At 38.6% G+C, this 120,081-nt stretch overlaps 8 protein-coding genes across 9 annotated transcripts; 5 read left to right on the top strand and 3 right to left on the bottom strand.

Moving 5' to 3' along the window:
• The first annotated feature begins 14,423 nt into the window (after positions 1 to 14,423).
• On the top strand, positions 14,424 to 23,262 carry LOC134749560 (ionotropic receptor 75a-like). The gene is made up of 12 exons (XM_063684550.1): positions 14,424 to 14,623; positions 15,316 to 15,464; positions 15,871 to 16,024; positions 16,515 to 16,773; positions 17,131 to 17,303; positions 18,504 to 18,730; positions 19,126 to 19,225; positions 19,721 to 19,899; positions 20,423 to 20,530; positions 21,423 to 21,589; positions 22,118 to 22,315; positions 23,166 to 23,262. Exons 1-12 carry the CDS (start codon positions 14,476 to 14,478, stop codon positions 23,218 to 23,220), a joined length of 1,917 nt encoding a protein of 638 aa, XP_063540620.1. The 5' UTR covers positions 14,424 to 14,475; the 3' UTR covers positions 23,221 to 23,262.
• Positions 23,263 to 27,245: 3,983 nt separating this feature from the next.
• Positions 27,246 to 34,940, bottom strand: LOC134749678 (glutamate receptor ionotropic, kainate 2-like). The gene is made up of 11 exons (XM_063684697.1): positions 34,790 to 34,940; positions 33,840 to 33,985; positions 32,483 to 32,636; positions 31,889 to 32,081; positions 31,225 to 31,394; positions 30,657 to 30,968; positions 29,865 to 30,043; positions 29,384 to 29,488; positions 28,507 to 28,673; positions 28,059 to 28,134; positions 27,246 to 27,371 (listed from the first exon to the last, which is right to left on the bottom strand). The coding sequence occupies exons 1-11, from the start codon at positions 34,938 to 34,940 to the stop codon at positions 27,246 to 27,248; spliced, it is 1,779 nt and encodes a 592-aa protein (XP_063540767.1).
• A 3,186-nt stretch (positions 34,941 to 38,126) lies between these two features.
• On the top strand, positions 38,127 to 56,217 carry LOC134749580 (threonine--tRNA ligase 1, cytoplasmic). Its single transcript, XM_063684579.1, has 15 exons — positions 38,127 to 38,236; positions 40,428 to 40,672; positions 43,194 to 43,365; positions 43,713 to 43,790; positions 44,474 to 44,623; positions 45,317 to 45,424; positions 46,119 to 46,265; positions 47,290 to 47,399; positions 47,740 to 47,895; positions 49,090 to 49,267; positions 50,015 to 50,137; positions 51,119 to 51,297; positions 52,588 to 52,762; positions 53,499 to 53,613; positions 55,738 to 56,217. The coding sequence occupies exons 1-15, from the start codon at positions 38,186 to 38,188 to the stop codon at positions 55,890 to 55,892; spliced, it is 2,142 nt and encodes a 713-aa protein (XP_063540649.1). The 5' UTR covers positions 38,127 to 38,185; the 3' UTR covers positions 55,893 to 56,217.
• A 1,050-nt stretch (positions 56,218 to 57,267) lies between these two features.
• On the bottom strand, positions 57,268 to 67,219 carry LOC134749271 (phospholipid phosphatase 3-like). The gene is made up of 6 exons (XM_063684165.1): positions 66,815 to 67,219; positions 65,996 to 66,150; positions 64,934 to 65,136; positions 63,910 to 64,024; positions 62,868 to 63,035; positions 57,268 to 62,377 (listed from the first exon to the last, which is right to left on the bottom strand). The coding sequence occupies exons 1-6, from the start codon at positions 66,864 to 66,866 to the stop codon at positions 62,204 to 62,206; spliced, it is 867 nt and encodes a 288-aa protein (XP_063540235.1). The 5' UTR covers positions 66,867 to 67,219; the 3' UTR covers positions 57,268 to 62,203.
• A 198-nt stretch (positions 67,220 to 67,417) lies between these two features.
• Positions 67,418 to 68,797, top strand: LOC134749270 (uncharacterized). 2 transcript variants are annotated; one of them, XM_063684164.1, is made up of 2 exons: positions 67,418 to 67,435; positions 67,894 to 68,797. In XM_063684164.1, the coding sequence occupies exon 2, from the start codon at positions 67,940 to 67,942 to the stop codon at positions 68,747 to 68,749; it is 810 nt and encodes a 269-aa protein (XP_063540234.1). In that variant the 5' UTR covers positions 67,418 to 67,435; positions 67,894 to 67,939; the 3' UTR covers positions 68,750 to 68,797. The 2 variants fall into 2 exon arrangements, with proteins under 2 accessions (XP_063540234.1, XP_063540233.1); XM_063684163.1 differs by lacking the exon at positions 67,418 to 67,435 and adding an exon at positions 67,477 to 67,739.
• An 11,447-nt stretch (positions 68,798 to 80,244) lies between these two features.
• On the top strand, positions 80,245 to 85,274 carry LOC134749574 (cuticle protein 3-like). Its single transcript, XM_063684571.1, has 4 exons — positions 80,245 to 80,325; positions 81,646 to 81,850; positions 83,488 to 83,715; positions 85,144 to 85,274. The coding sequence occupies exons 1-4, from the start codon at positions 80,317 to 80,319 to the stop codon at positions 85,236 to 85,238; spliced, it is 537 nt and encodes a 178-aa protein (XP_063540641.1). The 5' UTR covers positions 80,245 to 80,316; the 3' UTR covers positions 85,239 to 85,274.
• A 5,244-nt stretch (positions 85,275 to 90,518) lies between these two features.
• Positions 90,519 to 91,321, bottom strand: LOC134749679 (uncharacterized). The gene is made up of 2 exons (XM_063684698.1): positions 90,629 to 91,321; positions 90,519 to 90,569 (listed from the first exon to the last, which is right to left on the bottom strand). The coding sequence occupies exons 1-2, from the start codon at positions 91,319 to 91,321 to the stop codon at positions 90,519 to 90,521; spliced, it is 744 nt and encodes a 247-aa protein (XP_063540768.1).
• An 11,675-nt stretch (positions 91,322 to 102,996) lies between these two features.
• On the top strand, positions 102,997 to 108,450 carry LOC134749680 (putative mediator of RNA polymerase II transcription subunit 26). Its single transcript, XM_063684699.1, has 4 exons — positions 102,997 to 103,005; positions 106,998 to 107,379; positions 107,614 to 107,850; positions 108,107 to 108,450. Exons 1-4 carry the CDS (start codon positions 102,997 to 102,999, stop codon positions 108,448 to 108,450), a joined length of 972 nt encoding a protein of 323 aa, XP_063540769.1.
• Positions 108,451 to 120,081: the final 11,631 nt, after the last annotated feature.

Here is a 120,081-nt window from a genome sequence, read left to right on the forward strand (position 1 = left end):
AAATCGACACGAGTTGGGAATTACCTATTCGCATCGTGCAACGTTTTACTGTTTTAATGTTTTTTTAAGTGTTATATAATTCCAAGACAATTCCAATAGTTTACCTATTTTCCTTTTCATAATTTACCTCATCACAAACCGTCGAATCTGAGGTCGTCACCTCATTATCAACATAGTTCATTGACCTTGACCTATTACACATGAATTCGGATAATTATAATGGATATACTTATAACAACATTGTGTTATTTTATTACGCGGTTTCTTTACTTCCTAGTAGTCAGTTCAATTTATTCTCATGAAGAGATAGAGATGAATTAATGCTTACATGAGGTCTCCGTTGTTCAAAAATTTGACCCAGTGTGTGCCTTTTTTAGGGTTCCGTACCTCAAAAGGAAAAAACGGAACCCTTATAGGATCACTCGTGCGTCTGTCTGTCTGTTTGTCCATCTGTCACAGCCTATTTTCCCCGAAACTACTGGACCAATTAAGTTGAAATTTGGTACACATATGTAAGTGTGACCCAAAGATGGACATGTAACGTAAACAAATTAATTTTACCCACGGGGGCCACTTTTGGGGGGTAAATGAGAAAATTAAAAAATAAAGTTTATCAAACTATATCGTATTACATATCAAATGAAAGAGCTCATTGTAAGAATCTCAAATATATATATTTTTTAATTTTAAGATAAATAGTTTAGAAGTTATTCAAGAAAATAGGCAAAAAATTACCATTCCCCTCCCCTCTCTTTATCGCCGAAACTACTGGGTCAAAATTTTTGAAAAAAATACACAAAATAGATCTTCACCGGAAAACCTATTAGAAATGTGCAGTCAAGCGTGAGTCGGACTTAATTACTTAGTTTTTGATCCTACCATTCCTACCCCTACGGGTTTTTTAAAGACATTTCACATAAAAAATACATTGTTTAAATTGTGTAATGTACGGAACCCTTGGAACGCGAGCGTCCGACTCGCACTTGACCGGTTTTTTTTTTGTTTTCGGAGTGGGAAATGCATTTAGCCACCGTCCCCCCGGCCGCGGGAAGGCCATTGATGGGGGGTTGTGTGGGACTCGCCGCTCCTGTCCCCTCTCAGCTGGCGAAAGGAGAGGGAGAACTTGGCCCTACCCACTAAACCCACTCCGGCGTTTCACCCTCTTTGCCGTTTGCGAGAGCGCCATGGGATCGAGTACCCAGTGTGCCTGAGATAAATTTGGCCACTTCGATCGTTATTTGATTTAATTGATTGATTTTGTCGTCGTTTGATTTAATTGACTATACCTTTTTACTTCTACAGCCTAGCAACGCTTAAATATCAGCTAGATGTTGATTGTTTTTATTTTAGACCGGACAAAATTAATGTGCAGTTGCTAAAAACACGTTATTGGTCCATAAATTGAGACTTGGCACGAAATCAATTTTAGATGCGCGATCCACTGCCGTGCTATGCCAAGTAGCCCGATAGTACAGTCGAGTTCATAAATATGTATACATTTTTTCACCTTATTGCATTGAATTAAGGTGATGATATGTATACATATTTATGAACTCGACTGTACGGCCGGTGTTGTACAGTTGCCATCCGATATATCGGAGCGGCCGAGGTTTTTAAAAATATCTGTACGCGCACTTAACGCCTTGACAATAGAGGCGTGTTCAGATATTTGTGAGCACCTTGATTGCTCCGATATATCTGATGGCGACTGTACCGAAGAGCGGTTAGCTCAAAAATTCGATCACAACATTCACAACACATATACAACTACTGCTAATGACCCGAGCTACAGGGGGCCTAGCCAAAATGACAATTGTTTGCAGAAATGGAAATGGAAATTTCGGCTCGTATTGTGGCTAGGCTCCCTAAATTAGGTAATTGTGGCTTTTTCCTGTTTTTACCTAGTTACAACTATTAGTGTTCTTTTTCTGAACCCCTAGCACAGAATAAGTAATAGTATTATCATACAGAACGGCCACGCACCGCCCCGCCCGCGCCCCGACTCGCATTACCTCGCCCCGCGACGGCAGATTGACGGCCGTTTGCCGAGCGCTCAGTACTATTTTTAAGCAACTTACACTATGTACGCGTGTACAGACATGCCGTTCGCACATAGAAACGCAAGTGATTTTTGACAAAGATAGATATAACTCCGTAATAGATGGATACAGTCTAAGGAAAAAACGTGCCTCGAAAATCAAGAAAATTTGATTCTCGTTCAGAGGGCGCTACTAGTTTTGGCTTACTGTCGTATAGATGGCGTTGACGGTTTCGTTTGTTATTTAACAATTTTAACGCATATCAGTGAAAGAACATGGGTCAAAATCATAAAAATAAAAAATCATTTATCTATATTTAAATACATTTTATCGTATATTTACAAATCTTCATTTTTAGTTTTAAAGTGTGTCGACAGATGGCAGTGAATTTACTGGGGTTACAAAATTTACTATGACAGTACCGCTCTAGTATTAGTTACTCTATGTTTTTGATGTATAGCGTGTCCGCCCTGCCCCTAGTGTAAATTTCATTCGATATCGTGACGTGACGTGACATACGCATCTGCGTTTAGTCTCATTTTGTATGGGATTTTGATCAGCGCGGCAAGCGGAACGTTTCGGAAACTCGAAATCCCATACAAAATGAGACAACACAATTACTTCATGTCACGATATCGAATGAAAACACTAGGGGTACTTTATTCTCTTTTTATAACGTGGATGTGTGTATATTAATAGCTTCGCATACACTGGATTCAAGCATTAGACATTTGTGCTATAATTAATATTTTATTACCTGTCTGTTTTCACATGAGCCGGTTTTATAGTATCAAAACATGACAAAAATACTTTGTCATTTTAGTATATAGGTAAGTATATATAATTACAATATGCTTATACATTATATCTGACACAACAGAAGTACCTATAGGTACCTAAGGTACCTAACCCTAAAAAATATATATCTAAAATAAAGGGCTTTTTCTTTAGCTAAACTTATTACTTAATAGTACTTCAAGAAAAAAATACTTAATATATAATTGGCAACTAAATAATAAATTGGCATCTATTATTGTAAAGCGTATGATTTTTAATATTTGTTCTCATATTAGTTGTTTACACCTAAGTAATCATAGTTGCCAAACTATCATTTCAAGATCCCAATTATTACTTTTGTGGCTTGAATTTGATGCCAGTTTTTTTAATAATATGATGCTTATAATAAATAAGGAGCTAATAAATTATTGGCCTTTAAAATATTAATGCACGGCCAAATTATATTATTATATATTATGCCCAATGAAAGGTCCTGTTTAATATTTTAGTTGCCCAGTGAATAATAAGCCTTAAATAAATACATACTTGTCATGAATCCAACAAAATGTTTTAATCGCAATCCGTCCCTGTCCCTTACCTGGTTCGTACATAATTTTAAATGGCACCTGAGCGCAGGCTAGTCCAACGCTAAAAAAACCAGTGTAAGTGCGCCTCCGATAACGCGCCTTTGTTACGCATATCGATGACACATTGTAGACTGTTTCTGTAGCGTTCGACTTGCCGGCACTCAGTAACCGCAAAGACCACACAGCTATGGAATATGTTTTCCCATTAGTTCATTTTAAACCTTATTGCAATCTTCATAGAGTGGTAATTCAATAACCGGTTAAAACGGCACTACCATTTTTTTATGCTAGTAAGTAGCACGTGCGGTTTCATTTAACAATAGACAAAGGATAAGCCGAAAGGGGACTGTTTGAAATCTAAACACTATACCTTCTTAATAGAACTACAATCATTATTCATTATTCGAGATTAATGATGAAATTATGATTAATGTTCTGAAGTTGTGATGACGACTGATGTGACGATTTTCCCGATACGTAGGTATTTCTTTCCGTAAATCATTCTAGTATTTTATTTAAATATTTCCTATACATATGTAAGTTTGTGACCCAAAGATGGACATGTAACGTAAACAAATTAATTTTACGTTAAAAATATTTATCAGTACGGTTTTTACTCACTATAATTTTTAGTCGCTTTTGGCGACATGTTTCGGAGTAAAAACCGTACTGATAAATATTTTGAAATATGTCTCACGATAGTTTGTGCGATTAATTTTACGTTATTTTTTATTTTCATATACCTACCTACTTTGGTCATTATGCCACGCATAGATACGAGTTAGGTATATGTATATATACCATATACTGATTGAACAGAATAAACCAACTTATTTCGTCTGAAATGTTTTTAATAAAAATAAAAACAACGTGTTTAAAGGCGGTTAAAAGAAGCCTATTTAAATTTATATTTAAAAATATATAGCGCCATAAAAACGAATCGATTGGCATTCGCCAAATTCTGAGTAGTTTTAACGTTACGGTAGCACAAACATTTTCACATGTCGCCATCAGATATATCGGAGCGGTCGAGGTGCTCAAAAATATCTGAACACGCACTTAACGCCTTGACAATAGGGGTTCAGATATTTGTTCGTTCTTTCTTCTTTCTTTCTTATGTGGAATGAGGTCCCTGCCGAGGTTTTGTCGAGGACCTACAGTAGACTAAGATCTTCTAAAAATATATGCATGTTTGCCACCGGCGTGGTAAAAAAAGTCGGGTTAAAACTTACCCGTAAATAAATCCCTATGGGTCGAAGTGTATCTGCAAGGGCCCCCGAAACTATAAGATAAAATAAGATAAGATACCCGTAAATAAAATAACAAACAAAGTAACAAACGTATAGATTTCTTATAATTTGAGTTTGATTAGGGACGCTATTACTAAGACTCCGCTGTCCGTCTGTCTGTCACCAGGCTGTATCTCATGAACCGTGATAGGTAGACAGTTGAAATTTTCACAGATGATGTAATTCTGTTGCCGCTACAACAACAAATACTAAAAAGTACGGAACCCTCGGTGGGCGAGTCCGACTCGCACTTGTCCGGTTTTTATTTAATTTAATATCATCTATAAGTTATATGATTGGCATCCGATGATGATGACTTTACGCTTAAGAAATCGGCCAAGGGCACTCCAAATTGGATATGTCGGAATGATGACGAATCGTTAAACCAGCAATACGGGTCCGAGAACTGTGTATACAAATACAAAATGCCTTATCCTTCATGTAGGTATACTGTATGTAGTTAAAATTATACTATGTATATGTGACGTTCCACGGGAAAAGGTACCTTATGGCGGTTGGAGCTTATGACGCACAACAGCTTATTCGTATTGGAGCGTCGTGTCGTGAGTATAACTCGTGTCGATTTAGTTTAGCACTCCCTTCGGTCGTGTTTTAATTTATCGCCGCTCGTTGCGAATTTCCTACTTTTCGCACTTGTATCGTAATGTACTATTCTATACGGGGTCCCTTTGTTTGAAGTTTGAGTAAGATGGGCCAGTGGTGTCGGATGGCTTATGGCGCGGCGAGATGGCGATGGGATGGCTACGGTGTCGGTTTTTCGTCCGCATATCAAAAGGCGATGGATGGCAGCACGCATCTACACGTGACCCGGATTCCAGAACTATATCAAGTAGTTGCGTTTCAACCATCACGCTGGGCCAGGGGTCCCTTTGCTTGACATAATTATTGAAAGTCATAATGTAATGACTGTCATATTATCATTAGTCATAATTCTGAAACCGTTAACTTTTCAGGATTTTCCTCGGGTTATCCTATAGATAGGTTAGGTTAGGTTTGTTTTATGGCAATCCTGAAAAATTACGCGTTTCTGAGAAAAACCAAATTATGACTAACGAAAATGTGTACAAACAATACATTATGACAAAACTATATGGGAAACAATAGAGACCCATTCTATACATATCGCTCCATTCACACCTATTCGAGTACGCGTCAGTTTCAAACTGGTAATGCCGTAATAATATATTTGACTCCTTTAAATGAATTAAATAGATGACATATATTTAAATAGCGATCCGAATAGCTGTCAACGTAAGCGTTAATCGGTCTGTTTATTGCCAATTCGTAACGTATTTACATACAGTTATGTCGCGATGTCCGTCGTTAAAAAACTGGTATCTGAGCGTTTGTACTCAGCGAGTATTCTCAGTTTGATCACTCGTTTTGAGGCTTACTAATGTTTCGGTAATACCCCATACCTAAGTACATTTCATTTAATTTTGGGCAAATCATCCAATCGCAAATGTTTTGAATGAATGAATGAATATTTATTTGTATCAAACAAGCGTTTATATACAGGTGTTTTATTTTTGCTTATGGGTCATACACTATTTATAGTCCTACTCTAAATAACCCACAAATATTACGATCAAATTTTACAAAGTTACATGACATTATAATAAAATTATGTCGTAGTCTTTAGCCAATCAAAAAAAAATCAAAAATCAAAATATTTTTATTCGGTAGCTTAAAAAACACAAATTACAATATTTGCGCTGGTGAGAAAACACTTGTGCTAAGAGAGCACCGCTCTTCCACGCGGTTAGTTAACCAGTTATCTTAGAAGTATATAAAGTATATTTAACTACAATTTTTTTTTAACACTAACAAAACAACTAACTAACAACAATACACATCGCTTCAAACCCTCAAAGCCCTCGAGTTATTTGATCTCATAGTATTGGGATGACTAAGTGACTATGTAAGATGACAGCAACTCGCGGATGTCACGGAGTGTTGCGCGTACGCAAGTAATGACTAACCATAAGATTCTATGTACACGTGTGTGTGTTTGCCAAGTTTGGGAGGAAAAATGCGATGAGTCGAGGAAAAAATATGAGTGTCTATTATTCCTTTGCTTTTATGGTTATTCCATATTCTTGTAACTTGCTATCCAGGATATATGTAGGCTAATATATCTATGGTAGGCTAGGTAACTCACCTCTTGTACTAGGTACGTAAATATTTTAGAAATAAATGGTCTTTGAAACAGTATGGCAATGTATTATCTCTTAATGTTGTAAAATGGACTGTTACACCACTTTATCCCCGTAGTGTTGCCTCTTCATATTTCTTAGTTGTTGAAGTTTGAAAATTTACGAAAATAATATTAAGGTACCTATATTATTATACCTATAGCTGCCATGTCATTTTAATTATAGGCTGGAATAATTATTTAATTTGAAAGAACACGTTTTAAACCGTGTATTTTCACTGATTTTTTAAAATTTTAATAAATATTCCATATATTATACAACTACCAAAAAAATCTGAAATTATACCACGCATATATAAAGTTTTTTTGGTGAGTACACGTATTAGGTATAAACATCCACTTTCTGTTTTTATATGGCAAACCCTTTAATCCGTTCATCGAAAACATTCAAATTAAAAGCGAATTCTAACTTGGCCCTTTTCGCATCTATTGTTTTCCTGGGGTTAAATATTTACATATGATTATAAACTTGCTTATTAACATCATAAAGGAACTATGTTATGTGGGAGATGCATGCTCCTGATTGTAGGCGGGAGTTCGAAGTGCATTCATTTAATATGCAGATATATTACATGAAACAAACTCGAATGTTTATTATTGCGCTCATATTATATATTAATATAACTAAAACTCATTATTTACATACAAGATATATACAGTGGTACTACGTAAACGAAATTAATAACTAGCTTAAATCTAAAATAGGCCCTTGAGGCGTACCAAGGATGCTGACAGCATTTCCTCGCTGTATCGCAATGCTAAATGTCTTGAGCCTTGAGCTATAGAGGACACTATAATTATGAGAATGAATTAAAATAGTCATTTTAACTTATGACCTAGTAAATCCGTACTGGGAATAAACTGGGTACTGGGACTACACTTCTTTAAAGTAAATGTTTTTGTAAACAAAAACACTTACCTAAAAGAAGTGTAGTCTTGAGCTATAGACTATAGAGGGCATTATTACTATGATTATTATGAATTACAATAGTCATTTTAACTTATGACCTAGTAACCCCGTACTGGGAATAAAAGCTACGTCAAAAACTCATTCAGCTTCTCAGAACTGCCATTCTTCAGTCTACAGCCCATTCATTGTACAAGACTTACAGTACAATAAAGACCTTATTTACATAAGCATGAGGTTGAAACTTGAAGCTTAATCCACGCAAAGCTTATGTATGACTTTTTCCCTTTGAAAAGTATGTCAAGAACTGCAGGATACATTAGGCATTTCACTGTAAAATGCACCTTTCTTATTATGTAATAAGACTTAAAATTACTTGTGCTTGGCAGATAACTATAGCTGTTAGGAATAATCGCTAATAAGTCATTTCACTGTATCTGTATGATTACAGGGTTTCATACAGTTCTTAGAAATTATGGATAAATGCAAGATAAACTTAAGTGCAGTTGGCTTTTAGCAATCCGTTTGAATTTGGTTTCTATTCGTCTAGTCTTAAGAGTGGCGTTATCGTTTGTTATATAAATTTGTAATTTCGTTTCTTCCCGAATATGTTCAACTTTAACAACTTCATAGGGTTAGAATAAATTTAAAAGTGGAAAAATTACTGCCTTGGGTGAGACTTGAACTCACGGCCTCTGGTAATTTTTTGTCAGATATGCTATCTGTGGACATATACTCTTTGACAGCTAAGTCATGGTGGCTAAGCTTGGACTTAATTATATCTTTAATAATTAATACAAACGTGTTTACTATCAAGAACTGTTTTATTTATTATATAAAATATATGACATGGCGCTGCGGATATAACGGTATGTCAAATAAAAAACTTCAGGGACAAATAAAGAAAACTTGTATGGGACGCCATTTTCTATCAAAAACTAAAAATGGACATGTTGAGGCCGCCGGCGCCCCTGAGTCTTACAGGGAACAATATTAAACAGACTTTCCAGGATTGGAAGCAAAAGTTCCAACTCTATTTTGAGGCGAGTGGTGCGTCGGAAAGATTGTCGGAAAAACAGCAGTGTGCACTCCTGCTACACAGCGTGGGTGATGAGGGCCTCGTGGTATACAACACAATCGAAAATAAAGAGAAACTGACATATCAAGAAATACTGAAAAAATTGGAAGAACACTGTAGTCCACCGAGTAACGAAACATACAATAGACACATATTTTTCAACAGGAAGCAAAAAACAGGTGAAAACATAGAAGATTTCGTGACTGCACTCAAAAAACTTAGCTTAGACTGCAATTTCGAAAAACTCAAAGATGGACTAATTAGGGATCAGATTATAATAGGATTAATTGACAACGAACTGAAGGAAGACTTACTCAGTGTAACAGATTTGACTTTGGAAAGATGTATCAATATGAGCAGAGCGGCTGAAACTACAAAAGCTCAAATGGACAACATTAAGAACAAAAATGAAGTAGCAAGAATAGAAGTGGGAGCGGGACAAAGAAGAACCATGAACCAGGGACCATTCGTATGGTAGACAGCAGGGTCAAGCGAACACCAGACGACCTTGTGGCAAGTGTGGCAGACAACACGGATATGCAAAGTGCCCAGCATTCAACAAGAAGTGTGTGAAGTGCGGCAAATACAACCATTTTGCGGCTATGTGCCTAAACAAAAACTGTGGCTCTGTAAGTAAAAAAGACTGGTATATGAAATTAAAACTAAACAATGTAGAAACTATTTTTAAAATTGATACAGGTTCACAAGTTGATATAATAAATTCTGATATTGCTCGTAGATTGAATTTGACAGTGTGTCGACCTGATGAGGGACTGACTAATTTTGATGGTTCAGCAATAGAAATAGAAGGAACATGTAAAGGCACAATAAAATATAAGGATAAGGAATGTTTCACAACCTTGTATGTTACAAATTGTTGTAGAACAGGTGTCTTAAGCTATTACAGTGGAGTGAGACTAGGAATTGTAATACCTGTAGAGATAGTTAATGAAAATGTAAACAGTATAGTGCAAAAATATAACAATTTGTTTTCAGGTCTAGGTGAACTTCCATATGAATACAAAATAAAATTACAAGACAATAATATACCAATTGCTGAGCGACCCCGGAAAATACCATTTCAATTAGAAGGAAAAGTTAAAACTGAGCTGGACAAACTGGAGCAGGCAGGTGTTATAAGAAAAGTTAGTGAGCCAACGGAATGGGTAAATTCAATGGTAGTTACAAAGAAACCATGTGGTAATATAAGAATTTGCTTAGATCCTCAAAATTTAAATAAATACATAATTAGAGAACGGTATAAAATGAGCACTTTTGAGGAATTAGTAGCCAAAATGCCTTCTGCTAAATACTTTAGTGTCTTAGATGCATCAAAGGGATTTTACATGATTAAATTAAGTGAGGACAGTCAGTTATATACAACATTTAATGCTGGTAACTTTGGTAGATATTGTTACAAACGCTTACCCTTCGGTTTGAATTCAGCTCCGGAAGTATTCAGTAAATATTTTGCAGAAATTTTCAAAGACATTACAGGAGTAGAACAGTATGTTGATGAGCTTATAGTATGGGGGGAAACACTCGAACAACATAATGAAAGATTAAAGATGGTATTAGAAACAGCAGAGAAAATGGGTGTTAAATTTAATAAAGATAAATGTCAGTTTGGGGTAACAGAAGTGAAATATGTAGGACATATTTTGAGTGGTGACGGTATTAGACCTGATCCAGAGAAAGTTAGAGCTATTGTGAGTATGGAGGAACCCAAGAGTAAAAAACAATTGCAAACAATATTAGGAATTGTAACATATGTAGCAAAGTTTGTACCTAATTTGTCAGATGTAACTTATTCATTGAGGGAACTACTTAAAAAAGATTCTGAATTTGTATGGGGTGATAAACAGAAAAATGATTTTGAAAAGCTTAAACAAGTGTTAACTTCGCAACCAGTTTTAAAATACTTTGATATTACCACTCCGATAACTCTATCTGTCGACAGCAGTAGCACAGGGCTAGGTGCTGTCCTACTTCAGAATAATGCTCCTATAGCATATGCATCTAAAGCTTTAACAGAAACTCAAAGATCGTGGGCTCAAATCGAAAAGGAACTTTTAGCTGTAGTATATGGATGCCATAAATTCCACCAATATATTTATGGTAGACATGTACATGTAGAGTCAGACCATAAACCGTTAGAACATATTTTTAAAAAACCAATGAATGAGACTCCATTAAGATTACAAAGGCTAAGACTTCAATTACAAGGATATGACATAGAAATTAAATATAAACCTGGCAAAGAACTATTAGTAGCGGATGCTTTATCTAGAGCTTATGTAAATGACACCGTATGTAATAAAGAACTTGATGAAAAAGTAGAAATGCATGTATGTTTAGTGAAACAAGGCATAAATTTAAGTAAAGAAACATGGGATAAATTAAAAATAGAAATTCAAAAAGATCAGGATTTGTGTTTGCTAATAAAATACATTCAAAGTTCATGGCCAACATCTAAGGAAATTCCTTTACAATTAAAATACTATCATTCCATAAAAGATGATCTTTATATTTCAGACGGATTAATTTTCAAAAATACTGCGGTTGTTGTACCTAAGTTATTAAGAAAGGAAATGCTTAGAAAGATTCATTACAGTCACTTAGGTATTGAGAAATGTAAAAGTAGAATCAGAGGTTTGCTATTTTGGCCATTTATGATCAAAGAATTAGAGGATTTAATTCAAAATTGTGATTTATGTTTAAAATATCAAAGAAATCACTCCCATGAACCACTAATGTTAAGAGAATTGAGTAATAAACCTTGGGACATAGTAGGAGCTGATATGTTTTTTATGAACAATAAAACTTACATGTTAATTGCAGATTATTTAACAAAATATGTTGAGCTTGTTGAATTGAAGGATCAATGCTCAGAGTGTCATATAAGGGCATTAAAGAGTGTATTTGCACGTTGGGGCATACCCAAAATATTGTATACTGATGATGGCTCTCAATATAGAAGTTGGCAATTTAAAGAATTTTGTAGAGAATGGGAATTTAAACATATAGCTTCCTCTCCCTATTATGCTAGATCTAATGGATTTATTGAAAGACAAATACAATCGATAAAAAAGATGTTTAAAAAATGTATAGAGGAAAAGAAAGATATTTACTTGGCCTTACTAGAATACAGAAATACACCTATTGATCAGGAGTTAGATTCTGCCAATGAGTTGCTTATTGGAAGACAAGTAACATCTTTCTTACCTACCAAAGACAAATATAAAAAAGTTAATTATAATGATGTTAAACAAAAAGTTGAGAAAAAGAGAGAAATGTATAAATATTATCATGACAGGAAAAATAGAGGCAACATTAATAATTTTAGTAGAGGACAGAATGTGTATTTTCATGATAAAAATGATAATAAAAAACTTAAGGGAAGGATAGTTTCAGATGAAGATAATTATAGAAATTATTTGATAGACTCAGGAGGCTCTATAATTAAAAGAAATAGGTATCATGTGTACAGAGGGTCACCTGGTGAAAATTATAGTTTAGCTAGGAAACATGTAACTTTTAAAACAGAGGAGAATGAGAATGTGTTGAACAAAGTAAATGATAATAATGAAAATGAACCTGTAATGATTAATGAGAATATAGGTGATGCTGATGTGCCTAATGAAAATAATTATAATAATGATGTAAGGTCACGGTCAGGAAGAGCTATTAAGAAACCTGGATACCTGAGTGATTATGTACCTTAATAACTCTACCTGATTTAATTTTAGAATACTTTTAGATAAGGTAAAGAAGGGGGATGTCAGATATGCTATCTGTGGACATATACTCTTTGACAGCTAAGTCATGGTGGCTAAGCTTGGACTTAATTATATCTTTAATAATTAATACAAACGTGTTTACTATCAAGAACTGTTTTATTTATTATATAAAATATATGACATTTTTCCACTATTTTTAAGCTTAAACGCATCGTTCACAGACGTTTCTGCTTGTTAAGGGGCCCATGACTATCAGTCCGCCGGACGATATCGGCCTGTCAACTGTTCGGAACTGTCAAAATTTTCTCTGTCTGGCCGATATCGTCCGGCGGACTGATAGTCAGTGGGACCCTTTAAAAAATAACTTCATAGGGACATTGTTTCTATTATCAAGACATTAAAGGGCATGTTTAGATATTTGTGAGCACTTTGGCCGCTCCGATATATTTGATGGCGACTGCTAATGTTTTCTTTAATCTAACTATCTTGCTACATTAACTCAACTTGACATAAAAACGTAATCCGAATGACATAAAATACTGTAAACGATTTCAAATGTAAATAAATAAACACTCCAGTATAGAGTATAAGCAGTATATTGACTTCACTTATTAAGCTCAACGTGGTTTCGACGGAATGTATTGGCCGGATGTTTATATTTAAACAAAGAAGTACCAAATTAACGTACTAGTGGAAAATATTGTAAACTAATTTTGTACCAAGCAGATTCTACGAGTGATATTACAATGTTTTAAGTTAAAGAAAGAAAGCCTGAAGCGGTGAAAGGTTTCAATCAAAAATGTAGCCGAAATATACCGTAAAGATACTTCCTGACATAATTTAAAGTGGAACCTTTTGGAAGTGTGTGGTGATCAAAAACCGTGGGTTCATATTCATACCTCGGTTGTGTCGTATCGAGAAGAAAGAATCATTCTCGAGAAAAATAAATTGCACGTCAGGATCCTTATTCCTTATCCTACAAAGACGTCAGGCTAATCCTCAGTCGTGTTACAAGTTATTACACTGCGTCTGTAGATACTGTTACTGGTACATTATGATGTCATTAAATAAATAAACCAGTAAAGTGGCGTTTGTCATGCGTTCTCATTAAAATTCGAAGCATTAGGTAGCTAATGATATGCTGACTGTCCGTATATGGGTTAAAGAGAATATTTACTAACATACAGTACTGCCGTGAACATTTTTGGGATTTATTTAAATAATTTAAATTAAATTAAATTAAATAATCATTTATTTCGGAATATAAATTTCCATAATGTATTAGTAGCTTATTACTAAAATGTTTAACCTATGTTAGTGATACTGTTAACTATGTTATATGACTTATTCTATCACACGCATGTATATTACAAGCTAGGCACAGAAGGTACAGAAGATTCACTGCCTAACAAAACGCGGCCACTACGCGCAAGGCGGCGCGGGCGCAAGCGCGTGCAGGCGTCCGTTCCATAGCGGTGTGCGACGAAGTCGCGGAGTGAGACACGCCTGGGCTAGGTTAGAAATTTTGTTTTCCAGGGGGTTCCCCCCATGATACCTAAAACCTACCATATGTACTAAAACTTTCTAACATAATAGTACCTATCCACTTAAACCAAAAGAAAGCATCAGTAATAGGTAATGCTCATTAAAATTTCATAGTTCCTCCAAAGGAACAACTCTTTGTGTGTTCATTCAAAACTATATTTGTAAGAACAGTGGCGTTGCATGTACTATAATGAACTTATACGAATTTTTGAATTATCTCACAAACTTATAAAATATAACAAACTTATATTGTTGAGTGGATTAGTCATTTATAAAGATGAAGATATTGTTTTTGTTTGTGATTGTTTTATTTTTGAGTTTAGGAAAGGCTTTTGATGATAATGACACTAATATGATAGTGTCTTTCGTAAAGCTTGATCAAAGACCTACAGCTGTATTGACTCCTTATGTATGTTGGAGTGCATGTAAGTTTCACTAAATATGTGTAAAAATACTCGAAGAGCCTATGCTCAGCAGTGGGCGATACGAGGCTGATATAATGATGTGTAAAAATATGGTGACAGAAAATTTTCGGCAAAACAAATTACGTACGCCAATCATCATAGAGTCCATCTAGGCTAACTCTGCACTTTTCACCGACTTCGACGCGACAACGTGTGAAAGTGACATTATTTAACATCGAGGGCTATCATTGTTACAAATTTCGATTATTCTCTTAAATTTCAATAAATATACTCATGGACAAATTTTAAGGAACGCAAAAAAAGGTTTTATTAGTTTAATTACTGAATCTGTCTTCTTTCTCGCGTTATCCCGGCATTTTGCCACGGCTCATGGGAGCCTGGGGTCCGCTTGACAACTAATCCCAAGAATTGACGTAGGCACTAGTTTTTACGAAAGCGACTGTCTCTGACCTTCCAACCCAGAGGAGAAACTAGGCCTTATTGGGACTAGTCCAGTTTCTTTACGATGTTTTCCTTCACCGAAAATTAAGTGGTACATATCAAATGATATTTCGTACATAAGTTCCGAAAAACTTATTGGTACGACCCGGGGTTTTAACCCGCGACCTTCGTCGCACGCTCTTACCGCTAGGCCACCAGCGCTTTTTAATAACTACATTTTTTTTTGCATTCCTCTCCTATGCTTTGTTCAGATGAACTGACATCTCTAGCGAAGAGTCTTCACGATACTGGAATCAGCATGGCGGCCTCACTGCAGCCGAATAGACCAGAGTTGTTTCTACAGAACCTCGTTATAGTGTCCGACTTGAGGTGCAGAGGAACTGATGATTTCTTGATCAAGGTATACCTATTATAATAGTAACTCTTTATTCAGAGGCCGGAGTACCCAAACGCAATCTAAAAGGCCGACTGGAGGGCCGCATAAGTAGAGACAGGCCTAAGCTCAGATGGACAGCTTCGAACAGAGCACCATTGCAGGACCTTAGGGGTGACAGTTTAGAGAAGCCACGTATAGATCGGACTGGGGAAATTTGCTTGACGAGGCTAAGGCTCACCCTCGGCTGATGGTTCATCATCTGAGGCTAATGCTACCCTTCCTTCAGTTGAACTGACATCTCTAGCGAAGAGTCATCACTGGACGATACTGTCCTCCTCTAGAGAATAAAATGTGTAACTAAATGTATGCCCTCCCCCCTCTGTGGATATAATCCATATCAACTAAAAAAATAAAGGTAATTATTCTTCAGGCCAGTGACGAAGGTTTCTTCAAGTCTCCATACCGCTGGCTGTTAATAAGCCAAGACCAAACTGAGCTGAATGTCTTGGATCATTTGGCTATGCTGGTAGATAGTGATGTCAGTATAGCGCAACGGAGAGGAGAGGATTACCAATACGTCGAAGGTAAGATAAAGAGGTCGAAGGATTAAGGATGACTCACGTTAGACCGGGCCGTGACCGGGCCGGAGCTGCCGGCGCTTACTTTTCTATGACATGACAGGTGATCACGTGATGCTTTCCATAGAAAACGAAGCGCCGGAAGCTCCGGCCCGGTCACGGCCCGGTCTAACGTGAGTCATCCTTAAGACAGATATTTGTTTAGTAGCTATCAAAAGTACAAATAAACAAACCTATTATTTTCTAGGAAGTAAAATCATATTACTGCTCTGTAGCATCCGGCAAATAGCACTTTTTACAGTAAATATGGTGCAATAGTGCGATAATTAATACATTAGTCCTATTATTTAAAAAAAATACTTTGGAGACATTTGCATATACTTACATAGCTCCTGATGTAGTCTTAGATACCTCAGATAATATCAAAATGTTAAATATTTTATCACTGTCAGCTCACCCTTAAATTTATCTAGATAATTGCTATTCTTTGTTACAGTTTACAAAATAAAAGAGAACACTGAACTAATCTACAGCACCAGAGCTCTATGGCGACCCGTAGACAAGAAAAGCAACAACACTACAATAATAACTTACTATAACAAATCAAAAGCAGCTAACATATATGGAATAGTAGAAGACTATAGAAAGAACAAGATCCTGTCTACTAGAAGAATGGATATAAGGAAGCATACGTTGACGATGGTCAATGTTATAACGGACAGCAATGATACTAGAAAACATATGGATGACAGATTGTAAGTATTTATACAGGTGGCTAAAAAATAAGTGCATCCCCGTTGCCAGGGAGGTTTTAGGATTATACTGAGCAAATTTTACTATGGGACCAACCCCTGTGTTATTTATACGTGATATGTAGTTTCATAGAAGTTTGATGTTTAAAATATTACTTGCACAGTCTGGGCTATCAAAATCGCTGCAGACTTATCTTGGTCTAATTCTAACACTTCTAGTATACCTACACTTTTTCACGATTAAGGAATAAGTGGGGAGAAAAATCCAAAAACTGTGTAACTTATGGCTCAATATTCTGAATTTTGTAAACCTGGGTACTTCTTTCAAGAGTGTACTCGAGTCCCTTTATTTTTCTCCAGAAACTTACACCAAGATTCCATAACAAAGATGTCATACATGGTGGTGAAGATCTGCTTCGAGATGATGAACGTTACGGAGAAGCTGTTGTTCAGCAACACCTGGGGCTACGTGGACAGAAACGGGTCCTGGAATGGTATTATAGAGCGGCTCATCAAGAAAGAAGGGGATATTGGTGAGACCTTATAAATACAATACAATACAAATACTCTTTTCACCTCAGCAGCTCGAACAAGCCTACTTTCTTCACTCCAGGAAGTGACGAAAGTGCGACTTTCCTCACTCCAGGGAGTGAAACAAAGTAGCTTTTTAATTTAGTGAAGGCCATGAACTGCCACTTCATACTTCGGGGTCTATTACAAATTCGAAATACATTTTAACCTTTAATATGTTCTCACTACTGAGGTGAAAAATTATATGTGCAACACGAGAGCAAAGTTATTTTACATCTCGTGTTTTGAGCCCCTCGCTATTAAGATTCTAACTTAGAATCTTTCGCTTTCTCGGCACTCAAAATCAACACTCGCCAGAAAAACCAACTTTCCTCTCTTGTTGCACAAATAACGTTATTGCACATCATCACTTCACACCTCACTGGCTCAGTAAAAAAGGCAAGTGGCCTCTGACACAAGAGAACGCCACTGTTCTATTTTGTGCCACTTCACGCCGGAATCTCACACTCGGTTTTCATTTATTTCTGAAATTTCTGCAGATTCTCTTAAATGTAGCTCAACAGTGGGTTCCTCTGCTGCAGTAATATGTAGACATCAATAATTTCAACTTTACTTTCTCAATCAATGAGATTACTTTGACAGGGCATCCAGTTAATAAACGAATGAAAACATTGTAAACCACCGAATCAGGACCTAATTTTTATTAAAAGCTTTTTATATATGTATAATATGTATGTATGTAAGGGTCAAATCTTGCAAGGTAAATTTGACGCACTCCCCGACTTCCAATGAAGCTGAAAATTCGCATACATTATGTAAGTCGGGTGACAATGCAATATTAGTACCATCGAGCTGATCTGATGATGGAGACAGGAGATGGCCATAGGAACTCTGCGAAAAAAACAACGAAACCTAATTGTGTTTGGGGTTTTTAGAATTGTCTCGATGAGTATTAGTTACCTGTGGAAAGAAAAGTACAGTCAATAAAAACTTGTACCAAAAATGAAATTTTTGTCAAAAACTTATTTCCCTCTGAATTAGACGACCAGATGGATTTGGATTCAAAAATAAGTAGCTATATAGTACCCACGTAATCACATACTTATTTACCTAGTAACCGAACGGACGTCAGATTCCGCAAACGGGCAAAAATGCTGAAACAGTGCAAAGCTCTAGAAAGATGATCAACCACCTTGTTTCAGGAACCTTAACAATCTTCACCCAAGAACGCATGAGAGTCATCGACTATATCGCAATGGTGGGCACCACAGCAGTCCGCTTCGTGTTCCGCGAGCCTCCTCTAGCTTACGTCTCTAACATCTTTGCTCTGCCATTTACTGGTGCGGTGTGGCTGGCAGTATTCGTGTGCGTGCTGGCTTGTGCTTTGTTCCTGTATATCACTTCTAAGTGGGAAGCTACTATGGGCATGGTAAGTTAGAGGCAGTCTTTTTGAACAATTCCAACAGTATTGTCCAATCTTTCCAAATGATTTTTACGCCTAAGACCCTAATCTGTTAAGTAAAAGCCATTGTTTCTTTTATGCGAGCACGTGGCCATTGTGTCTGAGCGCGTGCCACGCACTGAAACACAATGGCCACGCGCTCAGACACAATAGGCGATCGCTCACACAAAAGAAACAATGGCTTTTGTTTGACCCTAGTCTTAGGCGTTAGAATGATTTGAGAAGATTTAGGTATTCTGTGTTGTCTTTTCTCGTATGTGAAAGATGTTTTTGGACAGTAACGGGGGTGCAAAGTATTGCGATACGCTTACGCATCTCTTACGTTACGACGCCGTGTGCTGAGGGCCTTAATGTTTTTGCAGCATCCAATGCAGCTTGACGGATCGTGGGCGGATGTGTTGATTTTGATTATTGGTGCTGTGCTTCAGCAAGGCTGTACTCTGGAACCTAGGCGGGCAGCAGGTGCTTATCTTTAAACAACCTCTCAACTGTATAAATCCTATGTTTTTGCTTATTGGACTTCCGGCACTAATTTGTGATTTTATTTTAATTAGTTTAATAAACTTTAATTATCTAGCTTGCCTATTTAAATGTCACATTGTCTACTCCACTTAGGGTTGCCATATGGAAGAATTAAATGTCCTGATATTTCTTGTAACAGAGATTTGGCTTAGCTTGAAAGACGCCCCGGCGGCGCGCTGCGCTCTCTGCGGTGGGTTATTCCTAAAAATTCTGACACTTGCCAAGTCCGGCCGCAATCCGGACCTTTGGTCAAAAATCCTGGTATGTCCGGACAAATCTTGACGTATGGCAATCTTATCTCCACTCGACCCTGTTGTTTAGATTTTTTTACTCTACAACTATATTACTTTATATTTTAGCGTCTATAGCTTTTTTTCATAACCCTAATGATACAGTTTTCACTAAACTTTTCGCTCTCGCATCATTTACTTCTAGGGAGGATAGTGACTCTGTTACTCTTCGTCGCATTAACAATATTATATGCCGCATACTCTGCCAACATCGTCGTGCTGCTGCGAGCCCCAAGCTCCTCTGTCAGGAGCCTTCAAGACATATTGAACTCCCCTATTAATCTGGGCGCCAGTGATTTCGCCTACAATAGGTATTTTTTCAAGGTAAAGTTTTCTTTTTCTTTTCAATAGACCAAGGCAGTCGGGAGATTCTGAAAATATTTAAAACTACAGAGGGACTCACGCGAACCACGTTCGTCTCTTAATCTCAGGGTCGTGGGTTCGGGCCCCACGTTGGGCGCCATTTGTTATGTGTTGTCGAGGGAGTTAAAATAATGATAATTATAAATTACTGACTAAATGTTTATTAACTAATTAAACCTAGACTTAAAACTAAGAGGGCGCCAGGAGAGATTTTGTCTGGTGTTCGACAGGGTTTCTCTGCCTACCCGCTGCCTTTCTGACTAGCTCTGTGCTCTGCGCACACCGTTGTACACCGTGGCACACTTACGTACCAATCCTCTGAGGCCAACTCAATTGGTATAGAAACGGACTGGTATCCAGAGGCATCCATCTCCATTTTTAGGAATTTCTTAATATCTGCTTAGTAGAAAATAAAATTACCTTATGGCGATTTCGTCAAGAGTCTAGAATGTAGCAAAGAATAAATAATTCTAATATGTTTCAGAAATTGAATGACCCTCTTCGCAAAGAAATCTACAACAAGAAAATTGCGCCAAAAGGAAAGAAACCCAACTTTTACACAATGAAAGAAGGAGTTGAAAAGATTAGAAAGGTTTAACAATTCTATTCCTTTTTATTTAAATTAAGAAATGCATGTGACTAATATGAATTATTTTTTTAAGCGTTGATTGTGGCAAGCGACTGTCAATCCGGATATCGCGAGCTCGAAACTCAGCCACCAATGGAGTTCTAGTTTTTTGAAACTTATGTACGAAATTTTCTTCGATATTGACCAGCCACTTTTCGGTGTAGGAAAACACAGTGAAGAAACCGAATCTTATCCCAAACAAAGCATGAGTTAGAAGCCAAATGATAGTTCCATGTTCCATTCGTAAAATGGGTTATTCCCACCAAAGATAGATATGACTCCGTAATAGATGGATAAAGTCTAAGGAAAAAACGTGCCTCGAAAATCAAGAAAATTTGATTCTTGATCAGATGGCGCCACTACCTTTGCCTACTCTCGAATTGGCGTTGACGGTTTCGTTTGTTATTTAACAATTTCAACGCATATCAGTGAAAAAACATGGGTCAAAATCATATAAAAATAATTAATGCAAATAAAAAAAAACATTTAACCATATATAAATACGATTTTTGATATTTTTATTTTTAGTTTTAATCGCAGCTAGATGGCAGTGAATTTACTGTAGCTACAAAATTTACTATGACAGTACCGCTCTATGCTATTAGTATATCCCTTTTTGTTCCCACTAATTACCACCAAGTTGTTACCAGTGGTAACTGGGGTATTCGGTATTCTGTTTATGAACATCTACAGGGTCTAACAAAACTTCCGTGAGACACAGACATATTAAACATATTAATAGCGGGTCACTCACGTATTTTAAGTCGAAAAACGCTCGACATATTTCACTCCGTACCGAGGGGCGTCATCAGGATACGTGAGTGACCCGTTATTAATTTGTTTAATATATCTACAGGGTCTGTTTGCTTTCCACATGGAACTGAACCCTGGCTACCGTCTCATCCAAGAGACCTACCAGGAGGACGAGAAGTGTGATCTTGTAGAAATAGACTACATTAATGAGATAGACCCTTGGGTACCTAGCCAGAAGCGATCGCCGTACAAAAACCTGTTTAAAATCAAGTAAGTAGACTATTCATTCACTACACTGCACTGCACTTCCTACCTTTTGTAATGAAACACACTTGAATACACTTGACAATAAGATTATTAGAATCGGCCGGACAGAACGCAGCCCTCTCTCACCCTAGAAACTCATTTATTCCAAAACCAAATTTACTATATAAAGGATGACTCACGTTAGGCCGGGCCGTGTCCGGGCCGGAGCTTCCGGCGCTTCGTTTTCTATGGAAAGCATCACGTGATCACCTGTCATGTCATAGAAAAGTAAGCGCCGGAAGCTCCGGCCCGGACACGGCCCGGCCTAACGTGAGTCATCCTTAAGGGGCTGTATAGAACAGCGTCAACAGCGACATATGTTCCTATTTTACCATCTTGACAATTTTATTGTTCTCAGGCAATAACAAATTCGCTGTAGCTGTAGGTACCTAGCTAGCTGCAGAGATAAATGACTCTCCCTGCGTAGAGTTTGTTTGTATATACGAGTATGCTTCATTTAAAACTATTCCTAACTATTATTAACTATTTCAGTTTCATAAAAATCCGCGAATCCGGCATCCAACACTGCATCCACCAGCGCCTCCACGTGGGCAAGCCGAAGTGCCTCGGCGCCGTCAACACCTTCAGCAGCGTTGGCATCACGGACATGTTCTCCGCCATGTTGGCGACGCTGTACGGCATGTTTATGGCACCAGCGGTACTGCTGCTGGAGATTGCTTATAAGCGCCTGTAAGTTTTACTGTCAGTTGTTGTAAAAATCCAGTCATAAAGTAAGAGGTTGACAGGACAGTTTCTACTCCAGTACTCCACCAAGTAGTAGCCAAAGTCCTCAGTCTCTGGTTGAGGCCTTGCGCCAGAAACAGCGACACAATCTCCCAGCTATCGCTGAGAACTGAGAAAAATTAATCTCAGCAGTTATTTACCACCTAAATGAATCCTGAAGAAAGGCCAGTTCAAGAGCACCCTAAACCGGCGAGCGTGTATGACGAATGTTATGAAAGAAAAGGAAGCGAAAGAGGTATGTCAGGATCGTAGCAAGTGGAAATCCGTGGTCTCTGCCTACCCCTCCGGGCCCTCCGGGAAAGAGGCGTGATTATGTGTAAGTATGTATGTATGTAGGTAAATGAATAAGTGATAGCTATTGGGATTTTTTTGCTGTGCTGTTGTTACTGGAGATTGCTTACGCAGCGTTCTACGTAGGCGAACAACACGCGAACGCGAAGCGAAGCGATGCGGCGCGGGGTGAGTCAATCCTTTGATACCTATAGAAGTGTCCTACGTGGGCGATCTCGTTGCGAACGCGAACGCCGTGGGCCCGCCGCGCCGCGCCGCTTCGTTTCGCGTTCGCGAGTTGTTCGCTTACGTAAGACGCAGCGTTATAAGTGTACATCGGCTGTCCAATTCCAAGCAAGATCTCTTCTTAAAAATTACATCTTTACTGCAATAAGTAATAACGGTAATTAAGTTTAGTTTATTTATCTCTCAATGATACAACTTGAAATATCTTTATTACAAATTATCATTACTAAAAATTTAGGAATACCTAAAGTGTATTTAACCGGTATTGTTTTGTTCACAGGATAGTGGCTCGAGAAAAAAGAATGCAGCAAAATAATGCACACTTAGTCTACTAATACTGTGTAAAATAAACAACTAAAAGCACTAAAATCCTTGTATAACGTCTGTAAATAAATTAAAAGGCACTTGCAGTCGTGTATCATTTGAGAATCGGAATTCACAACGGATAATTAATTTGTGAACCAAACCTGTAATTATCCATGCTTTTCTTGGTTCTGATGTTTTGTAGTCACGATTAAAATGTTGTGAAGGCAATAAATATTGATAAAAACGTTAATTGAAAACTAGGCGTATATTCTTCTCTATGATATCATGTAATTAACTACGTAAACAATGTTTTAAGTAAGTATTACGCCTTTATTAGAATTATGAATGTATGAATCGATCGGTGTAACGATAAGCAATCTCAGAATGATTTCTTAGATTTAATTAATTGTATTGTTTATACTATTAAGTGATATATCATCATAATACATATATCACTGCCTATATTTATGTCGTGGCCTACCATTTAATACACAAGATAATTGCCACAAGCAAAATCGTTAATGAGAAAATATTATTCACATGGCAAACAAATAAAATGGCAGGCTTCTTTATTCATTTTTAATCTATGTACCACTTGATAGGAGGCGTTTCTAAAATCGATAAAATTTAAACTATTATACGGTAGGTACAGTCAAGGGCATAAATATATATACATTCCCAAAGTTTCAAAAATATGTGTACGCTCTTACACCTTAGACAATAGTCGTTTACATATTTTTCAGCCATTTGTCAGAATCGATATTTTTGCGTTCGGCTGTAAATATGTACCTACAGGTATTATACGTACGTTATCTTAAGTAGGTAACATAAAACATCTTCCACCAATTTACATTCTTCTAGCTAATCGTTCAGCCCGTCGCTGTTGGCGAAGACGATAGCGGTTCCTGAAATATAGAAAAAAACACTATTATTAAAACGGTAGTACACGGGACGAAGATAACTCGAAATATAAAATTAAAGAAATTTGAACTTAAAATAGAATTACATAAGGTTCAAAATTACTTCAATTTTGTGTCTCAAGTTGTCAACTTCTTCCCGCCGTGTTACTTCTTTTAAACTTCAGGGCAGTGGTTCTTAACCGTTGGTCTCTGTAAGCACCTAAGGGTTTACCGCGAACCACGTTCGACGTGTTGCCTACCTGTCACACTTACGTACGAATTTACAAGTGCGACAGAGAGGCGTGGTTCGTGGCAGGCCCTATGAAGTGGTCCACAAATTAACAAAAGAACATCACCTTTCGTTAACTATTCGTCGTAGATTCTTGGCAAAAAAAACTTGAGTGGTACAGTCAATCGGGGTGAAAAGAGATGGGCCGTGCACACGCAGAATAACCGATCGAAACGTAAACAAACGAAATTGTATGGGCAATCTACCGTTCAACAAACAATTGGTCCTTGGTCGGTTTATAATCTTACAACTCAACTGTACCTACTTTGAAAGCGGAATTATTATAAAAAGGTATTTGCATTATTGTTTTTATTATTTTAAACGATTACATATAGATATACATTTATTTACATACAAGATATATACAGTGGTACTACGTAAACGAAATTAATAACTAGCTTAAATCTAAAATAGATATATTTTTTTAGATATGATAAGTGTAACAAAAAACAAAATATTTACGAAGAAATAATATCTATGTACCTACCTATAGGTAGTTTAATGTGAGCTAACATTTGTAAGTTCAACGAACAGGTTGTTGAAATCGGTAGGTAGGTACCTATCTAAATATTATCACACCTTCTACACTTTGTTATATTGACGTAAATTTGGGTTTTCGACAAATTGTAGTTTAAATGAATGTGATTGTAGAAAACGCGTTATTTGATGTTTTATCAGTATTATATATATACATGTTAGGTACACTACACGTAGGTATAAGTAATATTAAGTACATATAAAAAGTCTTTATTTCTCCAATTTGATAGGCACCCATACAATACATCGTACAATACATCGGCATTTTGAACGTTCCGTCATCGCGTGACCGCGTCGCTAACCAAACTGAGCGGCCGGCGAAAAGCCAGCAATCTGGTGTCGCGGGGCGAGGTAATTCGACTCGGGGCGGGGCGGTGCGTGGCCGTTCTGCTGGCGTCGGTCTCGGCATTGTTGTATATCCAGTATCCAAAATAAATCCTTTACTCAAGACCTACTGCGTTTTACTGTCATTAATACTTAGCATAGAAATATCCCTAACAATGGTATATATAATATTGCCATTTCATGAGTAGCGCCGGAGCAGCTAACAGCTTTCGGATCGGCTCTCGTATTTCTGGCAATGTGAAGAGTAGGTACCACAAGACGTACCTATTTAGAGTCTTTATCCAGGTATAGGTATCAACCTCTTAAAACTTATGCCGGTTATAAACGGTACCTGCGCTATTAAATCCCGTGGGTATTAGGAACATGTCAATAATATTCTGAAATTAAATATATTTTATCAAACTAATAATAAATACAAGTATAAACTATGACTGACCCTACGACTTTAAAAAACACAATAACCGGGCAAGCGCGAGTCCGACTCGGGCTTCGAGGGTTCCGTGCGTATTGAATCTATCTCTTATCAAAATGTTCTAATTAATCTAATTTTGTGCTCCGTTGTAGGCCTACGAGTATTTCGATTATTTAGAAGTGGCCGATTAGGCAGAGTCGCACCATAAAGGGGCCTACTGACTATCAGTCCGTCGGACGATATCGGCCTGTCAGTTGTTCGGAACTGTAATTTTTTTGTTCTGACAGGCCGATATCGTCCGGTGGACTGATAGCCATCAGTGGGCCCCTTTAGGTTAAAAGGCGAGGGATCTCTATAGTGTATCTACTAATAAATGGCGTATGACTCTGGAGGTTACATTCATCATTTGAACCGAGTTAAGGGCCGATGTCGATTTTAGTCGCAAAAATGTAAAATTGATAGATTTAGTCGGTGAAATTGTACACCTTTTGTTTCCTAATTGAAATAACAAGTACTGGTTTCTATTAGCGCATCTTCTTATCTTACCTTTTATCAGATCAATTTGTTGAAAACAGACTCACTAAATTAGTAATGTTTGCTTTTCTGATGGACGTTTAGGTAAACGCGCGTAAAGCACTGATTTTGTCGCTCTGATTTGTAAATTTCGTAAAGTTTGGACTGCTAAACATGGTAATTTTGTATTACACATATCCTGTACTTGACGTTTATCAGACTACATTTTTATTATTATGACTTTGAAGTAGTGTAAATGAAAGTTAGACGAAATCAATTTTCTCCAGAAATTACTTCAAAACAAGTGACAATTTCTCTCAAAATCGACTTAATTTCAACGTAATTTTGATACTTAAACAATCTACAACATTTGTTGAAACTATTCTTATACATCAATTTGTATAATATACCACCATAAATTTTTGATGAATTTTTAAAAACTGTCCCTTCTTTTCATATATTACCGGTGACGCACGCTTGCGACCTCATTATTAAAAGGCAAGATGAGAAGACGTGCTAATAGAAACCAATACTTGTTATTTAGATATTACGTAACAAAACGTGTATAATTTCAACGACTAAATCTATCAATTTAAAAATTTTGCTCCAAAATCGACTACGGCCTCTTAAGGTCAATTTGGCGAAGACCGTCTATAACGGGAAGACCGACAAGTCGATAAGTTTAACTCTTGCGTTTGTTTGTATACACTCCATCACTTACAGAAGGTGGGTAGAGCATAAGAAGTGAAGCTATTCTTTTCTGTGTCTGAGCGACCATGGCGGGGTGAATAGGGATAACAGAGCTTTGGAGAGGCATGAAGTTTAGAAATGATTTGTCTTTGAAGTGAACTATGCATGGAATTGGATTCTTACGCATATAAACGGGTTCTTAGGCTGGAAACAGTGCTCGACCGACAGTCAGCGCTGACCGTCGGTCGGCGTAGCTATATCTATGCAAGTATGAACGCGCACAGCTACGCTGACGGTACGCGCGTGATTTGGTATTGGATTTGGTCAGCGCTGACCGTCGGTCGAGCACTATTTCCAGCCTTAGTGTTCTTACGCATGGAACACGAGCAGCTCTGCCGCGGCGACGGCTACGCTCAGCGCTACGCCGTACGCCATGAATATCAACACGGGACGCATCTCCGTTATGCCCACGCTGCTAAACATGGCGACTGATTCCTAAAAAAAAAATATTAGTGTTACCAGGTAGAATTCTCGGGCTAAGTCACTCGTGAAGAATAACTATTACCGGCCAAGTGCGAGTCGGACTCGCGCACGAAGGCTTCCGTTCTCGCAAAAAACGGCAAATAAATCACGTTTGTTGTATGGGAGCCCCACTTAAATATTGATTTTATCCAGTGTTTAGCATTTGTTGTTATAGCGGCAACAGAAATACATCATCTGTGAAAATTTCAACTGTCTAGCTAACACGGTTCATGAGATACAGCCTATAGGTTCAGCCTGGTGACAGACGGACAGACAGACAGACAGACAGACAGACGGACGGACGGCGGAGTCTTAGTAGGTAATAGGGTCCCGTTTTACCCTTTAAGTTCGGAGCCCTAAAAATTTATATACCCGCTATATGCCAACAACGTACATAATGGCAAAATTGCTTTACATCATTTTGGAAAAAAGCTGATAGGTACTTCTTTCAACGGCTGGATCGATTTCTAAGAAACATATAGCTAAGAACCATAGCCAGAAAACTCGCTTTTACGTAGAAGATACCGCATCGAATTCGGCCCATCCGTTTGAGCTAATACGATGCCACAGACAGACAGACATTCACGTCAAACATATATAACACCATTAACACCTCTCTTTTTGCGTCAAAGGTTACCTATAAACTGATGAGTTCAATACCTTGCATGATGGCATGCGTGCTCCATAGCGGAAATTTACTGCGGATTTTATGCCCACCTCTCGAAATCGTTTGAAGCTGTCAAAATAAGAGTTAGTTATTATAAGAGCGTCCACACCGACTGAGCAGCCTCGAGCAGCAAGCAAAACAAGCGAGGCCGCGGCCATGCAAAGCAGCAAACATAATTTGTCAGTAGAAAAAAGAACACAACCGAATTGAGAGCCTTCTCCTTTTGAAATCTTGAAGGCGGTTAAAAAGGGCAAAATTCAAAGTGACGACCCTAACAAATTTGGTTTTCCAGACTGAACTGTTTTAATATTAAAGCGCAAAATTGCAAATAAGTTGAGTAACAAATACTTATGAACTATTTGCAAAAGATAATTTTGGGTTGTTGTTATGTCCGCGTCCGCTACTATTGCCATTGTACATTCTATCACACTAAACACCAACATGACTCTCAGCAGCTCTAGATACGGTGATTTCTTGCTGCCAGGCACGTGGAAAGCAGTGTATCCTAAGTAGTCAAGTTCCATCAAGTCGCATTTCTCCCTCTCTTGAAACGTCTTGTCGATCTGACGGTACACCGGCTCTACCACACTGTGGAAGGCGAATAGACCCTGCAACGTCACAAATCAACAGTAGGTACAACAGTGTAACGAATTCCACAATTTAACAAGACGACTCATGGGCATCCAGTCTTCCATGTCACATTTTGACAAGGCGACTCATGGGCGACCGGTCGTCCATGTCACATTTTGACAAGGCGATTCATGGGCGTCTAGTCGTCCATATCACATTTTATAGACAGTCGCGATAAAGCAGACATACGTATGTACGTAAATGTAAGTAGTTACTCTATTTTATTTGCGATTGCAATTATATATGTAATGGTCACTATTACGACTGTCCTGATTGGGGTGGTGTACCGACTCTCCTGAACGCCTGGCTCTTGAAGCCGTGCCAGACCGTGACCACAGCACAGACTAGTTAGTTTTTAAAGATTCAAGGTTAACCTGACCTTTGTCGCTGGTCTACACGATTGGAAACCAGCAAGTTCACCTTGGAAGGAAACTTTGTTGGCAACGGCCTGGCCACCCAAAGCGGTGTCAAGATGGTGAGACATTTTTCCAAAGAGTAGGTAGTAAATAGATCAGATTCGAGGTCCGTATTACTCGTATCATAATTTTTTAAATTTGGCGTATTTTGTTCATCAAAGTTCATCCTTACGTCTTTATTTCACTCGTACCTACGCTTAAGCTACAGCGGTTTAGTATATGGAGAATAGTAGTAAGTAGACGTATTTATATTTTATTTTCACTTTACCCACCTTTCGAATTTTTTCGACGCCTTCAGTCAATCCGTAGAATGGTTTGGGTCCTTTATCTGAGTTTACTTTCTTTGCTATTTCGTTGCGTATTGGGTCCGAAGAACCCTGTTAAAAAAACAATGCCGAGCTAGAAGCTTATAATTATAAACAGACTGAAAATTAAGAGCAGATTTTTGACCCATGCTGACCTGAAGCACAGCCTGAAGTCCTGACATCTAACTGGAGGGTGATTTTAATTAGTCACTAAGCAGTGGTTCCTAATCACCTATCCTCGCTCAGCGCAGCTCTAGTGGAAAATTTCCATTGGTTCTTAAAAAGTAAACATATATCCTCACACATTTCTAGTGTAAACACAGCACACAGCCTAAGATTCTTGATGCCGATCTAACTTGTGATTAGTATGTGTTAATATTCTGTTGATAAGCAGCTTGTGTGTCCACTACAGTTACCTTAGAATTCTCATGATATGTAAATACAGAACTTGAAAAATGAAGTGGTTGTAGTTGACGTCGGCAGCGCCCAGCGCCAGCTTAGACTTGGCGAGGGTCGCGAGGCTGTTGACGGAGGTGGAGGGCGCCCGCAGCAGCACCACGATGTTGGCGCTGTATGCCGCGAACAGTGCCATCATTGATGTGAAGACTACCCACAGGACGATGCGAGCTGGTAGACAAAATAGTTACTCGGACTGCGAAGTAGCTGATCGTATTTATTTAACTAGAATCATTGACTTCACCTTGGTAACCTGAGCTACCATGCCAAACGTTTTCGGGCTAGAAAAGATTGTACCAAACAGCTAATATAGTCATAAACAGTATTCTAATTCATATCATTAGTCGCCTTACTCCTCTAGAATAAGGAATTATTTACTTAGGAATCAGATGTCAGCTTCAGCTATTTGGTAAGGTTCCCTGTCTTTTTAGCCCAACAATGTTAGGCATGGTAGCCGCTTTATCAAACTAAGAATTTAGACAATGGTTAGCATGACAAGTATAGTTTTTGAAGTGAAAACTTCTTTAGGAGCGTTGGGCATTTTTTTAAGATGGGAAAAAACTGCAAACGGGCTGCAATCTATATAAAATACATTCATAGTCTACCAGGCAGTCCAGGCACCAGGCGCCAGAAAAAAAGGCAAATGTAAGGCCTTTTGTCTCATTGACAGAATGATACGGAATATACGGAACAGATGTATGCAGGCCGCAAAGCTGGAAATGGTGCCTGGCAGACTACGAGTGTACAATGATTAAAATGCGTAAGGTACACTTCCCAAACTTACCTGACACATGTCTCGGCTGAACTTCACACCCCTGCTGACTGAGCGCACTCATAGTAAGTAGATACGCATCTCTCACCGTTCCCCGCTCGGCTCTCGTCTTGATTAGCCTCGTGCTCAAATAGTACGCCACACCAGCGACGAATGAAGATATACCAGTAGCCATCCACACGCCAGGGGAGAAAGGGAGAGAGAAAATGTTAGCGGTCAGAGAGAGGGAGGGCTGGCGGAAGATGAAACGGGCTCGGCTGTTGTCAAGAGGATCGAGGTACATCACATGTTTGAGACGAGATTGACTCATTCCGACATTTGTCCCTGAAAGATATTGAGCACACTTTATCATTTCTAGCAGACGACTTAGGTGTAACATGAAGGGTTAATCTCAAAACCATGTTCAGAGGTCTTTCCTGTGGATATACCCAAAAGTTAAGGGTATAACCCTTATCCACATGAAACTTATTTTATTTGGATAAGTATGATAAAAGCATTACCTAGCCAAGCTGTTAACTATTGGACACAGAAGAGAAAACTTGTGTGTTCATCCGAACTGTAAAGAAGATAAAAAATTCACCAATGTCAGCGTTATATTCCAACAACTCTCTTATTATCCCGGTCCACTGGCCGTTCTGCAAGTAGCCGAAGCTGTCAGTGAACGTAGCCACGGGGGTCGCGTTCAGCGTCAGGAAAGCCACTTTGGCGAGGGTATAAGAATTCTTGCTCATGAGATCATGTTCTAGTTCCCTAAAAGTAAAAGTGTAGTTTATGTTAACGCCTATCATGGAAGGTTAATCTCAAAAATGGCGATTAGCGGTCGGAGTGAACGGAATACGTATTAAGCGAACGGTGTATCTCGCTTGCACCAATGTCAGTACGAGTGCATTGTGAGTTAGTTTACACAGTACCTAGCTAGCGAATAATTCAGTGTCAAACTCGTGGTTCGTGGTAAGGATACTGTTACGTACTGTCAATTTCTTTAAAGGTTAAATACCTATTAAGGATGACTCACGTTAGACCGGGCCGTGTCCGGGCCGGAGCTTCCGGCGCTTACTTTTCTATGACATGACAGGTGATCACGTGATGCTTTCCATAGAAAACGAAGCGCCGGAAGCTCCGGCCCGGACACGGCCCGGTCTAACGTGAGTCATCCTTTAGTCTCATCTCAAAACTGAGACTGGCCTGACTAGGATTGCAAATTGTATTAAAAATATAATACCAAATCAATAAAACTTGCTTACAGCGAGTCTTCTTGCAGTAAATGATATTTCGATGAGTTGCTGTCCTGAATAGTATTGGTTATAGTCAACGGAGCGCCCATGAGATCGCATCGACGGCGGAAGAGTTCTCGATGAGGCCGGGTGTCTGTCAGGACTTGTTGAAACGTGCCGCGAGGTGTCAGGATGGCAGGGCTGGTGAGGGACGGCTTGTAGACTAGAAAAACAGAATAAAAAGTTAAGATCCAGTTTTGAATGATTCACGGTTAATTCCCCTAGAACATTTAACTTCGCGTTTTGAACACATAAATCACATTTACAAAACGGCGGTAAATAATTAAAGGTAACAAAATAAATTGCCCGATTGTAAACGTGGCTAATGCTGACATGGCTAATATTTGTACGTAACGTGACCCCCCCCCCCCTACAAAAATCGTTTCTCTCTGTCTGTCTGTTTTGTACTGTTGTCTCCAGTTACTAAATGCTCTAAGTTGATTGGTCCACATAATACTATTACTTATTCTGTGACATAAGTACTTATTCAAATTTATTTATTTTTTGATGAGAGAATTTTACATTCACCGACTGCAGATCTAGTTAAGCAACATTTATGCCTACCCTCATTCATTGAGTATCCTGCCCCGTCAACAGTAGTGAGCACCAACTCGCTGTCTACCAGAAACGGGTCCCAGAGCGGGGCTTGCAGCTGTGGGGGCGCGTCCGATAACACCAGCCAGCGGTACGGCAGCCGGTGCAATTCCCGTTGAGTTGCCTGTGCGATAGAGATCCTTAATTTCTATCCAAGTGCAATTAGGTACCTACATGAACTCTTTCAGGGTCTCGCAATTATACTTCTTAATACCCTGGAAGAAATCAAGAAGACTGACAGTGTTCATACAAAGTCCCGCTCCTCCAATATTCAGCGCCATCTATTGAACGGACATTGAGCTATTTTGATATGCACCGAACAAAACAGATGGATCTAAAACCTCACAGTTGAATGATAGGCACAAGTAGGTTCGCTAAGACAAAACTGAGATTTCACAACACGCTGACTTCCTCGTGCTTCGCGCGGCACACACTCAAGTGCTGAGCGGTGAATGGCTCATACCTTATATGTGTGCATGGGAAATCTCCTTGTAATAGTCACAGTTTTGTTGTAGCGACCCTACCTTTGTCTATATATATCAAATCTGTGCACGCGGGTGTAGTATATAATTGCGCCGAAAAATGATCCCAGCGTCTCCACCATGTTAGCCGCGCCATAAAGGGCAGTCCAGGCGGGGACAATTTTCGCTCAATCTGATGAAATTGCCTGATCAAATCAGGTGATGTAGACGCGAAAATGAAATTGGCTCGAATCTTATTTCGATCGCTCGAATCTCACCATCAATCTAAAATTGTGTACGTGTGGACGCTAGATGAGATTGACGCCAATTTTTTTCCTGATCAAATCGGTCGATTTGATCATCCCGTCTGGACCAGCCTTGAGGTTCAGGCAAATGTGTCGTACACATTGTATAACTGACTATACGGGGGTGTTTTCTCAACTTAGCTAAATTTTGCTATTTGAATATACATACGTAGGTTAACTGAGGAACTTTACTGAGCTGAATTAACATTGGTTAATTCATATAATTTAGGTGGTCACGTATCGATCGAGTTTTTCGATTTTAAAGTCAGGCCTATAATAAAAGTTACCTTGACCTACAACTTTTTTTTTGACGCAGGGGTTAATGCATTTACGCATCTCACCCCCAGGCTGGGGGAACCCATTGGGGGGGTGGTATGGTGGGACTCGTTCCTCCCGTACATCCTCTGCTGGCCAGAGGAAGGGGAGGAGAATACTCACTAACATCCCCTGCGGCGTCACCCTCTTTACCGTTAGGGAAGCGTCATGGGATCGCTTGCGGCATTCACCTTGCAAAATATCTAAGGGTTGAAAAAATATAGCGTTATGTATAAAGAAACTTACATTCATGATTAACTCGTCAGTTCGCGGGCAGTTCAGGTCGGCGAGTAACAACACGGTGTGGTCTATGAAGGAGGTTCTCTTTGACATGGAGTCAGAGCTCCGAATACCAGCTTTCGACAGCTCCTTGATCACATGGAGTTTAACGGCTTAAAACGATAAAGAATTAGATATCAATAACTTTAAGGGGTAAATAAAGGAATTGAGTCCGAAACACTACACTGCGCTCTAAGGCTCATATAATAGACTGGCAAAAAGAGTAAAAATTAAAAAGTGGCAACACTGTAGTGTCGTCCCTTTCAAATCAATCTTAGAAAAACGGGACGACACTACACTTTTTAATTTCTACTTTTTTTTGCCAGACGTAGCTCGGAAAGCGGCTAAGTTGAAATGGGACAGGGCTGGTCATGTCTGCCGAATGCCGGACGACTTGTAGGCCAAGTTAACCACGGAGTGGGAGCCCCACGAGTCTAACCGGGGATCCGGCAGACCTCGTCGGCGATGGCGGGATAATTTGAACTCCTTTTTGAGAGGCTGGTCACTCTGGCCAGATATAGCACTAAACAGAGACGAGTGGAAAAAGAGGGGGGGAAGCCTTTGCCCAGTGGGACACAGTGGGCTCTGAAAAATATTAAGTGGTTATTAAATATTATATCGTTCTTCAGAGACACTTTTTGGCAGCAAGATAGCATATTACTTTTCATTTCTCATGCTCTGAAAGTGGGTTGTTGTTCTAAAAAGTGTGCAGAAAATGATAAGTTTCTGCTCTAAAGCACTGTACTTCCCAAGTACGTTTTTTATACGATAAGCAATTAACATTTTGGTTTTAAATGTATTTGTTATACAGTTTAGGCACTTTATTTTTGACACAGATTGAATCCCACACAGACAGAGCCACGGGCACACCTAGTTGACAATAATGTTTATTATTTTGTCTGCAATATAATACTTACGATTATTCCAACAAATGCCATGAAACACCACCATCGTAGGTTTCCTCTCATTGTCTACGAAGCTTGTTAAAAATTTACCAATCCCAGCCCGACCTTCCGCATGAGGTTGGAAAAGCCATACTAATACTGCTACGAGTCTCCAGATATCCATGGCTGCTAGTTATTTGTTTTACAAGGGAGCAAAGTTGTTGTTTAACCGCTCGTACTAATATTGATACCAGAGCAAGCAAAAAATTCCAAAATAGCGTAGCGTAGCGAGTGGTTCAAAAAGCGGAATCATTAGCGTTCCGGGGATTTCAAGGCACGAAGGTTAAACAAGTTTTGCCACCGAGTGAAACACAAATTTTTTCACCACACCAACACAAGGAAAATACTAACTGTATTGTCAAACAAAATCAAAGCAAATCGATTCAAAATGAATGTTATTAAATATTTATCATTCGAAATCCTCATTTAAAAGTCTACCAGCAAACATAAGAAAACAACTCAAAATTGGCATTATATTACTTTGCCTCACATGTGGACAAAATGCAACTTTCTTATCAGTTTTGAACAGTCAAGAGAGCCTTTACCAGCTAGTGTGGTGAAAAGTCCTTTTTTTACACTAATAAAGCGAAATGCAACGCTTTATAGGACAGTTCTGTTAATAATAGGTGGTGAAATAATAATGTTGTTTTGTACCTACTGCAGTTAATAATAGGCCAAGGATATAATTGCCCAAAGCTCATTTAAGACTTATTTGCTACCATGGAACAGAAAACTGTGGAGCTACCGCAACATTCAAATTAATGTTGAAATTTGAAAACCCCTTGAAAAAATAGGTATGACAGAGTTAGAACCTAGCTATCTAAAAACTATGGCTAGTGGAGATGTCACGTAACTTTTGCCGAAAACTGCGACCAAATTGGAAACCCGTTTTATAGGTACCTACTACCTACCTACCAAATACCTTAATATCTAAGGTGCGGCTGGTGCAATTTGTAATCGCCCACCGTTTCTCCTTATTACATCTTTCCGTATTTTCCAGAGTGCTAACCTTATACGTTTCGGCTGTGGTTTCTGTGGTTTCGGTACATTTGGCTAAAAAACGCGCAAAATTGTATTAAAATGACACCTGTCACCCTACCCATTGAGTTTGAAAATACACAAAAATACTATAGACCGTGACATAGCCGTACCAAATGTATAAAAAAATAAGAATTTTCCATTTAATTTCATTTTGGATTTTTAGGTTATTAATTTTTCATTCGAAAATTCGAATTTACAAGCAATAAGTAGGCAGTTATTAGCGGTACCCAATCTGCAATTACAGACAAACTATAATGACCGACTTTGAAGCTCAACCGTACCCGTGCCGACTTAAATAATATTCAAATTGACCCTTGAAGGTAAGTTCTGTTTACGGATTGAACATTGGGCGTCATATCCACTCGGCCACCAAGCCCCAAGGCTTTTTTTATTTTGGTTGAGTTTTTCTTGTTAAAGTCTGTGCGGAAAAAGAAGCGTCGTGAAATGTATGGCATCCAATTTATTCTACGACACTTCTTTCCGAACAGACTCTACACGATGTTCGATAACACCGCGAGAAGCCGCGAACGCAAGTGTGGAGCGAGCGTCGCAGATATGCGAAATAGACTCCACACTCGCGTTCGCGGCTTGGCGCCGTAATTCGCGCACTAGTGTGGAGGGCGCTTTAGACATAAGATAATAGATCACTTTCCTTTCGTAAAATCGGTTGAAGACTCATTCGTCATTGTTCGTTTATTTAACCTTTTCACGACAATTGCCAATTTCCTTCAATGATACAATAAGCTGCCAAAACAGTCAATGACGGGCCAAATGACATATAAACTGTTAAAAAATTCACAGTATACATTTCAATAAATACAAATCGACAAAAACAACAATGCAACGCAACAACGTGATGTCGCTCGACGCAATGCAGAAAATCATCAATTCGTTCAGGCAGGTGGAGCGGAAGATAGACAGGCTGCAAGACGACTTTCTTGTCCAGAGCAAAACGTTGAACGATCTTCGCATTATGGTGGGAAACCTGTCTGGTTTCCAGCACAATGAGGAGGAAGACATAAGAAATAAAATCGAAAAGGGCGACATGAGCCCCGCATCACTCAAGCGAAAACCTCAAGGGTATGCTCCTAAAGTAACTAAAGCCAAAAGCTACGAGCCAGTTATTGCGAAAGGTACTTTCGGTTCGAAACGGCCGCTTAAGAAGAAAGAAGGCCTTAAGAAGTCTGGGCGAGGACGGAGCGTAATGAAGGCTCTTATTGACAAGGATTCCCCGATACGTGATAGGGGGCTTCAATACTAATCTTTCAAAAGCCTTTTAACTATCTCAAGCATCAGATAACTTTTAGATTAGGAAATTCGGTTGACCCTATTGAAATTTTAAAGTCTGCTATTGAGTGACACCTGCTTACTATGTGCCACAATGGGGCAAAAAAAGCCGCAGGCGCCTTTTAATTATATCTGACTGGCAGCCGTGTGGTGTAAATCTATTAGTTTATAATCAACTGCCTTTTATATTATTTTATGCAAAATAAACTTTTATCAACAACATAATAATAAGTCCTTTTCAGTCATACCAACTACTCGGAATGTCAAGTGTGATATTTATAGTCATAACACACTACACTACCGCACCGCACCGCGACCTTGGTGCGTCGCAACCATAAGTGAGAGCGAGAAACAGATCTTTCTCGTTCTCACTTATTTTCTCACTTACGGGTGCGGCGCTCCGTGACCTTGGTGCGGTGCGATAGTGTGTTATGGCTATTAAGTTGGTACAAGTATAGTCGGTCCGATTTTCTTAGATGAAGTTCGCCATGGTATTAGTACAAAGAGTAGTATAATATTATTAGTATTAGTATGGTTGAATCAGAATCAAATGTTTTATCCGTGGTAAACTTAAAACTAAAATGACATACAAAAGTTTAACTAAAACTACAAACATTCATTACATAGGTAGTTAAAAGTTTACCACGAAATGGTCTCGCCTCAGCATAATACTATCAAGTCAGCGCTGAACTTCCGGCGAGACCATTTGCGGGTTACGATCCCTGCCGTACGACTACCCGCTACCACACCGCACCGCGAACTTGGTGCGGTGCGGTAGTGTGTTATGCTTTAAAATTTGGATTGAAATCAAAATTGAAATGATTGCAGACAAAGTGTCTCATCTACAAAGCCCTGTAATAATATCATAATGATGGCAGCACCGTCTCAATTGTCAAATGGAACTGAAGGACTTGTATCCATGGTCATGAAATAAAAATAAATTTTTTTTGAAAAATTGCTTTGTTTGTCTGCTCTGCTGTCACTGTCACTGTCAGTACTGTCACGATACGGAACGGATCGGTATCGAGGATTTTAGCCGCAATGGGAGACTCTGCTGCCGACGCAATCAAGGATCTTAACATAAACGACAAGGCAGGGTTTTAAACAAATTAATTCCAACCTAACAGCCATAGTTTTAATGCTCTGAGTGATGTTAAAGTTGTTCAGTTTTCGTAGAGTCAGCGTGCGGGGAGGCTATGCCACATGGGTAGGATTTCGTCATCAAACCTGAAGACCCATCATAACAATAACCCTTAACGTTCCTAGAGATTACATTAAAACATAATTCTTTCTTACATACCTTTAGTTGTTGAATAACTGGATATGAAGATCTAGCACACTTATGATTAAGTTCGCAATCTTGTTGCGCTGTCAACAGCACCCTTATTTAAATAACTCTTATGTCTTAAAATCAATGTAGAATCGGAAAAACATTATTAAGTTTTGCCTAATACTTCAAGTATTATTCTATTATTATTTTCGTATAGGTATTTGTATAAAATCTTAGTATCAACTCAAAAAAGCTGCCATAAAATTATACATGTTAAATCTCTCTTAAGAACGTAACTACAATAGAATCATTAATTTTATTTCGGTTGAATATGAAATATACTAATTTTAACCTGTTCTTTTGCTCCCCAATCTACCCGATTGTCTTGACAATGCGACAAGGTTCCGGACTTATGATAGGTTTTCTTATATTTGCTTAACTATATCTGGATCTAGGTATTCAATATTGCGTTCTTCAATAGTTTGTATCCATGCTTATATTTCGTAAATATCATTCATTAAAATGATACATATTTACCTAACTACAGCAACTAGAATTAAATGTTAATCACACACAGTCTACTTCAAACAATTTTTCAGTGATTTATTTCTAAAGTGCATGCATAATTCTTTAAGATACCTAGTTATTATACTCTTAAAACTTACTTTAATTGCCTAACCCAAGTTTAGTATGTGTTCCATGTGTAATATATTCACCACATAAAATACCTGCCAAAAACAATTAAATGATCAATGTCCAGAGATACATAGATCACATATATATTACCCCAAATGAAGAAAATAGTCCAAGAATTAATTTATTATTATTATTATTTATTATTATTTCATTTTAGACAGGCAGCTGATGCTGGTACGTCTAAATCATAGTTCACTTAGCACAGTTAGCATAGTTTGTCTAGTCTATTTTTAAATTGATTAACACTTGCAGAGTTCACAACTTCTGAGGGTAATTTGTTCCAAGCCTTTACTACTCGGTTTGCAATAAAGTGTTTGCCGATATTTGTTTTGTGCTTTGTTGTTATTAGTTTAAGGTTGTGTCCTCTTGTGCGCGTGTTTGAGTTTCGAGCGAACAGATCGCTTAGTTCTGGACAGTCGTAATATCCGTTAATTATTTTGAACGTTTCGATCAAGTCGCCGCGTTCACGCCTTTTTTGCAGTGTTGTCAGGCCCAGCTTGACTAATCTTTCTTCGTATGAAAGTGACTTTAGTTGTGCGGGAATTTTAGTGAATCTACGCTGCACTCGCTCGATCATGTCAATATCTTTTTTGAAGTATGGATTCCATATCTGAAAGCCATATTCCAGAATTGGTCTTATGTAGGTCTTATATATCTTTAGCATTGTTTCGGTGGTGAGGATACGAAAAGCTTTTCTAATTATGTAGATTATAGAGTTAGCCTTTTTTACTATTCGTGAAATATGGGGTTCCCACTTGAGATCATTAGACACTATGACTCCCAGGTCTTGTTGGGTCATGGTTCCTGCTAACGCTACGCTGTTTAAAGTGTATGGCAACTTTGGGTTTTTGTTATTTAGTTTAATTATATTCTCATGTAGTCGTCAACATTGCGTTGTTGCGCTTTCCAAAGCTGATATGTGCTCGATTTTTCATTGACAAATAGTTACCTAGCAAAAAAACCAATAAGGTATTAATTCATTTGATTAAAATCTCGCACATATCAGATTTGGTAAGCACAACAACAATAGTAAAAAAAACCGGCCAAGTGCGAGTCAGACTCGCCCACCGAGGGTTCCGTACTTTTTAGTATTTGTTGTTATAGCGGCAACAGAAATACATCATTCGTGAAAATTTCAGCTGTCTAGCTATCACGGTGACAGACGGACAGCGGAGTCTTAGTAATAGGGTCCCGTTTTTACCCTTTGGGTACGGAACCCTAAAAATAACCTTTCCTTTTCAGAATTCTATTCTTTGCATAATGTCATGAACAACCTTTAATTTCACCGTTACAATAAACTTTAAAATCTTGTTTCAGTCAAAAACTAAAGCAATGAAAGAGAAAAAGAAGAAAACTGAGGACTCTGGCGGTGTCTCTGAGCTCAACCCATGGCCAGAGTTCATACAAAAGAGGATCACCCTGTGGGACAAATACAAAGTGCAGTATGCCGAGGAGTTGGCCAAGAAACCGGATGTCAGTATTGTTGTTACATTGCCAGATGGAAAGACGGTTGAGGCTAAAACTTGGAGGACTACGCCTTATGATGTGGCCAAGGGAATCAGGTAATTAGTTATTATGTTATTCTCTTGACAAAGAGGTAAGTATGGTAAACCTTATTATTTTTTAAGGAAATTAACTAAATAATATCTTGAGCTACCAACCTAACAAGTTACTTGTTAATTACTTTATAACTTCAGTAAATCACAATATTCACAATGTATTTACCATCAAAATTTTGGTGACTTTTTGAAGTAAAACTTCTTTAGGCGCGACTAGACACACGCACAATAGGACACACGTCAAAGTGCCAACATATCGATAAATATCATCGTCAAAGAAGTTTTACTTCAATCGCGCACAAAGATTACACGCACACACTTTTTTTATATATTTCTGTTACATGTTACTCTATGAATATGTTTATGGAGTAGTTATTATATTTCTTTACAGTACATATGGTGCTACTTTCTCGCACTAGTGCGTAAAAGAGCACTTTTCGTGCATATGTCGAAAGTTTAAAGGGCCATATGTACTGTAAAACGTTGTACGATACACGTGCGAATAGGTAATTCGCAACTCGTGTCGATTTAAAACACTCCCTGCGGTCGTGTTTAAATTTATCGCCACTCGTTTCGAATTTCCTCTTTTCCGCACTTGTATCGTAAATAACTATTTATAATTTTTTCCCCACTCCGCGGCAGCAGATTTCACTAGAGTGAAACCAATATAACTCTTAACGATTTTGACAGCAAAGACTGCAAGTGTTATTTATATGTAATAATTTCATAGAAGTTTGATGTTTAAAATAACATTTGCACAGTCTGGGTCTTATCTTAGTCTATAACTAACTGTCTTTTCCTAGGCATGCATATTTCAGAGTGTCATTGAATTAAGTGCTAGTCATTCCCAATTTGTCCTTGAACTCCCAAGTATTTGTGTTGTAATTGCTAATGTTCCTAGGTCAAAAACAGCCTTAAGATTAGTTTTCTTACTAATATCGATATTTGGCTTGAATCAAAGATAGATATAACTCCGTAATAGATGGATACAGTCTAAGGAAAAAACGTGCCTCGAAAATCAAGAAAATTTGATTCTCGTTCAGAGGATGCTACTAGCTTTAGCTTACTGTCGTATAGATGGCGTTGACGGTTTCGTTTGTTATTTAACAATTTTAACGCATATCAGTGAAAGAACATGGGTCAAAATCATAAAAATAATTAATGCAAATAAAAAAAATCATTTATCCATATTTCAATACATTTTATCGTATTTTTATAAATATTTATTTTTAGTTTTAAAGTGTGTCGACAGATGGCAGTGAATTTACTGGAGTTACAAAATTTACTATGACAGTACCGCTCTAGTATAAGTTACTCTATGGCTTGAATAAAGAGAAATTATCTTACTTAACACATGATTTATATGAAAAACTATAATTGTTTGCTTGTGTTAAGCATCCCTAACTAGTAAATTATGTTATTTAATGCTCCCAAGCGAGTTTTGGAGTCAGTTGTAAGTATTTATAACCAAATATTGAAACATTACTACTTCCATCAGTGGACATCCAGGCGCGGGGAGCGAATGCACCCGTTCGTGGTCCAGGTTCATTTGTTTGCACGAAACGTTTTGCCTCCTCCTTTTTGGTGCGGGCGGCTAAGGAATGGAATGCGCTCCCGCCATCTGTATTCCCTGATCAATATGACCTAGGTCTCTTTAAAGCAAGAGTGAATAGGCTGTTACTGAACCGGTGAGCTCCATCTTAGGCCCTGTCTTCACTTTCCATCAGGTGTGACTAGGGCCAATCGCCGATCAGTTTGTAATAAAATAAAAAAAAGGTCATATGAAATAAAATAAAAAAATGTCCTGCCAGTGGAAAGACACCTTAAGAATATTCATGTCTAGCAATCCAGTCAAAAACGTAAAACGTAACTCTATGCAGCGAGGAAATGCCGCCAGCATCCTTGGTACAGTGCCTCAAGGGCCTATTTTAGATTTAAGGTGATTTAAGCTAGTTAATTATTTAGTTTATTAGTATTCTTTCGTATGTCCAGATGTTCTCCTCAAAAGATCGCGATTCTCAACCGATTCTTTTGAAATTATGTGAGTAAGTTTCATGATTAAATAGAAGTTTTTTGTCGATTCAGGATTTGGAAATTATTCAAAATGGCGGAGCTACACATTTATTCAGTTTAAAGTGCCTCGCGAGGGCTACAGCTCACAGATCCACTAGTTAATTTAAGAATTTCTATAACCCTCTTTCTGCTTTGTATAAGCAGTGGGGGACACTACTCCTTTCGGGCAAACTCGGCTCCGCTCGGCTCAGCATTGCTCCAAGCAATTATTAGGGTTGGCACAACTTGACGTCCCTTTGCGTGCACGACCACAGATAAGATAATGACTTGAATTTTGACAACCCTAAGTAGCCCTAAATAGAAAGGGAAATTAAAATACATTAGAAAGGGACAGCATGATTCAACCCTGAATCGCTGTCAAACTTCGGGTTTGTAGGAAGTATCCTTTCTGTACGGTAGTACTATTACTTATTCTGTGGTATAAGAACTACAAACTGCGTGTCCATTTCAGCCAAGGCCTGGCGGACTCCACGATCATCGCGCGGGTGAACAACGAGCTCTGGGACCTGGACAGGCCGTTGGAAGGGGACTGCAAGCTGGAGCTCCTCCGCTGGGACAACACGGATGCCCAGGCTGTGTTCTGGCACTCTTCAGCACATATGTTGGGCGAGGCTATGGAGAGGGTAAGTGTCCACTATCAAGAACTAGGCTCCAAGCCGTAGCCATTCGAGGTAAAAGTCACTAATCGACCAACGCCAAACGAAAAGTAAAAGTTTTGATTGGCGTTTTCTATTAAACGATTGTCACTTAGCACTAGCTTATCAATATACTTATTATGTCTATTTTATTTGTAACCGTTTTACTCCAAAGGTGGACCAAACCAAACCTTTGTAGAGATTTGCGCTTCTTTGGAACTAAATATTTGGTTTTGGTGGTTTGGTTTGGTTTAGTTTGTGGCTATTTGGTTTGGTTTGCTGGTTTGGTTTGGTTTGTTTATTTGGTTTTATTGACTAATTTGTTTTCTGTACAGGTATACGGCGGGTGCTTATGTTACGGGCCGCCCATCGAAGAGGGATTTTACTACGACATGTATTATCCCGAGAAAGGAGTAAGTTATTTTGCAATTTATAATTTATAACCACTCTTTGAATAAATATGGTGACTAATTTATTTATTATACTTTGTACTTGAATGTATTTTATTTTTGCTCAACTCATTTATTAGGCGGGCTATATGCGTTTATATTATTTCTATTTTTTCGGTACACCCTAGAACCATTATCTTTGTCTATGGGTCATCCATATTCCACGCCATCTTAAATTAAGAATCTCATTCTCTATGGTTATTGAAAATAAATTCAGATGCTTTGTTATATTTAATATGATCTCAATTTTTTTTATACAAAAACCGAAGTGCGAGTCGGACTCGCGCACGAAGCCATAACGCCAAAAAAATCACGTTTTTTGTATAAACCCCACTTAAATATTTATTTTATTCTGTTTTTAGTATTTGTTGTTATAGAGGCAACAAAAATACATCATCTGTGCAAATTTCAATGTCTAGCTATCATGGTTCGTGAGATACAGCCTGGTGACAGACGGACAGACAGACAGATAGACAGACAGACAGCGGAGTCTTAGTAATAGGGTCCCGTTTTTACCCTTTGGGTACGGAACCCTAAAAAACAATTCTGAATATATTTAGTAACCATACAAATTCAGACTTTTACTTTTAGAAATTTAGATCGTATGTTGGTTATGTTTATAAACATTTTTTTTTTACTTTTTCCAGATCTCATCCACAGACTTCCATGTGCTAGAAGGTCTGGTAAAGAAGATCGCCAAAGAGAAGCAGCCGTTCGAACGACTAGAGCTAACTAAGGAGCAGCTGCTTGAGATGTTTGACTACAACCCGTTCAAAGTGCGGATCTTGAAAGAGAAGGTAAAATAGAATTTATATTATAATAATTTTGTTGCTTAGATACTGACAGACAACGCAAAGCCTTAACTCATTCACTGTTGTAAAATATCTCTGAATCTCTGAATGTATTTTTTTTATTTTCGCTAGCATAATGTCTATCATTTAGTATTTAAGATTCCAATTCGTCCCTTTTGCGGTGGAAACGGCGGGCTGCTGGGGTGCTGACGCGAAACAATTTGTCAACTTAGGCAAAAGGGAGAGCACCCCCGCTCCGAATCGTTCCTGGTGCAGAGGCTGTCCATAGCCATCTAACGGGCTAATGCCGTGAGCGTTACGGGCACTTTTGCACCGGAAGCCATAACGAACGGGTTTGACTAATAGTTACCTCATGTAATTTTATAATTATTTGTAAGAAATGTAAAATATCTAAAAATATAATAATTTTTTTTAATAATAATATTTATTTATTTATCGAGGCCAAAATATCACTTTAAGATTTAATTAGGTTTAATTAATAAATCGCGCGGTTGTTTTATGCGATAAACGATCTTGTCTAATGACACTACATTGTTTTACGTATGCGTCAACGGAATGTAGGAAAAATGACTATGCGCTTACCGCTGCGTATATCGCATAAAACAAACGCGCGCTTTAGTGTTTCATGTCAAAATGATGTTCCATTAAATACAAAAGTAATACTTTCTTCCTCACCAGGTGAACACACCGACCACGACGGTGTACCGCTGCGGGCCGCTCATCGACTTGTGCCGCGGACCCCACGTCAGGCACACGGGCAAGGTCAAGGCCGTCAAGGTCACTAAGGTATGTACTGAACAACTTTTAAACCGCCGTACGGAGTACAACCGCCGCGGACACTCGTGCCTGAGGAAGGATTCCCGACGAATCCGAAACATGTCGCCAAAAGCGATTAAAAACAGTAGTGAGTGAAACCGTACTGATCTAAATATTTTGAATAACTTTTATTATGGGCCTGGGTCTCGCGTTTCCCGGTAGGTCCTCTGTAAACAAACCGCCTTGATGCATCAATGTCATATTTTATTATCTCTGAAAACTTGTCAAAAACCTGTTAAAGGTACAGTATGTATAAGTTACTCTATGGTTTACTAAAAAGTCTAGTGGTGGCAGAACATTGCAGTAATATCCCCTATTGAATATCCCCTTTTCATCATCGGACATCCAGGCGCGGGGAGCGAATGCACTCGTTCGTGGTCCACATTCCATTCGTTCGGACGAAACGTTTTGCCTCCTCCTTTTTGGTACGGACGGCTAAGGAATGGAATGCGCTCCCGCCATCTGTATTCCCTGATCAATATGACCTCGGTCTCTTTAAAACAAGAGTGAATAGGCTGTTACTGAACCGGTGAGCTCCATCTTAGGCCCTGTCTTCACTTTCCATCAGGTGTGACTAGGGCCAATCGCCGATCAGTTTATAATAAAATAAAAAAAAAGTGACTAAAATTCCGAAACAAAAATCAAAGTTCTTTTTAACTTTCAGAACTCGGCGACGTACTGGGAAGGCAAAGCTGACGCGGAGAGCCTCCAGCGTATCTACGGCGTGTCGTTCCCTGAACCGAAACAACTTAAGGAGTGGGAGACCATTCAGGAGGAGGCTGCTAAGAGGGACCATAGGAAAATAGGCAGAGTAAGTCATCATACGATTTCTGAACAATTTTAACAGGGCGAATGCTATTTTACATGGATATCAAGAGAGTTTCGTTCACTGAGCCGAAACCGTTTAAGAAATGGGAAACCATTTAGGTGGAGGCCGGTAAGAGTTATAAAGAGGGATCACAGGAAATTCGCCAGGGTTAGGCATGCTACTCTTATGAGGAAAAGAGAAGGGCGAGATCTGACTCTTTATGGACTGCTACAAGCAGTCCAAAGCTAACAAAGTTCTAAACCTTCCAATAAAGAGCTTTTCTAGACTTGAACAGTGATGAACGCTTTTTAATGATGATGATCATAGATGGTAGGATCCTATAGACGAACTATACCCGTGCGTCCGTGAGGTGATCATAGATGGTAGGATCCTATAGATGATTTATACGCGTGCGCCCGTGAGGACCACAACATACGGAATGCGACAAAATGATTGGTCGCGTGTTTTGTTGCCCTCCATAAACCATACTAAATTTACGGTGGGGGGGGTTTACGGTTGGGTGAGGAACGATGAATTCTTAGTGTTTCTGTTTTGAAAGTTTCATCTGATATCTTATGTATTTGTATGTATGTATATTGTATGTATTTATATGAATATTATATATACAGATATATGTATGTATGTCTATGCCTATCCATTATTTAACTATACTTGTATATATGTAATCACTATGTTGCACCGCCTACAAATTATCTGCTTTGCCCGAAGGTTGACTGGTAGAGAATGCCTCATAGCATTAAGTCCACCTTTTGTACGATTGTATTTTCTTTTGTGCAATAAAGATTAAATAAATAAATAAATAAAGTGAGACTGTGACAAGGACAAACAATAATAGCGCTTTCTCTGCTACTCCTACTGAAACTAAGTCTATCCCGTTCTGTCAGTTCCCCCCACCACTCATGCCCAATTCATACTAATAATATATTCATGGTGATGATGCTTTTTACAGCAATTACCCCACTACCGATATAAAGAATTGCCGTATTATTTATATTTTTACTTTCAGGAGCAAGAGTTGTATTTCTTCCACGAGTTATCACCAGGATCCTGCTTCTTTCAACCCCGCGGCGCACACATATACAACACTCTGGTCAACTTTATACGCGAACAGTATAGGTATGTCTATTTGTTGTCACCTTTTACATAATGTTCGTCAAAAAATATTACGTGCTTGAAACGCCCGTGTTATTGACCCACATATACAGGTTGGCCAAAAAATATGTGCATGCTTGTTGCCAGGGAGGTTTTGGAATTATACTGAGCAACTTTTACCATGCGACCAACCACGAAATCGCGAAAAATTTTTTTACCCTCCCATAGAAAATGGACCAGCCAAAATGTATGAAACAGCCAAAGTTGTTTTCGCGATTTCGGGTCTCGGTCCCATATAAAAATTCCATTATTATATCGCGTTTTTGATACTCGATAGTAGTTTCAATATGACGTTTGTTACCAGGATCCGAGGATTCCAAGAAGTGGTAACGCCGAACATATACAACGCGAAGCTGTGGCAGACGTCGGGCCATTGGGCGCACTACGCCGATAACATGTTCTCCTTCGACGTGGAGAAGGAAACCTTCGCTCTGAAGCCCATGAACTGTCCCGGCCATTGGTGAGTACTTGTATATTGTAAATCCAAGAGGTGGTGACGCCAAATTTTCTTGAGTGGGAGATATTTTGTTTTACCCGCCGATAACTCTTATTGTAATTAGGTAATCTCATTTTTAACTTTATATAATTTTTGTTTTTCCTATGTACCACAACAATGTTTAAATGTAAAATGTATCCACGAATGCAGTGTCGATACAAACCCGATAGGGTTTCACGGAACTTTTCTGTCTGATGAAATGTAAGATTTTAATATAGAATAAAAAAAAAAAAACATCTATAAGAAGCTGTGACTGGGCGCACTACGCCTAGATCGGGGTCTCTTTGTTTGACATTATTATTGAAAGTCATAATGTAATAATTGTCATATTATCATTAGTCATAATTCTGAAACCGTTACTTCTCAGGATTTTTCTCAGGTTATCCTATAGATAGGTTAGGTTAGGTTTGTTTTATGGCAATCCTGAAAAGTTGCGCGTTTCTGAGAAAAACCAAATTATGACTAACGAAAATGTGGACAAAAAATACATTATGACTTAAAACTATATGGGAAACAATAGAGACCCTTGGTGAGTACATGTGTATTGACCAGGAGCCGAGGCTTCCAATAGGTAATACCTCTATTCGTCTGGGCATAAAATTATCTGTCAACCACAAGGCATAAATTTTGCTGTAGCTTTCAATTCAATTCAATTCTTACGAAGATTTTGCTGACCGTAAATAAAGTCGTGTTCACATTTTATTGAGCCATTTGTTTGGATCGATATTTTTGCCTTTGACTGTACCTACTGTTTATGATTTTTCTATGTGTCTTCTTCTTCTTCTTCCTCGCGTTGTCCCGGCATTTTGCCACGGCTCATGGGAGCCTGGGGTCCGCTTGGCAACTAATCCCAAGATTTGGCGTAGGCACTAGTTTTTACGAAAGCGACTGCCATCTGACCTTCCAACCCAGAGGGAAAACTAGGCCTTGTTGGGATTAGTCCGGTTTCCTCACGATGTTTTCCTTCACCGAAAAGCGACTGGTAAATATCAAACGATATTTCGTACATAAGTTCCGAAAAACTCATTGGTACGAGCCAGGGTTTGAACCTGCGACCTTCGGATTGCAAGTCGCACGCTCTTACCGCTAGGCCACCAGCGCCATATGATATGATTTTTCTATGTGTAATTAATTAAAACTAAGTATATTTACTTCCAGTTTGATGTTCGACAACCGCACCCGCTCGTGGCGCGAGCTGCCGCTCCGTATGGCCGACTTCGGTGTTCTTCACCGCAATGAACTCAGTGGCGCCCTCACCGGCTTAACCAGGGTGCGACGGTTCCAGCAGGACGACGCGCATATATTCTGCGCGCAACAACATATCGAGAAGGAGATGGTATGCGAAACTTCTTATCAAAATCACAATTTTTCTAAAATAAAGGAAAATGAACAAATTCATCGCCCGCAGCTAAAGGTATTGCTATTCAATTTGACCATGTGAACTCACTCTCCCTCCCTTTCATAGGGAGCGTGTCTTTGACCTGCACCGCTTGCTTTGCACCTGGGCCGTTTAAAATTGGGCCTTCAGTCCTTATGTTCGCTCAGTCTTTGAGACACTATTCACCTTGGTAGAAAACTCGAAATCTTCTCGCTTCAATGCTTGTAAGACGTAGTAATCAACACAGGTTTACATAAAATGATGATGAGACGTGTGATCCTTCTTTAGTGTTGTCAAATTTAAAGCTAAATTTTATACTGCTAAACTCGTGTGCTATACTCGTGTGCTGGTGGCCTAGCGGTAAGAGCGTGCGACTTTCAATCCGGAGGTCGCGGGTTCAAACCCCCGGCTCGTACCAATGAGTTTTTCGGAACTTATGTACGAAATATCATTTGATATTTATACCAGTCGCTTTTCGGTGAAGGAAAACATCGTTAGGAAACCGGACTAATCCTAACAAGGCCTAGTTTCCCCCTCTGGGTTGGAAGGTCAGATGGCAATCGCTTTCGTAAAAACTAGTGCCTACGTCAATTCTTAGGATTAGTTGTCAAGCAGACCCCAGGCTCCCATGAGCCGTGGCAAAATGCCGGGATAACGCGAGGAAGATGACTCGTCTTAATATTCCAATACTGTGTACATTGACAGGTGGGCTGCCTAGAGTTCCTGGAGGCGGTGTACTCTACGTTCGGGTTCACGTTCCAGCTGAAGCTGTCCACGCGCCCGGAGAAGTACCTCGGGGAGCTCGCCTCTTGGAACGAGGCTGAAAAGGTACAAGCATGCGTTATTAGTACGATAAAGGCGTATTGTCAATGTAAATTTTGTAGTCACAGTAAATTTACTGCCATCTTTCGACTTTGATCCTTGTTCCTTCACTGATATGTGTTAAATTTGTCAAATATCAAAAGGTGTCGCCATTTAAACAAGTATAGGCAAAGATAGATATAACTCCGTAATAGATGGATACAGTCTATGGATTCCTATTCAGCGGTGTAGAAATTAAACTCGGAGATCCATATAAAGTTTATAATAATTAAGAAAAGTAAGGTTTACAAACGCGTGCAAAGAGCGGAAGAAGTTTAGGCGCCACTTGTTTTGGCCTACTCTCGTATAGAGGGCGTTGATGGTTTCGTTTGTTATTTATAATTTTAACGCATATCAGTGAAAGAACATGGGTCAAAATCACATAAAAATAATTAATGCAAATAAAAAAATCATTTATCCATATTTAAATACATTTTAACGCATTTTTATACATTTTCATTTTTAGTTTTAAAGTATGTCGATAGATGGCAGTGAATTTACAGTGGTTACAAAATTTACTATGCCAGTACCGCTCTATCTTATTATATCCTCTTTGGTATAGGCCAAAGGTATGGCGCCATCGCTCGCAAAGATTCTAAATTCTCTTTGATACGATGAACGTGAACGTTTGATGACGATATTAGTAGTAATGAATCCAATCATTGGACCCTTCAACTTTATTTTACCGTCAAAGCCGTCAAATGACGTGCGCGGCTTCAGCCCAATATCAACCTTAAATTTTCGCGTTTTTTTTAGATTTTTTGACAAAATTGCGTTCGGCGCAGATCACAAACTTGGATTATTCATTGGGCCAACATCATAAACAATTCTACAAAAAATCTGAACTAGCGGATTTGACGAAAACGAACCCCGTACTTTCAGGCGACAAATTCACTGTGTTAAAACTACAGTAAACCTTTCCGCATTCTTATCACTATTTGTTTTCAGGCGTTAGAAGACTCGTTGAACAAATTCGGCAAGCCGTGGCAACTGAACCCGGGTGACGGCGCGTTCTACGGCCCTAAGATCGACATCACTATACAGGATGCCTTGAGGAGATCCCACCAATGTGCTACCATACAGCTGGATTTCCAACTACCGGAGAGATTCAATCTGAGCTACATCAGGTAGGCTTTGTTAATACGGCTCTAAGACTCTACATATGGCTCTACGGCCCTAAGATCGACGTTAGACGTGATGCTTCGAGGATATCTCACCAATGTGCGACCATAGATTTTATCAATACGACAGATACGGTTCTAAGACTCTACATATGGCTCTACGGCCCTAAGATCGACATCACTAAACAGGATGCCTTAAGGAAATCTTACCAATGTGCGACCGTACTGCTGAATTTCCAACTACCGGAGATACCGGAGATATTCAATCTGAGCTACATCAGGTAGTTTGTTGATAAGGCTCTAAGACTACATATGGCTCTACGGCCCTAAGATCGACATCACTATACAGGATGCCTTGAGGAGATCCCACCAATGTGCTACCATACAGCTGGATTTCCAACTACCGGAGAGATTCAATCTGAGCTACATCAGGTAGGCTTTGTTAATACGGCTCTAAGACTCTACATATGGCTCTACGGCCCTAAGATCGACATCACTATACAGGATGCCTTGAGGAGATTCCACCAATGTGCGACCATACAGCTGGACTTCCAACTGCCTGAGAGATTCAACCTGAGCTACGTCAGGTAGGCATTGTTAATACGGCTCTAGACTCTACATATGGCTCTACGGCCCTAAGATCGACATCACTATACAGGATGCCTTGAGGAGATTCCACCAATGTGCGACCATACAGCTGGACTTCCAACTGCCTGAGAGATTCAACCTGAGCTACGTCAGGTAGGCATTGTTAATACGGCTCTAAGACTCTACATATGACTCTACGGCCCCAAGATTAACATTACTCCGAGGCACGTTTTTTCCTTAGACTTTATTCATCATATATGGAGTTACATAGGCCTTTGGTAACATATTAAATATGTTAATAACGGATCACTCACATATGGTATTTTTAAGTAAAAAAAAGCCAAAAGCCGTTATTAGGGTTCCGTAGGGGACCCTATTACTAAGACTCCGCTGTCTGTCTGTCTGTCCGTCTGTCACCAAACTGTATCTCATGAATCGTGATAGCTAGACAGCTGAAATTTTCACAGATGATGTATTTCTGTTGCCGTTCTAACAACAAATACTAAAAACAGAATAAAATTAATATTTAAGTGGGGCTCCTATACAACAAATGTGATTTTTTTGCTGTTTTTGAGCGTAATGGTACGGAACCCTTCGTGCGCGAGTCCGACTCGCACTTGCCCGGTTTTTAATATATTTAATATGTCTGTGTCTCACGGAAGTTTTGTCTTTGGTAACATTTATTTTATTATTTATTATTTTGAACAGTGAGAGCGGCGAGAAGAAACGGCCCGTGATCATCCACCGCGCGATCCTGGGCTCCGTGGAGCGAATGATCGCCATCCTCGGCGAGTCGTACGCCGGCAAGTGGCCCTTCTGGCTCAGTCCGCGGCAAGTCTGCATCGTGCCCGTCGGTCCGGCGTTCGATGACTACGCCATCAAGGTATTATAGTCGCAATCCTTTTTTTTACATCTTAGATTCTAATGTGACCTAGATATACGCACGCGTGCGTAGTGCACGCACGCACTTCGGATTCAATTAAACCGACTCCCAAGGTCGTCCGTTTAAAACGAATCCTCAGCCAGCTTTACTTCCGAGCCTCGACAATAATGTACTAGTTGAATTTAAACTGTTGTGAGACATACTAATATTAAATCATTTTACGGTTTAGACTCACTTGTTTTAGTCACTCGCGCGACATGTTTCGGAGAGCCGTACTGTACGCAACACACGGTCGTCGTGAACGCTGCTCGCACTATTAGTGCTTGAGAAAGGAGACCTAGGCTCTCCGAAACATGTCGCGCGAGTGACTAAAACAAGTGAGTCTAAACCTTAAAATGATTTAATTTTAATGTACTAGTTTTTTGGAGCGAGACTAAAGGACTCAAATCATATAATTTGATTCGTTTTGAAGATTAATTTTTAATAAATTTTATGAATTAATGATGTTAGTACTGCAATTTAAAATTATATTGCATCAGATGCTCTTTGGTTTAAAAAACGGACTAATCCCAATGAGGCCTAGGCAACATTACTTCACATTCGTAAAAAAAAACTTGGAAATAAAAAATAAATAAAAAGCGGACTGTTTTAGGTTGCAACTGGAGTAGCTTAGGAGGACCTATGAACATATTTCATATTTATTTTTTGTGTTTTTAACTGAATATATGTGGTTCAGGTGAACGAGCAGCTGTACGCCGCCGGTTTCATGTCGGAGGCCGACACGGACGCGGGCGACACGCTCAACAAGAAAGTGCGGAACGCTCAGCTCGCGCAATTCAACTACATCCTGGGTAAGACATGACACCATATACTGGACCTTATGACTTTCCAATAAGGTTTAATATCAGTAGTATACGTAGCCGGGTTTTTGCCGGGTGTCTTTAGATTTATTATTTATCTCCACGGGACTTAATCGCGTAAAATAGTTTTAAAATATACCTCCGACGTTTCGAGGACGGCGTTGTCCCCGTGGTCTCGGAGAAGACTGGCTAAAGTTGACATCAACATCTTCTAGGCGCGCGAGTTTTTCGAACTACCCGCACTTGGTCTTGTTTATTAACTTAAACGTTTTGCGCACTAGGGATGCTACCGGGTCGACACACAACACTCACAATATTCGATTTTTCAACTTTCGATATTTGGGTTCGCTTACACTTACTAATGACTGGGTTCCATGTGGATGAGATCTTAAAACCTTCGTCTCGATTGAAATTTCTATGTTTCTTGATTTCAATGGCTTCACGGATTTTTCTACTATAAAACCCACGATCTGTAGAAAGTATTCTAGGGTTGTGAAGCTCAATCCAGTGGTTTGGCCCTGACTCTAGTAAATGCTCAGCAACGGCAGACTTGTTCACCTGACGGTTCTTGACAGCAGCGATATGTTCCTTAACTCGCTCCGCAATGGTACGTTTCGTTTCCCCGATGTAGGAACTACCACAACTGCAATCGATCTTATAAACGCCAGGTGACTGGAACGGGATAACGTCCTTCGGTGACCTCAGGTTACCTGCAATTTTGGATAAAGGAGTGTATACCGTCCTTATAGAGTACCTCTCAAGTACTGTGTCAACCTTATCCGTTACTCCTTTCACATAAGGTAAAAATGCCGGTTGCCTGGAGACATCAGGACGCTTCACTCTTGCTTTTCGTCTGGGTTGCCACTTTCTCACCTTATACCCGTTCCACCTAAGTACCTCCTGAATATGCGACATCTCGCTCTTTAAATATTCAGGGTCACACAGATCTTGTGCTCTGTTCACCAGCGAGCTGACAACTGATTGTAAGTGTCGGGGATGGTGGTGAGAAAAATCGCTCAAATACCTATCCGTGTGAGTTGGCTTCCTGTATACAGTATGCGTCAGGGTTCCGTCGACTCGACCAATCACTTTGACATCCAGAAAAGGCAAACTGCGCTGTGATTCCAATTCATACGTGAATTTTATCTTAGGATGAATTGAATTCAAATATTGGAGTAGTTGCTCCAATTCCTGCTTTCCACCTTTCATAACACAGAAAACATCATCAACATATCTCTTCCACAACTTTACTGCCCATGGCTGCAGGTCTATACTGGCTTCGATATGCTCCATCCAGATATTTGCCAAAACCGGTGCTACAGGGCTACCCATGGCCACACCATCGATCTGGAGGTAATGCTTCCCATTATACAAAAAATAGCGACCTTCTAAGCAGTTTCTCAGCAACACCATGACCGACTCCGATATTCCACCATCGCTCAGTTTCCCTCTGACCACTTCAAGGCACTCCTTCACGGGAACATTGGTAAAGAGCGACTCAACGTCGAAACTCACCATTATGTCGTCCGGTTCCAGCGTTATACCCTTGAGAATGTCTATAAAGTGACGAGAATCCTTCACAAAAGATGGCGTCCCACCTACAAGCGGCTGCAATACCGACGCAACATGCTTCGCAAGATCGTAAGTAGGAGATGAGATTTGACTTACGATAGGCCGATGGAGATAAATAATAATGAGTAAAAATCGTGAAAGTTTAAATCAGTGTCTTTAGATTTGGCTTTAAAAAATCCCAAAAAAAACCTATGCCAAAATCAGTGCTTTTCCTAATGGGTGAAGCGTAATACTGAGCCAGAACCTTTTTGTTTTGCTGCGACGCACACAGGATTTTTATTTGTATGAAACAGTATTTATATGTATTTTTTCCTTTTTCGTATTTATGTAAAAATCTGTGCGACTCTTATTTGTTGTTGTAATTTTTATTTTTTTCTGGATTGTTTTGTGTACCTGTGTCATTTTTGTATTTGAATATCTTGTGTGTATTGTGGCAAACAAATAAACAGTTTATCTATCTATGCTGGCGCCATCTGTAAAATCCTTCGACCGGCCAACCCATTGCTTACTTTCCACACCCGTATATATTTTTTTTAATTTCAGTGGTGGGTGAGCGAGAGAAGTCCTCGGGCACGGTGAACGTGCGCACGCGCGACAACAAGGTCCACGGCGAGATGTCCATTGAAGCACTCATAGAACACTTCAACACCCTCGTCAGAGACAAGACTTTGGCTGAAGACAGCCAGCTTCTTAAGTAACTTACTTATCTCTAACGGCCCGCCGGGCTAGCACATAATTGGCGCGAGAGCATCTCGCCGCGACATAGACTACCCGTCCCCCTTTAATTCATACAGTTAGTAAAAGACTGGTAGTCTATCTCGCGGCGGGATACTGTCGTGCCAATCATGTGCTCGGCCTACTGGCCACGACATTGCGCGACTGGCTTCGGCTAAGGCGACAACCATAGGCTGGAGCGAGACACAGCGATCGGACCTTTCGTTCCCACTAGCGCAACACGCTTATGACAGTTATGACCGGTCCGAAACAAAACACCACTCGGCCTTGAGCGCACTAACAGATTCGGACTTTCGGACCGGCAGCCAGCACTGTAAGCGTTGTGAGCGTGATTCGGAACACAGGGATAGTTAAATAGTTTCACGGTTTAGACTCACTTGTTTTAGTCACTCGCGCGACATGTTTCTTTCTCAAGCACTAATAGTGCGAGCAGCGTTCACAACGACCGTGTATTGCGTACTGCCGCGCGCCGAGAAAGCCGGTTGGGGGTGGTCTTGCGCTATCGTTGTAGGCGGGCATAGTGGTGTGTTTGGGTTTGGGTCACCTAACAATTGTAGCGACACACAGCACGAACTCACTAATGTCCACTACACTGTCACAACACTCATTAGGGCGCCGCCCAATCTCGATCGCTTCACGTACTTTACGTGGTACGTAGCATTTTTCTCGTACCAGTAATCTCGCCTTGTCAAACCGAAGATAGTGCGACGCGCCTGTCTAAACCGTGAAGTTATTTAATGTTAGTATGTCTCACAACAGTTTAAATTCGACAGGGATAGTTCAGATAGTTGTTCATGGCGCTGTGGGCACTACTAGTTACGATACCTTTAGGTGTTCAAAAGATCAAGGCTCTGCATTCACGATGCTATAATTTCCAGTTTTGATTCTCGGTAGTCTGTTAGAATAATTTTTCTTTTTTCTTGCATTTTAATGTAGTAATTTATTTAGCGTATCTATTTGTCTAAGACTTAAATGTTTTTAAAATGGCCGATGAGTGCATTTATTGCATTTAATTTATTAAATATTGTCTAAAATTTAGCAACATGATGGTTTAATTTTAAAGGTAAACCTGTTATTGTAATATGTATGTTAACTCGTGTAAAAAAGACTTATCAAAACTATATTTATCAGATGTCAATATGCAAAATACAGTCGCCATCAGATATATCGGAGCGGCCGAGGCTCTCACAAATATCTGAACACGCCTCTATTGTCAAGGCGTTAGAGTGCGTGTTCAGATATTTTTGAGCACCTTGGCCGCTCCGATACATCTGATGGCGCCTGTACATGATTGTATTTCCAGTTATATTTCTAAGCTATGGTGGTTAATAAAAATGCTTTTATTTAAGTTCGTTGTTTTTATTTCATCCGTGCTTAATCTATACAAACACCGGTAATTGTATAAAAATATTTGGCAACGCGTATTATAACGGCGAGGTAAGCGTGTGCTCCAAATCTTATACACAAAGTAAATTTATCTTAGCCCCAAACCAAACACAATTTACCCAAATCACTGATGTACCGTCGGAAAGTTCCCAAAATTGCGAAATTTCCACGTGGAAAAGTTTCGGAAACTTCTAACTTATGTATGGGAATCGAGAATCTAATTTTTTCTAAATAAGTTTCCTTTGTTTTCTGTATTTTTTTTATGAAATTTATGAAAAAAATTCCAGCTATTTGGAAACTTACCGTAACATGCACATTTGTACCCAAACCCAAGCTTCCGAGCTTAGGGTGAGTCCGAGAGACTAGCCCAGGTCAGAGACTGAACCCAGCTTGAACTTTGAAAAAAGTGCCAAATTCAAAATATTAATTTTATCAGCAATCCAATATCACCAGCGGCCGTAGCGCAGTCGCATTTTTATCACCTGTCACCATGCCTGTCACGTTCTAACAAATATGTAAGTGCGAAAGTGACAGGCGATAAAAATGGAACCATGCTGCCACCGCTGATGACGCATGTATGACAAAAAATATTTATTTTACTTGGGCAAGTCTCCCGGGCGTTTTCTAAAATAAATATTGAAAACCTGATTCTTTCAAATTTGGACATTCTTGGGCTGTACTCAGAATCGACAGCATTCTCCATCCTGCCATTAAAAAAAGATTTCCCAAAATGTCCATTACACTACGTGAAAAAATGTTTCACACTTGTATTATGCGTGACGTATATAGTGGAATTTACAATTTTCATACAAATTTTTGTGACTTTTTTTTAATTATCAGGATTGAATTTGCTAGTGATTCTGAGTTGAAAGAGCCTAAAAACTGGTAGGATCTGTAAGAATCAGGTTTTCAATATTTATTTTAGAAAACGCCCGTCGGCGTGAATACAAAAGTATAATTAACAATATCTGGTATAAAATTAATTAAAATACTGGTGAGGCATTGCAATATGGTGCTACTCTTATTTTAATATCTATTGTCATATTCAATATAATTTTATTTTAAGTCCCCGGCAAGCTCGGTTCTCCATACAAACGTATTTATGCTCTCATTTTAAAACGACTAGCTCTGCTCTGAATCTTTGTACTTACAATAGGATAAGGTATATAATTAGTTTATGTAGCTTTATGTAAATATGTAGATAGTTAATAAGTTTGTGTGCGTACCTACTAACATTAGTTGTAAAATCAAAATGTGTCACTAACAAAATTGATCCTTTGTTGGTCTTAAATAAATTTAATTTATAGTAGAGAAAAAATACAGCGAAACTAAGTTTTTCTGAAAAACTTGTTTTTGCTTTATTTCATTTGTTTTATCAAAGATAGATATAACTCCGTAATAGATGGATAGTCTAAGGAAAAAATGTGCCTCGAAAATCAAGAAAATTTGATTCTCGTTCAGAGGGCGCTACTAGCTTTGGCCTATTGTCGTATAGATGGCGTTGATGGTTTCGTTTATTTAACTATTTTAACACATATCAGTGAAAGAACATATGTCAAAATCATAAAAATAATTAATGCAAATAAAAAAAACATTTATCCATATTTATACATTTTATCGTATTTTTATAAATCTTCATTTTTAGTTTTAAAGTGTGTCGACAGATGGCAGTGAATTTACTGGGGTTACAAAATTTACTATAAGTAAGTTACTCTATGGTTTTATATACTAGAGTTATATAAACTAATTACAGACCTGCACATCATTGTACGTGGAAAGTTTCATTACAATGCAACACGTAGTTTTAAAATGAAAACGAAACTCCGTTTGTATGGGAAGGTGAAATTCGGCCGAGCTTGCCGGGGACTCCTAATACTTCTAAAAAATATTAGTTTTCTAGTAACTTGATTATGATTACAATCCCTGAGTCGGTAATGGTGCTCCCACACTGGCTGTTATATAACATTGTGTGACTGGGACAACATAATAAACCACTATCAATAAGATTTAAGATTTGTTTTAATGTACCTATTTATTGTTATTTTGATTGTGCTCGTGATTTTAATGTAATATGGATTTTGTTATCTGCAATAAAGAAATACAATACAATACTATCGTGTTGTACCTGTCATACGATGTTATACAGGGTAGCTAAAAAATAAGTGCATTCCCGTTGCCAGGGAGGTTTTGGGATTATACTGAGCAACTTTTACTATGGGACCAACCACGAAATCGCGAAAATTAAATTTACCCTCCTATAGAAAATGGACCAGCCAAAATGTATGAAACAGCCAAATTTTTTCCGCGATTTCGGGATTGGTCCCATAAGAAATGTTGCTCAGTATAATCCCAAAACCTCCCTGGCAACGGGAATTCACTTATTTTTTTACCACCGTGTATAACGACAGCCAATAACGGAGCACCATTAACAATAGTAAGGCCTGAGATACACTCGTAAGTTTTATTTACGTAAGTAGGGACAAAGCTATTTGTTAGAACGAGATAACGATATTCATCTCTCATTCTGTAGTATAGCTGTGTCTCTACTTCTTCATCATCATCATCATGTCAGCCGATAGACGTCCACTGCTGGACATAGGCCTCCCCAAGTGTCTACTTACGTAAGTAAAACTTACACGTGTATTTTGGGCCTAATGGTATAGTACAAAAATAAAAATAATATCACTATCAGACAGAGGTTGTGATTGTGAACTTGTGACTAGGAGGTGCATAAAAAACTTAGTTCTAAATATATAGGTAGCTTACACCGATACACAACACAGTTCTTATATGCTACAGTTTATTCGGAATGTTATGCAACAATAAAAAGTCAAGAAATAAATAAGTAAAGTTAACATTATAATAAAACGTTCACTTTTTTTGGTTTCCAATCACAACTTCGAAACATTAGTTCAATCTTTCATTTGACCGAACGCGTTTTTTTTACAAAAAACGTCGGGAAAAGGGTCACTAATATAACCTAACCCAATAGCTTGTTCGGTCTAATGAAACATTGGACAAACACTTTTCGGAGTTGCGATAAGGTGTATTCGGATAATTTCGTATAGGTATCGGATAATCCGAAAATCGAATCAAAAACACCCAAAATTCCATCATTATAAAATGAGAGTGGCGATTATTTCCCGAAAATCGAATTTTACTGGATGCGATTTTTTCATTCGCAAAATTCACCATTTTATTCTAGCTTCCCCATTTCTAACCAATTCGCATATTTTCCTATTATATTTATTTTTCAATAGCTTATTTTCCTGATACATTTTCTAACCATTCTAATAATTTTGATAACTTTTCTTATTGTACAATAAAATAATTTTGTTGGTTCTGGCCTGGCGCACTGTTTTGGTCGCAGTTCACCTAACACACTCCTCCTCGCTTCGCTCGTCGTCGCACCTAACTATGCTCTGTCAAATGACAATCTTTCGTGATTATAAACAAAGGAAATACAGTGAGAAATTATGCGAATGGTTAGAAATCCTGTTAGGAAAATAATCTATTAAAAATAAATATAATAGAAATAATGGGAATGCTTAGAAATGCTTTCGGGAAAGGAAGCTATTGATAAAATATAAAGTGGTAAAAGTTACGAACGGCAGAAATCGCAACTAGGTAAAAACTATTTTCGGGAAATAGTAGCACCACTCAATTACACTTCGGAATTACCTGGCGGTTCTCGACATATGGAATTGCCCGAAAAGTGTATAATACTTTTCATAATGTAAAACCACCCAACTATAATAGTCCAAAATTTCCTAAATATGGTCCAAATCATTGGAATGACGCAGTTTTGAGGCCAGATATTTTCATATCTCTAACAAAACCAAAATAATATAGATTTTGATACTTATTACGTATTAATCTTGCGGACCATGTAGTACACTGATTTAAACTTTCACGATTTTTACACATTACGTGATAATGTAGGCGTAAACGAATATCGACAGTCGATAAATCTTATATCGTTAGTGTTGTGTGTCGACAGAGTAACATCTCTAGTGCGCAAAACGTTCAAGTTGATAAACAAAAGACCAAGTGCGGGTAGTTCGAAAAACTCGCGCGGCCAGATGTTGATGTCAACTTTAGCCAGTCTTCTCAGAGACCACGGGGACAACGTCATCCTCGAAACGTCGGAATAAATCTTAAAACTTAATTAACTTTATTATTTTTATTATTTGACGACCGGTCACGGTCCTGGGTTCGAATCCCGGTAAGGGCATTTATTTGTGTGATGAGCACAAATATTTGTTCCCGAGTCATGGGTGTTTTCTGTGTATTTAAGTATTTATATATTATATATATCGTTGTCTGAGTACCCATAACACAAGCTTCCTTGGGCTTACTGTGGGACGTGGGACTTACTGTCAATCTGTGTAAGAATGTCCTATAATATTTTTTTATTTATTATACGCGATTAAAGTCCCGTTTTATAATTGAATAATGCATAGATGTAGTACTGGACTAGTTGGATCACTTTGGGCAAAGATAGATATAACTCCGTAATAGATGGATACAGTCTAAGGAAAAAACGTGCCTCGAAAATCAAGAAAATTTGATTCTCGTTCAGAGGGCGCTACTAGTTTTGGCCTACAGTCGTATAGATGGCGTTGACGGTTTCGTTTGTTATTTAACAATTTTAACGCATATCAGTGAAAGAACATGGGTCAAAATTATAAAAATAATTAATGCAAATAAAAAAAATCATTTATCTATATTTAAATACATTCTATCGTATTTTTATAAATCTTCATTTTTAGTTTTAAAGTGTGTCGACAGATGGCAGTGAATTTACTGGGGTTACAAAATTTACTATGACAGTAACGCTCTAGTATCAGTTACTCTATGCTTTGGGTGATTTTACAGTATGACTCTGTTACGTATGGACTTCTGTTCCGTTGCTATGTGATTTGCCTGTCTCACTGTTTGTGACTGCGGCCTGGACACTGGTGTGTGATTTATCTGTGCCACTGGTGGCTGTGGACTGATCTGCGTCTTCGATCTCGCAGTTCGTTTCGGGACACTCAAAGTTTTTACAAAGGAATAAAATCTGAAAAATAAATGTATTTATTTTTACTTATATTACTCATTTGAAAGGTAAAAACCGGCCAAGTACGAGTCGGACTCGCGCACGAGGGGTTCCCTACCATTACGCAAAAAACGGCAAGAAAAATCGCGTTCGTTGTATGGGAGCCACACTTAAATATTTATTTTATTCTCTTTTTTATTAGTATTTGTTGTTATAGCGTCAACAGAAATACATCATCGGTGAAAATTTCAACTGTCTAGCTATCACGGTTCATGAGACACAGCCTGGTGACAGAGAGACAGACAGCGGACTCTTAGTAATAGGGTCCCGTTTTAACCCTTTGGGTACGGAACCCTAGAAAAAGGCATAATTTAATGAGCGAGAAAGAGAACGCGTCATGTAAGAGAGGGACAACTAAGAAATTGAGTTGCACATATCAAAGAGAAATATTCATGCGTGCATATTACTTATTTATTACGTGATTAGTTATTCATGTGTAGGTGGTACTTACGGTGTACAACAGTATGGGCAACGCGAGTGTGGCACCCGCAAGCACGTCCCACCAGTGGTGGCGGTGGTCCGACATCCGGGACAAACTGCAATACAGCGCGCTCAGCAGCGTCAGCCCCTGCAGGACCCATATTGCCCTAGTTTCCTCTGCGCGACGTCGCATATAATACTGCAACAACACTTATTTGTTTTACAAGGAGGCAAAGTTGTTGTTTAGCCCCTCGTGCTAATATTTACACTCCAAAATTGATCCGCGAGCGTAGCGAGATCGAAGTGTGGAACCTTGAGCATGTCAACAACAAAGTTTGCCACCTACCCTGCCACACTGAGCTCAAGTTCCATTCAATAGATGGCGCTGAATATTGAAAGAACGTAATTTTGTATAGACTTGTTTTATTGGTCCATGATGCAATTGAAACACTTACTACGATGAAAAACACACGTGCAGCGCCAGCGACGTGTGTCCAGAATCCTGATAGAAAGGTTCTGTCCGACTGGTGTTGCCACACTGAACTCAACTAAATTCAATAGATGGCGTTGAATATTGAAAGAACGTAACTTTGTATAGACTTGTTTTATTCGTCCATGATGCAATTGAAACACTTACTACGATGAAAAACACGCGTGCAGCGCCAGCGACGTGTGTCCAGAATCCTGATAGAAAGGTTCTGTCCGACTGGTGTTGCCACACTGAACTCAACTAAATTCAATAGATGGCGTTGAATATTGAAAGACCCTAACTTTGTATGGACACATTGTTGTTTTATTCGTCCATGTACAGCTAACACTTACTACGATAAAAATCCCCGCGTGCAACGCCAGCGACGTGTGTCCGGATGGAAAGCTTTTGTCCGACTGGTGTTGCCAGGTTGCCACAATGAACTCAACTTCCATTCAATAGATGGCGCTGAATATTGAAAGAACGTAACTTCGTATTACACACTTCTTGTTGTTTTATTTGTCCATGTACCTAAAGCCCGCTCCAGACTACGCGGCTTCGCGCCGAGATTCGCGCACGAGTGTGGAGGGTCCTTTACACTTACTGCGATAAAAATCCCCGCGTGCAGCGCTAGCGACGTGTGTCCGGATGGAAAACTCTTGTCTGACTGGTGTTGCCACGCTGCCTTCGTACATGTGTAACTCTGCACGTACTCTGATCTGTAACGTCAACTAACTTTATAGTACAAATGTAGTGCATAATTATTTTCTATAGAATTTTCACGGAAACGTACGGAAACTGGTCCCGTTGCCAGGGAGGTTCTGTGATTATACTGAGTAACTTTAACTATGGGACCAACCCAGAAATCGCGAAAAAAAAATTCTTTAAGTTTCTTTCAAGTTTGACTAAGTCGTGCGTAGACGACATAAAGGTGCTTATTATGTTCTAGAGCATAAAGTAAAATCATCTACTCTATTGCTAAGTCAATAAGGGTTGTAAAACCCTTATTGACTTAGCAATAAAGTCCAAAATCTGCCATGCAAACTGCCAGCCCTGCCGGGGCGCGCCCGACCGACGCGCTCCCGACCGGCGTGCCCCGCGCCCCCAACTCAACCGAGTACAATTTACTTTAGTGTTGAATAAATACGGTAAAATAACCTAAAATATTGGATATTTTTGTAGATTTTACTCACACTCGAAGTAAAAAGCAGTGTATAACTCAGGCATAAATGTCCGTTTTTATCCACGACGAATAAATTGCCTCGGATATAACTGGATGGCTTTATGTGCTTGTTGTACAATCTACTATTGGCTGTTTAATACAATATATTATAGCATGTACGCGTTATTTTAACAGAATATATTCGTATTTAGACACCAACAGTTGTATCATTGACGCCACACCTTACATGGCGATCCTGCCACTGACACGACAATAAGATCAAAAAGATCTATAATCAATACACGAAGTTACTGAAGACCTGAGTCCCTACCGCGAACCACGTTCGACGTGTTGCCTCTCTGTCGCACTTGTAAATTCATACGTAAGTGTGACAAGGAGGCAACACGTCGAACGTGGTTCGCGCTAGGCCCTCAGGGCTCAGAATCAGAAAAGCCTGAAAACTCACCCTTGACAGCTCAAAGCCTCTTCCGGCTGGCATGTGTCAAAGAAATGCGGTCTCGGAGACCCCACCAACAGCTTGATGGTTTGCACTAGAGTTATATTGAGGAGAAGACCGAACAAATACTCTTTGTACCACGCCAGTGCTCGAGATTTTGTTTGTAACTTGGTTTTTTCATTTTTATGGTACAGCCTTTCGGCCAACAACATCTGGAAAGAAAGAACTAGTTAGAACTACCTAAGCTAAAGCCTGACCAGTAATATATGATCATTGTCAAGAGGACGCTGTTATTCTCATGTATAGGGTGACAGTTCAGTATAGTATGAACAAATTAGTTCTAGTGAAATTCCGCAACATGACGCGTGATCATATATTACTGGTCAGGCTTTAACTATGCACCGACTTGAATAGAATAAAGTGAGGGAGTGTCATTATAAACGTGATATTTTCATAGAAATTTGCAAATAAATGCCATGCAAAGTAAGCTAGGTCCGATTCTATTATTGGTTTTACAAGGGAGCAAAGTTGTTTTTATTTTATTTTAATTGATACCCAATACCCAAGCAAGCCATAGATTCCAATATGCAACTTCGAGCGTAGCAAGTGGTTCTAAAATTGGAATTTTGAGCATAGCGAGGGTTCACGGCACAAGGGCACCGAGTGTATCACGAAAATTTTCACCACGCCAATGCGAGGGATATAATAAAAAATCGCTAAAATACAACCGAAGGGTTGGCTCTTGGAAATATTTTCAATATACAGGAAGGAAAATGGCGACTATGTTTGTATGGAGAGGCAGTTAACCACTATCCTCTTAAGAATGGACTACATCTGTAGACTACAAGTGTATAATTATTTTCCATCGTATTTTCTCGGAAACATTCGTATTTGTCATGCTATTTCAGTCAACCTCAGTACTTTTTGTACCGAGACTGACGGAAATAGCAAGACACTTTTATATGTTTCCGTGAAAAAATGATGGAAAATAATTATGCACTACATCTGTACTAGAACTACTGCAATTATAATACTTTACTATCCAAATATTATCAAACACAAGGCACTCACAACGACCAGCGGAAGGAATATAGTTGTAACAAACAGCCATTTAAAGTTGACCGTGTCTCCAGTGAACGGGTGTGACAGCGCTGGATCTTTGCACCAGAACCCCACCTGGCCACTGGGGACCAATCGCAGCTCCACTATCAGAAATATCAGGAACACTGGAAATGTCAATATTTTATATTTAGTTAGTTTTGTGCCATTGTGCCTATTTTGTGTGAAAAACAGTGTGTTTGATTGTGTGTGTGTGTTTTCAGGTTGACAACTACCTCCTGTAGTGTGCACGGAGACCCTAGGTTTCTGCTCCTATATACTTCTACCTATTTACAGTCTAGGAGAATTGTTTGAATGTTTTATTGTTTCCTCTGTTGCCTCTTTGGAGGCATTGGAGGTACGATTGAGGCTTTTAAACCACTGAAAACAACATTTGTGGTTCTTTGAGGGTCCACTGCCATTGGGCCTTCTTCACAAAGGTTGCCAAACCGTAGCTTATATTAATGTTATGCCCTGTATGTTAAGCCTCTGTTAGACAGTGGTAAAAACAAATACTCTAACCAACTTATTCTTACACTCAAAATCATCCTGTGGAAGGTCATGCAAGAGAAATCTCAACAGTTTAAAAAGGCACAATCAATTATGTTTGTTTTAATTAAAATCTCAAAAGCAAGTTAACCCTTATCACTCTTTAGTCCTAAAAATTTTGCATAAGCATAAAAATAAAAAAATTAAAAAGATGTTTTTGCAGTAGGTACTTATAATAGTTATAATATAGGTATGTATATGTGTGACCTATGAAGGGTTGAAAAGGTGAATTGGTTTACAAACCTCTATGCCAACGATTGGTTTTCGACCAGTATTGCTTCGCTTTGTCCCACATTTTCAGAAGCACCAAAACTATCTTTAGAGATTTGTACTATTTTCACATGATCCCGTACACGACCGAGACTGAGTAAAACCGTGATAACCGCCTTAGCAAATATGACTTATTGTAACGTCATTGTGAATCAGGAAGTTTGTCTATTTACATAATAATGCCGTTGCAAAATTAAGCAAACATTACAGCTCACTAAATCATGACATAAAATTACTTTTCAGACCGAGGGTTTATAGCATAATTGATGTGTAACTAAATGCAATTAGCTTTCTACCGGTATCATAAATCGATAAGCTGCTAAGTACTTAAATAAATGTTATTTCATTAATTTCATAGAACCCATGTTTTCTGGTACTGGTACCATGATGTCATGTCCATGATAAAATCAATGTCGGACGTCAGACGTCAGGTCAGTCATTCACGTCAATAGCATGTCAATTTGTCAATGTCAAAATATCAAAGCGCGTTCAAAATTATCGGAAAACTGATACAGGTCCTGTTTTGTTTTTTCTATTTGAAGCTATGAAATCTATGAAATGCTGAGATGACATATAGGCACGCTCCTGGTACAGGTAAGTGGTAACACTGTATTTATCCGTTATGGTACTTTTACTACTTTTACCCCATGCTTTTACCGGCGGCGTCAATCAAATCAATACAATAGTTATTGGTAGTTTAGTGGCTAGTGGCTACTGGCTAGTGTCTTTTTGTTTCGTTGTTAATTTTTTGTTTAATTCAAATTAGTTGTCAGTAGTTTTTAACTAAATTGCTTGCAAAATATACTGGTAGGCAACGAAACGTACTTATTCTCTCTTGCCTAAAACGAATTTACTTCGTCAAAGTTTAAAAACCACTGTTCACCATGCCCATGAATCTGTAAGTAATAGCATAGCACGTGCATTGTTAGATTGTTAGCAAAAATAGCTAAGAGATTTTGCTATTTATGATAACCGTACTATCATTCTTTATCCTTAAACCTCCCCACAGCACATCTAAACATTTGTAGGTTAATTTAAACAATTTGTTTTAGAGAAATCAAACAAAAACAGCTAGGATCTTTCTTGAAATTAAGATGTATGGTATCCATCCTCGAAGAAGAAAATGAAGTGCAGAGCGAAGAACTAACTGTTAATGAATTAGCTACGGTGCGTTTAAATTTTTACACCAAGGATAGTAATTCTGCACTTGTAACTTACATTACTACACAGAAGCATGAAAAAGCTAAAGATGATAAAGTTAAAGTGAAAGTCTCTTGTCATGAATTTGATAATCCATTTTATTCGGAGTGGATCTGTGGAGAGAAAAAGGAACGCAGAGAAATTGGCCAAAAATATCGATGTGATATTTCATTAAACCATGTGCGCACATGTCTTTTGAATATAACTATTTCTGCTCACAAGGTTCAAGACTGTTTGCTTGTGAAGCTTTATAATGATGTTGAGTTCACAGACTTTAATTTGGGATCAAATAATGGTAGCGTTGCTGTACATAGAGCACACCTGGCAGCCCATAGCGATGTGTTCAAGGCAATGCTCAGCCGAGAATGGAAGGAGACCACTGAGGGGAAGGTTCAGATCAAAGGAGTTACACTGCAGACTCTTCAGCACTTGAAACAGTATATGTACTTGGGCACTCTGCCGGAAAAAGGGCTTCAGCCGTTATTATTGATCGCTTCATACTATTTGATTGAAGATCTAAAGGCAGAATGCATATCAACACTTGCTCAGACTGCTGAACATGGAGACTGGTACAGTCTCTTTGAATTTGCAACAGAGAATAATATACCTGAACTATTATGTGCAATCACATTAGTAAACCCCGACAGTGTTCTTGAAGGTAACACACAAATGATTAAGAAGCTATCTGAACTAAAACTTAATAATTAATGCACAGTACAAATCAAACTACTCATTCCTTTATAATGTATAGTATAAGCAATTAAAATTTGATTACTTTAGCATTAAAATATTTTGTCATTAAACATTGTCCTTGTTTTTTAGGGTTCCGTACCCAAAGGGTAAAAACGGGACCCTATTACTAAGACTCCGCTGTCCGTCTGTCTGTCACCAGGCTGTATCTCATGAACCGTGATAGCTAGACTATTTTCACAGATGATGTATTTCTGTTGCCGCTATAACAACTAATACTAAAAAGTCTGGAACCCTCGGTGCGCGAGTCCGACTTGCACTTGGCCGGTTTTTTTAAATCCACATCTTAACCCATATGCTGCAAAATTTAAGGGCTCTACACGATGGCCTAGCGTAGGCCAGTCCAAGGGACGCATTTATGCGTTAGAAGGAACAAGTGCTGTAACCGTCCGTTACGTTTTACGGTTTCTATTTGTACTGGTTAATTGCAATTAACGTTCGGCCAACACTGGTTACGGCCTTAAAGTATGGGTGAGTATAGTCTTTATGAGTCCCCAGTAAGCTCGGCCGATTTTCACCTTCCCATACAAACGGAGTTTCGTTCTCATTTTAAAAGTACCCGTGTTGGATTGTAATGAAACTTTGCTCGTACAATGACATGAGGTATATCATTAAAATTATTACCAGACTTGTAAGAAATTAGTTCCAATGAAATTCCGCAACATGGCGCATGATCAATGATCATAATTATATTACTGGTCAGGTTTTAAAACGACATGTTTACGGAGGAGGACTCTATAAATAGTATCCCGAATGGCGGGGGATTCTAAAATAGAATCCTGAGCGTAGCGAGAGTTCAAGTGGTATAATATACGGCCCAAGGTGGAAATAATTTTGCTATCCATATTAAGTTTCTAAATATTATATCAGCTAAAAAAATAGTATGTAAAATAATAAAAATTGTGTCCTAAAACAGAAAAGTACCATACTGAAAGTATCTGCCACCCTAAAAGTATCTGTCACAACCTAATTATTTTATTTATACCTATATTTTTTTATAGAGATATTTTTTTTGTTAAGGTATTAGAGAATGGTAAATACTTTTGATGCTCATTGTACAGTCGCCATCAAATATATCGGAGCGGCCGAGGTGCTCAAAAATATCTGAACATGCACCTAGCGCCTTGACAATAGAGGCGTGTTCAGATATTTGTGAGCACCTTGACCGCTCCGATATATCTGATGGCCACTGACGCCACTGTACCTACCTACTCTGAATTTAGATAACGTTTTGACAATGGCAAATAAAAAAAAACATTTTTTTAATAGGTATTTATTGAATAAGAATCAACATAATATCTTTTTGTAAGGATTAGGTATATTATTTTAGGTATTTTTTTCCACGGCTCATGGGAGCCTGGGGTCCGCTTGACAACAGCTAATCCCGAGATTGGCGTAGGCACTAGTTTTTACAAAAGCGTCTGCCATCTGACCTTCCCACCCCGAGGATTAACTAGACACTAGACCCTATTGGGAAACGAATGGGAAAAGAATTTCAATCGGAATCGAACCGGCGTGGCGTCTCCAGCACGCATTACCTAACCTAACGCAAATCAATGAATGAATGAATGAATGAATTTTTTACTTGCAAAATTATTTGTTACCTAGTTGTATCTGTTATTACGTTTATTTTTCTTAAATATCTAATAGGCATAGGTTTGGAACCCTAAAAACGACAAAAAATCTACCTGTGGCTAGGTACGCCGATTTCGGACGCGAAGGCTACATTTGAATGGTTTGCTCCAAATGATCAGTCATTAACGAGTGATTATTATAGAATCTAAGCTATAATTTATATTTCCGTCGGATTCCCTCGTAAAGAACAGGTAGGTATTTGTGAAGGACGCGAGCACAAGTGGCGAGAATAGCGGGAGCGGAAATTATTTATTATATTAACATATTTTTTTTGCTCTGTTATGTCCGTCCTGTTCTAGTCTATTTATTAACCTTTTCGACGCCGTGTCAAACAAAAAAGCTGTACTCGGACGCCACGTCACCGAAGTGTCAAAACTAAATTTGAACTTTATGCACATGCACGTAGGTCTATGTTGCTCTGTGGTCTGTGACCGTAATCCGTCTTTGGCGTTGGACCTGCGGTGCCGATATATCCGTCATTGGCGGCCAAAAGGCTAAATTTTATTAGCAATCTTCACACTACTATTTTTCTGTGTCTGAGCACTAACCTCCTGAACGCTTGAGGACTTCGGCCCCACGCGGTATCCCGCTCCGCCTGTCACTGTGCGCTGTATGCGTGCAATTAGAGCAGCGACCATCTCCGCTAAATGTCACAGCCACACAGCCTTGCGCGCACGCGCCACTGAAGCTGTGGACTTCTTCTAAAACATTTACTTATTATTATTATAGTATTTTTCAAACTGGAAGGGTACTATGATGTATGTCATCTCCATACAATTTATAACCTAAAAGTTACAAATGTCGCAAAATTGTATTTAACACCAAAATAGGTCACCCTATCCACTATACAGAAGTACGGATACACTTCTAAGCGATTCTTATCCGTTGCCTTTTGACATTCCTACTTATAACAAAGTGCAAGGAATAGCGGAAGAAGGAGAATCTAAGTGAAACGAATTAATTTATTCATTCAAAGTTTTCAACTTGATTACACAATAAAAATAATTATAAATGGCGGACATTCTTAACCAGTCAACCATAAAGCAAAAAAGAATTTTTCATTTTTATTTCAGCCATACACCGTATATATATGTTGTCTTTATACAATACTTTTTACAGTACCAAATATTTTGCTGTAGGTAATAATAATGACTACTTTTGAGCAAATTTGGTAGAAAATGTGAAATCATTACGTATATCGGTAGTCCACTGATGGAGAATTAGGACTGTAATTTTGCTCGACATAGCGGGCCATACAACATAATGTTGCCTAGCTTGAAAAAAAAAACCGTGATTCTTTATTGAAAAGCTCTAGGAATCAGACAAATCCTTACAGAAGCACTGTTTTTTCAATCCGGACAATGTTTGACTTTTAAATTTATTATGCTGGCCAAGTTTACGGCGTTAAAATCGCCCAAGTTCTAACTAACAGTTGTGTTATCTGCGATAATCTATAATCTTCATACATTTGATACATTTATTCCACGTTACAATAATAATCACGGATATACTTTTTGTACCTAAATGCGTTTAAAGTTCAAATGTACTAGTATTTGTTTATCATCAGGGGAATAACGCATGTAATACATTGGTTGATTGAGAGGTTATAACAGGACATCGAAACTATTTTTATTACCTTTAAGCTGCTGAAAGCTATCATTGCTGAAAGGTATTTCGAACAGGTTTAAGACGATAGTGGACGACTGCTTCGAAAACGAATAAATCCGGAGGGGCATCGCTGTGGTGTGGTCACTGATTTAATTAATATATACATTACGAAGCGGGTATTTAGGGTTCTCAAGGGTCGGCAATGCTTAAGTGGCTCCTGTGATGTTGCTTACGTCCATGGGCGACGATGACTGCTTCCCATCAGGCGGCTCGTCTGCTCGTTTGCTGAATATCACATAAAAAAAAATTATATACTCTAGACGACGCAAATACCACGATTTGTATTGAAACCAAGCGTGCCGACTTTTTCATACAAAATTTACGCATAACATAATTTTAAAATTATATCTGTGATAGGAAATATGTTCTTGCCTTTCGGTGCTCGCAACTTTTGGGCTGTTGCAGTCATTTTGCAACGAAGCATTTGCTTTTGCGGCTGCAACAACCGGCGGCGTGGACTGTAAAGAGCGACGGTCGACCTAGGCACTTAGTCGGGGTTCGGACACGCGAAATAGATGCATTTGCGTCTTCTATGGTATATTTATTTCTGTGGGTATGGTTAACTTAACATACATTAATTAAGTCATGGTGCAAGTAGCGCTAAGATGTATAATTACACCCGAGTTGGTGGGAGAATACACACAAGAGGGTTGAGTGGAGGAAACGAGGGGAGATACCTTCCCAGCAGTGGGACACTAAAATAGGCTAATAAAAAACCGGCCAAGTGCGAGTCGGACTCGCGCACCGAGGGTTCTGTACTTTTTAGTATTTGTTGTTATAGCGGCAACAGAAATACATCATCTGTGATATTTTCAGCTGTCTATCACGGCTCATGAAATACAGCCTGGTGACAGACAGACAGACGGACAGCGGAGTCTTAGTAATAGGGTCCCGTTTTTACCCTTTGGGTACGGAACCCTAAAAAAGAAAAGAAGTCATGAGAGATCATTTAGCTCCTATTTAATGGTTGTATCTAGAGTAGGCGCTGTTGCGCGTTGCGTCTATGGGCGGACTAAACTTGTCCCAACGTTCAGGCTAGCACATGATTGGCGCGAGAGTATCTCGCCGCGATATAGACTACCCGTCCCCCCTTAATTCATACAGTTAGTAAAAGACGAGTAGTCTATCTCGCGGCTCGGCCTACTGACATACTATACTTGAGCCACAAATCAATACATCTGGGAATCGAACTTAGACCTGCACAATACTTGACAAGCCTACATAAATAACAGAACAATTATCTATGATCGCATAGATTTGACTCATCTCCGCCCATTACATATTATAATCGTGATTAAATCCAAACACTCATAGAAACAGAAAGTTGTATGTAATCTTTAACATGTTTCAATTTGAAAAGACGTATGCTTTGGACGAGTTAATTAAATGGTTTTGTATTACTATTAAGCAACTTAAACTATTTTTTCTACTCGTCGACTGTGATGGTTGAATTAAGATTTCGTATACCAAACTGTAATTGGGTACTTTTCAACTATGGGCTCCCAACTCGACTATAATATTAATTTTAAAATGGTTTAGTCAACTATAATGAATTTGATCAATCACGTGGCGCCGCAGTCCAGTGGAAAATACACCAAACGCGCGACTATTTCATGTAATACCTAATATTCACGCGTTGATGTCTTTTTTTCGTACCACTGAGATACTTACCTAATTTTCTTTAATTATTTAGGTATAGTAAAAAAAGTATTATTTTAGATGGGTCGTAGAAAAAGTATATTGTTTACAATAGTCATAAAATAAGCTTTTCAATCTCGTACCTCACTTAGGCAACTCAGCAAGTTTCGTTGCCTAAACACGGTACTCGACTGAAAAAGCTCTCTATTATATCACGATTGTATAAAATACTGTTGATTAAAAGGTGTTAATAAAAGTTACACCTGTCAGGCCTCCAAGTACATTTATATATATAGATCTTATAAAAAAAACAGGGTATAGATAATGGCGCCACGTCGATCCCTCATGTGTCCCAGAGGCATTTATAAGGGCCTTATTCCAAAATCTATGTTTAACTGTTATTTAAACTTTTTATATAAATATGACGAAGATCCAAATTCAAAAACAACGTATATTTTTTTTGGTCTTGTGACTTGTGTTTATCAGCCGTAGCTTTTTTGCCTTGCGTTTTTTTTGAGACTTGTAGGTAGTTTAGGTTACTTACTCGGTCATCTCGAAATAAGTAGGAATCGAATTCTACGATTATACACGCCAGGCCACTGGTAACCGAAGAGATTCCGATTCTTAATTTAAGATCGTGTGAAATGGCCCTAATGCTGCGGGCTTTTTAAACTACGTACTCACAGTACGTACTAAATATGTTAAATCGCTGCTCACTCGTTTTTTACATCGAGAAAATTGTTCAACGTTTCGCACCCTAGCTTCAGTAGCTTCAAAAGAAGCACGGGTTGGCTAACCGACGTGGACTCACAGACTTAAGGATGACTCACGTTAGACCGGGCCGTGACCGGGCCGGAGCTTCCGGCGCCTACTTTTCTATGACATCACAGGTGATCACGTGATGCTTTCCATAGAAAACGAAGCGCCGGAAGCTCCGGCCCGGTCACGGCCCGGTCAACGTGAGTCATCCTTAAAATACCGCGAGTTTAGCGTTTTAACATATATAATGTCTGTCTCTCTGAATTTTATTATTTTAACAACAACCAGAATAAGTATTATACGACGTTTTTGTAATGGCGATGCCTCCATCAGCCCCCACACGCATTGTTATTATCTGATTAAAGATGCACAAACGGACAAATTACGCCTGTTCGATGTGACTGACGTGATGGATGAGATTAGGTATTTAATAATGTGTAATTTCTTGTCTATGGTAATTCATGATCTTGTATGACATGTAGGATTATGCTTTAATAGGTATTGTTATTCAATTAAACTAGCTTAGATTTATTAATTTTATACATGATATGATTATACTTAATTGGTAGAAGAAAAATTATTAAAGTTTACGTATTGAAGGAAAACATCGTGAGGAATCTTTAATAGAGTTAGACCAAGACAAGTCGGCAACGATTTTGACAGCACACGCAATACAAGTTTTATTGATACGTCAAACTTCTATGAAATTATGACGTATGTAGGTAAACTCGCATAATATTATTTGGTGACACGCCTAATTCGGTGACACAAGTTTTGAAGCATGACACCCAGGAAAGCTAGTGAATTAGGGCCTTTTAAATGGGCAAGCAAAGCCGCCGAAACCGTAAAGCCGTGAGGTCCCATTTAAAAGGCCCTAATTCACTAGCTTTCCTGGGTGTCATGCTTCAAAACTTGTATCACCGAATTAGGCGTGTCACCAAATAATGCGAACTTACCCTACCTATACACGTGCACTGCGTTTGCTAATATCTTGGTCTAACTCTACTTCTGTGAAGAAATTCAAAAGTGTATTGGTCCCCAACCCAACCCGCATTGAGCTAGCATGGGGAATAAGTAGCCCAAGTCCGTTAAATTCATGTGCCCACTTGCCCAGCAGCCGTGTAGTCTAGACCGGGCCGGGGCCGGGCCGGAACTTCCGGCGCTTCGTTTTCTATGTGCACCACGTGATCATCGATCAGCCTTCATAGAAAATGACGTATCGGACCCGGTCAGACGTGTACAACTGTACGTGTATAGGCTGAATTATTTGACTGACATTTTGACCTTCCAACGCAGAGCGGAAGACCTTATTTGTATTAGTTAGTCCGGTTTTCTCACGTTTTCATTAAAATCGAAAAGCAACTGGTACAGTTAGCAACATAAACGGCTAAGCGGGTTCCATTTTAGAATCTTCCATCACCATCATCATCGCCATCATGGGTGGGACAGTAACGGTAGTACTATTAGTTATTCTGTGACAGTAATACAGGTTGTAAAACACGAGGTCTTACACCAATTTTTCCCCCTTGAAAAACAAATAACTATTTCACATCACCAATTCGAAAAAGGGGTTTTTCTTCCATACTAGGAGGGATCAAAGTAACACTTTTCTGTTCTAGAACACTATTTTTACATTTTTTTGCGCATAATTTTTTTATCTTAAATAATATTTTTAAACATCAAAAGTACCTCATAAGTGATGTGAAAAGCAGTGTGTGTCACATGGTAGCAAAATTATTTCCATCTTACTCGTAACACTCGTAACACACTTGAATCCCTCACTAAGCTCGTTACTCTCGGGATTCTATTATAGAATCCTTCGCTTCGTTTAGGATTCAATGTACACCCTCGCCGTAAATATGTCATTTTGCTCCCTTGTAACACAATCTACTAATTTCCGTTCACTTATTTGTCTATGATTTTGTCAGTGACAGTCTTTGAATGAACCTAGCGGCGACGATTCTACTTCGTTGGAACCTAGTTAATGATTGACCTGGTCATCATAGAGATTCATTGTCTTCATTGAATTCATTCATTGATTGTTACATTTGTTACAAATCAATTGTTAAATATAAACAGGAAGTTTAAATCTGTAACCAGTTGCAAGTTACATCAATTATGTAAAAGGGTGGATCAACTTTTTTTTGTTATTATTCTGTCCCTAGGCGACAATAGCATAGTTTGTTAGAAGAAATTTTATAATTGGGTAGTTGAAAATTTTTTTTAATGGTATCAGTCGATCAGGTTTGTTTTGAGGATCAAATGTCTGTATGGGACTCATTGTGTTAAAGCAATACAAAAGTCACAAATGATTGTCAAAGTCTGGCACCCGCACCATGGAGACTATATAAAGGAGCCAAATCTCTATGTATGAAAAGTGTCCATCAAAAAAATAGTAATTAGGCGGCGCCACCATACACCGAAATACTACCAAAAACAACCTACGTAATTTGGTCGGGTTATTTGTTGCCTTATATGGTTCATTTTATACTCATGTCCCAGAGCCTAACTAGCGCCACCGGAGAGATTAGGAACTATTATTTAAAGCTGAAAGCGGTCACTTTTGCAACAATTCTGCCATAAGAGATTGGCATCCTTTCTATACCATCCATAACCCGCACTTTAATGACGAAAGGCTCTAACAAAATGACAACACATCGTGACGTCACTGTGTCACTTTGCTTTGAAGCCGTTTCGATGTACGGAAAACAAGGAAATTGCGATTTTGTCGGTGAAATGTTGCGTTTATTAGTTGCAATACAATTTTTTTTTAAATAAAATGTAAGAAATCGAATGGTACCGTTATTTTTTTCCTATTTGAAAGTTAAAATAAGTTTTTTTCGAAACTTTTGAGGTCTTGTAATTTTTATTATTCCCATATATTTTTTTAAGTTTCCAATTTATTGTAATAAATAGCTAATTTTCTATCTATTTAACTAGATTTAGTTATAGAATTCAACATGTGTCAACTACCCTATTAAGTTAAACTAATATTCGATGACTCATTATTTATGGAAAGGATTTATAACTGCCATTAAACTGTATGTTTGGTTATTTTAAATACAATTAAACCAGGGTTTTAAAAGTGACCCAGGCGACCGTAAGAGCGTTTTCACATTGCCCGATCCGATATCGGATGAAAGTAATTTTAACTGTCTAGCTATCACGGTTCATGAGATACAGCCTGGTGACAGATAGACAGACAGACAGACGGACAGAGGAGTCTTAGTAATAGGGTCCTGTCTTTACCTCCACCTATAGACCTCCAGGTCACACTTCCTTAAATTCAAAAAGCTTGTCTTGCCACCCAGGCAATGATTCACGCATCCTTGCGTCGGCGAAGCTATAATTAACCATTGTTACGTCTCAATAACATGTTTTCGGCGCTGAAGGGCAAAAACTACAGTATTATATGACGCTTGTTTTTGATACTGTTTTTGATAAGTCATGTCTAGACCATGAAAAACTAAAATGCAGCTTACCTTTAGGGTCGGTTGCACCAAACTGTTTGTCATCGTTAAAGAGTTCGCTAAACTTTATTGCATGGAAAATTTCGTAGCAAACCGCCGCGGCGCGACGGGTGACCTTGATCAGTCTGTCAAGTGCCGATGGTACAAACTGGCACTAAGTCCCCCCATCTCCGTGGCGATGGCGGGACTCACACATTTAATGAAGAAAAATCCTTTAGATATCGTCAAAAAATAAATTGATCAGTACTTAATTGCCCAATTTTACTTACTGTAATTAAAAATATAAATAAAATAACTAACTGCAGTTTAGTCGAAAACTAAAAGTGGCAAGGCACTTTCCTTCCAGGCCCATTAATTTTTCCAACCTGTATACAGAGGTATTTCAGTAACTACAAAACTAAGGTATCTGTTGAATGTTCGTTGATGTCTTTTGTGTGTCCACGGCAACACATGATTGATCTAATTAATTTATAATTCACTCAACCGTTGTAAAACGTACTCATTATAATTGAGTTGGAATCTCCATAGTGAAAAGTATGCGATTATAGTTTGGTCTACGAAGTCTTAATGCACACATTAAAGTGGACGTGCAGAAAACATAATTGCACCACTTTAAATTATCGTGTCCTACTATATATTTTTATCAAGTGTCATATAGTGAGAGTTTGTTTATACATAGATTAAATTTGTACAGTCACCTGCAATAATATGTTACTCTTCGAAGGCTGCATAAATATGTGACACGCTTTTATGACTCTACAAATAAGATGTTTTTCTGCCAGTCAGATATTTTTGCGGCTTTCGTTGTGTAACATATTATTGTAGATGACTGTACATCCGATGCCCCGATGCGGATTTTAGGAGCGCTTGGAACCGGTATACTCACTTTTCCAGCTCTATATTATTTATATTCATCAAAACAGTCACAAAAACCGGCCAAGTGCGAGTCGGACTCGCGCACGAAGGGTTCCGAACCATTATGCAAAAAACGGCAAAAAAATCACGTTTCTTGTATGAGAGACCCACTAAAATATTTATTTTATTCTGTTTTTAGTATTTGTTGTTATAGCGGCAACAGAAATACATCATCTGTGAAAATTTCAACTGTCTAGCTATCACGGTGTTCATGAGATACAGCCTGGTGACAGACAGACTGATAGACGGATAGCAGAGTCTCAGTAATAGGGTCCCGTTTTTACCCTTTGGGTACGGAACCCTAAAAACATTTAAATTAGGGGCATCACAAAAAGTAGGGATCCCTGTATTAGACATTTAAATCGAAGTCATTACCTTTTAATATTGCACGAGCAACTGTCAGTTATTATTAAATATTGGTGCATCATAAAAAGGTCAGCTGACAAATATGGTATTGTGTTTGGAGCGTAAGGAGCGGTCGATGTCAATGTCACGTGTCTAGCCGAAATAGAATTTTACGTTTGAACTGCCTACGTTCAAGTTATAGTTAAAGTTACAGGTGCATTAAATGTTGTGTAGCCTGGTGACGGGGTAACCTAGCTAGAGGTCTAGGGGCGAGTCGCGTAAGCTGAAGGTGCCGGTTCGAATCCGGCCTCAGCCACTGCAAACAAGCACACAGCCCGTTCGATGGTAAGCGGTTACCGTAGCCTATGGAGGCATGTGACGTCAGTAATAGTGATTTCGACAATTGTCGCACCTGTCACCGTGGTGAAATTGGGGCGATCTCAATATTTTTTTAAATGGCCCATTTCAGCATTTATTGAGTCTGAAAATGTACAAAGGTTAGTACTCAATACTTATGTATTTGAACATATGATAAGAGAAAAAACTGATAAATGGGCCAGGAAGATAACAGAAAGGCTGTGCAAGGAACCAGGGTGGCCAATGGAAACGCTGGAAAGATGACCTCAAAAAAGTGGCCGGCCCAGGATGGATTAGACTTGCAAGAGATAGGGAGAAATGGCAATCTTTAGAGGAGGCCTTTGTCGAAAGACAAGATGTTGTTACAAAACCCAATCGTCGGAAAAGTAACACCTAATATACAGACATAAAAAAATACTAACATTAAGTGAAAATTATTATGTATGTATATACAAATAAATTTTGGAAACTATAAGAGCTGGAATTCACCTATGTTTTCCTTTTTTGTGACGGACTGGTCCTGCATATTGATAGCCAGACCAGACATTCTATCACCACAAGAGAGATAAAAAGATAAGTAATAAAGATTTTCCCACAGCTCCCATGAAAAGTAAAAGCACGCCTAGGGATCTTCCGGCATCCTACGCCGACCTTAGCATTGCGCATCGCCGGTATACATATAAGCCGCGCCCGCCGAATCCGGCGCATACCCACACAGACACCCAACCCGATAACACCATGAAATCGGTAATCATATCTCTATCATCTTTAAGTTTAACAAACAACACTTTATTTTAAATTTATCTATTTTGTTCAACAACTATTTTACACAAAATAACAGTCTTAAGATAATTCAGATATTCAGAATTTTGTGATCTCATTTATAGTGGTTCGTGTTGATTGCAAATTTTAATTGCGATTGATCTAAGTACGACACAAAAAGTATGGATACTCACCTATTTTAAAACATTCAGTATTTAGTGATCTCATTTAAAGTGGTTCTTGTGTTTTTTAGCAAAAAATAAATTGTTATTGATCCATTAAGGATTTGAATGTTACGTCTTTTGTTGGTCTTAAATAAGACATTAAATCTATTTGCATTTGCGGGGTCTCTATTGTTTCTCATATCGTTTTAAGTCATAATGTATTGTTTGTACACATTTTCGTTAGTCATAATTTGGTTTTTCTCAGAAACGCGCGACTTTTCAGGATTGCCATAAAACAGACCTAACCTAACCTATCTATAGGATAACCTGAGGAAACTCCTGAAAAGTTAACGGTTTCAGAATTATGACTAATGATAGTAATGATAATATGACAATTATTACATTATGACTTTCAATAATTATGTCAAACAAAGGGACCCCGCATTTGCGATATAAAATTATTTAGGCTTACTACCTACTCACACATTTTTTTTAATAGCCTGTTATAATGCCCACTGCTGGGCAAAGGCCCTTGATTTCCACGACTCCCGTTGTTGAGCTTTTCCTGGCCAGTTATTAATTAAGTTAAGGTGTCTCCTATCTCCTGTCTCGGTTGCAGACTTCGCTAAATTTTATTGTATGGCAAGTTTCATAGTAAAACCGCGACGCGCCGGGTGACGTTGATCAGTCTGTCAAGTGCCGATGGTGCAACTGGCACTAAGTCCCCCCCCATCTTGGTGGCGATGGCGGGACACACATTTAATGAAGAAAAATCCTTTAGATATCGTCAAAAAAGAAATTGATCAATACTTAAAAACCATGCCCATTTTAATTACCGTAATTTTGCTGCTTTCGTTAACAAATACTAAAAAACAAAAAAAAAGAACTAACTACAGTTAGTCGAGAACTAAAAGTGCATTTAAACATCATTCAAAAGTGTATTTTAATTATTTTTTCTTTAATAACCTAAACTTTTGGAAGTAGTTATAAATTTTTTTCTTAATCAGTTCCACAGCTCTGTTATTTTATTAACGCATTTATAAAGGGCTTCCAAAGTAATTTTTTCAAAGCTTCCCAGGAACTGTCAAACACCTTAACCCTAATAACCGTGTGACCGTTTTCACATCACCCTCTTTTTCAGATCATCCTAGCAGCGGTCCTCACGGTAGCCATGGCTCAAGGCCCCTACCGCTTCCAGCCCAGCTACCAAGCCCACCAGCAGCAGGCCTACCAGCAGCAGGCCTACCAGCATAGACCAAGGTCGTATGAGGGCAACGCACAAATCCTGAGGTCTGATGCTGAGGTCAACGATAGAGGATTCCATTACGCATTTGAGACAGACAATGGTGAGTTTGAAGTGCAAGTTAACACGTTTCATTTCAAAGTTAGTAAATAAAGAAAAAGTTACTTAGTTAGTGAAGATAGTGTCAATGAGTTTAAGAATAAATTAGATAAGCACCAAGCAAATTCTACTCCACACTGAGAACTCGGTTTATGACTCTGGATACAGGCATTGTCAGTTGTTTAAACTGCCTGCCTGCATTACAAATAAAATAAAATAAATAAATATACGAATAAGGGTGTGGCCATTTTTGTTAGTTTCGAATTAGATTAAAGATGTGCACGCTGCACAGTACGCGGGTCTAAATTTGCTTTGGTTTTTTTGTACCTTAATTTCGTTGTGCCTATTTACCAAAATTCCTAAATGTCAAAACGAAATTATGTCAAAATGCCTGAATTCCAGAATGCCTAAATTTTTTGCCACGTTTTGTGTACGTGATGTCATAACACACTACTTAAAACTCAAATTATTATCTGCATTAACGACTGGTGTGTTAATCCTATATTAACGTATTTAATTCCACTAGACCATTAAACATTAATTACGTACGTAATAATGTACTGATGTACATACATAATTACCTATTTACCTTAAAACCACCCAACTATAGTCTAAACGATGGTCTAAAATTAATTAAAATATGACTGTTGCTTAAAAATTGTAGTTCTATCGTAACAAGTTTTTTTTAGTGGAAGAATGAATAAACTTTGACAAAATCAAAACGAACATTTGCATTATGTTTGTGGACCGTACTTATAGTATTGGACTACAGTACTCTTACCACCACAACTGCCTTAGTAGTGTCAAACTGACATATATATTCGCTAACGTCTGCGTAACTTACTGTCTATACATTTCGCTCGCACTAATATGCGGTTACGAGCGAGATGCAAGAAAGAAAGTTACGCACACGCTAGAGAATATGTCAGTGTTAAACTGGTGGTAGCCATACAGTTGTATGGTTTTATAGAATGTTATTGTAGCCTGATAGCGTCAATGTTTTTGAGTTCTTCTAGTCTCACAAATTTATGACAGAAAGGATACAAAAGTAAGCGACTCTTTAATCACATAACACAACTAAACGATTAATCGGTAGCACCAATCAAAACTCAGTCACGATAATCGATTTTATCTGGGTCCGAAACTGTCAATCGTGATTCTAACGAGAAGAAACAAAAAATTCCAAAGAGCAAACCTCTTCCGGTTATCATTAGTATTTTTGAATGCTACTAATGCAACTTTAGTCATCTCTTAGCGTGCGATAAAAATCAAAATGTCAAGATATAAATAAAAACCTCATTGCAATCGATTCTGATAAAGTTAATTACAATAATTGCTTAACAAGCTATCCATTATTTTAATAGCTCGTCTATTGGCCAAGGCAGAACTAGATTTATATGCGGCGATGTCATACAAATCATCCTCGTGAACATATGTGTAGTATTTGGTCTCATTCTTTTGACAGCTGTCATATGTTTCACACAGTTATTTAATAAATGTACTTAAGGGCAATGAAGATATAAGTGCAGGGTGTTTTTCACCGACATAGAGGGCATATAAGTTAAGAGATTGTTTTTGCGTAACTTATGTAACTATCCTTAAATCTGGTGTGACAGTAATTGATAATGACTTTCTTTTTAGGTATCCAAGCTGAAGAGTCAGGCCAAGAAGCGAACGGCATCCAAGCACAAGGCAGCTACTCATACACCGGCGACGACGGTCAGCTGTACCAAGTCCGGTACACCGCTGACGCCAACGGTTTCCAGGCCCAGGGGGCTCATCTGCCCACCCCACCGCCTGTTCCTGAAGCTATCGCCAGGGCGCTAGCTGAGAATGCCAGGGATGAAGCTAACGGGATCTTTGATGATGGTACGTGTTCTTCTAGGATATGTCACGTTCTGTAACTGGCTCGGGGTGCTCATCTGCCCACCCCACCGCCTGTTCCTGAATATATCGCCAGGGCGCTAGCGGACAACCCCAGGAATGAAGCTAATTGGATCTTTGATGATGGTACGTGTTCCTCTTGGATCTGGCAGGTTCTGTAACTGCCGACCCCGCCGCCTGTTCCTGAGGCCATCGCCAGGGCGCTAGCTGGGGTGAAGCTAATGGGATCTTTGATGATGGTACGTGCTTCACTAGGATCTAGGAGTTGATGCCATCCTTTCCAAACTCAGGGGGCTCATCTGAAGATTCCATCAATAGAACGACAGGGATGACGCTAATAGGATTTCTCATGATAGTGATGATAGTATTGGTGGGCGTTTTCTAAAATAAATATTGAAATCCATGTAAGTCTACTTAATGTTATGTACTTATGTTATGTTCTTATGTCGTCATATTGTATCTCTTTTTGTATTAGTTTGTGTAAACGATGTGTAATTTTATTTTTCGTCATATTTTATGTCTCTTTCTTTTATGTTGCTTTCTTTTTGTCTGTTACCTTCCGCGATTCTCACCTGATGGTCTCATCGGAAGATCAGCGCTGGAAGTCGCCAGCAGCATGCTGAGATGGGTCCATTTCGTGACACTTTATTTTCATGTTCTTTTAATGTATGTCTATTGTCTGTGTGTGTTTACGAATAAAGTATTCTATTCTATTCTATTCTAAAACCTGATTCTTTCAAATCTGGACATTCTTAGGCTCATTCTACTCAGAATCGACAGTATTCTCCATCCTGCCATTAAAAAAATATGTCCCAAACTGTCCATTCCATTACGTCACGTTTTATTGTGAACTTTTTTTCACTTGCATGTGCGTGACGTAGTGGAATGTACAATTTTCATACAAATTTTTGGGATCTTTTTAAACATCTGGATTGAATATGCTAGTGATTCTGACTTAAAAGAATCCAAAAACACCAGGATCTATGAGAATCAGATTTTCAATATTTACCTATTTTAGAAAACGACCTGGTACGTGTTGAACTTCACGGGTTAAACATTGTGTAATGTAGTGTAGGCCATAATAAAGTTGTATCCTACGCGAATCCGTAGCGAAGATACTTCAGCGGCGTTGATCAGGTGTACCAATTCCGGCACACAGTTGACGCCATCGGTTTTCAGGCTGCGTCATTCTCTGTCACTGTCTGACAAAAAGGCACACAATTAATTTACAAAATTAAGCATTTTGTTTTATGAATGGGTATAGATATGCTAATGATGATGCTTAATTACGAGTACATATCCCATAGGAGCGCCATACTAGATGTAGCATTTGGAAAGAAAACTTCGCATAGTAGCACTCTAAAACAATACGTAGCTTATCTACAGATTCTAATCTGAATTATTCTATTACAGGCAGCTACCACGAGAGCAACTCCGGAGTCGCCGCGGCTCGCACCTTCCCCTCCCTCCCTCGGTACACCCCCCCTCAGACCCGCCGCTACTTCTGAACACCAGAACTCTTCTGAGTGCCATATCGATTAGTCTTAGTTGTAGTTTTGTACTCAGTGATGCAATAAATAGGATAATGGTGATGCAATAAAGTTATCTAATGTTTTTTTTTGTGTTTTTTTTTTCTTAATATTAGTTATAGGTCAGGCAAGGAATGTTTAATAAAAAAATTGTAGAGGGAAATGCTTGGAACACAATTTTTGACTTCGTAACTGTATGGACTAGTTAGGGGGTGAACATATCAAGTCTATATCTCGGAAACTATGCGTCTTCGAGACACGGCTACTTATGAAATGAAAGTTGATTAAATTTGTTACAAGTTTTATTTAGTCAAGTTTTTCGATATATTGTATAGTTTTTAAGATATCCGCTCTTGAAAGTTATACGTGCCAAGTGGCACAACTGAAATAATAAGATAAGCGTTTTGCAACTGACTATATATGTAGTTTACTTATAAGAACCCACTGTACACGATAAAGGGATAATTGCCATAAGAACAACAACAAATGGAATAAAATAAATTAAAAAAAACCCGGCTGCGATTAGGCTTCAATACCTACAGCATATTACACTCCCACAAATAAGACGAAACTAAGCCTACACGGCTTAATGTACTTATATACCGTCGTGTATCGACCGTGCCAAAGAATAAAGCGCTTTACCTATTACATCGACACGGTCATCTGGCACTTTTTGTAGAAAACCCTACGAAAGTGTCCAGAGAAGTAATAAGTTCCAAATGGCACTGCAATCGTTAAAAGAAACATGTCATTAGATAGGTATGCCAATTCCAAAGAAACCAAGCACAGACTACAAACTTTTTTTGGGTTTCTGACAGTGGAAGCACTTATAGTCTGACAAAAAATTGTAGAAACTCTACTTCCTACGTAACTGTCACATTTTTGACGTAAAATGTACATGGCAATATGGTTTTTTTTTAGTTCCGTTTTATTTAATTTATACTATTTTATATCGCACTATATAATCTGTGGGTTTTTTTTAACCCTATTTAATAATATAAAGACGGTCAAGCAAATCTTGTCAGTAGAAAAAGGCGCGAAATTCAAATTTTCTATGGGACGATATCCCTTCGCGACTATACGTTTTTTAAAATTTGCCGCATTTTTCTACTGACAAGATTTGCTTGACCAGCTATACATACAATAGATGCAAATGAAAAATGTACGTGCGTTTTCTAAAATAAATATTGAAAACCACTCCATTCACAGATCCTGGTGTTTTTGGGTTCATTCAACTGATTCAACTCAAAATCACTATTCATATTCAATCCTGATGATAAAAAAATGTCCCAAAAATGTGTATGAAAATTGTACATTCCACTACGTCACGCACATAGGTACAAGTGAAAAACCTTTACACTAAAACGTGACGTAATGGAATGTACATTTTGGGACATATTTTTTTAATGGCGGAATGGAGAATGCTGTCGATTCTGAGTAGAATGAGCCCAATAATGTCCAGATTTGAAAGAATCGGGTTTTCAATATTGATTTTAGAAAACGCCCAAATATAACCCTACCTCGGCAAATATTAGTTAAAACAGATTAGTCTAAGGGTTAAAAATATCAAATGTCAAAAAAAAATTTTAACAATCGCGATTGTTATGAAAACAGTGTACAAATATTTGCAGAAGCCTCTTTCCTAATTTAAGAGGCTATTGTGAAGTTAGTCTCATTTCATATCATTTTTAGAGTTCCGTTCGTAGTAATAACATTTGTGGGAGTGCTGTGAGTTGATGGCAGGAACATTAAAAGCGCGAGTTGTGTTAAATACAAAGTTTAATAGTTACATATACAATCATTATTAGTTCTAACCATCTATCATGCACGTGTCGTAAAATCACCTTTTTTTCTATATATCTACCTGACACTTGACAGCTTAATGTTGCCGTGGTTATTATTGTAAAGGTGGCTTCACACATGTATGTGGTCGCCACACCACCCCCCCACGGAGAGAAATAACCCACTAGGCGATTAGAAATAACAAAAATCATCACGTTTGCTAAATGTCACCTTTCGCCCAGATCGCGTGATAGGTGGCATTTGGGTAGTGGCATCCGCGGGAGCTTTGACGGGTTCATCAGCATAAGAAGGTTCAGACCACGTAGATTTCGTCAGCTGGTTGTTGGGCGATTGGTCCCCGGCTGGCCTGACAATAGGCTTAGGAGCGGGTATTTTTTTCTGACCATCTGCCCTGGCTTCCGGTTCAGCCGCACTTGCCTCAATGAAGGCTGGCTTTACTCGGTCGACGCTTACCGCGACCTCCCTACTCTTGATACGGAGTGTCAAAGTTTTTCCGTCGGATGAACGAGATACAATTTCGTATGGGCCTGTGTAAGGAGGCTGTAATGGGCGGCGAACAGTGTCGTCGCGCAGAAAAACGTGAGTTGCTGATGACAAGGCTTTGGAAATGAAGATAGCTGGTTTCGAATGACGGGAGGCTGGAGTAGGTTGTAAAGTTGCCATTTTACGTCGAAGTTGGGTGACATAGTCGGCTGGGTCTTCCATTTTCGCTGGGGCGGGATTCAACATTTCTCCTGGTAAACGCAAGCTTTCGCCGTAGACCATTTCCGCGGCAGTAGCATTAAGGTCTTCTTTAAATGCTGTCCGCATACCTAATAGAACGAGAGGTAGAGCTTTTACCCAAGAATCGGCGTGGCACATGAGAGCGGCCTTCAGCTGCCGATGGACTCGCTCGATCATACCATTGGCGCAAGGATGGTATGCGGTTGTCCTGATGCGTTTCGAGGAAAAGGTCTGTGTGAGGCGGCGGAACAGGTCTGACTCAAATTGGGTTCCTTGGTCTGTTGTGATTATTGACGGCACGCCGAAACGAGACACCCACCCTCGAATGAAAGTATCAGCTACTTCCTCTGCCGTGATAGTACGCATGGGCCACACTTCCGGCCATCTTGATACTCTGTCTATGGCTGTCAAACAGTAACGAAATTCGTTACACACTGGCATTGGCCCAATAATGTCTATGTGAATGTGCTGAAAACGTCCAGATGGCTGGGGAATGTGGCCGATGGGTGCTGATATGTGACGTGTCACTTTAGCTCGTTGGCACTCGAGGCATGACTGGGCCCATCTTCGTACATCGTTTTTAATTGCTGGCCAAACGTATCGGCTCGTCAGCAATTTAATGGTGGCTCGGACTCCCGGGTGACTGAGGTTATGCAACTGTTCGAATGCTGCTCGGCGAAACGAAGGGGTTAAGTAGGGACGAGGCTTCCCAGTCGATACATCACAATGAATGGAAGTCTCCGTGCCAGGAAGTGTAATCCTAGTTAGGTTAAGGCCGGAATTTCCTTGGCACAAAATCGCGAGATCTTGGTCGGACTCTTGTGATTTAGCGAGTGCCTCGTAATCAACGTCTATTGAAATAGCTTCGATGCGCGACATTGTGTCCGCGACCACGTTGTCTTCTCCTTTGATGTAACGAATGTCCGTAGTAAATTGTCCTATAAAAGACAGTTGGTTCAGCTGTGATGGTGGAAGCTTCTCTCGACGCTGTACGAAAGCGTACAGCAGCGGCTTGTGGTCCGTGTAGATAGTTACGTGCTGAACCTCGAGTATGTAGCGGAAATGCTGTACGCTTTCGTACACCGCTAGCAACTCTCTATAATATGCCGGCCACTGTGTCTGCTGGGAAGTCAGTTTCCTGCTAAAGAAAGCGAGAGGGCACCATTGACCGTTTACGAGCTGCTGAAGACAGGATCCAATGTGGATGCTAGATGCGTCTGTGAAAAGCCCGAGTGAAGCGCCGTCAGAGGGGTGTTGCAATAGGGTAGCCTTAGACAGGCTCGCCTTGCATTCCTCGAATCGCAGCAAAAGTTCGGGTGTCCATAAGAATGGTTTTGCACCTTTACCATTTATGGCAGCTACGGCATCAATGAGAGGAGCCTGTGATCGGGCAGCATGGGGTATGAATCGCCGATAATAATTAATCATGCCAAGAAATCGGCGCACACCCTGGACGGTCTTCGGAGGGGGAAAATCAAGTAGGGCTTGGATTCGTTCTTGCGGAGGCTTAGTACCTTCTGAGCTGATTTGAAAACCTAAAAACTTGACTTCCCTAGCACCAAACACGCATTTTGACGGATTAACTACTACGCCATAATCTTGTAGCCGTTTGAGCAAAATCTTTAGATGTTCTTTGTGAAGAGTCTCGTTTGCTGAAAATACCAAGATGTCGTCAACATAGGGGAATACGAAATCAAGACCCCGCGTGACCTCGTCGATAAATCTTTGGAAAGTTTGACCGGCGTTCCTTAACCCGAAGGTCATAAAAGGGAATTCGAAGAGGCCAAACGGGGTAACGATAGCTGTTTTTGGGATATCTTCTTTGGCTACGGGTATCTGATGGTATGCTTTCACCAAGTCTAAGGTTGAAAAGATCTTGGCTCCGGCGAGATTATGGGTGAAATCGTTAATATGCCGGACAGGATACCGATCTGGAATGGTCCTCGCGTTTAAAGCCCGATAATCGCCGCAAGGGCGCCATGACTCGTCCTTCTTTAAAGCCATATGTAGCGGTGAGGACCAAGCGCTTTCGGAAGGTCGAGCAATCCCGCTGCGCACCAAATCCTCAAATTCTTTCTTGGCGGCTGTTAGTTTTTGGGGCGCTAAACGACGCGGACGGCAAGAAAGGGGCGGTCCGTCTGTTGTCCGGATGTGGTGCACTGTATTGTGTTTTATCACACGTGGGAGACCAGGCGGTTTAACGACATCTGGGAACTCAGTGAGCACTTGTGCAAATACCGAGTTTTGAAAATTTATGGCTTTAACACTCGAGTGATCTGTAATAGCAACTGAGGCTGCAGCATTTAAACCTGTAGTACCATCGACTAATTTCTTTTTGTGACAGTCTGGTAAAAGGTGATAGTGCGCCAGAAAATCAGATCCTATGATTGCGGTGCTGACATCAGCAACCACAAATTGCCAAATAAATTCACGCCGCAGTCCTAAGTCCAAAGTAAGTTTTATTGTACCATAAGTTTTTATGCTGCTGCCATTTGCTGCACTGAGCTCCCAGTTAGTAGGTTTTCTGAACTTAAGCCAGCGTTGAGGGTAACAGCATAAGTCGGATCCAGTGTCTATTAAAAACTTTTGATTAGTGCATTTATCCCTAATAAATAAGCGGCGGCTATAACATTTTAACATGGAGCAATCAGTAGCCGCGCTTACTGATTGCGGTTGGAGTTTTCCTCCCAGTTGCATGGAGGGACGCATTTGCTGGCTCTTGTGCCATATCTCCTATGGTACCAGCATCTTCGAGATGCCGGGGATCCATTTCGGCTTCTGGTTCTTGAAGATGATCGGTTACGGGAGCGACCTCTAGCCTGAGAGCCAGCAAGGCTGGCTACTTGCATGGACAGTTGTTCAATGCACTCTTTGAGCGAGGCCATCTCGCTTGGTGGACAGCTATTGTCAATTTTGTTGACTTTTGAGGGGCCTGGTGACACCTCAATTATATTGTCAGCCAACTCCGCTAGCTTTTCTAGGGAAAGGTCAGTGTGCGCAGCAAGGATAGCCTGAACATTGTTTGGTAAGCGCCTCATCCAAAGCTGCCGCAGGAGGACTTCATCCTTTGTTGTCCCTGCAAGAGAGCGGAGCCGTCTGAGGAAAGTAGAAGGCTTGTTGTCACCGAGTTCTTCCTCACTAACTAGCCTCTCTACTCTTTCCTGCTCTGATACAGCCAGTCGTCGAATCAACTCTTTTTTTAAAGTTTCATATTTGTCTTCTTTAGGTGGATCTAATACCAGGTCTTCAATCTCTCCAATCAGCTTTTGGTCTATAATACTAATCACATGACTGAATTTAGTCATATCACTCTTTATTCCTGCAACATGAAATTGGCACTCCGCTTGGGCAAACCATACTTTAGGTTTGTCTGCCCAGAACGGCGGTAATTTTACAGATACTTTGCACACCTTATCTCCAGTGGTAGGTGTAGGTGTGGGTTCAGGGTGTGCTTGATGTCCCTGCAGCTGAGCTTGTAGTGCTTCATTCCTGCTCTGCAGGTCTGCCAGCTGTTGCCTGAGTTCCTCTGTCGACATGGTTCAGGGAATAAAATATGTAAATACTCAAATGCAAATGCCACCACCCAAATATGACAACGCACCACACGAGAAAAATTTAGTTAGTACCACAGGCAAATGTTATAATAAGAAAACAAACACAGAAAACATTTATAACAAAAAAACACAGCGATATAGGTTAAGATGCAAAAACAGATTTTCTTATGTAGGTACCAAATGCAATGAAAATTAACTTGTAAGGAACGCAGACATAGGTACTCAATAGCGCGTGAATAAATAAAATAATTGGAACACAATAAAATTACTTTTTGAATTTAAAACAAAGGCAAGTTGAACGGGTTATGTTAGGTAATTAGTTAATGATATTTATACATGAAGCGGTTAAAATGTTAATTGTCCTCAAAACACCAGCTTGATATAATGTACCACACACGAAGAACGCGAGATTTCAAGCGTTGTAGGAATCAGTTTTTGTAGTAAGTAGTTATTTTACTTACAAGTGTCCCTTGGGTAATGTAGCACAGCCAGGCACGGTTCCTTAGAGAAACAAACTCACGTAAAGCTTATAACGCACACTTGCACTTCACCACTATTACAAATCCGATCTGCAATCCGCACGACGATGTTGACGACGAAATATAGAACGCGGCTGGCGCTGATCCGGACGGCGTCGACCTGACGCTACTGTCTCGCACCCCGCTATCACGGGGCAGCTGTGGGCACTATGCAAAGACACCGAACACTATGCAGGCACCAAACTTCTAGAAATCGGCCCTCGTCGGAACATGAGTCGCAGGCGCAGCCAAATCGGGTTCCTCCAATGCGACAAATTCGGCGGTCACCAATGTGGGAGTGCTGTGAGTTGATGGCAGGAACATTAAAAGCGCGAGTTGTGTTAAATACAAAGTTTAATAGTTACATATACAATCATTATTAGTTCTAACCATCTATCATGCACGTGTCGTAAAATCACCTTTTTTTCTATATATCTACCTGACACTTGACAGCTTAATGTTGCCGTGGTTATTATTGTAAAGGTGGCTTCACACATGTATGTGGTCGCCACACATTTATTGTCTGTGTTGCAGACTCCTTGCACGATGCGGCATCAGGCTTATTTTTCTATGTTTGTCTAGCCGTACCGAGGGGATGATTTCAATAAAAAACTTAAGATATGTGATTGTGCGATGAATTAAGTTGATTTCTATTGTTTGGGTTTAAAACCGGTACATTAAGTGTAAAAATAATTCACCGACATAAGAGCTATGGGACATTTTTTTAAATAAGATGTGGGCTCCCATATTTTTAGAGTGTACTTCATTTAATTAAATTCCTGACAGATTCGTATTCCGTCCGCATTCCTGACAAAACGGCCAATATTCTTGACATGTCAGGAAAATTCCTGACGTCTGGTAACCCTACGGGGCCCAAACTATCTCCATGCAAAATTTTGTCCGAATCGGTTCAGCGGTTTTCTTAAAGCTGCTTGTTTTCTTAATAAACTGTTTAATTTACTTTTACAATACGCAAGTCGACAAAGTATAATTCGGAATTAAAGAAAATATTTCGTACCTAAGCGATTCGCATGCAAAATACGCCAATACTTTGCCCTCCACGTAGACATTGCATAAATAAATAATTTTGTAAAAAAAACCGATGTAAAACTTACCGTTTTCATGGAATCTTTAATTTTGAGCGCTCAAATATCACCATCAATCTAAAATTGGTGATTAAATTGGGGATTGACGTTAAGGGGCCGTAGTCGATTTTGGAGCAAAAATTTTAAATTGATAGATTTAGTCGTTGAAATTATACACGTTTTGTTACGTAATATCTAAATAACAAGTATTGGTTTATATTAGCACGTCTTCTCATCTTGCCTTTCAATAACCAGGTCGCGAGCGTGCGTCACCGGTATTTTATGAAAAGAAGGGGTAGTTTTTAAAAATTCATCAAAAATTTATGGCGGTAAATTATACAAATTGATGTATAAGAATAGTTTCAGCAAATATAGTAGATTGTTTAAGTATGAACATTTTGTTGAAATTAAGTCGATTTTCAGAGAAATTGTCACTTGTTTTGAAGTAATTTCTGGAGAAAATTGATTTCGTCTAACTTTCATTTACACTACTTCAAAGTCATAATAATAAAAATTTAGTCTGATAAACGTCAAGTACAGGATATGTGTAATACAAAATTACCATGTTTAGCCGTCCAAACTTTACGAAATTTACAAATAAGAGCACCAAAATCAGTGCTTTACGCGCGTTTACCTAAACGTCCATCAGAAAAGCCAACATTACTAATTTAAGGAGTCTGTTTTCTTAAAATTGATCTGATAAAAGGTAAGATAAGAAGACGTACTAATAGAAACCAGTACTTGTTATTTCAATTAGGTAACAAAAGGTGTACAATTTCACCGACTAAATCTATCAATTTTACATTTTTGCGACTAAAATCGACACCGGCCTCTTAATTTCTTTTCCGATCAAATCGGTCCATTATTGACGGAACCATTATTTTAATCCACTTCACACTTGACGAAACGACTCGGTTTGTTCTCATTGTAACTGCTAACAAAATACCTATTTGTTCGTCTCACCATTGTTTCGTCTATCAATGACAAAATTTACTGTGAGACTGCAATCTTATTGTAGATTTTTGTTTCTGAGATTTGGCTATTTTTGCCGATATTGTGCTTCAGTAAAATTCAAAGAAGTTAGGAGGGATCTGGTTTAAATTTCAAACAATTAAGATGCTAATTTGCTCATCAGAATGACAGGCCATGACATGGCCACACTGTTATTACATACAACAACACATACCACGAAGTCGAACAAGCGTACGGTCCGATGTTGTTACCTTGTACTGTAATGGCTCCCCTACACGATGGGCCATCATACTGGGCCACTAAGATGGGCCAGCGTGTAGAGGGGGTAGTGGTGTCGGATGGCTTATGGTGATGGGATGGCCAACGGTGCCGGCTTTTCGTCCGCACATCAAAGGTAGTGGGCCAGCGATGGTGCGTACGCATCTACACTTGGTCCATTTCATAGTGCATGGTCTCAACCATCTCATGGCCATCTCGCTGGTCCAGCGCTGGGCCATCGTGTAGAGGACCTATAAGCAGACGTTGTTGCCTATGGCCATTTGTAAACCCAGCAGTTTCACAGTCGCGTTCTCCTTTATAAGTTCACAAGGATTTACTGTAGGTAAATGAAATATTAAAATAAGTCACGACCTGATTTGACGAGTCGAATCGCCCCCCTAAAGAAACCGACTACCTAAGTACCTACCAAAAGAAAACTAAATTCCGAGAAATCAAGAACCCAAGAACCTCTTCTTTTTTATGACGTTTAGCAAGAAGTTATTTCGTTATAAAACATTACTTGAGTATGTAATTAATTACTGGTGGTGTAACAACAGCACTCTTAAAATTACCTACTTTTTTGGTGCAAATTAAAACATAACTGTCGACGTCTTATCTGAAAGTAGGTATTCTAATTCAAGATGTAAGTAATGTTGTCTTTAATGTAATATATAATAATGTTTCTTGATACGTATTTATATAGAGTAAAATTTGCCTGTCCCATAGAAATCAGCGGCATCACATCAGCCGGAATGTATGAAACAGCCAATTTTTTTTGCGATTTCGGCATTGGTCGCATAAAGTTGATCTGTGATTAAAATTTCACCCTGCATATGTGTATTAATAAAAATAAAATAATTTGGCATCATGGGAACTTTTGAGCCGGGTACGATGCAGGGTGGAGGCGCATATTAGACGTTTAGTTTATTAGTTTTAGATTATTAGTTTTAATTATTGTTATTTATTATAAATACCTTTTGTATTGTATTTTATAACATAAATAAATACCGCCTTTATATCTCGTTACATGCACCCGAAAAATGTTCCAGTTGTTCACCGAGCGGCGCAGGCGCATCTTACCCAAACGTTACCTCATAGGTACATCTCGTGCGCACCATGTACGCTTTCGACTTAGGCATTGTTTATAATATTGATTGGAGCATACGTGTTCTTCTTAGTACATAAATTTTTACTTTTTTATGTTAATATTGTACTGATATTGCAAACTGACGGATGTAGATAAATTAACACATGGGTCATGAGATCAAATTTAAAGCCAAAAAAAGATTGATCATGTTTTTGCGCTTTCGTACTGTTGCGTTTGAGACTAAAGAAATAAACGTTTGAAATAAACGATTTTTATTTTTATTTATTTATTTTATTAAAGTAGAGTCACGTGAAATAACGCAAGTCATGCTAGGACATCTGATATATTCAAGATGAATACCCAATTAAAGAATACGGGTACGTTTTCTTTTGTGCAATAAATATTTAAAAAATCTATATATTTTAGTCTATTGTCCGTTAAAAACTTTAGAAATACGCAAAAAATAAAGATTGATGTTCATATTCAATTAAACTGTAGGCTGTATTCCTCATACTGACCAACATTTGTTCAGCGACCTGTAAAAATAACTTGTTTTGTTTTTTAATACATCTTAAAGTTTATTTTACACTTTAATTTTGTTGTTTAAGGCGTGACAAGTAACGTCAATGACAATGATAGTGGCGTACATTGAAGATAATATTTAATTTGTATGAAAAATAGGAAGTGTAAAGACTTCATAATTCTTAAGTTATTGAACTAAAGTGTTACCGTTTGTGGAGTACAATCTATGTTTTAATTCTTTGCTCGTTACAGGCCACACCCCGTATGTAGAGTCGCGTGAAACAACGCGTCATGCTAGGACGTCTGATAATATTCAAGATGAATAGTTTGTTGTGTATTTTTGCCTTCGATATTATAATTGCTAACTGTAAACCATAGGTTAAACCTTTAACTGTACTAGCATTACACAAACCACCAAAAATGAATCCACATACCTCTTTGATGACATGCGACGACGGCGATGTGCGCTAGATTGTTCATGCACAGATTTAAATGTTTCGACCGGGCCCAGCGTATATCTTTATGCACACACACTTATAGTTATATTATAAATCTTTTTAGGTAAAGATGAGTTCACTTCTCACAATATTTTTAATATAAATCTTAGTTTGATGCACTGAGAAAACTTTTACATTCCGACATTTTTACAACCGACAATCAAGACTAACTTGATTGGTCCATTTGAACGCTTGTTCTTTTCGCGGCTGCGCAGTGCGAAGTTTGGTGTTGCCATGCCATGACACAGACAATGGATTTCAAAATTGAGAGAATGAATAATGCTTGCACATATTCTCCCCCCGAACCAAGCTAGGTCTTGGTTAGCAACTATTCATCAAAGGCAATACACAGAGTTTAGAAACAGGCCGAAGTAAAGAACCGTTTTGAACCCTTAATTCAGCTACACGATTGATTCCGTCTTTTCCTGGCAATAATCTAATAATGCGGCCACGTTTCCACTGTAAGGGTGGATAGTTATCTTCCTTTATTAAAACTAAATCATTAATTTCCGGAGATTTCGTACGTAAAGTCCATTTAGGACGCTGTTGTAGAGTATGAAGATATTCATTGCGAAAACGAGACCAAAAATGTTGTGTCAGTTTTTGAACTTGTTGAAATTGTGACAAACGCCCTATGTTCGTTAGTTCAAATGGATATTCCGGTAGAGCTACTAGTGGTTGACCGATAATGAAATGACCAGGAGTTAAAACTTCCAAGTCTGTCGGATCTGAACTAAGAGGACACAAAGGCCTTGAATTCATCACAGCTTCGACCTTAGTAAAAAATGTCGTCAAACATTCGAACGTAAGCCGTTGATCACCGAGTACACGATACATATGTGTTTTAGCCGATTTAACAGCAGCTTCAAACAATCCACCCATATTTGGGCTACTGGGAGGGTTGAACAGCCATGTAATTTGGTTTTTGATTAAATCGCGTTCTAACTCGCCGTGGTGATTATTTAAGTATATGAATAACTCCTTTAAATGTTTGTTAGTCCCGACGTAATTTGTACCACAATCAGAGCGAATCAATGAAGGTAACCCCCTTCGAGAAACAAACCTAGTAAAAGCAGCGACAAATGCTTCGACTGATAGTTGAGAGACTATTTCCAAATGTACCGCCTTTGTTGACAAACAAACGAAAATGCACAAATAACACTTTTGAATGCGGGCATTTCTTAAACTACTGCTCTTCATGAGGATTGGACCTGCAAAATCCGTTCCTACTCCTTCAAACACTCGATAACATCGAACCCGATCCGCAGGTAAGTCTGCCATAAATGGCTGTTGGTGTCGAGGCGCAGTTTTAAAGCATGGAATGCATTTAAATGTCACATTTTTAGTCACAAATCGCATTGATAATATCCAATAATTCCGACTTAGAATTGAAGCTAAAGTGTCAGCACCTACGTGACAATATACCTTATGATAATGTTCCACTAAAAGAAATGTGAGTTTTTCTTTTCCCGGAAGTAAAATGGGATGTCGAGCCGAATAAGGGAGTTCTGAATGACAAAGACGTCCGCCAACTCGAATCAAACCTTGTCCGTCGACAAATAAGTTAAGTTTTCGTAACGAGTCTCGAATAGGTTTCCCAGCACATATATCTTCGATATGATTATAGAAATGTTTCTTTTGAATCATCAGGAACAAATGAGACAAGGCGAAACGACGTTCCGATACAGAAACATTTTTGTTAATGTTTTTATTACCACGACAATTATTCATAAATCGAAACAAAAGAGCAGTTACGTTGACTAATTTTTCAAACGAACTATACCGATCGACTAAATCAAAGTCACCTAAAGCTAGACTGTTAGACACAAATTTTGAACGTAAACCTGGCAAGTTCTCAGGAAAATCTGGCTTGGTTTGACTAGGCCAATATTCTCGAGGCTGATTTAACCATTTTGGACTCCACCACAAAGGAAGTTCAAGTAATTGGGCGGCTGTACAACCACGAGATGCAACATCCGCACAATTTAAATCACTGTTAATGTAAAACCAAGAAACTGGTAAATTGAGCTCATTTATCTGGGAAACTCTGTTGCCTTGAAATACATCCAATTTATGGGGTGAAATACTTAGCCAAGCTAAAGTTATCGTGCTATCACACCAACCGATAATTTCCGTTATTGTAAGTGAGAGCTCACATAGTGCTAAATATACGTGAAACAATAATTTAGCCAGCAAAGTTGCGGCACTTAATTCCGTCTGTGGTATCGTCAATTTGGTTTTAAGTGGAGAAATTCTTGTTTTTGCAATAACCAGGCGAACAGTAACTTCTCCGTCACAAGATTCTGATCGCAAGTATACTGCAGCTGCATAACCGACAGACGATCCGTCACAAAAACCGTGCAAAGAGTATGACACTTCGCTCTTTAACTTCAAACACCGAGGAATAACTAGTTTTTTTAAATTGAGTAAGTCTGAGAGAATGTTATTCCATTTGTCGATTATATGGCTAGGTGCCGGTGAATCCCAGTCTACTCGTTTAGCTCCATCACTTACTAGCTCCTGTAATAATAATTTTACTCTGAAAACTACGGGACTAATCCATCCGAGTGGGTCAAATAATTTTGCCAACGACGAAAGAATACTGCGCCTAGTAGGCGTAGCTTGCTCGTCAGGTAAATTAACTCTATAGGTAAACGTGTCCGTTGATGGATTCCACTGAATACCTAAGACCTTGATAAATCCAGTACTATCATCATTGTCAAAACAACGAGGAACTTCACAATGATCCGTGGGAAATCCAGCCAATAAGCGAGGTTCATTAGATGCCCATTTTCGCAATTCATAGCCCGCAGTTCGCATGATCTCGATTAGCTCCTTCATAAGCATTTCAGCTTCCTGAATGGAGTCTGCTCCTCCGTTGATATCGTCTACGTATGTGTTAGCTAATAGAAGCCTGGCAGCATTCGGAAACCGCTCCTTTTCGTCCGCAGCCAGCTGGTGAAGACACCTAATCGATACAAAAGGACTCGACTTCAACCCGTAGGTATTAGTAGCCAGTTCAAAAAATTGAACAGGCTCAGCTTCATTCTGTCTCCAAAGAATTAGCTGGTATCTTCGATCTTCAGGATGAATCCACGTCATTCGAAACATCATTTTTACATCAGTAGTAAAAACAATCAAGGGCAACCGAAAATTTAAAATTATTGTAGTTATGTCATTTTGCAATTTTTCCCCTGAATATAAACAATCATTTAAACTAACACCAGTTGTTGTTTTTGCACTTCCATCAAAGACAACACGAATCTTTTCAGTGTCCCCAGATTTCTTAAAAATTCCATGATGAGGCAAAATGAAATATTGATGACCAGAGTCCACATCAAAGTGTGAAAGTTTCATATGACCAAGTTCTTGATATTCCTCCATAAACTGTTTGTATTTTTCTTTAAATATCGGCTGCGATTTCATGCGCTTTTCTAAAGCTATAAACCGACGAATCGCATTTGGTTTTGAGTCACCTAACTCCGCATGATTAGGTATTAACGGTAAACGAACAACATATTTACCATCAGTCCCCCGAGTAACCGTAGTAGTAAAGAAATTCTCACAATCCACATCCATAGGATCCTTTATAGAAACCTTAGGAGGCTCTTCCGTTTTCCAAAACCGCTCGACCGTGTCAATCAAGGAAACACCCGAAAAACATTCCACACTACGTGGTATCTCCCGATTAATACCACGTAATGGACCGAAAACCGCCAAATCAAATATTGTATCGATAGCATATGGACCACCCTTCCGTATAATGATTTTATTTCCTTCAATTATTTCACCGAGTATGTCACAACCGAATATTATGTCCACCCTAGACATGTGTTCAAAACCGAAATCCGAAAGATATTCATTAGATAAACCGAGCCGAGAAGCAATATACGCCGTTGGCGACCGTAAAACCACCGCATTTACCAACAAAATAACGTTTTCTTTACGTTCCGACCGAAAAGTAAGAGTCACTATATGCTTACTATTACTACCTTTGTCACCGACACCCGATAGCGAGGTAAAAGAGTAATGTTTCTTTAGCCCCAAAGTTTCAACAAAATCTCTCCGCACTACTGTAGTTTGAGAACCTAAATCTAAAAGAGCTCGAGTCTTAATAAATTCTGCATTTTTTGATAATACACTAACGATAACAGTTGGTAAAATTACATCTTCAAGCAAAGCGGGCTTCGAAGAAACATTACTCGTGATTAATTGCTATTCCGTGTTGTCAATAGATGTCACTGGCGCATCAGAGCGCTCGGACGTACAAGTACAAGTACGCATGCAGTCCGCGGCGGCGGCGGCGGTGGTGCTAGAACTTAGTATAGCCGCATTTGTAGTTCGCTCATTTCGAACACGCCGATTATATTGTTCAACCGGGTCACGTGTGCTCATTTCCATCACACAAATTAAATAATTATGTCCAATATTCCCGCATCGTGCACAAGGAATGTATTGACTACACGTTGCCGCCGAATGGTTTCCAAAACAACGAAAACAGCGATTATTATTTCGTACCCAATTTTTGCGATCACTGGGCGTACTATTTTTAAACTTATAACAATCTGTTATAACGTGTCCCGACACAGAACAAAAAGCGCACCGCAAACTAGGAATCGAATTATCATAGTTTACGCGTTGTTCAATTATATTTACGCTTTTTCCCGTTTTATGTGCGATTATTTCTGACGTATTAGCAGTGTCAATAAGTTGACATTCATTTTGTAGAAATTCAACCAAGTTTTCGAATGCAGGAATCTTCTTCACGCCTCCATAAACTTGTTCAAACCGAGATTTAATATCAATAGATAATTTCGTAAGACTTATATGGAGTAATATGAAGCTCCAGTGCTCTGTCGGGAAACCCAAAGATTTAAGGGCCCGTGTCGACTCAAGTAAAGGATTCAATATTTGCGCCCGTAATGCGCTTTGTTTTTTAATAGGCATTAGATTCAAAATACGCGAAATATGACTATCCGCGAGCAACCGTTTATTGTCATACCGCGACTTCAAAATTTCCAGCGCTACATCTAGCGAAGCATCTGTCATAGGCAAATGTTGAACTAATGACTTCGGTTCATTGCATAAGTTTGAAACTAAATAATGCAATTTTTCAGTTTTTGAAATATCTGTCCTTGACTTGACCAACGAGGTGTAGAGACTCATAAACCCGGACCAAGCAAATATATCGCCATCAAATTGCTGAAGATGGATTTGTGGGAGGCGTGGCCGTTGTGCTGAAGGCACGGCCGCTGCGACCTCCAAGTTCATTTTTTCCAAGGACAACGCATCTAAATTATTATAGTGCATCTCAGCATTTTTATAGCAAACCTTATATTCTTTGATCTTTTCACCATCGGTTTCCACCTCGAGACTTTCAAGTAAACCCTCATACGCCACAGTCAATTTATCGAAATGAGATTCCAACTTTCGTAATCTCGCCGCTAAAATACTAGAACTAATCTCGGATTTTATCATCTCAAAAGATGATTGCAACCAGTCGCATTCTATATTAAACCGAATATAATTTGTTTTGTTCTTCGCCATTTTGAAAACACACAAAATAAACACACGTATTTATTTACATTGACCGCACCGCGAATTAAAGGTCAATGATCCGGTTCGAAGGACCAAATTATGTTGTGTATTTTTGCCTTCGATATTATAATTGCTAACTGTAAACCATAGGTTAAACCTTTAACTGTACTAGCATTACACAAACCACCAAAAATGAATCCACATACCTCTTTGATGACATGCGACGACGGCGATGTGCGCTAGATTGTTCATGCACAGATTTAAATGTTTCGACCGGGCCCAGCGTATATCTTTATGCACACACACTTATAGTTATATTATAAATCTTTTTAGGTAAAGATGAGTTCACTTCTCACAATATTTTTAATATAAATCTTAGTTTGATGCACTGAGAAAACTTTTACATTCCGACATTTTTACAACCGACAATCAAGACTAACTTGATTGGTCCATTTGAACGCTTGTTCTTTTCGCGGCTGCGCAGTGCGAAGTTTGGTGTTGCCATGCCATGACACAGACAATGGATTTCAAAATTGAGAGAATGAATAATGCTTGCACATAGTTAATTAGAGAATACATGTACGTTTTCTTTTGTGCAACACATACCTTTTCAAAAAATGTAGTTATTTTAGTCTATTTATAAACTTTGAAAAGTGTTATGAGAAAGAAATTTATTAAAATGGCCTGAAAAATACGTAAGGAAACGAACAGCGCAGAACATAATTATGAAGGGTACACGGAAAAAACATGTCTAGTCACTTTTTTTGGTAAATGAAATTTTAATCTTAAAATGTAGAGCCCTTAATGAACTATTAGTTACAACTTCTGTTACCGCTGCAATTATAACTTCTTTTTGTCTCACTTTAAAAACACCTATATACGAAAATAATATGGTTAATTACCTACATCGTTTCTTTCAAACCGCGATAACTCAAAATGTTGTCAAAGTGACTAGACATGTTCTTTCCGTGTACCCTTCATGCCTTCATATACAAATAAGTAACTCGAGGTCCATAGTTTTAGTAGTCTACGCTCACTGTGTAACAGCCTAATATATACGCACAAAAATTTTCGCTATAAAAACGGAAGAGTGAAATTTTCGGTACATTCGTTGATCAAACTCCCAACCAGTGTATTCTGAGTGGTTTTCAGTTATTAGTGCTCCAGGACTTTGTGAAAAATGAGGCTGGTATGTGACGTGTAGTGTGGTGACAGTTTTGTGTAGTGATGTGCTAATTTAGAAAAAAATACCAAGGAATAACTAAGGAATTTAGGACGGCATCATATAAACTAAGATCATGGAACCATGCGTATAAAATTATAAGCTGTATATTTGATAAAAAATCTTCTCGGTCCTATGCGAAAGATTATTTATACTTGATTTTCCCATATTTTTGTGAACACACCACAGATTTTTAATAAGTGTATTTACTTACTATTTATTTACACAACATATTCCACCAACATTATCATACAGAGCTGGCTCCTACACTAGGTCTTGCCTGTATCCTGTAAATCAAAAGAAAAAACCGGCCAAGTGCGAGTCGGACTCGCGCACCGAGGTTTCCGTACTTTTTAGTATTTGTTATTATAGCGGCAACAGAATACATCATCTGTGAAAATTTCAACTGTCTAGCTATCACGGTTCATGAGATACAGCCTTTTGACAGACAGACGGACAGATGGACAGCGGAGTCTTAGTAATAGGGTCCCAACGTAAAAATGATTCCAACTGTCAGAATTAAGAAACCAATAAAAGGCTGTGGGTTCTAAATCTTCTAATTTATATTTCTTATACATTTGGCATAATATATTATATCTATAATCATCTATATTTTTAACATTTACTGAAGATTTGACATTGACATTATATTGTTGTAATTTAATTAATTACTTTCAATTAATTTAACTTCCTACCCATTTTGTACTTTCTCACAGTAACAATAGCGTCTCTAGCGATTTTCATATTGATTGTCACTTTGACAAGGTACGAAATGGGTCGGAAATTAAATTCGCTGTAACTTTAAGAATTAATTCAATTTAATCAAATATAGCACAATGCAATATAAAAAAAACCGGCCAAGTGCGAGTCGGACTCGCGTTCCAAGGGTTCCGTACATTACACAATTTAAACAATCTCAAATCAATGTACCTTTTATGTGAAATGTCTTTAAAAAACCCGTAGGGGTCGGATCAAAAACTAAGTAATTAAGTCCGACTCACGCTTGACTGCACATTTTTAATAGGTTTTCCGGTGATCTATAGGTAAAGATCTATTTTGTGTATTTTTTTCAAAATTTTTGACCCAGTAGTTTCGGAGATAAAGGGGGAATGGTCATTTTTTGCCTATTTTCTTGAATAACTTCTAAACTATTTACTTTAAAATTATAAAAAAATATATTTGAGATTCTCACAATGACCTCTTTCATTTGATATGTAACAGGATATAGTTTGACAAACTTTATTTTTTAATTTTCTCATTTACCCCCCAAAAGTGGCCCCCGTGTTTAAAATTAATATGTTTACGTTACATGTCCATCTTTGGATCACAAACTTACATATGTGTACCAAATTTCAACTTAATTGGTCCAGTAGTTTCGGAGAAAATAGGCTGTGACAGACGGACAGACAGACGCACGAGTGATCCTATAAGGTCCGTTTTTTCCTTTTGAGGTACGGAGGAGGAGGTGAGGAGGTACGGAACCCTAAAAGTAATAATTAACGTTATGGCAACAATTGCAAGAAAACAATAAACATAATTTACGCCTAAACTTAATTTACATTTGTAAACAAAGAGTTTAATATACCATTTGTATTGAGTCATCAAATCATCGTTTGACACGCGGAAGCAGGCGCCGTGACATGACTTGTGCGGTGCGGTGAATTGTTTTATTGACATTTAACTAAAACCATGTAGTATGGATGGTATAGAAAGGATCGCAATCTCTTATGGCAGAATTATTGTAAAAGTGACCGCGTTAAGCTTTAAATAATAGTTCCTAATCTCTCCGGTGGCGCTAGTTAGGCTCTGGAACATGAGTATAACATGAACCATATAAGCAAAGATAGATATAACTCCGTAATAGAAGATTTGATTCTCGTTCAGAGGGCGCTACTAGTTTTGGCCTATAGTCGTATAGATGGCGTTGACGGTTTCGTTTGTTATTTAACAATTTTAACGCATATCAGTGAAAGAACATGTCAAAATCATAAAAATAATTAATGCAAGTAAAAAAAATCATTTATCTATATTTAAATACGTTCTATCGTATTTTTATAAATCTTTATTTCTAGTTTTAAAGTGTGTCGACAGATGGCAGTGAATTTACTGGGGTTACAAAATTTACTATGACAGTACCGCTCTAGTATAAGTTACTCTATGATATAAGGCAACAAATAACCCGACCAAATTACGTAGGTTGTTTTTGGTAGTATTTCGGTGTATGGTGGCGCCGCCTAATTACTGTTTTTTGATGGACACTTTTCATACATAGAGATTTGGCTCCTTTATACAGTCTCCATGGAATGTAGTTATACTATACGAGCAATCAATTTACTAAATACGTGATAGTTGTTTCTTATAGATAATAGTTATTTGTGCAACAAGAGAGGAAAGTTGCTTTTCTTGCGAGTGTTTATTTTGAGTTCCGAGAAAGCGAAAGATTCTATAATTGAATCACGAGTGAAGCGAGTGATTCTAAGTTAGAATCTTGAGCGTAGCGAGGGACTCAAAAACATGAGATGTAAAATAATTTTGCTCTCGTGTTGCACATATAATTTTTCACCTCAGTAGTGAGAACATATTAAAGTTTAAAATGTATTTCGAATTATACAGAATAAAACAGACATAAAAAAAAAAGAATTTTGGTTGTATAGATAAAATTTGTAATATAAGTATGAAGTGGCAGTTCATGGCCTTCACTAAATTAAAAAGATACTTTGTTTCACTCCCTGGCACTCCAGGGAGTGAAGTCGCACTTTCTTCACTCCAGGGAGTGACGAAGGTAGACTTGTTCGAGCTGCTGAGGTGAAAATTCAATTGGTTTACAGCAGCCATGGCATGTAATATTTACGGTAATGCACTGAAAAATCGAGATGGAATGTGTTTTTGCGCTTTTATTATTTCAAAATCATTAAAAACTTATTAAAGCGTCCTTATACTAATTGTATAGTAACATACAGATCTAAAATTTGCTGAGTTTCTAAAAAATTTAAAAACACCTTTAAATTTTCTGGAATATTTTACTAGAAATAACAAATATTTCCATGAGCTACCTTCTGAGGTGTTTTCCTTGCGCTATGACATGAGGTTTTTCAAGAAAAGTTTCGTCCGTAACAAATTGTATTGATTTGATAAAGAGTAGCTGAATAGACTGTTTAATACACGTAAATACCAACTTGATTGTAAAATTATTACCGGGTACAAATAATTGCTAGTAAAAAAATACAGGCGTTTGGTTTCTTCGAGTGCGGTATGTCTAAAAAAATTAATTTTCCCGGGAATGACACATCTAGACTTATTTAGCCTTATTAAACTTTTAGATTTCATCGAACTCCATTCTCTAGATTTAATTTACAGTTAACAATATAACTCTTTAAATACGTATGTCTTCATAATAGCGGAGCGGATAATATTTATGTTTGACCATAGGCGTTATTCTTCGAAACTTACTTATTTATGCCTAGGCCCAGGCACTTTTTTTCCACGTTTACTCTTAAAATAAATTATAAAATATCCCCGTTACAGTTGTAGCTTCAGTCAAATGGGCCCCTAGCTCATTAAATATGTCGTTTTAAGCAAAAATAATCCGTTTGTCAGTATTTTGTATTATTAGTTACTATAGGGTACTTGGGTACTAGTCAAATCAGTTTCTTTTTTCGAATTGTCAAAACGATTTTGCTACTATGAAATTTATATGAAACATTAGCACGTGACGTCACGATCAAATTACCTACTCTTTATAGTTTTATACGGGTTTTAAAATAAAAATTGTGTCTAAAAATAACTGCTGTCTGCGTTTCTCTGATAATCTTTTGGTGCTTTATTTCATGCATGGTGTAAAATAATTTATTTTAAATAGTCAAATACCCTATTTGTGCTATAGAAACTGTCCTTCTTTTCTGTATTTTTTGCTTGAAAATGTAATGCTTAATGTACTTACTCGTTTATTTTTATTATAGATAACATCCCTGGCAGCAATACTAGCTGTAGCATCATCAGACCCGGTTCCCTACACATCCCAACCAACGGAACACTTCGCCAACAACGCAGAAGCCTACCAATCACAGCTCGAGCTGCAAGAGCAGGCCGTCTACGGCGACCAATCACACTACAGCCAGCAGGATTTCAGCCAACCAGATGCCGGATTTACCCATGGTCACGAAGCGTTCCCTAGTGGGCAGACATCGTTCGCTGGACAAAGTACTTTTGCTGGACAGAAAGCTTTCGCTGGACAGAATTTTCAGTCTCAAAGGCCTTCCACTGAGAAGTCAGCAAGGATAATTAGCTTCCAGAATGAAAATAAGGGGAAAAGCTATCAGTACTCTTATGAGACTGAGAATGGTAAGGATTTAACTACATATCTTTATTTTATTTTATTTATTTGTGTTATTGCCAAACTGTAACAAGTTTTGAATTAACAAATGAGCCACTGGGTTGTGAAGTGTTGTTAAATACTTTAACACTGAAATTGTCTGAAATTCCTACTATCCTTACCTGCTAGTTCACAGAAAGAAGAAAGTTATAAATATCATCCAATGGAAATTACCAGTCTCTTCCCTTTCTCTATTTTCTCAGGAATCAAAGTTCAAGAGCAAGGTTCCGTCCAAGGCAAAACTCTACGCGCCCAAGGCGGCTACTCCTACACGGGCGACGATGGACAAGTCTATACGGTGACTTACACTGCTGACGAGAACGGCTTCAGACCACAGGGAGCTCATCTGCCAACCCCCCCGCCTATTCCTGAGGCCATACAGAAGAGCATCCAGCTGAACCAGCAGGAGGCGGCGAATAATAATGGCATCTATGATGATGGTCAGTAAGGTTTTATTATTATTATAGAAAGAAACTAGGTATACTTAAAGGATGGAGAAAAACATGATATGATATTTATTTGAGACTAAAAGAGAATATAGCAGTGAGCAATTAGGCATCTCTAAACAAGATATAATGGCGAGATATATTCTTTATAAGATATCTCAAAAAACCGTTTTGCTTCTGCTTGTCGACTCGTCTAAAACTTTCATCCTTTTGCCATCTTTGCTAACTAGTCCTTGCTTTAATTCCTCAGGAAGCTACAAAGAAGAAACCGAGTTTCAACAGCAGCTTCACCAGTCACAACAGCAACACAGCCAGCGCATCCAGCATATCAACGATCTCCAACCGCAGCATTTCCCTGAGATCCAGCAGCATCAACCGTTCTTTAATATCCAGCCAGTGCAACAGCACCAACAGATCCTTGAGATCCAGCAGCAGCTCCCAGAGATCCAACATGCGCCAGAGATCCAGCAAGTCCAACCGCAGGTCCAACACTCCCAGCATGGCGAGGAGTTGTATCAGCAGCAGTACCAGCAGGAGCAGGGGTGGGCTGGGCAGGAGGCCGCCACCACAGCTGGGTACAGTGGATGGAAATAATCTAGTTTTGTAGCCACCATACTAAAGGATGAATAAAATAACTTAGAACTTTGTGTTAAGGATTCTGTAAAGTTCCTAGTCTTCCACATAGACAAGACAAGTCAAGCTATGGCAACTTCATTCATATGTATTGGGTAATTTAACTACAAACCGACTAAACATTGGGAACAGTGCGTGTTTGATGTAAATTATGAAAGGAAAATATGGAAAAGACTGACAAAGAAGTCAGAAATGCTATTGGATGGGATATTTATAGTGTGGTGTGTTATATATAGGTATAATTTATAAATATGTAAATAAGAAAGTGACCAAATTGATCTGTTCCTTGTTATGTTGATATTTTTTGTGTAATATACATTTGTTATTAATAATACAAATTACAACCAATGTTTTAGTTTAATCCCAAAGTGGACAACGGCTAGTATTATAAAGATTGCGTAGGTGATGGTTATTGAGACTATGGACCTTGGACCTATGGAGATTTCAGAGGGTTTAAATCCCAAAATTTAACCAAGGATGACCTTTAATAGAGTATTCTAGACAATAACAAAATTGTTTATTCAGCTTGGCTTTGTTGGATTTAACTCGTATCTAGTATATTAGATATTTATGCAATAACTATTCAGGAATTTGTGAATACCCATTTCCTGTTGGTAAGTAACTATCGTCACCCATGGACACCTGCATCATATTCGCTCTTATTGAATCATAATAGGTACATAGTTTGCTCGTATTACAAAGTATGTAGGTACAACGGGTACTAAATCTTACTTGGAAACCGAATCACAGAATAAGTAATAGTATAAAATATCATACAGAACGGCCACGCACTGCCCCGCACCGACTAGAATTGACGGCCGTTTGCCGGCCGCTCAGTACTATTTTTAAGCAACTTACTCACACCATGACGCATGACGCGTGTACAGACGTGCCGTTCACACATAGAAGCGCAAGTGATTTTTAATATATAGCGTGTCCGCCCTGTGACCAAATGCTCTGTGTAATAACAAATACCTATAATACTCTGTATAAGATGAATAAAGTCTAAGAAAAAAACGTGCCTCGGAAATCAAGAAAATTTGATTCTCGCACAGATGGCGCTACCACCAATACCAATCTTTGGCCTATTCTCGTTTAGACGGCGTTGGCTGTTTCGTTTGTTATTTAACAATTTTAACACATATCAGTGAAATAAAATGGGTCAAAATCATATAAAAATAATAAATACAAATAAAAAAATAATTTGTCTACAAATTTGTGGGTCGATGGCAGTAAATTTACCGTGACTACAAAATTTAATATGACAGTACCCCTCTATCCTATATATTCTCTTTGGTACTAATAAACAATAGAATCAGTGTCTTGACACTTAGACAGCGATTACAACATCTGCCCACACTACATCCATCGTTGTAAGAACCCAATCGAGACATTCCATAGCCCAATGCATCATGAAGATGTGTTCCTCTTGGTTCTCAATTTTACAACTACTGATAACACTGCATAATACTGATCGAGAATCAAATTTTCGTGATTTTCGAGGCACGTTCTTTCCTTAGACTGTATCCATCTATTCATTCATTCATTCATTCATAATTTAAGAGCATGGCTCTTGTCGGTGGAGTATGCGCCAGTTTTCTCGGTCCTCGGCCAGGTTCTTTAGGTCCCTGTAAGACACGACATTTGCTTTCGCTTTCAGTTGTTGTGTGTAGCTTGCTCGTGGTTTTCCGCGGCCTCTTCTCGCTTCTATCTTGCCTTCTAATATATAGGTAGTGTTAAAGAAAGTGTCGTGTCTTATCAAGTGACCTATCATTCTGCCTCGTCTATTTTCTATAGTTCTCAGCAGGTTTCTCTTCTCTCCCACAATTCGAAGCACTTCCTCGTTCGTTTTTTTCTCCGTCCAACTTATTCTCTCCATTCTTCTCCACAACCACATCTCAAAAGCCTCTAATCGCTTCCTATCTTTCTGCCGCATTGTCCACGTCTCACACCCATACAAAGCGATGCTCCAGATGTATATCTTAATTAGGCGTTTTTTTGTACTCTTAGAGATCCTAGCCTTAAGCAAATGTTTTTTGACGTTGAAAGCTGTTTTCGCCATTGCTATCCTTGATACTATTTCCCCTGTACATCTGGAGTCTTGTGTAATTAAGCTGCCTAAATATCTAAATTTGTTTACTTGTTCTATGTGTGTCCCTCTGATGTCAATTTGTTCCTTAACCGGGTGAGATTTTGAAGCAATAAGTGCATCCACATGCATAATCCATCTATTACGGAGTTATATCTATCTTTGATAATACACAACACTGCACTGCACTGCGGCACAAGCTGAGTCCCGAGTCCCGAGCCTATTGTCGCACTTATCATTTAAATGTCATATATATAGTTACGAGTAGTTCAGTTCCACCTCAGGGGACCCCACGGCTGGCGCGTCCCTCTTTCAACGTATTTCCCTTGCGATACAGAGAGGTAACGCCGCCAGTGACATGGGGTTTCTAGGTTTAACTTTAGTTTTACTTTTGTAATATTACAATTCAGTAAAAAATAATTAGTTCCAAATATGTACTTGAATACTGCTGTAATTTAAGCTTATTGTACCTACTACTATTTTTTTTACTGCGGCAATAAATTACTTTTTTATATGATCCGTGATATATGCATTGCAAAATCAGCGACGGAATATGTATAGCCTAAGTCCCGAGATTTCCCAATTCCTTTTTAGGTACAGTAGGTTCAAAACAAAGGTTTTGATAAGTCGTAGCGGTTTTTATCACAATACGGTTGCCAAAAATTGATTAGCACTCTTAAGGCTTTTCTCTAGTAACTTCATCCATGCGAATCCTGATTTTTAGGGTTCCCTAGTCAACTACCCAAGCCAACCCTTATTGTATCGCTATGTCCGTCTGTCTGTCTGTCTGAGGGTTTGCTTCATGATCGTTAGTGCTAGAACGCTGGAATTTTGCTTAAATGTAAATTAATAAATGCGACAAAGTGGTAAACGAAAAAACTAAAAAAATATATTTTAGAGTACCTCCCCTACACGTAAAGTGGGGATGAAGTTTTTTCGCTCCCACCCTATGATGCGAGGTGTCGTTGGATAGGTCTTTCAAAATGATTAGGGGTAGTAGGGTAGAATACCAAAAAATATTGTTGGTAGCAGTTTATTATGACGGATAGGTAACTAGGGAACCCTATACACTGAGCATGGCCCGACATGCTCTTGGCCGGTTGTTATCTGACTTTCACTCAATACAAAAAAATCACGAACAGATGTCAGAAAAAAATTGTACCTATACTCATAAAAGGTTGAAGCGGGTTTACGAAAAAAATCAAGTCATGTCACAAGAGTTGTATTACGGCCTATTAAAATACAAATTCGAATACTGTCCATGGCAAAATAGCTTTTATATAGGTTATAACTTGTTCAAGTTGACAAAAAACTCCACTTTGACCCGACATTAACCCGGCTAGATAACTCGAACCGCTGCAGGCTATTTAACGCAATGCATCGCCTATAATGTATACTCTTAAACTTGCGTAGACAGTTTCAAAATAGGGTATTTGACTACTACTACTAGTCAAATCAGTTTCTATTTTCGAAATGTCAAAACGATTTTGCTACTATGGAATTTATAATGTAAAAATATTATGAAACACTTGCATGTGACTTATCAAATTACCTACTCTCTATAGTTTTATACGGGTTTTAAAATAGAGATTGTGTCTAAAAATAACTGCTGTCTACGTTTCTCTATTAATTTTTTGGTGCTTTATTTCATGCAATACGCTATTTATAGATTTTAGATAGAGATTGTAGGATGACGGGTCTGGTACTGTTTTCTTTTCGGATACAGGTATAAATTTAAGTTAAAAGGCGTATTGTAATTTTAATAACATGATATGAATTAGATCTGGATTAGATATGGATCTAATTCATATCCTGTTATTAAAATTAGAATACGCCTGTAAGTTTACAAATGCTCTAGACCATGATTCAGATTTATCAACTTGTTACGGTTTTTAACTTGAAATAAAACTATGAAATTGGATTATATCGCGTATATTGAATTTATATGGTTTTGATCTTATTTTGATTCGCCCACAGAATAAATAATAGGTAGTACTTGGTACAGAAGGTTGACTCTCTAACAAAACGCGTATATTACGACAGATATATGACCGCTAAGTAGCACAAGCGCGAGCAGGCGTCCGTTTCGTAGCGGTGCGCGGCAACTACTACGGCTAGACACCAAAATTGGTGTACTTGTAGCGACGCGAAGAAATCGCGAAGTGAGTCACGCCTGATACGGCTTTTAATGAAATGAAGTGAAAGTCGTCCGTGAGATCTGATGCACGTCAGTCACCAAGACGACAAAATATTTAATAAGTTTTTGGCAATAATTTCATTTTTGGCACAAGCTTTTATCGCTGACTGCACTTGTCTTTTCACAGGCAACTAATTACTCATCGAGACAATTCTAAAAACCCTAAACACAATTAGATTGCGTTGTTTTATCACCGAGTTCCGATGACCACCTCCTGTCTCCATCATCAGATCAGCTCGATGGTACCATAATATTGCATTGACACCCGACTGCAATGCAAATTTTCAGTTTAATCGGAAACCGGGAAGTGGGTCAAATTTAACTTGCAAGATTTGACCCATTGATAGGTACATTGCAAGTTAAATAAAAGCTTGTAAAAATGAAAGTGTCCCAGGACAGGACACATTATCCTAGCGCCAAGAAGAGCAGTATAAAGATTCGATCCACGTGCCAAGGTCGCAGTTCATTGCGGTTTACGATCCTACGCTCTTTAAACTTCAGTTAGTCACTGGATAGCTGGAACTCATGAGAGCTTTGATATAAATAACAGAAGTATATCAAAACATTCGTGGATGAATTGCAAAAAAAGTATATATTTAAGCGTAGTTAAGAAGCTGTTAGTCTTAAGCTAATTGACTCATTTGTGTTGCGAAAGTTAACCATGTAAATTGTATTGTATTGTATTTATTTTACCTACTTAATTCATACACATAAGTACGCTTAAGAGTCTCCGGAAAGCTCGGCCGAATTTCACCTTCCCGTACAAACGGAGCTTCGTTCTCATTTTAAAACTACGTGTTGGATTGTAACGACACTTTGCATATACAATGACATGAGGTATAGCTCGAATTTATAAAACAAACGAAATAGAGCAAAAACCAGTTTTGTATGAAAAGCTTAAATTCGCTGTATTTTTTTACTATGGTATCTGAAGCTACGTAAACTAATTATAGACCTAGATATACCTTATCTTATTGTAAGTACAAAGTTTCAGAGCAATCTAGCAAGTCGTTTTAAAATGAGAGCGTAACTACGTTTGTATGGAGAACCAACCTTGCTCTTAATTTTCGTAACACAATGGAATCAATTAACTTTAAATACAAGATATATACAGTGGTACTACGTAAACGAAATTAATAACTACTAAATTTGTAAGTATTAATTAACTTTTGACTAATTATAATTACAGATCCTTAGCAATGTAGAATTTTTTTGCAATTCACTCGTATGGTTATATGGTTATGGCCAATAAGTACCGCACCAATGGCATGTATAACGGGGAGGGGGGATTTAATCCCTGCCACCTCTATCCGGCATCGCTCGAGATAACATTTCCATCTTCACCACTTAGATGGTTGGCATGCAGTCCTCAACCGTGCATTTTTCCAGAAACTTCCTGCCTCGCACAACTAAACTGTGATGAACTGTCGTCCGCGGTATTTCCGGACCGATACAACCTTCAAACCTCTAAAAAAACCGGCCAAGTGCGAGTCGGCCTCGCGCACGAAGGGTTCCGTACCATTACCCAAAAAACGGCAAAACAATCACGTTTGTTGTATCGAAGCCCCACATAAATATTTATTTTATTATTTGTTTAGTATTTGTTGTTATAGCGGCAACAGAAATACATCATCTGTGAAAATTTCAACTATCTAGCTATCACGGTTCATGAGATACAGCCTGGACAGACAGACAGCGGAGTCTTAGTAATAGGGTCCCGTTTTTACCCTTTGGGTACGGAACCCTAAAAAAGAGCGTACTCCCATTTTTAAGAGGATATATCAGCTGAGCCCCTTCTCAGATTTGAGAGTTTTAGCTATAGTCGGACAAGAAATAGTAGAAAATTTTGGAAAAAATAGTTTTTCAAAAACCGTTGTCAATATTTTTTTATATTTTTTTGTTATTTTAGGAATTATTAAAAAAAGATTTTGCTTAAAAATGGATATGGCACACACGTATTCTCAGCTGACGAATTTCATTATTTTGGGCTGTTGCACAACTGTAGGCATTTGTTTCCAAAATAATGAATTTGCAAACACCGTATTTCCCTACTCGTGATTTAGCGAGATTTGGCTCGGCCTCGTTCACCCACTAAAATGATGATCGCCCCCTAATTCCGTAAATGGGTATAAAACTTTCTGAGCAGGTACCTATGAGATAAGCTTTAGCAACTTTCCTGTGAACTTCATAAAATATATAGGTACTGACTTTAAAGCCGTTTTATTCATATTCATACTTTATCATTATAATTAGGCTTGTAAAAAGTAAAAACCTTCTATTTACTTCTTAAAATTTGCATGATGAAAATCTTATAAAAGTGTAACCAAATCGTAAACTTTTTTTAATGTGCCCCAATGTAATAGGAACTCCTTGATTATCGGAAATGCGGCTGCATTATTAATGATTATAAATTATTCTAAATATGTTTAAACACTAATCTCAAAGTAATAATTACTGGTAAATTAAACTTCATTAGGTACTTGAAGGCCATTTGCAATCGTCTTTCGAATATATTTAAATAAATTCAATGTCGCTTGAAGAAGAGAGGCCTGGCTCCTGTTTCGTCAGTTTCATCATGTAGAGCTGTAGAAAATTATCAAATAAACATAGAAGCTATGTAGGTCTAGGTATCTTAGTTACTGACCCATACCAGTTATCAGACATATACAAACTTTAGGTATAACCTAAATCTGAAATTGGCGTCTTTAGGGTTCCGTACCTGCCGTGGTGGAATGTTATCGATCCCAGTGCGCCCTCACGAACGGCAAAGAGGGTGAAACGCGGGTTTAGTGGGTAGGGCCAAATACTCCCCCCCTAGTTTCCGTATCTACCTCAAAAGGAAAAAGCGGAACTCTTATAGGATCACTTTGTTGTCCGTCCTTCCGTCTGTCTGTCTGTCAAGGTATTTTAAATCTCGGGAACGCGTGGAGGTATCGAGTTGAAATTATAACCAGGTTTTATAGTCCCTTGAAGCTGGGAAAAAATCAAACTTCTAAGTTAAAGTAAATAAAAAGATACGGCCATTTATGTTTTTTTTTTTTTTTTTTTTTTTTTTTTTTTTTTTTTTTTTTTTTTTTTTTTTTTTTTTTTTTTTTTTTTTTTTTTTTTTTTTTGTAAATTGTAAAAATTGGGTTTCTTGCCTGCCAAATAAATAATTTATTTATTATTTATATTTATTATTATGTCGCAAAAAACGTATATTTCGACACTCAAGGGAATCAAAATGTTTAGGGTACTTCCCGTTGACCTAGAACTATGAAATTTGGCAAGTAATATCGTCTTACACTACAGGGAAAAATCTGAAAACAATAAATTTGTAAAAAATAAAAAATAAGAAATAAGTTAATTTTGTACGAAACCCTAGGTGGGCGAGTCCGACTCGCACATGTCCGGTTTTTTAGAAACAACACATGTTTGTTGTGTTGTGTGTCACTTTTGGCTAGGCCCTCAGGCATGCGCTGAGCTCTAATATTGAAATCATATCGGAATTATATTTTTTGTTTGTGAATACGACCAAAGTTTAAAGGAAGTGTAACCAATAATCGTTCAATAGTTAAGTAGAAAGTGACTAGTCTGTAATTGATCTAGTTTTTGAGATTTTAATTTTGATTATTTATGTATTACAAGTTTGACAAGGTAGTAATTTAAAACTTTAATTTGAAACCGTTCACACTAATCACACTTAGGTATAAAAGTATGAAATTTTGAAAGTAACGTAGTTTTAAAATTATATATAAAGAACGAAACTTCGTTTGTATGGGAAAGGGAAATTCGGCCGAGCTTGCTGGGGACTCTTTAAGCGAGGTTTAGACAAGCAAGAACTTGCATGTAATTTAAGATACATTGCCGAGTACTAAAGTAAACTGTATTCAAAAGTTTGATCAGATACCGTAATGTAACTAAAATTGCATGCAAGTTCTAAATGCCACGAAAGACCTTACAACGACAAAAGCCTTTTGGACAGTAGAAACTTTAGATAATGTAATCCAAAACTATTTGAGATAAAATTTGTTCTTTGGCTCTGATTACCCGAAGTGCGGGGTAATGGGGAGCGAATTCCATTTTTTTGTTTTTCGTGTCTAACCGATGATGATGATTTCAATTTTAGGGTTCCGTACCCAAAGGGTAAAAACGGGACCCTATTACTAAGACTCCGCTGTCCGTCTGTCCGTCCGTCTGTCCGTCTGTCTGTCTGCCACCAGGCTGTATCTCATGAACCGTGATAGCTAGACAGTTGAAATTTTCACAGATGATGTATTTCTGTTGCCGCTATAACAACAAATACTAAAAACAGAATAATATAAATATTTAAATGGGGCTCCCATACAACAAACGTGATTTTTTTGCGGTTTTTTGCGTACGCGTACTTCTTGCGCAAGTCCGACTGGCACTTGGCCGATTTTTGTGTTTTTTCTCTGATTATGTATAGCCAGATAAGCAACGCTTTTGTCCATAATTAAAACATTTTTTAATTACAACAAGTATAAAAGTTATTAATAAATATCCTTAGTAGCCTCCAATTCCCCCACGCTCGGTCGCGGTAGGCTGTCACAACACAATGTGACCTTGCCCAAAAAATGTAATAGGCATAACTTCATGCTTTAAAATAGTTGCGATGTTCTAATAGTTATTCGAACTTGAACTTTTACGTACGATTAGGTCGGCCCAACCAGGTGGAGTCCTCGCACTTACTGGGCTATTGTATTAGCTTAAGTTTTCTTTCTGCTTTTGTTAAACTAAAAACTACTTGTTGCTACGGAGGAGCGGGGCTTCCTGATACAGGTATAATATACTTAAAAGGAAGTCCCAACCTACTACCTTGTAATGTAACATTTTATTAATGAAATAAAATATTTTCATTTAATAAGCAGCGTACTACGTAGGCGAACAACACGCGAACGCGAAGCGAAGCGATGCGGCGCGGGGTGAATCAATCCTTTGATACCTATAGAAGTGTCCTACGTGAGCGATCTCGTCGCGAACGCGAACGCCTTGGGCCCGCCGAGCCGCTTCGCTTCGCGTTCGCGAGTGTTCGCCTACGTAAGACGTTTCATTTTCATTTCATTTTTCATTTTCACTTGGCAAAGGAATTTGACAGGAATTTTAAACAGGAGTTACGTCAATGGTGCGAAACTCCTTTCGGGTATTCTTGGCTCCGTTCGGCTAAGCATTGCTCCGAGCAATTATTAGGGTCGACACAACTTAACATCCCTTTGCGTCATTGATCGGAACCGGTTTTTTGCAAACATCTCAAAATAACCATATATTTAGAATTATATTATACTTTAAATGTAGGACTCAGTTGTGGTTTTAGGTAATGACTTCGTATTTTTTGGTTGCCCAATTAGAAACGAAATATTTAACAAAGAACGAAAAAATACCGTTGTCGTTCCCATACAAAAAATATCGGTATATCCGATCCCTGCTTTGCGTGCACGACCACAGTAAAGATAATGAGTTGAATTTTGACAACCCTAAATAGCCGGAAGGGATAGTGCCATACATTAGGGACAGGACAGCATGATTCGTCCCTGAACCGCTGTCAAACTTCGGTTTTATAGGAAGTTTCCTTTCTGTACGGTAGTACTATTATTTATTCTGTGGTTACGTTCCACATTTAAACGCGTATACGTACCACACAATTTGGACCGTAATTTACAGTTTCAAGGTTATTAATTCAGTAGCAAACGTTTGAGAAAGGCATACGAGGGGTTAAAAATACTGATAATAAAACACTCATTCCTAACCGCCAAGGTGGTTAGGAATCGTTTTTATTCTGAATTTATGGTATCCAATGCAACTTCTATTATAAATGCCACTTTGTAGCTATGAAATTTGGTATGGAGTTACATAAATTTAAAAGTGGAAAAATTACTACCTTGGGTGAGACTTGAATCCAGAGGCCGTAAGTTCAAGTCTCACCTAAGGCAGTAATTTTTCCTCTTTTAAATTAATTATAAGCTTAATAACATCTATAAATTGTATATACAGATGTCAATCACAATGAAAAAATCAACGATCAACTCTGGTCAACGTGGGACTCGAACCCACATCCTTGGATTGCCGGTCCAATGCGTTACCAATTGCGCATAATGTGGTACAGTCGCCATCAGATATATCGGAGCAGACGAGGTGCTCAAAAATATCTGAACACGCACCAAGCGCCTTGACAATAGAGGCGTGGTCAGATATTTGTGAGCACCTTGGCCGCTCCGATGTATCTGATGGCGACTGTACGTCCCACAATAAAAAAGGAAAAATATATTAACATTAAACTTAATAGCATCGTTCGCAGAAGTTTCTGCTTGTTAAAAATTAATTTGGAGTTACATAGTTTGAGTCCCGAGAAAGGACATAAGGACAAAGCCGCGGGTAGAAGCCAGTGACTTTCGATTTCGCTCATAATTTTACAACGCACCTTATACTTCACATCTTAAACACTTGACCGCCATCCCTTGTTACAATTAACAGGCTCGACAATATTTCCTGGGGCCCTATTCGAGATGCACAACTGTCAGTTTCGGCTTCAACATCAGTTCAACAGTGGAATGAATCATTTGTTTATCAACTGTGGAAAGTATCATTTGGTACAACCAAAACTCATTCATTGAAAAAATTATGCAACAAAAATCAACTTTGTTTTCTTACTACTATACGGTTTAAAATGGCTCTGAACTCTGCGTGGTTCGGTTTGGTTTCGTTGTCACCTAACTGTGGATTGCTAATGTCAAATTTACCTATTCGACAACACACGATTTCTTCCATTCAACTGAAGTTCAACACGAAACGTCACTTAACGCATGTCGAATACCGCTCCTGGTTAACAATTCAGAAAACAAGTTCCTTTCATGTAGATGGATTCTCGTATTAATTTCCAATTAGCGCATCCTTTATGGCTGAGTAGTAGCTAGTAATTGTTTGGTATTTTAACGAGGTGTTATCTTGAAATACACGAGAGGACGTAGCTACTGAATTCTGCATATACATAATTACATTTAATTTGATAATATCTGGGACACCGAGCTTTGCTCGGAAAACATATAAAAACTCAAAAATGCGCGTTTTCCCAGAGATAAGACTTAGCTAGTTCGATTTTTCGCCCCCGAAAACCTCCATATAGTTAGAAAAAGTTACTGGAAGTACTTTTAGTTACGCTTTTTTGTAAATTATATAAACGCGTTTTTTTTATATTTGCAGGTATAGGAGTTTCTTTTTCTGTGATAAATGGTCAAAAATATGCCCAGAAAAATGATCATTGGCTTTTAAACGCCGAAAAAAGTTCTAATACACGAAAAAAATGTGTTTG

The sequence above is a fragment of the Cydia strobilella genome, chromosome 18 (assembly GCF_947568885.1).
Source record: "Cydia strobilella chromosome 18, ilCydStro3.1, whole genome shotgun sequence".
NCBI classification, from domain to species: domain Eukaryota; kingdom Metazoa; phylum Arthropoda; class Insecta; order Lepidoptera; family Tortricidae; genus Cydia; species Cydia strobilella.

Coding starts and splice junctions, on each gene's coding strand:
- LOC134749560 (XM_063684550.1), top strand. CDS start 14,476: ATGAAGATATTGTTTTTGTTTGTGATTGTTTTATTTTTGAGTTTAGGA. Junction 15,465..15,870: donor CTGATGATTTCTTGATCAAG/GTATACCTATTA, acceptor ATTATTCTTCAG/GCCAGTGACGAAGGTTTCTT. Junction 16,025..16,514: donor GGATTACCAATACGTCGAAG/GTAAGATAAAGA, acceptor TCTTTGTTACAG/TTTACAAAATAAAAGAGAAC.
- LOC134749678 (XM_063684697.1), bottom strand. CDS start 34,940: ATGGATATCTGGAGACTCGTAGCAGTATTAGTATGGCTTTTCCAACCT. Junction 29,489..29,864: donor ACAACCACTTCATTTTTCAA/GTTCTGTATTTA, acceptor TTTTTTTAACAG/GGTTCTTCGGACCCAATACG. Junction 27,372..28,058: donor CACGCATGCCATCATGCAAG/GTATTGAACTCA, acceptor TTTTTTTTTTAG/GAATCAGTCGCCATGTTTAG.
- LOC134749580 (XM_063684579.1), top strand. CDS start 38,186: ATGGGAGACTCTGCTGCCGACGCAATCAAGGATCTTAACATAAACGAC. Junction 43,366..43,712: donor TGGGCGAGGCTATGGAGAGG/GTAAGTGTCCAC, acceptor TTTTCTGTACAG/GTATACGGCGGGTGCTTATG. Junction 50,138..51,118: donor CTTGGAACGAGGCTGAAAAG/GTACAAGCATGC, acceptor ATTTGTTTTCAG/GCGTTAGAAGACTCGTTGAA.
- LOC134749271 (XM_063684165.1), bottom strand. CDS start 66,866: ATGTGGGACAAAGCGAAGCAATACTGGTCGAAAACCAATCGTTGGCAT. Junction 65,137..65,995: donor TATTCCTTCCGCTGGTCGTT/GTGAGTGCCTTG, acceptor CTTTCTTTCCAG/ATGTTGTTGGCCGAAAGGCT. Junction 62,378..62,867: donor TGCCCATACTGTTGTACACC/GTAAGTACCACC, acceptor TTTATTTTTCAG/ATTTTATTCCTTTGTAAAAA.
- LOC134749574 (XM_063684571.1), top strand. Junction 81,851..83,487: donor CGCATTTGAGACAGACAATG/GTGAGTTTGAAG, acceptor CTTTCTTTTTAG/GTATCCAAGCTGAAGAGTCA. Junction 83,716..85,143: donor TAACGGGATCTTTGATGATG/GTACGTGTTCTT, acceptor ATTCTATTACAG/GCAGCTACCACGAGAGCAAC.
- LOC134749679 (XM_063684698.1), bottom strand. CDS start 91,321: ATGTCGACAGAGGAACTCAGGCAACAGCTGGCAGACCTGCAGAGCAGG. Junction 90,570..90,628: donor TTGAACAACTGTCCATGCAA/GTAGCCAGCCTT, acceptor ATCATCTTCAAG/AACCAGAAGCCGAAATGGAT.
- LOC134749680 (XM_063684699.1), top strand. Junction 107,380..107,613: donor CTCTTATGAGACTGAGAATG/GTAAGGATTTAA, acceptor CTATTTTCTCAG/GAATCAAAGTTCAAGAGCAA. Junction 107,851..108,106: donor TAATGGCATCTATGATGATG/GTCAGTAAGGTT, acceptor TTAATTCCTCAG/GAAGCTACAAAGAAGAAACC.